The 129930-nt window shown below is 47.5% G+C and overlaps 1 protein-coding gene and 1 pseudogene across 3 annotated transcripts; one reads left to right on the plus strand and one right to left on the minus strand.

Annotated features, from left to right (window-relative positions):
* Positions 1-18501: 18501 nt before the first annotated feature.
* ADAM33 (ADAM metallopeptidase domain 33) lies at positions 18502-119524 on the minus strand. 2 transcript variants are annotated; one of them, XM_081020733.1, is made up of 24 exons: positions 119156-119524; positions 106164-106246; positions 90893-90969; positions 74120-74195; positions 71070-71146; positions 64958-65147; positions 63869-63934; positions 62035-62106; positions 59287-59453; positions 58302-58386; positions 54247-54389; positions 51869-52046; positions 49880-49969; positions 49047-49242; positions 42578-42686; positions 40293-40497; positions 39658-39735; positions 38995-39103; positions 33156-33303; positions 32081-32198; positions 30501-30752; positions 26655-26818; positions 25647-25664; positions 18502-22302 (listed from the first exon to the last, which is right to left on the minus strand). In XM_081020733.1, the coding sequence occupies exons 1-24, from the start codon at positions 119286-119288 to the stop codon at positions 22251-22253; spliced, it is 2886 nt and encodes a 961-aa protein (XP_080876859.1). In that variant the 5' UTR covers positions 119289-119524; the 3' UTR covers positions 18502-22250. The 2 variants fall into 2 exon arrangements, with proteins under 2 accessions (XP_080876859.1, XP_080876858.1); XM_081020732.1 differs by having other exon boundaries at positions 74120-74198; positions 119156-119523.
* On the plus strand, positions 94912-102322 carry LOC308485984 (small nuclear ribonucleoprotein E pseudogene; annotated as a pseudogene). The gene is made up of 3 exons: positions 94912-95008; positions 96511-96569; positions 102065-102322. The product of its transcript is annotated as a small nuclear ribonucleoprotein E pseudogene (transcript).
* Positions 119525-129930: the final 10406 nt, after the last annotated feature.

Here is a 129930-nt window from a genome sequence, read left to right on the forward strand (position 1 = left end):
ATGGCCATCCAACCTCTTCTTAAAAACCTCCAAGGAAGAAGAGTCCATCACCTCCCAAGGGAGACCGTTCCACTGTCGGACAGCTCTTACTGTCAGAAAGTTCTTCCTGAAGTTTAGTTGGAATCTCCCTTCTTGTCACTTCAAGCCATTGGTTTGAGTCCAACCCTCTGGAGCAGGAGAAAACAAGCTTGCTCCCTCTTCCATGGGACAGCTCTTCAGATATTTGAAGACAGCTATCATATCTCTTTATGGTGCTGGAGGAGACTCTTGAGAGTCCCATGGACTGCAAGAAGATCAAACCTATCAATTCTTAAGGAAATCAGTCCTGGGTGCTCACTGGAAGGACAGGTTCTGAAGCTGAGGCTCCAATACTTTGGCCACCTCATGAGAAGAGAAGACTCCCTGGAAAAGACCCTGATGTTGGGAAAGATGGAGGGCACAAGGAGAAGGGGACGACAGAGGACGAGATGGTTGGACAGTGTTCTGGAAGCTACCAGCATGAGTTTGACCAAACTGTGGGAGGCCATGGAAGACAGGAGTGCCTGGTGTGCTCTGGTCCATGGAGTCACAAAGAGTCGGACACGACTAAACAACAACAACAACAACAACAACATATCTCTTCTCAGTCTTCTCTCATCCAGGCTAAACATCCCTGACTCCCTCAACCATTCCTCATAAGTCTCAGTTTCCAGACCCTTGATCATATCGGTTGCCTTCCTCAGCACACCTTCCAAGCTGTCAACATCCTTCTTCATTTGTGGTGTCCAGAATCAAGCACTGTTTGCCCACGTGAAAGCGCAACTTGCCCGCCACGAGGGGTAGGAGTTTGTTTCCAAACAGAAGTTCTCAGGCCATGAAATCCTTCAGCAAAAGTTGTCTTTCAGACTGCAGCATGCATTCTCCCGGCCCAGCTCAAAAGCAGCTGATGATCCAGCGAGGTCCAGCGCATCCCAGATGCCAAAGCGAGCGTCCGATTTCCTTTCCGAGAATACCAATTGTGATTATTATACGCTCTGCCAACATGACTTCAAGATAATGGGGGCAGCTGATGGTTCTTTGGGTATCGCCTGTCACTTAACATTCTGCTACGTTTCCCTCCTGTCATTTCTGCCGCGCTAATGGCTCTCCTGCGATTGGCTGCATCGCGTGACCCCAAGGATGTGCTGCGGCGCTTAATGGAAGGCTTTGTTTTAATAGAATCTAAATGACACCTCTCTGGTTAAGACGAGGAAGGAATTAGACAGGAGGAGAGTGGAACCTGTGCATGCCTCAGACATGTTTTTCTGAGTCCTCCCGAAAAGAAAGGTGACCTCTTTTGTCCTTCTGCAGAGATGCATTGCCGCTGGAGATGAGGTGCCATCAAAGCTGAGGCGTTCTAGGATGGGGGACGAGCCTCAGAATGTTCCCATGTGTGTCATTTCCTCTAAATTCTTTCTGTGGGTTTGCATTTCTGCACCAAGAAGCTGTGGGGTGTGAAACACAAGAGCAGTCAAGTACAACATTCCTAGAGTGAACATGTTTACACATGGGGAGGAATGTTTGTCCAGCCAGCAGGTAAACTTCCTGTTTCCTTCTGGGCTGGGACAGACTTCCTCTGCATTTGACTAGAGGTGGGTGTGGCCTCACCTGTGCAGGTAATGACAAAAGCACAGGGCAGGGCAGCCATCTCTCTCTTTGACTACATGCATCGAAGAAGCAACATCTGCTTAGCCAAAGATGCTCTCTTGGCCTCTAGCCAAGACAGGACAGAGGGACTGTCTCCTTATGAGATAGTTCCCATGTGTATGTTACTTTTCTAAGCTAAATCTGCCTTCTGGGATCCAATTGTGAACAAAATGTGAGTAAACTCTTTTTATACTTTTATAGAAGACTGTGTCATGTCTTATATTTTATGAGGGAATAAGGGGGAAATACCAGAACAGTTATTATAGAGGCTTTAGTGAGCTTGAACACATGCATCAGCTGCAAGTTTAAAAGGGGAATGTTACTCTGCTAAATTGTGAAACTTGTTTACCCAAGTTGGAAAGGCTATAATCAAATATCCTCTCCTGCATCCCTGAACATTCCCACAGAAGCCAGGCATTTTGGTTTGCGGTATAATCACAAAATGTGCCTTCTCTGCAGATGAAAAGTGGGAACAATCGAATACTTGGGAGTCCTGAGTAGGAGCAAAATTCTCCTTGGTTGACAGAAGGGAGAGAAGACGGAATCGATTTCCATTCCAGGCCTCTTCGCTGTTTCTGTTACTCCGTAGTTTGGCTTCGCTATTCGTCTCATTGGAGGAATTGATATAATTCATAGACTCATAGACTCACAGAATCGTAGAGTTGGAAGGGATTTCAAGGGTCTTTTCTTTCTTAAGAATTTTTATTGATTATTTTCACATAACAAATTATTTCAACAATTTCAACAATTATATTTTCTCCCCATTTCCCCCCTCCCATCCCCACAACCCCCCTCCCCTCCCCTACGACTTCCCTCAGATCCTCTCTCTGATTTATCAACACATATTGTTCTCTGCATATTGTCAAAATGTAAAGATCTTTAAAATATCCATCTATTATGTTAACAAATAAATTTATGTATGTTTATTCAAAGCCTGCCAAGGTGTCCAATTCGTTTTGTTGTTTCTTTAAATACTTTGTAAAGGGTTCCCATTCTTCTTTAAAGTCACAGTTGTCCTTGTCCCATAGTTTATGCGTCAATTTTGCCAGTTCTGCATAGTCCATCAATTTTTCTTGCCACTATTTTTTCATTGGGGTTTCTTCATTGGGGTTTCTTCATTCTTCCATCCTTGTGCTATTAAGACTCTTGCCGCCGTTGTCACATACATAAATATATTCTTCATTTTCCTTGGCAGGTCTTTTCCTACAATCCCTAATAGAAATGCTTCAGGCTTTTTTTACAAATGTTAATTGGAACATTTTCTTCAACTCACTGTATATCATTTCCCAGAATTTTTTAATTTCTCTACAATCCCACCACATATGATAAAAAGTCCCTTCTTTTTCCTTACATTTCCAACATATATGTGAGCCAGTTTTATACATTCTTGCTATCTGTACTGGTGTTATATACCATCTAGACATCATTTTCGTGTAATTTTCTTTCTGCAAGGAAGGGGATTTCAAGGGTCTTAAAGGTCAAACAAATGACGCATCCATGACAGATGGCCATCCAACCTCTGCTTAAAAGCCTGCGATGAAGCACCTCCTGAGAGAGTCTATTTCACTGTCAAACAGCTCTTACCATCAGAACGTTCTTCCTGGTGTTTAGTTGAAATCTCCTTCCTTGAAACTTGAAGCTATCGGTTTGAGTCCTACCCTCTAGAGCAGGAGAAGAGAAGCATGATCTCTCCTCCTTGTGACAGCCCTTAACATATTTGAAGATGCCTCTCAAATCTGCTCTCAGCCTCCTCCTTCCCAGGCTAAACATACCCAACTCCCTCAACCATTCCTCATATGGCTTCATCTCCAGACCCTTGATCATCTTGGTTGCCCTCCTCTGCACACGTTCCAGCTTGTCAATATCTTTTTTTAAATTGTGGTGACCAGAACTGGGACCCAGTATTCCAAGTGTGGGCTGACTTGCTCCCTTTAAAAAGTGCAGCCCAAAATTGTGTGAGATCCCGGCGGCCATTTTGGCCGCTGTCCTCTCACAAGAAAAAATGGGATGTCCTTTTTTCTGGGGCAGTTGATGGGCATGGCATAGGCATTCTGGCTGGTAGCCGTTGATAGTCTTGTCTTCCACGAATTTGTCTAAGCCAGGGGTCAGCAAACTTTTTCAGCAGGGGGCCGGTCCACTGTCCCTCAGACCTTGTGGGGGGCCAGACTATATTTTGAAGGGGGGGAAATGAACGAATTCCTATGCCCCACAAATAACCCAGAGATGCATTTTAAATAAAAGGACATATTCTACTCATGTAAAAACACCAGGCAGGCCCCACAAATAACCCAGAGATGCATTTTAAATAAAAGCCCACATTCTACTCATGTAAAAACATGCTGATTCCCGGACCATCCGTGGCCAGATTTAGAAGGCGATTGGGCCGGATCCGGGCCCTGGGCCTTAGTTTGCCTACCCATGGGCAAGCCCAAGCGACTCAGTGGTTTAGACCACAGCGCCACCTGCATCGACAGACAATAAAACCACACTCAGATCCAACTGAATTTACAAGGATACATAAAGTAGAGGGGAGTTGCATATGGGGAGTTGCAGCTCAAAGTCCTAACCTTGGATGACTTTAAGGGAGGATTGGGCAAATCTATGGCTACATACCCTCCAACATTTCTCCAATGGAAACAGGGATGTCCATTCCATTATTATTATTATTATTATTACACTGCCCATCTGACTGGGTTGCCCCAGACCACTTGGGTGGCTTCCAACACCGGACCATCCACAGGCCGAATTTAGAAGGTGATTGGGCCGGATCTGGCCCCTGGGCCTTAGTTTGCCTACCCACGATCTAAGCCTTTTTTAAAGCCATCCAAGCTGGTGGCGGCTCATCGAAAGGATGGCAAACTGTCTCCGGTAATGAAGAGCACATTTTGAAAATTAATGAAGCAACAGCTTCCCAATTGATTGTTTGCGACTCCGGGCAGCGGGGCCGACAGCATGTCTGAACCAATAAGTGCTTTTCCAGATGGCTGAGCGGTTCTTTGCGGCGGCCGTGATTTTGCGGTGCGACGTCAAGGCCCGCAGAAGTGATGGCGGGTGAGGTGAAGGTCGAGGAGGAAGGGAACCGAAAGGGCTTGCAAACTGTGCCGTTCATCAGCGCCTCTTCTGATTAAAGACCGCTGGGCGGCCTTTTCCTTCCTCTTGTTTAACTTGATTTCTTTCCGCTTCATTCCAAGGGAGGCAGAAGAAAAATACAACTCTTTCTAAGCCAGCACCAAAGATGGCCGAGACTTTCCCCCTTTTTTTCCTCCCCCCACAGTCATTAAAATGAAAAAGTAGCTGTGCGTGTGAGTGCGAGAGGGAAATAGAGTGCCAATAAAACACCAGGCTAAATGGCTCTGTAGAGACTAGGCTGAGGTTTACCTGTATATCTGTAATAGTAGAGTTCCCAGCTGAGAAATCATACAAGGAGGTAAAGACCCGTTTGCAGGCCAATCCTTAGAGCTTGTGGGGCGAGGGGAGGAAATTGCTCCAGCACTAGCTGAATCCCGAACAATAACTCAACTCTCATCTTCCGGCGTTGGCTTTCCTTTATTTTCTTCCGGGGGGGAACCAAAAATAGAAGCTGCTATTGCAACGTTCAGGCCCAGTGGAAAATGAGCCCATTTACCAAATTATTGTTCATTTTATATCCATTAAGCCCAACCTCGTGTAGAAAAGCCCTACATGCACTCACCTTGGTGGGAGCCAAATTAAGATCTCTGTTTTCTTGCCAAGAGCTGCAGCCACGTTCTACCCACGGAGGGAGCCGACTCGCCTCTGGGACAACGTGCTGCTTCAGGGCCAGCAGTGACACACAGGACCAGACTTTCTTCCAAATAAACAAAAAGCCATCTGCACAGAAAGTTAGCATGCCATAAGAAGACAGGAAGAGCCTGCAGGGTCAAAGCCCAGGACATGTCTAAACCAGCATTCGGTTCTCACATGGGTAATAATAATAATAATAATAATAATAATAATAATAATATATTTACACCCTACCCATCTGGCTGGGTTTCCTCAGCCACTCTGGGCAGCTTCTAACAAAAGATTAAAAATACATTAAAACATCAGTCATTAAAAACTTCCCTAAACAGGGCTGCCTTCAGATGTCTTCTAAAAGTCAGGTAGTTGTTTATTTCCTTGACATCTGGTGGGAGGGTGTTCCAGAGGGCAGGAACCACCACCAAGAAGGCCCTCTGCCTGATTCCCTGTAAACTCACTTCTCACAGGGAGGGAACTGTCAGAAGGCCCTCAGAGCTGGACCTCAGTGTCTGGGCTGAACGATGGAGGTGGAGACGCTCCTTCAGGTATCCTGGACCGAAGCCATTGAGGGCTTTAAAGGTCAGCACCAACACTTTGAATTGTGCTCGGAAATGTATTGGGAGCGAATGTAGGTCTTTCAAGACAGGTGTTATGTGGTCTCGGCGGCAGCTCCCAGTCACTAATCTAGCTGCCGCATTCTGGATTAATTGTAGTTTCCGGGTCACCTTCAAAAGTAGCCCCATGTAGAGCGCGTTGCAGTAGTCCAAGCGGGAGATAACCAGAGCATGCACCACTCTGGCAAGACAGTCTGCGGGCAGGGAGGGTCTCATCCTGCTTACCAGATGGGGCTGGTAGACGGTTGCCCTGGACACAGAATTAACCTGCACCTCCATGGACAGCTGTGAGTCCAAAATGACTCCCAGGCTGTACACCTGGTCCTTCAGGGGCACAGTTACCCCATTCAGGATCAGGGAGTCCTCCACACCTGCGCTCCCCCTGTCCCCCAAGAACAGTACTTCTGTCTTGTCAGGATTCAAGCTTCAGTTGAGATTCCTGAATTGCAGGGGGTAGGACTAGATGTCCCTAGGGGGCCCTTCCGACTCTACACTTCTATGATTCTACGAACCAGATGGACCACATAAAACCCAGGACTTTAGCACAAAGTAATTCTTCTCCTATGTTTCTTGTTATTTCTAGTCTTGCATTGTAAGCTGCTTTGAGGCACTTTCATGTAAAAAACAGCAATGATCATAATCGTAATAAAGCTGAGATGATCCAGGGAATTATACTGGCTGAGGACTTCTTTGATTAGGGTCTCCCAGGCTACATGACTTTCCTAACTCAAGCGATGCTGACACAGCAGGTGACTGCAAACCCAATTTTACCATGCAATGTAGTCAAGAGCTACTTTTCCAAGACCAGGTGGCCATGTTTGGCTAGCTGACTGCAGATGCGGACCTCAAAATACAGCAACAGCTGGCTTTGCGACTTTGGGGGTGCAGGAATATCTTTGCAAAAAGCTTTGAGATCTCGATCAGCACGGATGGGTCTATCTCGGTAGTTTTGCCTGACAGACTAATGGGCAGCCGGGGACTTGACAAAGGAATATTAATGGTCCTTAATGATGAGGAATGCTTTCCTTAATGGCCTGGAAATCTCTCTCCCTTGTCTCCTGAATGTGGCATGTTCAGCGCTGCTGGGAGGGCCAAGAGAGAGAGTTTGCAGCAAGTTGGAGCACAGGGAAAAGTTTCTCAAACTTTTTTTAAACAACTCTTGGGGAAGTGGGTGTTAGCAAAGTCATTTAATGATGCAGATGGGGTCCAGAGAGAAAAGTAAGTCCTGATCATACAGTCGTACCTTGGTTGTCGAATGCCCTGGAACTCGGACATTTTGCTTCCCAAACACTGCAAACCCAGAAGTTACTGTTCCACTTTGCAAACCCGAACATCCAAAGGGGTTTCTGCAGCTTGTGATTGGCTGCAGGAGTTTCCTGCAGTCAATCAGAAGCCGCAATTTGGTTTTTGAATGTTTTGGAAGTCGAACAGACTTCCAGAATGGATTCCATTCAACTTTGAAGTACGACTGTATGTTACTGAACAAAAACAACAAATTTGAGGAGTAAGGAACAAAGAGGGTTTTGTCTCTTAGGGCAAGTCTTGTTGAGAACAGGGTTGCATATACAGCTACGGGCTTGTCCACACTTCAGCTGGGCCCATGTCTAGAAAGCAGGGGGCCAAGTGATTTCCCTCTTGCCCCTCTCCTTTCCAAGGGAAAACGCTCTCTTTAGTGATAGAACAAATGGCAATCTGGGGGGAACCCAAATTGCTCCAACTGAGTGCTAAAGAGCTGTTTTCCATGGGAGAAAGCAGAGGGACAAGGGGAAGTGTTGATAAGCCCTAAGACCTGAAGAGGAACACTCAGAACTACACAATCCATCAGAACATAAGTAGCGTCCCAGAAGATCATGGCACTCTTTTTTTTCTTTTTCTTCTTGCAGAGGGAAATGCAAACATGAGTTGATACTGTGCAAGTTAGCTAAGATCAGCCTCAAATAAGTGTTGGAAGCCGAGCCAGATGGGCGGGGTATAAATAATATATTATTATTATTATTATTATTATTATTATTATTATTATTATTATGCAGGTGGAAGGTGCCTATTTCCATACCTGGTGGACTTGCAAAAAACAAAACAAAACAAGGCATTGGGAGATGATATGCAAAGAACTAAAAAAGATGTTCAAAACAGATATGCCGCCAAATCCAGCAACATTTCTTTCGGGAGTATGTGGAGCGGAGGTCCCACAGAAGTTGGTGAAATTGTTTTTGTGTGCCAGCATGGCAGCCAGAGTACTCTACTCACAAAAATGGGGAACACCAGAAATCCCAACAAAGGAGGAATAGGTACTCAAGCTACTGGAGTACTCAGAAATGGTGGAACTCACAGCCAAAATAAGGAATCAGAAAGAGGAAACATACGTGGAAGAACGGAAACCCTTTTCAGTCTATGTAAGAATGCAATGCTAACCTGCCTCCCTTCCCTTTTAACACGGAGAGACGTTCAAATAGCCTTGTGCTTACAGGCTGCTGCTACAGGTGTGGACTGGGGTAGTGGTCCCACACTGATGTCAGAAGGGGATTAAAGCAAGAGGATTAAAGCTGGAGTTGGTGATATTTCTAATTCAAAACATCAGGAGGACATCACATTGGCAAAGTCTTCTGTAGCTTCTCTTACTATGAATAGCAATTCCCCTTGATAGAAAATCCAGAATCACAAATGGGCCACAATTCACTGGGATGTTCAGCTGCTCAAGATCTCTTTTAAATGCAAAGGTTTCTTTTAACAAAGTGGGCACAAGAAAATACCAAAACTTGGCTCCCAATAGCTCAGATCTGTCTCACCCAATCCAGCCCCTGATTGGACTTCCAACTTACCCTGAAGGTAACCCCTTGTCAGATGTTTGTGCCCAATTTCCTGTTGGGTGACTGCACACAGTCAGAAGTTCACAAAGCGATGAAACTTCCCACAATAGACAAAGTGTAGCAGAGGTTGTTTTACTTAGTAAATACAAAACACCGTATGCACACACTATACATAGTTGCTTTTTTTAAAAAAAGCTCCTTTCTCTGAGCCCAGAGAGGGTTTTCAGCTTTCAGAGACGCGACTTAAAGTTCTCGGTAAGTTCAAAGTTGTCAAAGTCCTGCAACTTCTGTTTCTTCTGCACAGGGCTTCCTAGTTCTGACTCCAACAAACATTTTTCAACCATTCCTCCAACCTGGGGAATTGTGGCTGTCCTATCAGCAGTTCCATGTAGATGTTAAACAGCATAGGGGATCAAATTGAACCCCGAGGAACCACACATTGAAGGCTTCATGGGGTTGAAGAGCACACCCCAAGCAACACTCTCTGAAAACGTCCACCCAAGTAGGAATGGAACCACCGCAAAGCGGTGTCACCCACCCCCAACTCAGACTGCTGCTCCAGAAGACTATCTTGGACGGTGGTATCAAAAGTCCCACTTGTGAAATACTCTCTCCAGAGAGGCTTGCCTGGAACCTTCATTGCATATCTTTAGGGACCAGGCAAAACCAGGCCATTTGCTGTTAAACAATCAATGGTCTTTTAAATGTATTTGTGGGAGGGAAGTTATGTCAGCATGCAGAGGGCTGGGAGGCCAGCTGGCTAGCCCCGCCTGGGTTGTTCCCTTCCAACTGTCCCGCTGCGAGAACCATCGTGTCTGCTCCAACGTAAATCAGCGACCCAGGTTTACTCAGCCAGGGCACTCTATCAGTAGATCGAACTGCACACACAGAATAGGCGTGAGGCTTGTGGAAGCGTACTACAACTACAGATTTATTAATCATAAATCAGGACAAAGAAACATGTCAACTCTCTCTCATGTTGTCTCAGAGAGAACAGCTAAAAGCAAAAGCTATACACACAACGGAAGTTCCCAGCACACTATGCTGGAATGTAAACAGACATGTGACATGTAACAATCCCATGTCTGTTCCTTAAGGTGGAATGGAAATGCCAACAGGTTATTGGTTTGGTTTGGTTTGGTTTGGTTTGGTTTGGTTTGGTTTGGTTGGTTTTTGTTGGTTAGTAAAGGTATAGGGATCCCTGACTGTTAGGTCCAGTCACGAACGACTCTGGCGTTGTGGCGCTCATCTCGCTTTAGTGGCCGAAGGAGCCGGCGTACAGCTTCCGGGTCATGTGACCAGCATGACTAAGCCGCTTCTGGCGAACCAGAGCAGCGCACGGAAACGCCGTTTACCTTCCCGCTGGAGTGGTACCTATTTATCTACTTGCACTTTGACGTGCTTTTGAACTGCTAGGTTGGCAGGAGCAGGGACCGAGCAACGGGAGCTCACCCCATCGCGGGGATTCGAACCGCCAACCTTCTGATCAGCAAGCCCTAGGCTCTGTGGTTTTGCCCACAGCGCCACCCGCGTCCCACAGCGCCATATAATTGCTGGTTACATGTTCTCATTTTGCATTTCAGTGTCGTGAACCACCCTGTGACCTTTGGACGAAGGGCTTGATACAAATTTAACAAATAAAAATAGAGCGACGAATAAATAAATGCATTTATCTCCACCATTCTCCACAACAAAATGCTGTCATTGGAGATTCTGATACAAGCCAGCGCTACTCTGCATGGCAGCTGAGATAAGAGACTCGGAAGCTGCATCCTGGGAAAAGAACCTTCCGTACCAACTTACAGAGAATGAACTCATTCCTTAACACCCGGCACGCTTGTTATCCTTGAGCAGCCTAACACCTACAACTTGAGCAACGGGGGAGGAAAGGGGGGGAAAGGCATTTCCTGCGCAAATGCACTCAAAAGGAAGCTACTGTGTGCGCTATTTCCCAAAACAAGATTTGGGGCCTTGTTCAGCCTGAGGTCTGCATTTCTGTCTGAGCAACGGACTCCCTTGAAAGATGGCAGATTCTCCTTACTCAGAGAGGCTGGATGGCCATCTGCCATGGATGCTTTAGTTGTGATTCCTGCATTTCAGGGGGGTCAGACTAGAGAACCCTTGGGGTAGGGTTACCAGACGTCTAAATAATTAAATTAAATTAAATCAGGGTTACCAGATGTCCCCGGTTCCCGGGGACAGTCCCCGGATTTGCAAATCTGTCCCCGGACAAATTCCGTCCCCGCAATGTCCCTGGATTTGCAAATTTGTCCCCAGGAAACATGGAAGCGGCAGCCTCAGCAGCCCGCAGCCAGCCTGGTAGCGCAGTTGGCTCTGGCTGGCTTCAGGAGCTGCTCACCGCCACTGCCGAAGGTGAACCGGGGATGTCCGGAAGTACAGATTTCCTGCCCCCTTCCCCCTTTGTTTTGACAGATCAGGGGAGGCTCAGGAGTTGCGGCCGTCCAGCCGTTGCCCAGGAGGTGCGCAAGGCACACGGTTTCTCCGCCAGGCAAGGTGCAAAGCCCTTCTTTTGCACCCTGTGAAACATAAACGGCCTCAGTCCTGTATACCTGAAGGAGCGTCTCCACCCCCATCATTCAGCCCGGACACTGAGATCCAGTGCCGAGGGCCTTCTGGCGGTTCCCTCCCTGCGAGAAGCAAAGTTACAGGGAACCAGGCAGAAGGCCTTCTCGGTAGTGGCGCCCGCCGTGTGGAACGCCCTCCCTTCAGATGTGAAGGAAATAAGCAGCTATCTTATCTTTAAAAGACATCTGGAGGCAACCCTGTTTAGGGAAGTTTTAAATATTTAATGCTGTATTGTTTTTAACACTCGATTGGGAGCCGCCCAGAGTGGCTGGGGAAACTCAGCCAGATGGGCGGGGTATAAATAATACATTATTATTATTATTATTATTATTATTATTATTATTATTGCACAGTTTTTTTAAAAAAAAAACTGGGCAATGGCCGGCCGCAACTCCCAAGCCTCTCCCGATCTGTCAAAACAAAGGGAGAAGTGGGCAGGAGATCAGAGAAGGCTTGGAAGTCACGACGTGTCCCTGGATTCATTGAAAAAATTCTTGTAACCATACCTTGGGGTCCCCTCCAAGTCTGCGATTTTACAATCCCGAAGAAAAGGAGGAGGTAAAACTGTTTCACCCGGCAACCCTGCCATGCGCTCCAAACTTAATCGAGCCAAGGGGTTTCCATTTCCCACATCTCCCGCAAATGCACGCACAGATACCTCATTCTGGCACCTCACAGTGCTGCGAGTGGAAAGCCATTTATATCTTTGCAATTCTCCCCTCCTGCCTCCTGCTCCCCCCAAGTTAAGGAGACAAGGAAGAAGCTTGAGGCGACACGGGGAGCGACAGCGGTGCTCCGGAGCCATATGTTTGGAGGGACGTCGTATATTTATGTACACACATATATATTATGTGTCCCTGTTTCCCGTATATTACTTTGAAGGCATGAATTAACTCAAGCTGCGCTTTCAATTCCACCCCCCTCCTCTTCTTCAGTTAATGGCAAGCACTGGGGGTGCAGGAGCAGGGATTTTGCTGCCGCCGAAGCCTTTGAAAGAAGCCTGGAAAGCAATTGTACTGTGTGGGAATTTTGGGGTGGGTGTTTTTTTTTTAAAAAAAAAAGAAAGATAAAAAGTGATGAATGGATGAGACGCAGTTTCCTGCAGCAAATCTTTTCTCCATTACCACTTCCAAGCTCTCTGGACTCTTTTATAAGTGACTCTTTTTTTCTTCCCTTCCCTTGGTGGCAAAAAAAAAACAAAAAACAATCGGGGTCTGCAACCGAATTTTGCAGCATGCAGGGCCGTTGGAAGATTCAGGACAGATATTCCTGCATTGCAAGGGGTTGGACTAGATGGCTCTGCCATAACATATAATTTCCAACAGTCATATAACGTATATTCTTATCTTATACAACATTTTTGACTTCCGTCAACACCTCTGATGATTTTCCGTTCTTTATCACTTATTCTGCATTTCTTAATTTCCCATTACACTTAATTATCATTAACTAACCCACAAACCTGAGGTTAAGAATACCATGCTCTCCAGACTGAGCTATCCCATGGGGATAATAGTCTTATTATCTTAATTGAACCAGATACAGTGGGCGCTTGGGTTGTGAACGTGATCCGTGCGGGATGCACGTTTGCAACCGGCAGCACTATCAACCCGCAGCGGTGCATTTGTGCACACGCGGGTTGCGATACAGCGCTTCTGCGCATGCACAAAGTGTGATTTAGCGCTTCTGTGCATGCATGACCACCGAAACCCGGAAGTAACCTGTTCCAGTGCTTCCAGGTTTCGGCACATCCATAACCTGAAAACACGCAACCTGAAGTGTCTCTAACCCGAAGTATGACTGTAGCCTTCAGGTAAATGGAGATGTGTTATTTACACATATCTACAACCTTAGCAGGATGTGGGTGGCGCTGTGGGTTAAACCACAGAGCCTAGGCCTTGCCGATCAGAAGGTCGGCGGTTCGAATACCCACGATGGGGTGAGCTCCCGTTGCTCAGTCCCTGCTCCTGCCAACCTAGCAGTTCGAAAGCACGTCAAAGTGCAAGTAGATAAATAGGTACCGCTCCGGCGGGAAGGTAAACGGCGTTTCTGTGCGCTGCTCTGGTTCGCCAGAAGCGGCTTAGTCATGCTGGCCACATGACCCAGAAGCTGTACGCCGGCTCCCTCGGCCAGTAAAGCGAGATGAGCACCGCAACCTCTGAAAGTGGACTCCTGTCAGCAGATTTCTTGTGCCATTTAAGATGCCTCAAGACTCTTGACTGGTTTGGCAGCTGTAGACCAGCAGAGCTACCTTTCTGGAAATTGGAGCAAAGCAAAGTTCTCTTCTGGGGTCAGATGCAGTTGCGCTACTAGATAAGGAATGTGCAGATAGCTTTGACACTGGTAATCTTTGCTCCATCATGTTGTGCAGATGCCTGATTATTGTCTTCCAAAGCAACTACTCTATTCCGAACTTAAAAGTGGAAAGCGTAATGCTGGTGGTCAACAAAAGAGGTTTAAAGACTGTCTCAAGACAAAACTTTAAAAATGTAGTATAAACACCAACAACTGGGAAACACTGGCCTGCGAGTGCTCCAGTTGGAGAACAGCCTTTACCAAAAGTGTCATGGACTTTGAAGACACTCAGGATGCAAGGGAGAAATGTGCTAACAGGAAAAGGGTTTGGCAAACCCTCACCATGATCAGCTCCCGCTCACAAACCCACTGTGGAAGGACGTGTGGATCCAGAATTGGCCTCCACAGTCACTTAAAGGTAAAGGTAAAAGGACCCCTGACCATTAGGTCCAGTCATGGCCGACTCTGGGGTTTAACCCACGGTGCCACCCGCATCCCACCACAGTCACTTACGGACTCACTATTAAAACCGTGTTCATGGAAGACAATCTTACTCGGCTACGAGTGATGGCCAAAGAAGAAAGAAGAAGTATCTGCACCATCTTCTTTTCAGCACTTGGGGCCTGATCCAGCCCTGTCGATGGCTTCAGGGAAGAGGGCCAGGCGTTTGCAGCACAAGACACAAACGCAACTGCCCCTATATTGCTGTGACATCCGCCTGCCAGCTGCTTGGGGTTTTGTGCTGCTGCAGCTACAGCCGACCGCTGGGTGGAGGCCAGAAAGCGAACAATTGAAGGGTTTGGGGGGGGGGGGGTTGGCAACAGCGCTGGTGGTAATTACTTAATTGCTTAAGCACTGATTAATAAGCAAAACTTGTCTTTCCAGCAACATGCAAATCGCCTCTAATGGGAAATCTAGGAAAAGACTCAGCAGGAGGGCTCCCCTTTCTTTCTTTTTTTTAAAAAAGGGGGAATGGTTTATCAAGGAGCCAGACAGGACAGACAGAGGAGGAGGAAGCAAAAGAGCGAAAGGCATAGAATTGTAGAGTGGGAAGGGATATCCAAGAGTCATTTAGTCCAACCCACTGCAGGACATTGGGAGACAAGTCACAGGAGACAAGAGGAATGGGGCTACACTGTCTCATCCTGACCCATTCCAGTCTACTCTACACATGAGTTGTTGTTGTTGTTGTTGTTGTTGTTGTTGTTGTTGTTGTTGTTGTTAATTCTGTTGGGAGCTGCCCAGAGTGGTGGGGGAAACCTAGCCAAATGGAAGGGGTTTAAATAAATTATTATTATTATTAGGGGTAGATTGAGGTTGAATCCTGACAAGACAGAAGTACTGTTTTTGGGGGACGGGGTAGGCGAGTGTGGGCGACTCCCTGGTCCTGAATGGGGTAACTGTGCCCCTGAAGGACCAGGTGCGCAGCCTGGGAGTCATTCTGGACTCACAGCTGTCCATGGAGGCGCAGGTTAATTCTGTGTCCAGGGCAGCTGTTTACCAGACCCATCTGGTACGCAGGCTGAGACCCTCCCTGCCTGCAGACTGTCTCGCCAGAGTGGTTTGTGCTCTGGTTATCTCCCACTTGGACTACTCCAATGCATTCTATGTGGGGCTACCTTTGACGGTGACTCGGAAACTGCAATTAATCCAGAATGCGGCAGCTAGACTGGTGACTGGAAGTGGCCACCGAGACCCATATAACACCGGTCCTGAGAGATCTGTATTGGCTCCCAGTACGTTTCCGAGCACAATTCAAAGTGTTGGTGCTGACCTTTAAAACCCTAAACGGCCTCTGCCCAGTATACCTGAAGGAGCATCTCCACTCCCATCATTCAGCCCGGACACTGAGGTCCAGTGCCGAGGGCCTCCTGGCGGTTCCCTCATTGCGAGAAGTGAGGTTACAGGGAACCAGGCAGAGGGTCTTCTTGGTGGTGGCGCCCGCCCTGTGGAACGCCCTCCCACCAGATGTCAGAGAGAAGAACAACTACCAGACTTTTAGAAGACATCTGAAGGCAGCCTTGTTTAGGGAAGCTTTTAATGTTTAACAGACCACTGTATTTTAATACTCTGTTCGAAGCCACCCAGAGTTTATTAAATAATAAATTCTATTCTATTCTATTCACAAGGGAGGGTATTCAAAAAAAGGGGGAGGGGGAGGGGCTGCCAGCTCCGCAGGCAAGGAGTGACCTAACCGGGCTCCTGAGCCCCACAGGGGTGCCGCAGAAAGAATGTAGTTGGGCAAGGGAGCTGTGGACCCAAAAAGGTTGTAAACCTCTGATCTGGGGCATTGTGCTGTCCCCTAGTGATAGACAGTTCAAGATCAGCACCTACATTTCATGCATTGGCATCAGGGCCCTTTGCCCCCTGTATAGGTTGACTCTGGTTGGGATCTGGTCTCCTGCTTTGGGGCAGACAGGGAAGTGGACGACCCACAGGGAGTCTTTCAGCTGCAGCTCCAACCACAGCCTTTTTGTCTCCCTGCAGGCTTTGAAGAAAATTGACTCCGGAGACGACGACGGTCTCCAGAACTCACCAGAGATGTTCGATTTGTTTCACGACAAAGACCGTCTAAATAGGATTTGGAGATGAGACGGGTGGAAATCTGCACACAAAGGAAACCGAGTCCCCGAGGAAGGCTGGCAAATGCTTTGAGACCCAGCCACAGGTTTAAGCGCTCGGCTGGGAAAATGGCACTCTGCTGCCATCTGGTGCCAGCTGCACATTAAGATAAGCAAGTGGACAGTGAACTGGACAGTGAACTGGCCGGCCAGGATAGAATCATAGAATTGTAGACTTGTAGATCAGGAGTATGGGAAGTGGGTGTCGCTGTGGGTTAAACCACAGAGCCTAGGGCTTGCCAATCAGAAGGTTGGCGGTTCGAATCCCCGCGACGGGGTGAGCTCCAGTTGCTCATTTCCTGCTCCTGCTAACCTAGCAGTTCGAAAGCACATCAAAGTGCAAATAGATAAATAGGTACCGCTCCGGTGGGAAGGTAAACGGCGTTTCCGTGTGCTGCTCTGGTTCGCCAGAAGCGGCCTAGGACTTGCCAATCAGAAGGTTGGCAGTTTGAATCCCCATGACAGGGTGAGCTCCTGTTGCTTGGTCCCAGATCCAGCAGTTCGAAAGCACATCAAAGTGCAAGCAGATAAATAGGTACCGCTCCGGCGGGAAGGTAAACGGCGTTTCCGTGCACTGCTCTCGTTCGCCAGAAGCGGCTTAGTGATGCTGGCCACATGACCCAGAAGCTGTACGCCGGCTCCCTTGGCCAATAAAGCGAGATGAGCGCCACAACCCCAGAGTCGTCCGCGATTGGACCTAATGGTCAGGGGTCCCTTTACCTTTTAATCAGGGGTCAGCAAACTTTTTGGGGAGGGGGCCGGTTTATCATCCCCCAGATTTTGTGATGGGTTGGACCGCGCGTGTGCGTGCATGCACACACACCCAGTGGAGACGGTTTCATTCTGTCCCCCTCTTTTCCCCAGCCCCTCGCCTCCCCCTGCCTTCCTATAGTGCTTCCGGCACAAGGGCTGGCTGGCTCCGGAGAGGTGGTGTTCTCCCAAACGTGGCTCCTGTGCTTGCCCTTGCGAGTGGCAGAGACTAGTGGTGGCGGCAGTGGAGGGACGAGCAGCCCAAAAGGGCTGGCTGGCTCCAGAGAGGCGCTGCTCAAAATGGCACTCAGCCAGCTCAGCCCAGCCCCCTTCCTTCTCTACGCAGGGCAGGGAGAAGCTAGGAGGAGGGAGGGAGGAAACACTGTGGCATGTAAGAGGGAGGGGGGAAATGGTGCCCCCCCAAAAATGGTGGTGCAAAGAAAAAATTAACAAAAAAAATTAATGAAGGAATCCACACGATCCACGGACTGTCCGCTGGCCAGATCCTGAGGGCAATTGGGCTGGATCTGGCCCACGGTCCGTAGTTTGCCGACCCCTGTTGTAGAGGATGACCTCCAAACCATCCTAAATGTGATGGCCTGGGACTCGGCCTTGGAACCAGAGGAGTCTCAGTCTGCACCGGATCCTTTGCCTCAGGCGGCATTGGAACCAGGTCTGGGGCCTGATTCTGAAGAGGTCTTCACAGGTTCCCCTGCAACAAGCACCAGCTGGGCCAAATCAGGGGCCTGAGCCTGCCCTGGCTCCAGATGCAGGGATGACCTCGTTGCCTCCAGCTGGGCCATCACTTACAGCTGCTCCACTACCGGTTGGGTCAGGGGAGACTGAGGCAGCCTCTGGGTCTAGTAACCCACCGACGTCTCCCGAGCTGCAGAGAAGGAGAGACCCGAGTACTCGCAGGAGGAGTGCTCGCCTTCGGGTGAGACAGGGAGGTGAGTCGCCAGGAGATCAGGACCAACCGTTACTCTGTCAGAGATAAAAGGCTGTCAGACCCCGCCCCAGGTTGCGGGAGCAACATTGCTGTTTACTAGATCCTGTAGCTGTCTTTGTTTCCTGCCTCGTGTCCTTGGCCCTGTCAGACTCTCTCCCAGTGGAACCTTTGGATTCTGGACCGGTCCTGGACCACGTCTCATGGGTTACCCCTGGGCCCAGCACCCTAAATATCTTCGCAGAAGATTAAAGAAAGCTTGGCTTATTGCTCCATATCCAAAAAAACCAAGCACCAGAAAATGCATTTTGCTTTAAATTAATCTTTCTAATATATAGCGGAAGGATTTAATGTATTGGAACCTGTCGTTATGACTTATGGCACTTAACATTTGATGGTGGTGTAATAACTGTGATTTTAAAACTTTAAATAAAAAAAGAGGCACACACGAACCCATCTAGATTTAAATAAGAAAAAGCCCTTTATTTCCTTGTTGCCCTTCAGAAGGGAAACGGGGGTTCCAAAGTCCTCATGTTGAAGGCACAAACATTTTGCAGAAAGGTGCATAGCAGAAACACTGCGGCTTCAGACCTACAGGAGCGCCGAACACAGAGAGGAGAAGGACCACTCGCCATCTTTGAACCACACGTCAAAGGCAAGATCCTGCTTGCTCATCTGAAACGCCAACTGTGGCTAGAGACCACCAGAAGTTGCAACAGAAGGCTGGTGTGCATTGGGGGTGAACGGGGCCCTGCCCCACCCAGCTCAGTCCACACTCGGCCAGCCCCCACCTACCTTCCTGCCTTTGTGCTAACCAACACTTGTTCTGCCTGCCATTTGCTCTGACACCTCGAATCCAGGAGTAGACTCTCACCCAACCTTCTCCAACCACAATGCTTGTGAGCCTTCCAATCTTTCAAGTCTCAGAACTGTCCCAATGTCTTCATTCTTTGGCTCGCTCACTGAACATCAAAAGGAGTTTTGGTGGCATTTGTGTCCAGCTTCTCTTATCCTTCCAGAGCTGTTGGTTCCTTGCTCTCTGCCCTCCCGCTCCCAATGTGCACCAACTGGGTGCAAAATTGGCAGGGCCTCCTGCAGACCCCTCAGTGCCCACGGAGGAGAACCTCTTTTGGCGAAGGCACCGCAACAGGAACAGGAGGGAAACCCACACCCTGGGAGGACTGCATTGATGCCGACGATGCACACCTGCAAAGCCGTAATTAAAGAAGAAGAAAACCTTTGGAGATTTCCAGCAATATGCAAGGCCAATATGAAAGGCAGTGGGAGGGACGAGGGAAGGAGTGTAAGGTCAGGGAGAGGAATCAGGAACTGTGCGAGGCACTGAAATCTCACCCCCGCAACCATTTGCAACACCCTCCCTGACATAGCTGTCAACGTTTCCCTTTTTTTAAGGGAAATTCCCTTATTCCGAATAGGATTCCTCGCAAGAAAAGGGAAAAGTTGACAGTTCTGCTCCCTGACCCTATTCTCTGTCTTCTGAACTCGACTTACCACCCCAAGAAAGTTCACTGCACAATCTGAGATGCTTGCCTTGGGTTTTCCTAAAAATACTGCAGAAGAGGCTGGGGTGCAGCCTTTGGACTGGGATGTGCAGACTGCAGAGCTTCACCGTATAGTTCAAGCTATGGTTTTCCCAGTAGTGATGTATGGAAGTGAGAGCTGGACCATAAAGAAGGCTGATCGCCAAAGAATTGATGCTTTTGAGTTATGGTGCTGGAGGAGACTCTTGAGAGTCCCATGGACTGCAAGAAGATCCAACCGATCCATTCTGAAGGAAATCAGCCCTGAGTGCTCACTGGAAGGACAGATCCTGAAGCTGAGGCTCCAAGACTTTGGCCACCTCATGAGAAGAGAAGACTCCCTGGAAAAGACCCTGATGTTGGGAAAGATGGAGGGCACAAGGAGAAGGTGATGACAGAGGACGAGATGGTGGGACAGTGTTCTCGAAGCTACCAGCATGAGTTTGACCAAACTGCGGGAGGCAGTGGAAGACAGGAGTGCCTGGCATGCTCTGGTCCAGGGGGTCACAAAGAGTCGGACACGACTAAACGACTAAACAACAACAACAAAATAATAATAATACATGAGTCATGAGTGGAATCGGTTTTGAATTGCAATCTCCTCCTACGGCATCCTGAGATCCAGAAACTTTCAATTTTTTTAATTAAAAAACCCCGAAGCTCTTACAGGGTTAAGTTTTCTGAGTTCCGCCCTCGTGCACTGAAAGCAGAAATGCAGGCCTTGGCTTAGCAAAGAAGAGGGCAATGTCAAGTTCGACCAGATGAGTGGCCCAGCCGCAAACTCCAAGAGGGAATAACCTCTTCACAATGTGGTGGAGTCATTCCCCAAAAGACAAGAAAAACCACCCGCCCACTATGGTTTCACAGGAAAAAAATGTCAGTCCCTGGAGAAGGCATTGCAGCTCCCACCAAGAACTCATTGATGCTTCTGAATACAGAGATGGGTTTCATATTTGTCCAAAAGTCACATTCTCAGGCCCCAACCCTAGGATGTTGGACATTGACTGCGGTTGTTGGTTGGAAGGGGAAAGGCACTCGTCACGGTCTCAGTGAGTCGTCTTTCCTATTTTTGTTACAAGAGGAGTCCTAGGGCTGGAGACAGGCTCAGTGAAGCCCTGAGACTCAGGGATCAGTTCATCCCTTCCAGGGACGGAGGAAACCCCAGAGAGGCAAAGGATGCTTCGTGGAGGAAGATGACCTGGGATCAACTACTTGAGCACCAAAAAAAAATAACCCATCTTGCGTTTCTCTTTTCTTTTCCATCTTTTCCTTTTTTTCTTTCTTGTTAACTGAAAGGCACCTAAACAGAGGTTGTCTCCAGCTCAGGAAACCAATGTGAGAAACGACCAGGGGTGGGGGAAATGAAATTCTCCTTTCTGGGGAGCACGCTGAGCCCCCCAACACTTCCTGAGAAGGCAAGAGGGCAGAGGGTCATCTCTCTGAGCATGGTGCGCACACAACTCCCTCCAAACTGGGGGTCACCCTTGACAGCGTGGGCAGGCTTTGGAGGTACAGGACAGCCAGATGGAGGACAGCCCAGCCTTCTCCTGAGCTTGGAGATGGGGTGTAAGCCAAGAGCATCCTTAAATGCCACTACCCCAGGTGACGCTTGTCAGCCCTTTAGCAACTATTTCAGGATGGGCAAGCATGCGGCAAACACGTGGTCTGCTCTGGGTCTTAGCATTTGCACTTAGTGGGTTGTGAGATTGCATGGGTTGTCTCTTCTGCGACGGGAGACACACAACTCACCGTTGTCATAAGCGTCACAAGTCTCACCACTGCCTGGAACATTGAGAATTGCTCTGTACCAGGTCAGATTATAAATCTGTCTGGTTCATAATTACCAGTTCTGACTGGCAGCAGCAATTCTCCAGGGGCTCAGATAGAGGAGAGTCACATTTTGCCCTGTTCCCTTTTAAAACCCGGAGATGTCCAGGACTGAATTTGGGTCTTTCTGCTTGGAAACCGGACACCCTGGCAGCCAGCTGTGGAACAAAATGGCAGGCGTTGGCACCATGCGCCAGCCGAAACTGAAACCCAGCGAGAGCATTTCACCAGCTTTTCCCAACCTGGTGCCCCCACCCAGATGTTTCGGACTACACCTCCCATCAGCCCCAGCTGCTTTGCCCCAAGGGCACCATCCGTTTTTTAGAAAACAGTCCCACCAAAGTTTTGTAATGCCAGCTATAAAGGGGATGATGTCCAGCACTCAGATTCCAGCGGTGAGAGAGAGAGAGAGGTTGTGCATCCCGTGAAGTTGTGCAAAACACAGAGGTAGCTAACAGCAGTCCACAGCTGGCGGGCAGTTGGTGTGGATCAGAACTAGGCTCAGTGCAAAAACCTGCTTCCGGAGGTAGGCAGACGTTAAGTCCTTGATGGGCAGCGGTCTGCGAGCACGTCAAAATGAAACTTCTCCCCCAGTCACTTATTTTGTCCCAAATCCCCAAAGCCAGCCATCACACAAAAGTACCATTTTTCCCCCTGGGCCCAGTCTCCACCCCCTCCCTTCTTCGTTATCGATGAGAACAGTTCCTATTTTCTCTCTTTAAAAAAACACAAAAACAAACAGTCTTTGGTAGCAAAAATTCCCCGCGTTGGCCGGAGTAGTGCAAATGAGGAAGGAGGAACCTGACGAGGGTCAGCCGGGACTCTCGTTTCCACAGTTGTCATTTCTTAAAAGGGAAGGACGCTGTCTGGACTTTCAGGCCTGGAACGGGTCTAAAGAAGCAGAAGAAGATGATCAGCACAAGTCAGGAGGACATCAGGAGAACCAAGATGAACTGCAGAGTCCCAAGTAAGCCATGTTAGCTGATAGGTTACAGGGGGAGGGAAAGCAGCCCAGCACCTAGGCTAATAGAGAACAACAAACCCCTGTGTTGCAAACTTAACACAACAAACAATACAAGCAACACGAAGACCAGCATACTAGATAGCACTGCAATTCTTATGGCATAATATACACGATTTAGTGCAACAAAAACAAAATGTGTACACTTGTAAATTCTCTAATATATTTGAAATCAAATGAACACACGTCTGTCAATCTTTGAAAGTCCGTAGAAGTATAATAAGTCTATAGTTGAAACAAAGTAATAGATGCTATCCTGTGGGCTAAGCGGTAAAACATTTTAGGCGTTCATGGTGCCGAAGTAGTAAGTGAATAACATACTACATATTACATATCCTTATGACCATTCCTCCTTGTGCATTTTTCTAATCTATGGGTTGTGCTGAAGAAGATTCCAGCGAAACAATCAGATTATCCGGGATCACTGTCCTACATTGTTATTCACCTACTACCAAACGGCCTCGGTCCTGTATACCTGAAGGAGCGTCTCCACCCCCATCATTCAGACCGGACACTGAGGTCCAGCGCCAAGGGCCTTCTGGCAGTTCCCTCACTGCGAGAAATGAGGTTACAGGGAACCAGGCAGAGGGCCTTCTTTGTGGTGGCACCCGCCCTGTGGAACGCCCTCCCAGCAGATGCCTAGGAAATAAGAAGCTATCCTATTTTTAAAAGACATCTGAAGGCAGCCTGTCTAGGGAAGTTTTTAATATTTAATACTGTGTTGTTTTTAACACTCGATTGGGAGTCGCCCAGAGTGGCTGGGGAGACTCAGCCGGATGGGCGGGGGTATTTTTATTTTTTATTTATTTATTTATTTATTATTATTATTATTATTATTATTACTATTATTACATCCTGCCAGAGGCCCGGCACCTCCTTCCCAAAGCCCAATAAGTTTCTGCCCCGCTTAGGACTCTCATGTGCATGTCATTCAACCCCCTCGGAAGGTGATGCCTCTGGCCCTAGCTGTTCCCCTACGAAAAATTTCACTGCACACCACAGAGGGTACTTCTGGGTCCACTGCTGTCGCTCAAGGCTCAGGTGGCCTTGGTGGCCTGGAGTGCCTTCCATCAGCTTTGGCTGGTGACCCAGCTGCACCCTTATCTGGACACGGTTAGCCTAACTTCTGTCATCTAGATCAAGGGAAGTACAGTGGTGCCCCGCAAGACGAATGCCTCGCAAGACGAAAAACGTGCAAGACGAAAGAGTTTTCCGTTTTTTGAGTCGTTCCACAAGACGAATTTCCCTATGGGTTTGCTTCGCAAGACGAAACGTCTTGCGAGTTCTTGCGAGTTTGTTTCCTTTTTCTTAAAGCCGCTAAGCCGTTAATAGCCGCTAAGCCGCTAATAGCCGTGCTTCACAAGACGAAAAAACCGCAAGACGAAGAGACTCGCAGAACGGATTAATTTCGTCTTGCAAGGCACCACTGTAATATAGCATCTAGATCAAGGAAAGTAATAGTGCCACTGTATTCTGCTCTGGTCAGACCTCACCTGGAGTACTGTGTCCAGTTCTGGGCACCACAGTTCAAGAAGGACACTGACAAACTGGAACGTGTCCAGAGGAGGGCAACCAAAATGGTCAAAGGCCTGGAAACGATGCCTTAGGAGGAACGGCTAAGGGAGCTGGGCATGTTTAGCCTGGAGAAGAGGAGGTTAAGGGGTGATATGATAGCCATGTTCAAATATATAAAAGGATGTCACATAGAGGAGGGAGAAAGGTTGTTTTCTGCTGCTCCAGAGAAGCGGACACGGAGCAATGGATCCAAACTACAAGAAAGAAGATTCCACCTAAACATTAGGAAGAACTTCCTGACAGTAAGAGCTGTTCGACAGTGGAATTTGCTGCCAAGGAGTGTGGAGGAGTCTCCTTCTTTGGAGGTCTTTAAGCAGAGGCTTGACAACCATATGTCAGGAGTGCTCTGATGGTGTTTCCTGCTTGGCAGGGGGTTGGACTCGATGGCCCTTGTAGTCTCTTCCAACTCTATGATTCTATGATCTATGCCCTGGTAATCTCTAGGTTCGATTACTGCAATGGGGCTGCCTCTGAAGGTGGTTCAGAAACTTCAGCCCATACAGAATTCAGCAGCCAGGTTCCTCACCAGGGTTTGAGTATACCACACCTGACGTAAGTGGCTGCCAGTTAATTTCTGGGCCCCAAGTGCTGGTTTTGACCTATAAATCCTTAAATGGCTCAGGACCACAATGCCTCAAGGACCGCCTCTCCCCATATGAACTGTCCTGGACCCTGCAATCCTCATTGAAATGAGGCTGTATTTTAATGTTTTAATGTTGTATTTTAATCTTGTATTTAAGTTGTATTTCGATCAATTTGTTTTTATACCAGGTGTTAGCCGTCCTGAGCCCGGTCTTGGCTGGGGAGGGCGGGGTATAAATAATAATAATAATAATAATAATAATAATAATAATAATAATAATTTGAGGCCCTTTTTTGTGTGCCTCCTCCATGAGAGGTCCAGAGGGTGGCAACACAAGAGCAAAGGCTTATCTGCAGTCGCTGTATGTGGGAGGCTTCCCTGGTGTCTTTAATATATATATTAAGATGTCAGGTGAAAACATTCTTCTTCCCCCAGGCCTTTGGCTAACTGAATAAGCTAGAGCATGGGTAGGCAAACTAAGGCACGGGGGCTGGATCCGGTCTGTGGACGGTCCAGGAATCAGCATATTTTTATATGAGTAGAATGTGTCCTTTTCTTTAAAATGCATCTCTGGGTTATTTGTGGGGCATAAGAATTCGTTCACCCCCCCCCCCCCAAAAAAATATAGTCCGGCCCCCCACAAGGTCTGAGGGACAGTGAACCAGCCCCCTGCTCAAAAAGTTTGCTGACCCCTGAGCTAGAGGTTTTTAAACTGTTGGGGAAGTATTGTTTTGTCTGTTATTATGTTAATAAAGGTATTATTATTATATTATTATTATTATTGTGTCTTTTTGTGTTTTTATCCTGTAAACTGCCTTAGGGTCCTCAAAGGAAGGGTGGTATTGAAACTTAATAAATAAATGAATAGAATAAATTATCAGGGTTGTAGTCCAATGGCGCTGAAGGCCTCATCCGCTGGAAGGCTTCACATGAGGGAATTCGACCCTCGTACAGAAAAGAGTTCCGTAATGCACAATAAAAGCAGAAGAAGCAAACATCAGGAGAGCAGGAAATGGGGTTTCCCCCCAACAGCAGCAGGGGCAAGGTCCTACTCACCTCTGAGGTGGCACCGGCCTGTGTGGAGGGGAAAAAACAAAGAGTCTTCGTTAATGGTTTGGAAACAGATTCTGTTGCTCCTATACCCATATCAGGGGTAGGCACTACACCAACTTTCCTGGTCATGAGTTGGAAAATTGCCAGACTTCATAACTCAAGAACACTCTCTCAGTTATAGGACTTTGCAAGCAAGTGAACCAAGGACTTGGAAGCAAAAGACCCTCTCTGGGCTCAGAGAGAGGAGATGACTTGTAACACCGGCAAATAGTGTGTGCATGGAAAGTGGTCTATGTTGGTATTTGCCTAGTAAAGGCAACTCTGCTAAACAGCTGTTTTCTGTGCAGAGCTTAACCCCAACAGAGTCTCCAACAGACCACATAAACACAAACTGCCAAGGCGAAAAGCCCACAAGGTGCTTTCTTTCAGAACTCCTAAAAATGATACAAGAACTCTTAAGCCTAGACATGGTTCCAGGGGAAACAGTTGGCCAGAACCCCCAGATGATTGCTTGATACTGCAGTCTCTGCCCATCTATATTCTTCCAACGGGACGCAGGTGGCGCTGTGGGTTAAACCACAGAGCCTAGGACTTGCCGATCAGAAGGTCGGCGGTTCAAATCCACGCGACGGGGTGAGTTCCCGTTGCTCGGTCCCAGCTCCTGCCCACCTAGCAGTTCGAAAGCACAAAAAGTGCAAGTAGATAAATAGGTACCGCTCCGACGGGAAGGTAAACGGCGTTTCCGTGCGCTGCTCTGGTTCACCAGACCCCTCGGCCAGTAAAGCGAGATGAGCGCCGCAACCCCAGAGTCAGCCACGACTGGACCTAATGGTCAGGTGTCCCTTTACCTTTACCTTGTATTCTTCCAACAGCAGCTCCCTCCTTGCTCCCACCACACCACTTCTGTGGTAACTCCAATCCTTGCTGTCTGGCTTCCTTGGTAACTTAGAGGTGCTAATGATCAAGTGGTAGATAAATGTGTTGAGCAAATTAATAGATAAACAAACTTACTTCAGCGGTCTGGAGAGGGGGCTCGTGGCATTGAGACCTGCGGGCTTGGCATTGGCTGGAGGCACCATGACCAGCAAGGCCTGACCCTGAGCTGGCGGCAGTTCTTTCGCCAGGAGGGGGTTCCCCGGGAGCGGCCGGCGTGGCGGCCTCTGCTTTGGATCGACCTAGCAGGGAAGGAAACATGGTCAGAGACTGCCAAATGAAGAGGACAGGATCAGGCCAATGCCCCAACTAGTTCAGAATCCTGTTCTCACAGTGGCCAACCAGAGGCCTTTGGGAAACCAGCAAGCAGGGTTCGACCACAAGAGCAATTCTCCCTTCCTGTGGTTCCCAGCAACGAGTATTCAAAAGCGTTGTTGCTTCTGATTAGGAAGTCAAGGAATAGCCAGCCTGGCCAATAGCTATTAGTAGCCCTCTCCTCATCCATGAATATATCTAACCCTCTTTTAAAGCCATCCAAGTTGGTGACCATCACTGCCTCCTGCAGTGACCTTGCACTGCTGGAATAGCTTAGTCGGTAGAGCATGAGACTCTTAACCTCAGGTTCGTGGGTTCTAATCCCACGTTGGACAAAAAGATTTCTGCATTTCAAGGGTTGGACTAGATGAGCCTTGTGGTCCCTTCCTACGCGGCCCTTCTATTACTATGACGCTGTGCGTTTTATCTGTCCTGAGTCTTCCAACTGTCAGCTTCATTACCTGTCTCGTGTAGTGTAATACGGAGAATCTCTATCCGCCTTCTCCGGGCAGTGCAAATTTAATAAACTTCCATCGTGACGTGAAAAGTAATCCAAGAAAAAAGCACACCAAGAACTCAGGCCAATGTAAGTTTCAATAGTGGGAGTGGTCCCTACTCACAAATCAATAGTAACAAAATATAATCCATTCAAAAGTATGTGTTCTGACAAGGATTACAAACTCAAATAGAGATTACAGACTCCAACAGAGATCACAAACTCAAACTCATAAAAATATGTATAACACAATAATTCATTACAGAATTAGCGATAAGAGTTTATGAGTAGAGATACAGTGGTACCCCGCAAGACGAACGCCTCGCAAGACGGAAAACCCGCTAGACGAAAGAGTTTTCCGTTTTGGAGGCGCTTCGCAAAACGAATTTCCCTATGGGCTTGCTTCGCAAGACGACAGCCCATAGGGAAATCTCAGGGACAGCGGGGAAGCGCAGCGGGTCTTCCCCACTGTCCTCGGACCTCCTCCGAAGCCTGGCGGCGGGGCGGGGACACCTCCTCCCGCCACCGCCGGGCTTCGGAAGGCTCCTCCGAAGCCGGGCGGTGGGGCGGGAACACCTCCCGCCGCCGCCGGGCTTCGGAAGGCTCCTCCAAAGCCAGGCGGCGGGGCGGGAACACCTCCCGCCGCCGCCCGGCTTCGGAACGGTGCTCCGAAGCCGGGCGGGGGGGAGGGAACACCTCCCGCCGCCGCCCGGCTTCGGAACGGTGCTCCGAAGCCGGGCGGCGGGGCGGGAACACCTTCTGAAGGCGGGCGGGGGGCGAAAGTCTTTGCTCCCCCCTGCCTGCCTGTCCCGGAGGGCTTTTAAATCGCCCCGGACAGCGGAGAAGTCCTCCGCTGTCCCGGGGCGATTTTAAAATGCCGCCCGCCAGCATTTTAAGATCGCCCGGACAGCGGAGAAGTCCTCCGCTGTCCCGGGGTTTTTTAAAATGCTGGGGGTGGGAAGAAAAGCCCTTGTCCCCCCCCCCCCAGACTTCAGAAGAGGTCCGGGGACAGACTGTCCCCGGACCTGGCCTGAAGGCGGTTTCCCTAGGAACGCATTAATTGATTTTCAATGCATTCCTATGGGAAACCGTGCATCGCAAGACGAAAAACTCGCAAGACGAAGAGACTTGCGGAACGAATTAATTTCGTCTTGCGAGGCACCACTGTAAGTTCATGTTAGTCCAGATTCGTCGTGGAAGTCTTAGTTTCAATCATTGAGCAGAAGTCAGAAGTCAGTTATGGATTATAAACCAGGACAGGGCCCTGTTTTGATGTATTCACCTTCATCATCTGGAAGTATCAAATATTACATGAAAATACATTTAAATTCTAAATTATCATAAATTATAATTTATAAAACAGTATTATATAACATTTGAAACTATTGAAGCTTACATTGGCCTGAGTTCTTGGTGTGCTTTTTTCTTGGTATATTTAATAACAAGAACTCCAACTTATTTAACATGAAAAGTAATCCAAGCAGTGAACCAAACATCCCATCAGCTGACTTTGAGGACCAATCCCTGCCCACCAGGTCCTATAAAAGCACTGAACTGAGAGGTTGCTCTGAGCAGGAAACTGCCCCAGCTCCTGGTGAGAAGAAACCACTTTTCCTTTAGGTCACGGTTTCCCAAAATTGGGTCCCCAGCTGTTACAACGCCCATCATCCCTAGTGTGGGGTGTAACATCACTGTAGCAGTCAAGTACGACACTTCCTGTTTGCCCAGAGTGGACACACAGGGGGATGTTATTCCAGCCAGGAGGACTACCTATCACACCTGTCTGGAGCATCTTCCCCCTGCATGTGACAGGTGGATGGGCGTGACCCCGGGAGACCCCATAAAAGGGCCGGTCATGCAGCCATCTTCCTCTTGTTGCTCTTCTTCTTCACCATTTCTTTCTTGTATTTTGCTGTCTGCTGGCTCTCGGCCAGCAGCACATGGGCTCATCCCCATATGGGATGAACTCAAACTCTCTTCTGTTGTTGCTGTTTGTTGTTTAGTCGTTTAGTCATGTCCGACTCTTCGTGACCCCCTGGACCAGAGCACGCCAGGCACTCCTGTCTTCCACTGCCTCCCGCAGTTTGGTCAAACTCATGTTCGTAGCTTCAAGAACACTGTCCCACCATCTCGTCCTCTGTCATCCCCTTCTCCTTGTGCCCTCCATCTTTCCCAACATCAGGGTCTTTTCCAGGGAGTCGAGTCTTCTCATGAGTTGGCCAAAGTCTTGGAGCCTCAGCTTCAGCATCTGTCCTTCCAGTGAGCACTCAGGGCTGATTTCCTTCAGAATGGATCGGTTTGATCTTCTTGCAGTCCGTGGGACTCTCAAGAGTCTCCTCCAGCACCATAATTCAAAAGCATCAATTCTTTGGCGATCAGCCTTCTTTATGGTCCAGCTTTCACTTCCATACATCACTACTGGGAAAACCAGAGCTTTTCTCTTCTGTAGCTACAAGCTAAAGCCTGCCTTCAGGGAACCTACTGTGAACTGAATGTAAGTAAACATCTTATTACAGTGGACGCTCAGGTTGCGAACATGATCCGAGCGGGAGGCACGTTCGCAACCCGCAGCATTCACAACCCGCAGCGCCACATCTGTGCAAGTGCGGGTCGCGATTCGGCGCTTCTGCGCATGCAGAAAGCACAATTTAGTGTTTTGCGCATTCGCAAGTGCCGAAACCTGGAAGTAACCCGTTCTGGTACTTCCGGGTTCATTGTGGTGCGCAACCCAAAAACGCGCAACCGGAAGCGTCTGTAACCCGAGGTATGCCTGTATTTTTAAGAAAAGACTCTTGTGTCTTTATTCTTTTTAAGAGGGGACAAAGGGGATTTACCAGGAACAAATCCAATCTGGACAAGCCAGACTTGATTGCTTAAGAGATTCAAACGAATTTACCTACTCGCTTCCTGCTTTATACAGGTGAATGTACTCTGCTACTGATTCACTAGCGTGAGTGAGGAAGGATAATATTTAATCAATATATTCTCTCCTAGTATCCACAACATTCCCACCCTAGCTAGCAGGACCAGTGGTCAGGGACGAAGGAAACTGTAGTTCAAATACAGCTGGATCTTGAAAGAGTGGACTCCCCTGAGGCCTGTTCTGGACTCACCAACGCGGTCCTGATGGGGCTGGTGGGAAGAGGCTTCTTCGGCGGAGAGAGTTTGTTTTGCACACCGAATTTTGCACCAGCGGCCGCGGCGGGGGATTTGTTGAAAGGCAGCGGTGGCGGCCTGGAAGGCTTGAGGTCTTTCGGGAGAGCAGCAACTGGGGCAGGGGCAGGGCGGAGAGGGCGGACCACGTTGACCGGGTGGGAAGCGCCTTGGAGAGGATTTGGTTTGGGTGGGAAAACACCCCTTGTTGCCTGTAGAGAGAAGAGAGAGAAGGCAAAGGTGAATTTCCCCCTCATTTAAGGCGGAGGCAGTTTCCGCAGTTCCACAGAGCGAAGGTGCAAATGAGTGGACACGATCCTGTTCCCTCCTCTTATGAGCATTTATTTTAAAATCTGCACATTTCTAGCGGTTTCTAAATTAGGGTTGGGCATTGTGGAGGAAGACCGCCTGAGTCGAGAGTCTGATAACCAATCCCCAATTTGCGGCACGGTTTCAAGGTTGCTTGCATCAAGATTTGAGGAGCATACAAACGTTTGTTGAGAAAACAACCCAGAAGCTTTTCTTTTGGGAATTACAGAGGACGCTCGGGTTGTGAACGTGATCCGTGCGGGAGGCACGTTCGAACCCGCAGCGTCCGCAACTCACAGCGCTGCGGGTTGCGATTCGGCACTTCTGCGCAAAGCGTGATTTAATACCTGTGCGCATGCGCAAGTGCCGAAACCCAGAAGTAACCCGTTCTGGTACTTCTGGGTTTTGGTGCATCCATAACCTGAAAACATGCAACCTGAAGCATCTGTAACCTGAGGTATGACTGTATAGGGACGGAACTACCTAAACTGTATAGAATTCTATTTACGTATGCTACTACAGCGGCAAGAATGTTACTCGCCCCAAAATGGAAAGAAGAAGAAGTCCCAGTAAAGGAAGAATGGAATACAAAAACTTATGGAATATGGGGAAATGGCAAAACTCACCGGAAGAATAATAAATCAAGGTAACAAAATAAAAGAATGGAAATGGTTTATTGAATATATGCAGATAAATTGTAAACAGATAAGAACATTGGCAGGATTATTATAATAACCTTCAGTCTCACAAGAGTATGTGGATGAATAAACAAGCAAATCAAGTTGATTTGGATATGCAGAAGATATTAAAAATAAATTTAAGGAACCGAGGAAAGAGGGGGAAGGAAGTCAAGTTTCGAAATGTTAAGGTGATTGTAAATTTGATGAAATGTATTAATCTGAAAAGTACACACACACACACACACACACACACACACACACAGTGGTACCTCTGGTTGCAAACAGGATCCATTCCGGAGGCCCGTTCGCAACATGAAAAGAATGCAACCCACAGCGATGCGTCTGCGCACACGCGGGTTGCGATTCGCCGCTTCTGCGCATGCGCGTGACGTCATTTTGCGCTTCTGCACATGCGTGAGTGGTGAAACCCAGAAGTAACCCTTTCCGGTACTTCCAGGTCGCCAAAGGATGCAACCTGAAAACATTCAACCTGAAGCAAACGTAACAAGAGGTATGACTGTATATATAAAACATTTCAGGAGCATACTCACTTGGCTGGAACTGCTGGCCGCAGTTTTATTGGAGAAGGAAGAAGAGGAGGAAATGTCTTGCAAAGTGAAGGCTGAGTTGGAGTGTCCCTGATTCGCCTTCCGATTGACAGCTCCATTCCTGCCGGGAAATACCAAAGGGAATGGAAGTTAACTTCTGGCAAATGGGGGGGCTCCCTCCAGATCTGTACGGAGGAGGAAGGGAGAAAAAGAGAGAGGTGGGAGAAGGACAATGGAACTTTCTAACAAGGCCCACCTGAAACTGGGACAAATGCAAACTCTGAGCTCTAGAGTGCCCACCCATTCACACTGGAGGAATTTGCACCCGGGAGCTGTGCAGGACCTCCCCAGAGGCACCAGTGAAAGCTTTCGTGGGCACTGGGTTGACGAACCCCGGTCTATACACTGACTCCCAGCAGCCCTGCGTGTTTTCAAGCAGGGGACATGCCCAGCCCTGCCTGGAGATGCAGAAATCGAACCCAAGACCTTCTGAAGGTAAAGCAGAGTACAGTGGACGCTCGTGTTGCGAGCGTGGTCCATGCAGGAGGCACGTTCGCAACCCGCAGCGTTTGCAACCTGCAGCGCCGCTTCTGCGCACGCGCGGGTTGTGATTCGGGACTTCTGCGCATGCGCAAAGTGCGATTTAGCGCTTCTGCACATGTGCGACAGCCGAAACCCGGAAGTAACCCATTCCAGTACTTCCGGGTTTCGGCACATCCGTAACCCGAGAAAACACAACCTGAAGCGTCTGTAACCCAAGGTATGACTGTATGGACCTTTCCCAGATGTCTTGGTCTCTGTGCAACGAGAGGCTTATTTCTATTACAGAATAGTTTTCCTTCAAAGGAAGGGGCAGCCGAGAGGACGAAAGTGGACGTCCACTCTAGAACAGGGTTTCCCAAACTGTTTTGGGGCTACCGTTCCCATCATCCCTGACCACTGCTCCTGCTAGCTAGTGGCGATGGGAGTTGTAGTTCAGAAAAACAGCTGGAGACCTAAGTTTGGGAAACTCTGATCTAGCGCAAGGCCTAGGAAATCCTGAGCAAGAGGGGAGGCAGCCTCCTGGGTCTCTGCTCACCTGTAGGTCTCGTGGCTCTTTCTTAAGCCTTTGAACCACTTGTTGAGCAATGAGCTTTCCCTCCGGTAGTACCAATAGAGTCCGAGGGACAAAGCCGGCAGGAACAGGAAGAAAAAGAGCAGCAGGATGATCAGGACGGCTTCGTGATCTGTAGGAAGAGGCACAGGGGTAGGAAACGGTCATGAAACCAAGGCGCATAAAGGGATGGGCTTGGTTTATGACACAGGTTGTCAATCTAAGCCATGCATCGCAGGGGGCTGGGCTAATGATGCTCGGGTCCCTTCCAAGGCTACACTTATAGGATTCTATGTCGCGCTGTGGTCTAAACCACTGAGCCTCTTGGGCTTGCCGATCAGAAGGTCGGCGGTTCGAATCCCCGCGACGGGGTGAGCTCCCATTGCTCGGTCCCTGCTCCTGCCAACCTAGCAGTTCAAAAGCACATCAAAGTGCAAGTAGATAATTAGGTACCGCTCCGGCGGGAAGGTAAACGGTGTTTCCGTGCGCTGCTCTGGTTCGCCAGAAGCGGCTTAGTCCTGCTGGCCACATGACCCGGAAGCTGTACGCCGGCCCCCTCAGCCAGTAAAGCGAGATGAACGCCACAACCCCAGAGTCAGCCATGACTGGACCTAACGGTCAGGGGTATCATAGAATCACAGAGTTGGAAGAGACCACAAGGGCCATCGAGTCCAACCCCCTGCCAAGCAGGAAACACCATCAGAGCACTCCTGACATATGGTTGTCAAGCCTCTGCTTAAAGACCTCCAAAGCAGGAGACTCCACCACACTCCTTGGCAGCAAATTCCACTGTCGAACAGCTCTTACTGTCAGGAAGTTCTTCCTAATGTTTAGGTGGAATCTTCTTTCTTGTAGTTTGGATCCATTGCTCCGTGTCCCCTTCTCTGGAGCAGCAGAAAACAACCTTTCTCCCTCCTCTATGTGACATCCTTTTATATATTTGAACATGGCTATCATATCACCCCTTAACTTCCTCTTCTCCAGGCTAAACATGCCCAGCTCCCTTAGCCGTTCCTCATAAGGCATCGTTTCCAGGCCTTTGACCATTTTGGTTGCCCTCCTCTGGATACGTTCCAGTCTGTCAGTGTCCTTCTTGAACTGTGGTGCCCAGAACTGGACACAGTACTCCAGGTGAGGTCTGACCAGAGCAGAATACAGTGGCACTATTACTTCCCTTGATCTAGATGCTATACTCCTATTGATGAGGCCCAGAATTGCATTGGCTTTTTTAGCTGCCGCGTCACACTGTTGGCTCATGTCAAGTTTGTGGTCAACCAAGACTCCTAGATCCTTTTCACATGTACTGCTCTCAAGCCAGGTGTCACCCATCTTGTATTTGTGCCTCTCATTTTTTTTTGCCCAAGTGCAATACTTTACATTTCTCCCTGTTAAAATTCATCTTGTTTGTTTTTGCCCAGATCTCTAATCTGTCAAGGTCGTTTTGAAGTGTGATCCTGTCCTCTGGGGTGTTAGCCACACCTCCCAGTTTGGTGTCATCTGCAAATTTGATCAGGATGCCCTTCAGTCCATCATCCAAGTCGTTGAATAAGACCGGGCCCAAGACAGAACCCTGTGGCACCCCACTAGTCACTCTTCTCCAGGATGAAGAGGAACCATTGATGAGCACCCTTTGGGTTCGGTCAGTCAGCCAATTACAAATCCACTGAGTGGTAGCATAGTCAAGACCGCATTTTACCAGCTTCTTTACAAGAATATCATGGGGCACCTTGTCAAATGCCTTGCTGAAATCAAGGTAGGCTACATCCACTGCTTTCCCTTCATCTACCAGGCTTGTAATTCTGTCAAAAAACGAGATCAGGTTAGTCTGACATGACTTATTTTTCAGAAATCCATGCTGACTATTGATGATCACAGCATTCCTTTCTAGGTGCTCACAGACTGTTTGCTTAATGATCTGCTCCAGAATCTTCCCTGGTATTGATGTCAGACTGACTGGGCGGTAATTATTTGGGTCCTCTCTTTTCCCCTTTTTGAAAATAGGGACAACATTTGCCCTCCTCCAGTCTGCCGGGACTTTGCCTGTTCTCCAGGAATTCTCAAAGATGACTGCCAGTGGTTCTGAGATCACATCTGCCAGTTCTTTTAATACTCTTGGATGCAGTTCATCTGGCCCTGGAGACTTGAATACATCTAAACTAGCCAAGTATTCTTGTACTATCTCCTTAGTTATTCTGGGCTGTGTTTCCTTTGCTGAATCATTTGCTTCAAAATTCTTCAGGTCGGGCATTGTTTTCTTTATCGGAGAAGACTGAGGCAAAGAAGGCATTGAGGAGTTCAGCCCTTTCTGTGTCCCCTGTTTGCATTTCACCATCCTCTCCTCTGAGTGACCCCACTGTTTCTTTGTTCTTCCTTTTGCTATGAACATACCCATAAAAGCCTTTTTTGTTGCTTTTAACCTCTCTAGCAAGCCTGAGTTCATTCTGTGCTTTAGCTTTTCTGACTTTGTGTCTACACGTGCTGGCTATTTGTTTGAATTCCTCTTTGGTGGTTTCCCCCCTTTGCCATTTTTTGTACACATCCTTTTTTAATCTTAACTCAGTTAAAAGTTCTTTAGATAGCCACCCTGGCTTCTTTAGGCACCTTCCATGTTTCCGTCTCATTGGTATTGCCTGAAGTTGTGCTTTTACTATCTCCCTCTTAACAAACTCCCAGCCATCATGAACTCTCTTTCCTTTTAGTATTACTGTCCATGGGATCTCACCCAGCACTTCCCTAAGTTTTATGAAGTCAGCTTTCTTAAAGTCAAGAAATTGAGTCCTAGTATGCTTGGCTGCTCCTTTCCGCTGTATAGTAAACTTCAGAAGAGCATGATCACTTGCGCCAAATGATCCTTCCACTTCTACCCCACTAACCAGGTCATCAACATTGGTTAGGACCAGATCTAAAATGGCTGTTCCTCTTGTTGCTTCTCCCACTTTCTGGACAATGAAGTTGTCTGCAAGGCCAGTGAGGAATCTGTTTGACCTTATGCTCTTGGCTGAGTTTGACATCCAACAAATATCTGGGTAATTGAAGTCCCCCATTACTACTTTCTCCCTTCCTTTTGCATGCTTGGCCATCTGTTCCAGGAAGGCATCATCTATGTCCTCCGTTTGGCTTGGGGATCTATAGTAAACTCCCACAATGAGGTCACTGTTATTCTTCTCTCCCTTAATTTTGACCCAAATGCTCTCACTTTGGCTTTGAGGTTCTAAATCTTGGATCTCTTCACAGGTATACACATCCCTGACATATAACGCCACTCCTCCTCCTTTCTTGTCCGGTCTGTTTCTCTGAAATAGATTGTATCCCTCCATTATTACATTCCAATCGTGGGACTTATCCCACCAGGTTTCAGTGATGCCTATTATGTCATATTTAGTTTGCTGTACCAAGAGCTCAAGCTCATCTTGTTTATTTCCCATGCTTTGCGCATTAGTGTACTTTACCTTTATGTAAAACAACTGCAGGCTCAGGAGCAGGGGAATCTTGTTGCGGCTGCCCACACAGTATATCACTGGGTACTCAGTAAACCACTGCTCCTATTTATGGAGGCTCTATTCTGCTATCGTCAGAGGAACTTCACTTATTGGGTTGTTTTTGTTTTTGTTAAGTATTTCATGGTTTTATATCTTGATTTTATTCTGTGAACCGCCCTGAGACGTCCAGGTATAGGGCGGTATATAAATTCAAATTCTAATTCTACTACTCCTACTACTACTACTCCTACTACTAATAATATTTCACCCTTTGCCAACTTGGTGCCCTCCAGGTGTTTTGGACTGAGCTGGTGGATGTTGTAGTTCAAAACATCTGGAGAGCCCCCCCAGTTGGTAAAGGCTGGTTTAGCAGCATAACACGACATCTAAAACTAGTGGCGCCCACCAGCTCAAAATTAAATTTGTTGGTTTCACTTGTCAACTGATTCACAAACTGATATAGCTCATTTGGACCAAATTTTAATAATCTGGCATTTTTTTTCCAAAACATTGATCCAGGGGTGTGGGGGTGTGTTTCATTACTGGAAAGAATGCAAAATAACCATTTAATAAACTCTCGTGGTTAGAAGGGTTTTCCTTTTCCCATAAAAACATCAGAACCAGCACAGCCTAATAAAATTAAACAAGGACACCCTGGATTCTCAGGTTCACGCTTAAAGGAGAGGCATGTGGAGGAAAACCTCCACCTTGGGGCTTTTTGCCCTTACAGAAAACAAGGGGGTTGGAAGTACAGAAGCCCATCGTTTTGCAACGGCATGGGATATATTGAAGAGGCTGATGTTCATTTTTATAAATAGGCCATAAAACACAGCAGAAGTATTTAAAAAAAATCTGTGCTCCATCACTCTAGCAGGCAAATTACAATTTATAGCCACATTGCACTGGCCAAAATTAATTTACCAATTCCTTCCCTCTCTATAACCAGGCATCACAAGCTATTGTTGTACTATATGTCAATATTTCACTATTTCTTTGTCAAGCAAGAGCTCCATGAAACAGGAACACGGGGCGATTCTTCCCTATGATTGTGGTATGGCATGAAGAGGAGGGGTCTTTTGCAGCCAGAGGGTCAGATTGCCTTCTGGGGAGCCTTCCAGGGGCCAGAAGCAAAAGTAGGTGGAGCAACTCATTTACATTTGGGCTTTGCCAAGTAGGCTGGTTTTCACTCTCACTAACAGAACCCTGTCTATTCTCCTTTCAGGTAAGCAAATCATAGAACTGCAGAGTTGGAACGAACTCTGAGAGTCATCATGCAAGAATCTCAACTAAAGCATCCGAGACAGATGGCCATCCAACCTCTGCTTAAAAAGCTTCAAGGAAGGAGAGTCCACAACCTCCGGCACTGCCAAGCAGCAGAAAGTTTTTCCTGATGTTTAATCGGAATTAAATGGGCCTTCTCTGCAGTGGCTCCCTGCCTGTGGAATGCTCTCCCCAAGGAAGTTCGCCTGGCGCCTTCATTACACACCTTTAGGCGCCAGGCAAAAACATCCCTTTATAACCAGGCCTTTGGTTGACCTGATTGACATCCCAGGTAAAGGTAAAGGGACCCCTGACCATTAAGTCCAGTCGTGGCCAACTCTGGGGTTGCGGCGCTCATCTCGCTTTATTGGCCGAGGGAGCCGGCGTACAGCTTCCGGGTCATGTGGCCAGCAGGACTAAGCCGCTTCTGGTGAACCAGAGCAGCGCACGGAAACGCCATTTATTTTCCCGCCGGAGCAGTATCTGGGAAACACTGGCCTGCGAGCGCTCCATTTGGAAAACAGCCTTTACCAAAGGTGTCATGGGCTTTGAAGACACTCGAACTCAGGACGCAAGGGAGGACGTGCTAAGAGGAAGGCACGCTTGGCAAAGCCTCACCATAATCAACTCCCGCCCGGGAACCAATGTCCCCACTGTGGAAGGACGTGTGGCTCCAGAATTGGCCTCCACAGTCACTTATGGACCCATTGTTAAAACCGTGCTTATGGAAGACAATCTTACTCGGCTACAAGGGATCGCCAAAGAAGAGAGACTGTCAGAAAGTTTTCCCTGATGTTTAGTCGGATTCTCCTTCCTTGCCATTTGAATCCACTCGTTCTCATCTTCGGAGAGGCATTGACATCTGCCTCTCAAGGACACATCCCAGCCAGGAAAACACACTCCAGAAGGTTGTGTGGTCTGAGGGCCACGTAAAGAGGACTGGAGGGCCACATGCAGTCCCTGATGCCTGTGGTTCTCCACTCCTGGGGCTCTCAATTTCTCCGGCTTCCAGAGCATTGCACCCTTTGGATTTGCAATAGCGGGGACGGGGACGACACACACACAGAGCGCATCCCAGGACTCACTATCGTGTTGCACAGGGCCACTGTCAACGCTGCCTCCCAGACCCGCCTTCTCGCAGAACGGAGGAGCCCACCCTGCGTCACAGTGGCAGTTCCGGTTGCTGTTGCAGACCTGGAAAAGATTTGCGGAGTGAGGCTCAGGCTTGCCAAAGCACTGTTTGCAGGCACCACCCCCCCCAAAAAAAACCACACCAATATGCGCTCAACTTAAAATGAAGAGATTGTATCAGTCAGGACAAGTCTATGCTGGGTCAAACTTGGCCTTCCAGCTGTTTTGGGACTACAATTCCCATCATCCCTGACCACTGGTCCTGTTAGCTAGGGATGATGGGAGTTGTAGTCCCAAAACAGCTGGAGGGACAAGTTTGGCCATCAGTGGACTAGCATCATGTCCTCACAGCAGTCAAGAAGATTCCTCTGGGAAATTGCCCCTCCGCGCCCGTGCGGTTTCCATAAACTCGTACAGTATTCGAATTCTGCTCAAGGTGCAATTGCGAGCCCTTAATGTTCAGGCAGAATGATCTCCTGACCCAGCCAAAAATGAATAAATGATGCCTTGGAGGGGATGCCTAGTTCCCACTGGTGTATTGATGCTGTTTTTCTTCAACACCCCTTAGCTAGAGCCCTTTCCCAGAACAGAAGCTAAGACGGCAGCCGGTGACTCACCCCGTGGCCGTGGCATTTCGAGGTGCACTTGTCCAGGTCATAAAAAGAGGCGTTGAGGCAGCGCTGGTCCTTGCACACCTGCAATCAGAACGGCCTCCGAGTCAGACAGGCTTGCAATGCCCCAATATTTCAACACCGCCATTTCATTTCATTTCATTTCATTTTCCAAATTAATATTTACATTCACATAATAACATAATATGTAAAAACAAGATTCGAAAGAATCCCTTGGACTTCCTCCCTCCCCGTTGTGGGTCCTTTTGTTAATCTTTTCCTTTTATATGAATCCAAATTTTTGTATCTCCATTATGTCCGCAGTTCTTCATTACATTACAAGTGTTATTCCAATCCCACTAACAATTTTCACTGTTTACCATGGTTTTTAAGATAAATTATATTTTAAAAATTCCCTATTCCTTATTAAAGTCTTGGTCTTCCTGACCAATTTCATTTAATTTAATTATTTAGACCCCGCCCATCTGGCTGGGTTGCCCCGGCCACTCTGGGCGGCTTCTAACACATTTAAAAAACCATAATAAAACATCAGACTTTACGCAGCGGCCTTTTGGTATTGCGTTATAAAGCGCACCCTCTAGGTCTGGGTGCCTCTGTCGTTTCTCCCGGGAAACCCTCACCATTCCATCTCCGCACTTGGTCCCCGTCATCACCAGCCCCGGGTCGGACATGTCTCCCTCGTCGTCCTTGGTGGCGTAAACCAGCGCCCCCCGACACTTGATCTCCTGCCCGTTAAAGCGGATGGTGGTGTCCATGGAAACAGTGTTGGTCCCTTTGGGCTTTGCAGCCGAGCTTTGGCACTGGATCTTCCCACACTTGGCATCTCTAGAAGGAACGAAAACATCGGAGCTGGGAGAGGACCTGAAGGCTAGCAACTCCAAATAATAGTAGTAATAATAATAATAATAATAATAATAATAAATTTATTTATACTCTGCCCATCTGGCTGGGTTTCCCCAGCCACTCTGGGGGGCTTCCAACAAAACATTAGAATACAATAATTCATCAGATATTAAAAGCTTCCCTAAATAGGGCTGCCTTCAGATGTCGTCTAAAAGTCTGGTAGTTGTTGTACTCTTTGACATCTGATGGGAGGGCGTTCCACAGGGCGGGCGCCACGACCGAGAAGGCCCTCTGCCTGGTTCCCTGTAACCTCACTTCTCGCAGTGAGGGAACTGCCAGAAGGCCCTCAGAGCGGGACCTCAGTGTCCGGGCAGAATGATGGGGGTGGAGACCTCCTGCAGGTATTCTGGGCCAGGGCGGTTTAGGGCTTTCAAAATCAGCACTGGCTAGTCGCCACCCACAGCCCTCCCCTCCATGAAGTTGCTTAATTGGTGGCCATCCCTGTCTCCTGTGGCAGGGAGTTTCATAGTTTAACTATTGCGCTGCATTCTTTTATCTGTTCTGAATTATCCACCATTCAGCTTCATTGAATGCTTATGACTTCTGGTGTTATGAGAGAGAGAGAGAGAGAGAGAGAGAGAGAGAGAGAGAGAGAGAGAGAGATTTCCCTGCCCACTGTACAATTTCATGAACTTTGTCGGCTCTTCACCTTTTCTCTAAACTCAGAAGTCCCAAATGCTATAACCTTTCTTCATGGGGGAAATCACTCCCATGGGCCCAGCCTGGGGTGGAGGACAGCTGCTCCCCCCCCCAAAAAAATAAAGCAAATAAATAAAAATACTTAACTAAAAGTAAAAATAATCAGAATATTGGAAACAGAAATGCTTGCTGAAGTCACTTGGATGATGCTGGGGCACATTGTCTTTGCAAATGACAAACTGGCTGAGCAATAGACAGTGCCAGACAGATGAGGAGGGCAGGTTGGGGTCCTGTAGCCCCCTTAACATAAATCCTGGCTACATCCATGGTCACACCATCCCCTTGATTGTATAAACTGCCTGGTAACTTAATCTGAAGTGTGGGGTACAGCTATTTTGGCTTAGATTACCGTATTTTTCGCTCTATAGGACGCACCGGACCATAGGACGCACCGAACCATAGGAGGGGGAGAACAGGAAAAAAAATTCTCCCCCTCTCTGCCCAGCGCCCCTTCAGCTAAGCGGCAGGAGAAACGGAGCCCCTTCCATTTCTCCTCCCGCTTCACTGAAGGGGCGCTGCGCAGAGAGGGAAAACTGTGCAGCTCCTCTCCAGCGAAGTGAAGCCTGGAGAGCAAGAGGGATCGGTGTGCACCGACCCCTCTCACTCTCCAGGCTTCAGGCAGCTATCCACAAGCCTTCGGAGTACAGAGGGAACTCCTGCTATGCTCCGAAGGCTTGCGGATAGCTGCCTGAAGCCCCCAAAGCACAGCGGGAGTTGGCGCTGCGCTGTGCTCCGTGGGCTTCAGGCGGCTTCAGCAAAAGCAACGCGAAGCCTTCGGAGCACGGGGGGAGCTCTCCCTCCGCGCTTCGGAGGCCTCGCGTTGCTATCGCTGAAGCCAAGGAGCCTGCATTCACTCCATAAGACGCACACATTTCCCCTTAATTTTTGAAGGGGGAAAAGTGTGTCTTATAGAGCGAAAAATACGGTAGATCAGGGATAGCCAAGTTAGCTCCTTCCTGATGATCTTGGACTCCGGTTCCCATCAGCTCCATCCAAAACGGCCAGTGCTCAGGGACGATGATAGAAGTTGCTGTTCAACAACATCCGGCTTCTTCTGGGATTAGACGGACAGGCATGGGATGCTGAGAACTGCCCTTTCCATGGGGATTTAGGGTAGCATCTCAACACCTGGGGTGGCCAATCTTGACGTTGCCAGACCACAATCCCATCATCCCTGATTGCTGGCCATGTTGGGTAGTTTTAAGGGAGACCAACAAGAACTGGAGGTCGCCAGAGTTCAGCTTTGGTCAACTGGACAAGCCCAGAGTCTGCATATTGTGGTGCATTCCAGACCAGCACTCACCTCCACGCACACTTGACGTAGTTGCCGTGGCGGTCCTTGCCGCAGTTGCCATACATGTCGCCCGCCCGGTTGACGTCCCGGAAGCAAGCGTCGGGAGCTGGCCAGGCACCTGTAGGTGGAAGCAGAGTTGAAGTGAGCTCAAGGAGATGGGGCCACCAAAAGGCACATCTCTCCATTCGCAAGCAACTCCCACAGCCAGTTGCCCAGGAACGTACAAAGACAAGGAAAATTTCTGACCATCCGGTATTTAGAGAGAAACTTTGGAACCCAGCCTCTTGGATAATGGCGTTGTCCCAAGTGACTCTCAACTCTCCAGTCTCTACCATTTCCCCATTCATCATCAACATCATCTCATCTACGAGTGCCACTACATGCCCTCTGTCTTTGAGCTCTTTGCTCTCCTACTTTCAAGGCCCGCCGGGTTCTGGGAGAAGGGGTGTGTGTGTGGAATGCTTTCTAATTTATTTATTTATTATACTTTTCAAATATATGCATTTCACCGATTCTGCAATCATTTTGACATTTCAAAACTTGACTTCCTTCCCCCTTTCTGCAGTTCTTTAAATTTATTTTGAATATCTTCTGCATATCCAGATTCGCTTAACTTACTTGTTTTGTTTTTTTAAAAAATATTTTTTATTGCTCAATTTCCACATAACAAATTATCAAACCCTGTAATCACATGCATTATTTTTTCTCACAAAGCCAGCATGACAACACCCAAACTGCAACCCCCAAACTCTCCAGAAGATGGTGCTTGTTCCTTAGCTAAAATAAAATATGTGGAAATGCACAATCTGGTGCCCATAACTACTGTGCTGTGTTCAAGGTGTTGTTGAAGTGCTGAACTACTCGGAAGCAGTTTAGCTGAAAGACTAACTGCCCCAATATAGATCTGCAAAATCACTTATATTACTATCAGGGGAGATTCTGCTCCTTGTACCTCAAGCTGTGGAATAGGTGTCTATCTGTATAACGTGCATATGTTATACAGTGGTACCTCTGGTTGCAAATGGGATCCGTTCCAGAGGTCCGTTCACAACATGAAAAGCATGCAACCTGAAGTGCCATATCTGGGCAGGTGCGCAGCATGATTTGGCCTTTGTGCGCATGCGCGAAGCGCGATTTAGCGCTTCTGCACATGCGCGAGCAGCGAAACCCGGAAGTAACTCTTTCCAGTACTTCCGGGTCGCAACCTGAAAAAACATAACATGAAGCAAACATAACATGAGGTATGACTGTACACGTAATAACATCCGTTGTTGGCACCCGTGTGTTTCAAGAAGCAATGGAGTGCGCCTCTGAGGCTGTGTTAGCAGTGCCAAAGTGATCTCTCTGGGGTACAAGCCTGGGTAATAAAAAGGTAAAGGTAAAGGACCCCTGGACAATTAAGTCCAGTCAAAGGCGACTATGGGGTTGCGGTGCTCATCTCGCTTTCAGGCCAAGGGAGCCAGCGTTTGTCCACAAAAAGCTTTCTGGGTCATGTGGCCAGCAAGACTAAACAACTTCTGGTGCAAAGGGACATCATGACGGAAACCAGAGAGCACGGAAACACTGTTTACCTTCCTGCCACAGCAGTGCCTATTTATCTACTTGCACTGGCATGCTTTCGAACTGCTAGGTTGGCAGGAGCTGGGACAGAGCAACGGGAGTTCACCCCATTGCAGGGATTCGAACTGTCAATCTTCTGATCGGCCAGCCCAAGAGGCTCAGTGGTTTAGACCACAGCGCCACCCGCATCTTTTTCAGTAGGTTTTACTAAAACTTAAAAGAAGGTATGCAAAGATTAATATTTGTCCGCAGATAGCTTCTGGGTCATGTGGCCAGCATGACTAAGCCGTTTCTGGCAAACCAGAGCAGCGCATGGATGGAAATGCCGTTTACCTTAACGCTGCAATGGTACCTATTTATCTACTTCCGCTGGCGTGCTTTCAAACTGCTAGGTTGGCAGGAGCTGGGACAGAGCAACAGGAGCTCACCCCATGGCGGGGATTCGAACTGCTGACCTCCTGATCAGCAAGCCCAAGAGGCTCAGTGGTTTAGACCACAGCACCACCTGTGTCCCAAGAGCAAGCCTGCGAAGTATGGCCCAAAGGAAAACAGAGAAGGCAATTGGGTCAGGAGTTTCCGGAAAGAGATATACAAGGCGCTATCCAACTGTCTTAGGGACAGAGTGGATTTGTTTAGAGTTTGCTCCTTACATTTTCCTTCTTCTGAAGATATCCCGCAAATTTAGGACCAGAGCTTTCCTTCTCCTAGATAGGCTTCCTTCCCAGGTGGACAAGCCCCACCTGGGAATCACTTCCCCCTACATCACGTGCAGACACCGCCTTCTTGACCATTGGCCCCACTCTTGGTCTCATCCGCTCAACGCACCAGAGCCTGTCTTCGCATGCAGAGTCCCTAACTCAAGAAGGGTTTGCAACCCACTGGCTCCCCTCACCTGGTTTAGCCGGCCAGTCAAAGCCATTCCCAGAGTGTGGCCCATATTGCATGCTGACAGCTTCTAAGAGCCACAGGTGAGAGCTGAGTGCAGGATGGGGACCAAAGGTGAATAAAAGACCCCAGAGGTAGCGTGACATGCCCCCTACCAGAGGTACTACCCCTCCCTTAACATCCCTGAAGGAGCGTCTCTACCCCCATCGTTCAGCCAGGATCCTGAGGTCCAGCTCCGAGAGCCTTCTGGTGGTTCCCTCCCTGCGAGAAGTGAGGTTGCAGGGAACCAGGCAGAGGGCCTTCTTGGTAGTGGCACCCGCACTGTGGAACGCCCTCCCACCAGATGTCAAGGAAATAAACAGCTATCTGACTTTTGGAAGACATCTGAAGGCAGCCCTGTTTAGGGAAGTTTAGGGAAGTGAACATGATTTGAGTTTCTACTGAACTGAGGCTGCATTTCAATGTTGTATTTTAATCTTGTTTTTAAGTTGTATTTTAATCAATTGTTTTTATACCTGGTGTTAGCTGCCCTGAGCCCAGTCTTGGCTGGAGGAGCAGGGTATAAATAAAATTTAATAATAATAATAGTGATGATGATGATGATGATGATGATGCTTGATGTTTTATAGTGTTTTTTATATTTTGTTGGGAGCCTCCCAGAGTGGCTGGGGAAACCCAGCCAGATGGGCAGGGTATAAATTATTATTATTATTACTATTATTATTATTATTATTATTATTATTATTACTATTATTGCCCATACATATAAAAAAGAGATCATTGTATTTGTAGCAGAACTGGGGTTTATTTTTTTAAAAAAATGATATTTATTAAAATTTCAGAAAAAAAGAATTACATAAAAACAAGAAAAGCAAAAACAAAAGACAGAAGTAAAAATACAAGAAAAATACAAAATACAAAATAAAAGAATAAAAAACACTTTTAAAAAATAGATCAATCTTTCCATGCCTTACATTCATATCCTTGTTTCCCTGACCTCCTCATACCTCCCTTTTTTGTATTCCAATTCAATTAGTTAATTCAGCAATTTCTTTCCCTCTTTATTTTCTCTTAATCCTTTAACTTAATATACTATAACTTTAAATTTTCACCTGTTATCAATCCATTTTTACATACACCTTTATAGCATTACTGCTTAAACCACCTAACTTCATTCTAACATCATTCTAACATTCATTAACTTTGCAATATTTCTGTAGATAGTCTTTAAATTTCTTCCAATCTTTTTCCACCAACTCTTCTCCCTGGTCTCGGATTCTGCCAGTCATTTCCGCCAATTCCATGTAGTCCATCACCTTCATCTGCCATTCTTCCAGAGTGGGTAAGTCTTGTGTCTTCCAATACTTTGCAATAAGTATTCTTGCTGCTGTTGTGGCATACATAAAGAAAGTTCTGTCCTTCTTTAACACCAATTGGCCCACTATGCCCAGGAGAAAGGCCTCTGGTTTCTTCAAGAAGGTATATTTAAATACCTTTTTCAATTCATTATAGATCATCTCCCAGAAAGCCTTAATCCTTGGGCACGTCCACCAAAGGTGAAAGAATGTACCTTCAGTTTCTTTACATTTCCAACATTTATTGTCGGGCAAATGATAGATTTTTGCAAGCTTGACTGGGGTCATGTACCACCTGTATATCATTTTCATAATATTCTCTCTTAAGGCATTGCATGCCGTAAACTTCATACCTGTGGTCCATAACTGTTCCCAGTCAGCCATCATTATGTTATGTCCAACATCTTGAGCCCATTTAATCATAGCAGATTTCACCGTTTCATCCTGAGTATTCCATTTCAACAGCAAGTTATACATCTTTGACAAAATCTTAGTTTTGGGTTCTAACAGTTCTGTTTCTAATTTTGATTTTTCCACCTGGAAGCCTATTTTCTTATCCAACACCTTCTCCAGGCGGTCTTTTAGTTCAGGAGGTAATCTTGGTATGTCTAAAGTTTCACTTACTAGTGCTCTTAACTCTTCTGCAGCTTCCTTCTGCAGGTCTTCTCCGTGGTCTCTCCAAAATCTATCTTTGTCGTCCTCTGATCTTATTTTTATCTTCTTCCCTTTGTAACTAAAGGATAGGCCTTGGGGCAATTCCCACCTAAAAATGATTCCGTTGCTTCTCAACAGGGCGACCAAATCTCTATAGTTGGACCTAAGGTCCGAAAGATATTTCGGAATGTCCTTAAATATCTCTACTTTTGACTGATGAATTTCCAAAGTCTTCTGGAAATGCAGACTCAATATTTTGTCTCTCTCCTCTTTTGTTTGGAGGGTGATCAAACAGTCTCTCACCCTGTTCTTCCGAGCCTAAAAGCACTCACTATCTTGAAACCTTCCTTCTCCAAATCTAGGTCCCAAAAGTCTGCAAATTCCTGCATAAGAAAGTCAGCCAGATTGTCTTTCTCAAGTTCAGGTACAGCCCTGATCCTCAAATTGGTTTGCTTCTCCTTCAACTCAATCATAGACAATATTGACCTGTGGTCTTCAAGTTGTTTGTGTATCGGTGGTATCTTCTCTTCTACAGCAGTTGCTATATCCTTTGCCTCTTCAGCTGTCTTTCGTGTCGAGGTAGATTCCTGTAGTGATTTCTGAATAGTTTCTGTGTTGGTATTTACCTTCTGTCCCAAATTATTAATACTTGTGGTATTTTGGTCAATTTTGCCCGATGCTTTGGCTACTTGTTTACTTATTTTTTCCAAAGATTCGTTAATTTTACCAAGTGCCTGAGCCAAAGCATCTTCAGCCATTCCTTTGGGTTTAGGTTGTGCCGATGAGGCTCCTGTTGGTAATCCAGAAGGGCCAGATGCCGAAGCTCTTCGCTGCAGCCCACCGTCTGTACGAAATAATCTGCCAGACCTCGTTGCTTTTTCCTGTAGCAAATCTATTTTCTCCTTACCATCTGCCATAACACTCTAGATAAGGTCCAAGGTCAGTCTCACGATCAGAATTTGTTTTGAAGTGGAAAATTCCCCTGGCCCAGCTGCTATTGTAACAATTTCAAACTTCCTCTAGGGGGACACAGTAGCAGTCAAAAATGTCTTAGAGTAATTAACTTTTTTTCCTTTAGCCCCTCAATTCACAGAAAGGACGACAGTTTCAATCTCAATTGTTTTCTGTTACTTTAAAACCAGGAGAAGCCAGTCAGAAATATTGTATCTTTCTTGTATCTCAGATGCAGAGTTAACTGTCAAAAGTACTTTCAGCAGCAGCGCATTTCACAATACAGCATTCTTACTGTTCACTGGCAACCTGTTCCCAGGTTTCTGAGCGGTGGATTTTAGCTTCTTTTTCTCTCTTTTTGCGGGGAAATACAGTTCAGACCTTTCCCCCCTCCTCCCCTGCAATCAAGGGGGGAAAGTCACTTATTTGATGTTCGAATTATAATCCTTTTCCAACGTCTTTCAAGGTTTCCGCTTACAAGTTCATTGCTTTACACCATTTACAAAGAACAGAAGACAGACTTTCTGTTTATGCCTCTCCGCTTCGGTGCCAAATTATTTCTTAGTTCCTTTGTTTCCGAAATTAGCCTACTCACGGATCGTTGTTTTGCAGCCAAATTGTCCCAGGAAAAAGGCAGCGCTCTCTGGTAACGGCTGTGCAGCTTCGCTCCACGGAAGAAGCAGTTGACTCACAGCACCGCGCCACTTCCCCGCTCCGCTCCGGAACCCGTAATCAGGCTCCTTTGCAAGTTGGGGGGCGCAAAAGGTGCCCGCCGAGTCCCACGGTCACAGGCTTCACCCGCCTGTGATTTTTGAAGGGTCCCCGCTTCGCCGTAGCGGTGCAGACCCGATTTCCGCAGAGCCGGTTCCCTCCGAGTCAGAGGGAATCCGCCATTACCGATGGCGCCACCCCGGAAGTCCCAGAACTGGGGTTTATTTTATAAATAATAATAAACTTGCTTCTCAAGATCAAGGAGGGCGTTAGAAAAGGAATCTGTGCAGGTGAGCCTGGCATCACGTTTCTCAGAAAATTCCACCCCTGTGTAGAAAAGGTGGGGCAGGGGAGGCACTCACCTGGACCCCACAGCTGGATACATTGCTGTTCGTGGGTCAAGCACATGCCGTTGTTGCAGTAAGCCTCCCCGTAGGAGCACATTGAGCCATCCAGGAGGTAGACGTTGCTGGGGCAATAGGGGGAAGCCCCTGTGCAGTATTCGGGCAGGTCGCAGGATCCGGCCGGCTCTCGGCACATGGTCCCAGCTGTCTTGAGCTACAGAACAGATGAAGACAAGAAAGAGAGTTATTGGGCGGTTAAGCTGGATGGCTTTTAAGTTGACGTATTTAGCATCCAAATCTGGTGCTAATTTATTTTTATTTTTTAAGGACCCCTGGACGGTTAAGTCCAGTCAAAGGCAACTATGGGGTTGCAACGCTCATCTCACTTTTAGGCCAAGGGAGCTGGCATTTGCCCACAGACAGCTTCTGGGTTCTGTGGCCAGTATGACTAAACCGCTTGTGGTGCAACGGGACACCGTGATAGAAACCAGAGCGCATGAAAATGCCATTTACCTTCCCGCTGCAGCGGTACCTATTTATCTACTTGCACTGGTGTGCTTTTGAACTGCTACATTGGCAGGAGCTGGGACAGAGCAACGGGAGCTCACCCCGTCACGGGGGCTTGAACCGCCAACCTTCCGATCAGCAAGCCCAAGAGGCTCAGTGGTTTAGACCACAGTGCCACCCAGTTGAAAAGCAATGGGTTGTGTTGTGGTTTTTCTACAGGTGTGTTTCTTTCTTTCTTCTCTCTCACCCCGTTAGCCTGATAAAAAATCACAGAATTGTGGAGTTGGAAGGGACCCCATCTGGACCTAGAAATGTGGGAATCACAGCGAGATGGTTTGGAATACCTTGCAGCCTTCGCAGCAGTCACCGTGGGCACACTCGCTCCCGGCTTTCAGGGTGCAGTTTTGCGGGTTGCAGCAAGGGTTTGTGCATTCCTGGAAAGAGAGAGGGAGAAGAATGATCACCGCGATGATCGCCTGGAATAGCCCTCTTAAAGCCGAGGCTCTCCGAGGGTGTGACTTGCCACACAGTTGTGGCAGCAGAGGGTTGCAAGCTTGAAGGGAAGATTCAAGGACAATCAAAGGAACATTTAACGCCCTAAATGGCCTCAAAGGCCCAGTATACCTGAAGGAGCGTCTCCACCCCCATCGTTCTGCCCGGACACTGAGGTCCAGCGCCGAGGGCCTTCTGGCAGTTCCCTCATTGCAAGAAGTGAGGTTACAGGGAACCAGGCAGAGGGCCTTCTCGGTAGTGGCGCCCGCCCTGTGGAATGCCCTCCCATCAGATGTCAAGGAAATAAGCAGCTATCTTATCTTTAAAAGACATCTGAAGGCAGCCCTGTTTAAGGAAGTTTTTAATATTTAATGCTGTATTGTTTTTAACACTCGATTGGGAGCCGCCCAGAGTGGCTGGGGAAACTCAGCCGGATGGGCAGAGTATAAATAACAAATTATTATTATTACAGGTATATTAAACATTTCAGTGTAGTATAGTACAGTACAGTATCAAAATATTTTTTTATTTGCAGAATATGGTTAGGTATCTTTTCAAAATGAGAGCAAAGCTATTCTTCTACAGCTCTCCACAACATAAATGGTACCTCGGGTTACATACGCTTCAGGTTACAGATGCTTCAGGTTACAGACCTGTTAACCCAGAAATAGTACCTCGGGTTAAGAACTTTGCTTCAGGATGAGAACAGAAATCGTGCTCTGGTGGTCCGGCAGCAGCAGGAGGCCCCATTAGCTAAAGTGGTGCTTCAGGTTAACAACAGTTTCAGGTTAAGAACAGACCTCCAGAACAAATTAAGTTCTTAACCTGAGGTACCACTGTATTGTTGTGAACATGGGTATTCAATGAAAGATCAGGAAAAGCTTCTTTGTGTTGATGAGGAGGTGAGAGTTCGTCTGTCTCAAAAATATATATATAATTTTTTGTTTTCACATTTTACAAATATTTTAACTGAATATCCTAAGAAAGTCTATGTTTCTTTAGGCTCCCCTCCTTTCTGAGGTTCAGGGGTGTGAACTAGAGGGGGTCTGGGTGCTCAGGATGAACCCTGACTCAACTTCCAAGGGGACCCAGAGACAACTCTAGCCTTAGACTTGCAGGAAGCCTTCTGTGTACAGGGCAGTGGTCTACCAGCTCCACCTGGTACGCAGGCTGAGACCCTCCCTGCCCACAGACTGTCTCACCAGAGTGGTGCATGCTCTGGTTATCTCCCGCTTGGACTACTGCAATGCGCTCTACGTGGGGCTACCTTTGAAGGTGACCCGGAAACTACAACTAATTCAGAATGCGGCAGCTAGACTGGTGACTGGGAGCAGCTGCTGAAATCACATAACACCGGTCTTGAAAGACCTACATTGGCTCCCAGTGTTTCCGAGCACAATTCAAAGTCCTGGTGCTGACCTTGAAAGCCCTAAACGGCCTCGGTCCAGTATACCTGAAGGAGCGTCTCCACCTCCATCATTCTGCCCAGACACTGAGGTCCAGCTCCGAGGGCCTTCTGGCGGTTCCCTCCCTGTGAGAAGTGAAGTTACAGGGAACCAGGCAGAGGGCCTTCTCGGTAGTGGCACCTGCCCTGTGGAACGCCCTCCCACCAGATGTCAAAGAGAACAACAACTACCAGACTTTTAGAAGACATCTGAAGGCAGCCCTGTTTAGGGAAGCTTTTAATGTTTAACAGATTACTGTATTTTTAATATTCTGCTGGGAGCTGCCCAGAGTGGCTGGGGAAACCCAGCCAAATGGGCGGGGTATAAATATTATTATTATTATTATTAGGCCCCAGCACCTCTCAGTTCAGAAATTCTGATGCCGCAAAGACGTACCTCCACCTCCCCGCAGTCACATTCCTCGCCATCCTCCAGGAATCCATTGCCACATTTCTTGCCCACCACCAGGTCCTTGGTGTCGGGCATGTTGAAAAGACACATGCCACCCCCTCGGTGGAAGTAGCTCTCCAGTTGCTTCCGACTGCAGGAGCTGAAGACTTTCGGAAAGGGGTGGCTGCAGAGACACAGGCAAAGAGGGGCGACTGTCAATATTGATTAACTGAACTTGCATACCACCTTTCTTTTATAGATCTCAGGAAGGTTCACAACTTAAAAACACAAGATGAGAACTAATAATAAGAAGAAGAAGCAGAAGAAGCAGAGGGGCGCTTGAGGCGTAATGGACTTTCAGACTGCAAAAAGCTGGCATCATTGGATCAAGTTCATGCATTTTGTTGAATTAGTTAAACTGTGACGTTTTAACTGTGCCATAAATTGTTATTGTTTTATTGTGTTATTAATTTCCATGGCAGAACATGCAAACTATATATATAGTTTATTTTATTTTAAATTGGTTAAAGATTGGAAATTCCTCGTAGATTTTTTTGCATTAGAGAGAAAAAGAAATAATGATATCTGGATTTGAGGACTGAAGATAAGGTTTGTTTACAGAAAGTGGCTTTATTGGGGGTTAGATTGGATTGAACAAAGTGAATAGTTTTTTTAAAGCAGACAGGTGAAGAATCGGAAGTTCTTCATTTTCTGAATCTTATTTTGCGATCTTTCTCTTTTAACCTCTTTCTACTCTATTTATCTCCCTCATCCCTTTTTTGTGTTTTTATTGTAGCTAAATAAAAGTCTTGGTTTGGTTTTCTTAAAAACAGAGTGGCGATGTTAAGTTTTTGTCTCCACAAACCTTAATAAAATTTGTTTTAAAAAATGAATAATGCTTTTAATAAGGTAGGGTGGGCACAGGGGATGAGTTTGTGGAACCGGAAAGTTTGGGACCCACTGCTCTAACCACTACACCCCACTGCCTTGCGCTCAGTCTCCTGGGATGACGCTCTACCTTGCAGCCAGGGCCTCTGCCCAAATGTGTGGCTTGTGCATGAAGAAGCCTTGTCCCACTGCAACCATCCAGCCCAGAACCCTCTCTCCAAAACCGACTTCCTCCGTGTGATTTATTTCGGTGCCCTGAACCGCCTTGAAATCCGAGCCCCGTGGTCTCCTTGACATTTCTCCTTCCCCCTCGACAACAGCTCTTTTGTGCGACAGCCGATCCCGCCGCCAATGTCGGCGGCACGGACACAAGCACTGGGGCCCCCAAACCCTCCGTGTCTTTAAGTCTATAAACAGCCTCGTGCCGGGCACTTTCCGGAGAGGAGAAAGGCTTCACTGTTTCGTGCTGGCCCCTCTCAACACGTCCAACAGACACGGAACAAGACCTTGTTTCCCAACATGTGGCTTGCTTCCGAAAGACAACTGCACTCGATTCGCCCCCCCCCTTCTCTCGCCATTGCACATCTGTCTCCATTTTCGCATCCTTGCTGGCTGCAAGAAATCCAGCTTTGATTTCTGGGGCTGGTGGGACTGTGCCCCTGGCTCCTGGGAAAAGCAGGCGTTTGGGATGGCAGCGGGGAAAATAAAGGAAGGGAAATACAGTTTGCAGGGTGGTTTAACAATCAATCCCTCTCCATAGGGAACTCTGGGAATTGTAGCTCTGAGAGGGGAATAGGGGGTTTCCAAACAACTCTCAGCAATCTTAACAAATTACAGCTTCCAGTGGGGTGGAAGCAATGGCTGTTTAAAGTGGGTATCTAATTAAAATACGCCTGCTTCTTGGGAGAAAAGCAATGACAAACCTAGACAGCATCTTAAAAAGCAGAGACATCACCTTGCCAACAAAGGTCCGTATAGTTAAAGCTCTGGTTTCCCCAGTAGTGATGTATGGAAGTGAGAGCTGGACCATAAAGAAGGCTGATCGCCGAAGAATTGATGCTTTTGAATTATGGTGCTGGAGGAGACTCTTGAGAGTCCCATGGACTGCAAGAAGATCAAACCTCTCCATTCTGAAGGAAATCAGCCCTGAGTGCTCACTGGAAGGACAGATCCTGAAGCTGAGGCTCCAAGACTTTGGCCACCTCAGGAGAAGAGAAGACTCCCTGGAAAAGACCCTGATGTTGGGAAAGATGGAGGGCCCAAGGAGAAGGGGACAACAGAGGACGAGATGGTTGGACAGTGTTCTCGAAGCTACCAGCATGAGTTTGACCAAACTGTGGCAGGCCGTGGAAGACAGGAGTGCCTGGCGTGCTCTGGTCCATGGAGTCACGAAGAGTCGGACATGACTAAATTAGTAAACAACAACAGCATTGCCCAGTGTGTCATTGAGGCTTTGACAAGCTCGTCTTTGGTTTCCCTGCCCCAAACCTTCTTACCCTGTAGCAGCAGCCATGACGCAACCGCCCTGAGATGCCGTGGCCTCAACGCAGCATCCCTCAGGGTCGTGGCTCATGCCGAAGTTGTGGCCGATTTCGTGGGCCATGGTGGCGGCCGCTCCAATGGGCAGTTCCGAATGGTCCTGGGACAGAGGATTGTGGTCATCATTTTCATTATCATCATCGCCTAAATTCATACCCTGCCCTCCGCCAGGAGGTCCCAGGGCTGTGACAATTCAATCAAAACTAAAACAGGTTACAATCCCAGGAATTTTTTTGGTGGGTTCCCTGAAAACACACAGCGAGGGGAAAAACGTACCGTATTTTTCTCTCTATAACACGCAGATTTTTTTCTCCTAAAAAGGAAGGGTAAATGTCTGTGTGTGTTATTGAGCGAATGTGTGGTCCCTGGAGCCGACTGGTGCGAGTGGAGGCAAAAATCAGATCGCGCGTCTCGGAGAAGGGAAACCTGAAAAGAGGAAGCGGCTGCTTTCCTGCATTCTGCCTCAGGGTCTTACTGCCCACCCTCCTCTGTTTCGTTGCTGTGTTTGCTCAAACGGAACAAAGAGCAGGGAAAGCCCCTCCCCTCCAGGCAAGAAGAGGGGAAAGCAGAGAGTCCTTCCTTCTAATTCCTCTCCGTGCTCCAGCCGGAAAACATGCAGGTGGAAGAGAGAGAGAGAGAGAGAGAGAGAGAGAGAGAGAGAGAAAGCGCGAGCTGGCAGGCTTGGGTGCGTGGGTGGGGGGAAACTTTTGCCTTCCTTTCCTCCCTCCCGTTAAATCCCTCTCCTGCATTCTTAGCCAGCTGCTTCTCTGCACACCCCTCTCGTGCTCCTTGTCCCTTCTGTGTTTTTCCTTCCCTCCCCACTTAAAATGTGGTTACAAAGCATGGATCCACATGGATCCTCAGGATCTTTGCATTGGGTCACCCCAAATTCACCATCAGATCACATAGCATGTCCATGGCTACAACCTGCCCCCCAAAAAGCACGCACCCACTGTTGCCTGGGGCTGCAATGGTGCAAAAACGTGGTTAAAAAGCATGGATCCACATGGATCCTCAGGATCTTTGCATTGGGTCACCCCAAATTCACCATCAGATCACATAGCATGTCCATGGCTACAGCCTGCCCCCCAAAACTCACGCACCCACTGTTGCCTGGGGCTGCAATGGTGCAAAAACGTGGTTAAAAAGCATGGATCCACATGGATCTTCAGGATCTTTGCATTGGGTCACCCCAAATTCACCATCAGAGCACATAGCATGTCCATGGCTACAGCCTGCCCCCCAAAAAGCACGCACCCACTGTTGCCTGGGGCTGCAATGGTGCAAAAACGTGGTTAAAAAGCATGGATCCACATGGATCCTCAGGATCTTTGCATTGGGTCACCCCAAATTCACCATCAGATCACATAGCATGTCCATGGCTACAGCCTGCCCCCCAAAACTCACGCACCCACTGTTGCCTGGGGCTGCAATGGTGCAAAAATGTGGTTAAAAAGCATGGATCCACAGGATCTTTGCATTGGGTCACCCCAAATTCACCATCAGATCACATAGCATGTCCATGGCTACAGCCTGCCCCCCCAAAAAATCACGCAACCACTGTTGCCTGGGGCTGCAATGGTGCAAAAACGTGGTTAAAAAGCATGGATCCACATGGATCTTCAGGATCTTTGCATTGGGTCACCCCAAATTCACCATCAGATCACATAGCATGTCCATGGCTACAGCCTGCCCCCCAAAAAGCACGCACCCACTGTTGCCTGGGGCTGCAATGGTGCAAAAACGTGGTTAAAAAGCATGGATCCACAGGATCTTTGCATTGGGTCACCCCAAATTCACCATCAGATCACATAGCATGTCCATGGCTACAGCCTGCCCCCCCAAAATCACGCACCCACTGTTGCCTGGGGCTGCAATAGTGCAAAAACGTGGTTAAAAAGCATGGATCCACAGGGATTCTCAGGATTTTTGCATTGGGTCACCCCAAATTCACCACCAGATCACATGTCTGTGGCCACAGCATGAAGCACAAAAATGATACATCCACTGTTTCATTCAGAATGTTTTTCCCCTTGTTTTCCTCCTCTAAAAACGATGTGCGTGTTATGGTCAGGTGCGTGTTATACAGCGAAAAATACGGTAGGTCTTCAGCAGGGCCAGATTTAGGTTTGATGAGGCCCTAAGTTACTGAAGGTAATGGGGCCCTTTATACGTCCAGCTGTCCTTTGCCTTGCAACCAGTCCATGCAGAATGTAGGCACCCTATATACAGAAATGAGCAAATTAGTGATATCTTAGGGAGCAGGCTAGCAGGTGGGGGTCTGGTTACAGACGCTTCAGGTTGCGTTTTTTCGGATTACGGATGTGCCGAAACCCGGAAGTACCGGAATGGGTTATTTCCGGGTTTCAGCAGCCGCACATGCGCAGAAGCGCTAAATCACACTTTGCGCATGCACAGAAGTGCTGAATCGCAACCCGCGTGTGCGCAGACGCGGCGCTGCGGGTTGCGAACACTGCTGGTTGCGAACGTGCCTCCAGCACGGATCACGTTCGCAACCTGAGCGTCCACTGTTCTTGCATAATAGGAGCCTACACAACACAAAACACTGTTGCTGTATGTGGGTTTCAGTTTATTTGTTTTTTATCTTATATTTTGGAAATGGACATCCAGGTTTAATATCCTTTAAAAAACTTTGGGGGGCCAAGAGAGTGGGGCCCTAAGCTATAGCTTGTTTAACTTATACGTAAATCTGGCACTGGTCTTCAGCATTTGCCGGAAGCTGTACAGCGAAGGAGCAGGGGGGACGGGACACACATGCAGGGGAAACCTCTTCAGGCTAAAGGAGAGGAGAACGTCATAGAATCATAGATTGGGGCCCCCAAAGGTCATCCAGTCCAACCCCCTGAAATGCAAGCAAAATAAGGGCCACATTTCAGGGGCTGAGGTTTGGCTGCAGAACCCCTTTTAGACAAACTAAACCAAATCTACCCTGTTCCTGCCCCTAAAACCCAACGATGCTTGTCGTTACTTTCAGCGGACTCTCCTCCATTGGCGATTTTTAAGCAGACACTGGAGGGGTTCTTTAGCTTTGATTCTCGCATCGAAGGGGGTTGGACTAGATGACCTTTGCGGTTCCCTTCCAACCCTACAGTTCAAAGATTCTCCAATATCTGGGGCCTTTTCCCTGCAGATTTGGGATGGGAACCCCCAAGACATCGAGACCGGCGGCTAACTGAGGTTGCACCTGGCAGAACCCGACTCTTCCTTCCACCCCCCAGGCGAAGCGCCTCTTGCTCCCAAGGAGAAAGAGGATAATTTTGCACAGTCGAAGGAGAAGCTATTGAGCAGCTTTCACCAACCAACCCCATTGCCATCCTGTCGCTTGAAGCTACAACTCCTGAAATACACTCGGAGTCGAGAGTGGATTTCATGCTCTTTATTCAGCTCATAGTGGTGAGGAGGCATGGAAGTTCCCCCAGGATGTCTGCTTTATATACATTATTTGCACAATGGGCCCCATGTGATTGGCTAATTCCAGGATTCTCCTGTAGGCCAATCAGGTTGCGGATTCACTTCCACCTGGAGCTGGATTGGGTGGCTCCTGTGGACCAATCAGACTGCTGCATTCTGGATCCTATTGTTCTAGGGCCAATCAGACTGCTGCATTCTGAATCCTATTGTTCTAGGGCCAATCAGACTGCTGCATTCTGAATCCTATTGTTCTAGGACCAATCAGACTGCTGCATTCTGAATCCTATTGTTCTAGGACCAATCAGACTGCTGCATTCTGAATCCTATTGTTCTAGGACCAATCAGACTGCTGCATTCTGAATCCTCTTGTTCTAGGACCAATCAGACTGCTGCATTCTGAATCCTATTGTTCTCGGACCAATCAGACTGCTGCATTTTGGATCCTATTCAACTCAATACATAACAACTCCCATCAGCCCCAGCCAGCTGATGGGAGTTGTAGTCCAAAACAGCAACCAGGTTGCGGAAGACAGCTCTAGATAGCAAGCGGCGGATGGCGGAGACACGATCTTGTCCTTACCATGTTCACCCCGCCAGAGTTTTCCGCACTGCACATTCCCTCCAGCGGCGCCATCCCAATGGTCGTCCCGACAAAGGTCATCCCGCTGTGGGGACAGGAAAGGGAAGGGGGAAAACAGATGGAAGAGACCTGAGGTCGGTTTTTTAGGTTTCTTGCAACATGCAGTCAGTAGCAGTGGTTACATAACTTTCTGACCACTGCTCCATAGCTATTGTTGTTATACAATTCCATTCACCATATAGATGGAGTATGTACTTTTGATTTTATATTGAATTGGCATTACAGTTCATGCGTAGAAAGGTAAAGGTAAAGGGACCCCTGACCATTAGGTCCAGTCACTGCTGACTCCCACCACTGTGTTGGAAGGTAAACGGCGTTTCCATGCACTCTGGCTTCCGTCATGGTGTCCCGTTGTGACGGAAGTGGTATAGTCCTGCTGGCCACATGACCCGGAAAGCTTTTTGTGGACAAACGCCAGCTCCCTCGGCCTGAAAGCAAGATGAGCACTGCAACCCCATAGTCGCCTTTGACTGGACTTAACCATCCAGGGGTCCTTTACCTTTACCTTTACCTAACCTTACCTCTTCCACTTTAAATGTCAGTATTCCCTGGGAAGGGATGGTTTGAATCTGTGGTGTGGGTGTGCCTCTCATTTGCCACCTCAGTGAATACTGGGAACTGTAGTTTGCTAAGGGTGCTAGGGATTTGTAGATCCACGAGGGTTAAGCTACAGTTCCCAGGATAAATGGGAAAACGCAATCAATAACAACACACACTGCGGCTGGAAAACTGCATTGCAAAATCCAGAGAAGCGCAAATTCTGGAGGATAGCTGCGTTTTGGTTCACGTACCGGTTTGGAAAAAATAATAATAATGGGTGGATAATTTCATTAAAATGTAGGGGAAATGCCCCCCACACATACACACAACCTGCCCCCTAGCATGAGCCAGCTTATCGATGGCTGCTTCTGAAACGACGACTCACGTCAGAAGCTGGGCGTTGTCGTGCTTCTTCCGAGCCTTCAGAGACTTTTTCCACTGCAGGAAGGACATGAGTGAGGCGTGAGCATCGCTGCTCAAGCTGCACTGGTCCCTCTCGGTCCAGACCTCAAGGCCAATCAGGGCCACTTTGATATTCAGGGACCTGTAAAACTGGGGAAGAGGAGCAGGAAGAGAGGAGGAGGGTTATTAATAACAAAAACAACAACAAAAACAACAACAACAGCAACAATAATACAGTCATACCTCAGGTTGAATGCGCTTCGGGTTGAGCGCGTTCGAGTTGCGCTCCGCGGCAACCCTTGCACATGTGCAGACGCTCAAAATGACGTCATACACGTGCGCAGAAGTGGCGAAAAGCGACGCGTGCGTGCACAGACGTGCCATCACTAGTTACGTTTGCTTCTAGATGTGAATGGGGCTCCGGAACGGATCCCGTTCGTATCTAGAGGTACCACTGTAATGGACCCATCGTTCACCTGCAAGATCACCTTGCCCACTTGACTACAGTCATACCTCGGGTTACAGACGCTTCAGGTTGCGTCTTTTTGGGTTACAGACCCACCAAAACCCGGAAGTACCGGAACGGGTTACTTCCGGGTTTCAGCGGTCGCGCATGCGCAGAAGAGCTAAATCGTGCTTTGTGAATGCGCAGAAGCGCCGCATCGCAACCCACGTGTGTGCAGATGCGCAGATGTCGGTTGCGAACGCTGCAGGCTGCGAACGTGCATCGCGCACGGATCACGTTTGCAACCCAAGCGTCCACTGTACTTCAATCTGTAGAGCTGGCCCTGTTACAGGTGCCAGATAATACCCTGCTCTGAATTTGTAAGAAATCAATCTTTCAGTGTGGCAGCACCTCTGGAACTCACCGCCTATTGAGGCAATTTCACTGTACACTTTCTGGCACCTGCTAAAGGCCTCTTTGTTTCTCAGGCAAGCCTCCCTGGACATTATTAGCATTGCTTTGTATTAAATTTGTATACCACCCTTCGTTCGAAGATCGCAGGGCGGTTCACCACGTAAAAATGCAATATGTATTTTAAAACCAATAACCTCCCCCCCCCCAAAAAAAACACATTTAGAATGTTGGCGTATGTTTTAATCTGCTCTTAGTTTATTGCGGATTTTGTCTTTTGCAAGTTTTAAAGAGTTCATAAGAGTTTGAAGGGACCACTGGGGTCATCTAGTCCAACCCCCTGCAAGGCAGGAGTCTTTTGTCCAGTGTGGAACTCGAACCCATAACCTTGAGGTTAAGAGCCTCATGCTCTAACTGACAGATATCCTGGCTTCCAGTTGTTTTTACTGATAGTTTTATTGGCTTGTTCTCTTTGTAAGCTGCTTGGAGGGTTTTGCCGTGTATAACTTTACTATACGAAATAAATAAGCGTGCTGTTAGCCCCCCAACACTGTTAAGTCAGGCATAATAATAATAATTAATAATAATAAATTTTTATTTATACCCCACCCCTCCCGGTTCAGAAAACTGGGCTCAGGGTGGCTAACAACAAATTTAAACACTTAATTATAGAAGCAGCAGAAAATACAGTATAAAAACGTGAATAACAATAAAATTCAAAGTTCAGAAATCAATTTGGGGGAAATCCATCTAATAAGCATTAGATAGTCACCAGGGCTAGCTGGCTGAACTGGTCCTACTTGGACCAGCGAGGAGGCCAGGGGAGAATTAGCTGTGAGGTCTCAGAGTGGGTGATCTTCATAAAAGGGGAGGGGGAAGAAAGAGAAGGGAAATAAAAGAGAAGGCTGAAATCAAATTAAAGGCCAGGCAGAATAGCTCTGTCTTACAGGCCCAATGGAAGGAGGTTAAATCCTGCAGGGCCCTAGTCTCATGGGACAGAGCATCCCACCAGGTCAGAGCCACCACTGAGAAGGCCCTGGCCCTGGTGGAGGATAGTCTGACTTCCTTAGGGCCCGGGACCTCTAAACTATGGTTATTCATGGACCTGAAGGTCCTCTGCGGGGCAGACCAGTAGAGGCGGTCCCGTAAATATGAGGGCCCTAAGCCTATGGTCCTCCACAACCCCCTGGGACTGGCGGCTGGTCCATTAGGGCAAGTGGGGCCCTGCCCCACTAATCTCAGTGCGCTAGCCCCACCTGCTTAACTTGTCCTTTACATCCATCCCAGACGGCCAGCTTCCCCTTCCATAGTCTCTGCACTGGCCTTGTAGAACTCAGCCCGGAGGAAGAGGACTAAACCAGAATTTCTTGGCTTGGGCTCTCATTGCCTCTGGCGCCACCTAGTGTCGGACTCCCTGCCTCCTGCCCTACCAGGTCTGATTTGCACCAGCCACCACTGCTGTGGGCTACCACTCCCAGCAGACCTGACCACCGCTCCCTGATCATTGGTGGGGCTGATGGGAGTCATAGTGCAAAACACCCGGAGGGCACCAGGTTGGGGGCAGCTTGGTCTGCGCTGACTTATAGCACCTCTTCAGGTTTCAGAATGGAGCGGTCCTCAATTAGCTCGGCTGGTAAGAGCGCAGTGCTGATAACACCAAGGTTATGGCCTGATCCTGATCAAATCATAGGATGCTGCAATGCTGGAATATGCAGCTGTCCCTTCCGGGATCGAACCTGCAACCTTGGCGTTGTCAGCATCATGCTTTAACCCACAGAGCTATCCAGCTCCAGGGCTCTTTTCATGGGCTTATGTCCTTGATGTTCAGAATAGGTAGCTGTGGATAACCCAAGTTTTGCTGATTGTCTCTATTACCTTGTCTACGTAATTCGCGATCTCCAAGATCCGTTGCTTGGTGTGCCCCAGATTTTGCTTTTGAGATGCAAACTGGGAAGGAGGCGGTGGAAGAGAAAGGGGAAAGGGAGAAAAAGAGAGGCAAAGGAACAAATTTAGGGACATTTCTTAAGCCGAAACTAACACACGCTGCTGGATGCTCTTTGAAGAATTACTTCCCCCACGATGCATGGAATATGTGAGAATGACTGCGCTTAAATTCAGAAGGATCTGTCTTCATCCAAACCAGCAGGTCCCAAACTTTATCAAGCCTTTGGTTCCTTAAACTCACCCCCAGTTCCCCCTACCCTAGAAGAAGCATTATTCAGAATAGAAGTTTGCATGACCTGGTAAGAATTATTATTATATTTGTATACCACCTTTCATCTGTAGACCTCAAGATGGTTCACAACATAAAAATACAAGGTAAAAACACAAAATACATGATGAAAACAAGAACAATACAATACAATACAATAACCCCACTTCCTTGGATGAAGGGAAGTATATAGATAGTAAAAGTAACAACAACAACAACAACACATTCAAAGCATTCCCCCAAGAATCCTGGGTACAAAAAAATTCAAAATACACTTTTGAAATTCAAAACACACTTTTAAAATTCAAAGCAGTCACAGCTGATTCACACTTATTCAGAATCTAATTGACACCAATCACTTTAACTCATTCAACAAATTCGATCCAATCCCACTGCCCCATTGGGGGGGAAATACCTCCCACTTTTGGGACGACCATTCCAGACCATCCTTCACCTGCCTGGTGCTTTCCTGGTGTAGTTCTGGACTACAACTCCCATCATCCCCAGCCATCGCTGATGGGAGCTGGCAGCCCAAAACATCTGGGAGGGACCAGGTTGGAACAGGTGGACGTCAACAACAGCAGAAGACTTGTCCTGCTTGTGGTCTTGCCAGGGGCATCTGGTCGGGGACCTGACCTGAGCTTTGGACATTCAGGAAGCTTCATGAAGCCCCTGGCTCTCCAATGATCTCCAAGATTCAGTGCAGCGCTGAGGACCACTTCTCCTCATTCTCTCCTACCTAGGACCACCAGAAGTCCTGATGTTTCTCCAAGCACAGAAGGAGAGCTGGGCTCCTGCTCAATCCTGGGCCATCTCTTGGGGGAAAGACACACTCCCCAGCAGAAAGCTGGAAAATGCATTTGTGGACCCTCATATCTTGCCACTTCTCATGAAGCATTGTGCACAACAAAGCCAGGCTAAGGGCGCACAGGTTGGCAAGATCTGGGCAGCTGGGAAGGTGGACTTTGGAGTCTCTGCATGGTTGTACCACTCAGTTCACAGAGGAATTGTACAAAACCCTCTTTCTACCCATGCTACCTGACAGCAATGTGATGTATGGAAGTGAGAGCTGGACCATAAAGAAGGCTGATCGCCAAAGAATTGATGCTTTTGAATTCTGGTGCTGGAGGAGACTCTGGAGAGTCCCATGGACTGCAAGAAGATCAAACCGATCCATTCTGAAGGAAATCAGCCCTGAGTGCTCACTGGAAGGACAGATCCTGAAGCTGAGGCTCCAAGACTTTGGCCACCTCATGAGAAGAGAAGACTCCCTGGAAAAGACCCTGATGTTGGGAAAGATGGAGGGCACAAGGAGAAGGGGACGACAGAGGACGAGATGGTTGGAAGGTGTTCTCGAAGCTACAAACATGAGTCTGACCAAACTGCGGGAGGCAGTGGAAGACAGGAGTGCCTGGCGTGCTCTGGTCCATGGGGTCACGAAGAGTCGGACACAACTAAACGACTAAACAACAACAAGCTGACAGCAAAAATTCTCACCAGGGTGTAGTCTGCAACAATGAAGAGCTCCATGTATTTCAGGGTTCTCCAGGCATCTCTCCTTTTCTGAAAGACAAATTTGCTCAGTGTCACCAGGAAGGAAGGTATTAAGGAAGGAAAAGCAACTATTGTTGTGATCCACGCCTGGGCCAGATTAAGACCTTTAGAGGCGCTAAGCACTGAAAAGATTTTGGTGTCCTCAGATATGTCTCATTCAAAATATTAACAAGAAACCGTAAAATAAAATTTTATTTTTCAAAACCTACAGTACAATGGAAAATAATGTTCATTTTGGTATAGGTGGATTTCGGTGGTGCTAACCTAAATTTCTGGTATATGGTTGAATCATTTCCATGAATTACTGGCACAGCCTGGATGCGACTCGCGACCCGGGAGCCGGACCAGGGTTCAAATCCTCGCTCAGCCACGAAGCTTGGTGGCCAACCTTGGCCAGCCGCTGCCTCTCAGTCTGACCTACCTCAAAGGGTTGTTGTGGGGTGGGAGAGAGCTAGGGGTGGCCACCTTGAGCTCTGGAAAGGTTTCGTTTTTTAAAAAAATTATTTAATCATTTTTTCAATACAAACAACAACCGCAAAAGACACATACAACAAAAACCGTAACAAGACTAATAACACAATTTGACAAGTCGGATTTGAATACACTGATATACCTATGACTACACCTTTTTAACGATATTTCCCCACCTCTCCTCCCCCTACTTCCCACCACTATCCGCCTCTTATCACTTAAATATTCCTTCCAGATTTCTTCATATTTATCCGTTCTTAATTTGCGTCGACATGCAATTCATTCGTATGTAGCTAATCTGTCCATATTATCAGTCCATGTGCTCAATGGAATCTTTTTGCGGCTCTTCCAATTCATCAAAACAAGTTTTTTTGCTTCTAATATAGCACGGTACATCCATTTATTTATTTTTGACCACTTGTAATCTCCCACGTTTCCGGAATATAATTTAGAATTCAATTCAATTCCCTTATCCTTGCCGGAAAGGTGAGATGAACAAAAACCTGTTAGCTTCCAAATCTGGGATGCTGCCCTGTCCACTTATCGCGCGCAAAGGCTTACCCGCTGATGTGCAGGCGGTTTGAAGGACCGGGCGATATCGGCTACGCTGCTTTGCATCTGGTCACCGTGCCCACAGGTCCCGCCTTTGATTGGCAGGTGTTCTGCCCTATAGACGACGTGAGGCTCAGAGTCCGGGCTGGCTGGGGGTTTCAGGTAGTAGCTATCGTTGTGGTTGAGCGTGATCAGGCCACTGGCGGAAGAACAAAAGAGTGCGATTGGAACAACAGCCGCCATCTTTAACAAAGTGTCTGGGGAATTTATAATTCATCTTGGAGACCACTGTAAGCAGATGAAAACATTAGCAGGGTTGCAATAGCACTTGTAACTTAGCAAATACTATGGAGATGATGGAGTAATATAAAAGATGGACTACTGGATAATATGCAGTTGAAAAGGTTGATAGTAGGACCCACGGAGGGGAAAGTGGGAAGTCCAGAGATTGGGAGGGATCTGTAAAGATGGATGACTACGGTTGTATTATTATAATTTTATACTTGTAAAACCAAATAAAAATTATTTCAATTCAAAATCATCATCATCATCTTACAATGACATGAAACCTCCTGCAGCTGCTATTATTATTATTATTATTATTACTAAAGTTTTTAATGTTTGATGTTTTATCGTGTTTTTAATATTCTGTTGGGAGCCGCCCAGAGTGGCTGGGGAAACCCAGCCAGATGGGTGGGGTATAAATTCTTCTTCTTCTTTTTCTTCTTCTTCTTCTTCTTCTTCTTCTTCTTCTTCTTCTTCTTCTTCTCTGGGCAGGTTACAACATTAAAACACAATATTAAAAACCGTTTAAAGAAAAGAACAACAGCCGTGATCACGACAGAAATGTCACAAGGTGACTTATGCAGGTGTTATGCAGCTCCTATAAACAGTGCTGGCTGTGCATATCTAGGTGCATATGGAGCAAGGCGATCTCATAGATAAACAGGTCCAAAGTTGCTAAGGACTTTATACTGTGGTACTTTGGGTTACAGACACTTCAGGTTACAGACTCCGCTAACCCAGAAATAGTACCTCGGGTCAAGAACTTTGCTTCAGGATGAGAACAGAAATTGTGCTCCGGCGGCGCGGCAGCAGCTGGAGGCCCCATTAGCTAAAGTGGTGCTTCAGGTTAAGAACAGTTTCAGGTTAGGAATAGACCTCCAGAACGAATTAAGTTCTTAACCCAAGGTACCACTGTATATAAGGGACGCGGGTGGCGCTGTGGGTTAAACCACAGAGCCTAGGACTTGCTTATCAGAAGGTCGGCGGTTCGAATCCCCGCGAACCTGGTCCTTCAGGGGCACAATTACCCCATTCAGGACCAGGGAGTCCCCCACACCCACCTACCCTGTCCCCCAAAAACAGTACTTCCGTCTTGTCAGGATTCAACCTCAATCTGTTAGCCGCCTTCCATCCTCCAACCGCCTCCAGACACTCCACAAGCAATCGTTTCTCCACCGCCTGCAAGCTCACCTGCATTTTTAAACCACAGATGCCCATGAACCTGGAGCTTTCACCACTGCAAAGCAAACCCTGCGCGGCTCGGAATTTTGGTGGGCGAGATGGCAGGAGACAAGACTAAAGAACGGGACTCAAACACGGGGAGACTCAGGACCAAAAGCTCAACTCAGCCATGAAGCTGAATGCAAAAGATGCTGCCCAGTCCCCACATCTCAGCCAAGTCCACCTTGCAGGGCTGTTGTGAGCCACACAGAGCCAGGGCTGGTGTTTCTGCGAGGCAGGCGGCAGGGAGAGAGGTCAAGACAAAGCAAACGATGAATACATTCACCCAGCCTGCACATTCCAGTCCTAAAACTTTGTTTTTCCCCGAACTATGTTGGTCTGGCTTTCCACAATTACTCCAGGGGAAAGGAATGCCTGTACTTCTGTTGTGGCTGGCCTGAGTTTACCACTCTGTAAGCCGGACGGGGATGGGCATGGGGTGCAAGAGTGCCGAAGATGCCTCAGAGATTTGGTCCTCCCCACAGCTCCCTCTTCCCACGCAAACAGCCCAGAATAGGAGGTTGGTCCAGGAGGGCAGTGCCGCATCGACCTTGACTTAAACCTCTCAGTGGATGGCTCTACCTGTCGTTGGCTCTGGCGCCCCCTACTGCTGGTCTCCACGCCTCTTGCCCAACCGGTCTCAATGAGCCCCAGGCCCCCCCTATGCAGCAGGATCGCATTGCCCCAGTTCAACTCTAGATGACGATGTTTAAGCTGCTGGGAAGGTGGGCTTTGAAGAGGCCCACAAGCTAACTCTCTCCCTTCCATCCCACGGACCCGATCTAAATTGCCACAAACACCCTTCTGGTTTTTGAGAAAGAAAAATAGATTTGGAGCGCCACACCCAAAGCTCTCCTCCCACCAACACGGCACATCTGATGCCTGCAAATTGAGACCAGGCACTCTTTGAAAACCCCAATTCTACAATACGGTAGATAGACAGACAGACAGACAGACAGACAGACAGACCCCTGTTGGGGTGGGGAAACAGACAAAAATAACCCAGCTTGTGTTTTTGCAAGGGGATAAATCTAAAGCAGTGTCGGCCAAACTTGGGTCTCCTGCTGTTTTGGGACTACGATTCCCATCATCCCTGACCACTGGTCCTGTTAGCTAGGGACGATGGGAGTTGTAGTCCCAAAACAGCTGGAGGGCCAAGTTTGGCCAACACTGATCTAAAGAATTTCAGGCGTTTTCTAAACATTTAGAAATAAGAAGGGGCTTGTGGAAATCAGGGAGCTTTGCAACAATTTGCAATGCAGCTGGAGAAGAAGCGCAGGAACTGGCTGCAGGTTCAATCCCGGAGTGGGACAGCGGAATATTCCGGCATTGCAGGAGGTGGGACTAGATGATTCTCAGTATCTCTTTCCAGGTCTACAATTCTATGATTGAAGAAAGGACAGACAGACAGACAGACAGACAGACAGACAGACAGAGAGGACACAAGACGGTGCCTTATAGTGAGTCAGACCATTGGGTCCATTTGGCTCAGTATCATCTACACTGACTTGTGGCTGCTCTCCCAGCCCTGTTTGGAGATGCTAGCAGCAGGAATCGAACCCAAGACCTTCTGCAGGAAAAGCAGGGTCTCTGCTGCTGAGCTGCAGCCCTTCCCCAGGGGGAACAGAGGGACCCTTGCAGGATGCAAGAAATGTGATCTGCAAGAGATTAGACCACCCTCCCAGTTCAGCCGCAGCCTCCAGCAAGAAGGACACAGGGCAACTCTCCAGCTAGCGCGAGTCATCTGAGTGTCCGCTGACATCCTGACTCCAGAATGAGTTTTGTGTATGTGTGAGAGAGTGTGTGCGCATAGTTGAGAGATGACCTCACCCGCCGGCATTCCTCAAGATGCTGCTCAGGCCCAGGAGTTATTTTGAGTCACAGAATCCTGGAGTTGTGGAGTTGCGAGGGGACCCCAGGCATCATCCAGCCCAACCCCCCTGAAATGCAGGGATCTTGGCTCGAGCACCCATGACGGGTGGCCAACCAAACTGTGCTTCGAAACCTCTAAGGAAGGAGAGCCCACAGTCTCCCGAGAAGGACCGTTCCCCTGTCAAACAGCTCTCGCCGTTCTTCCTGATATTCAGTCGGAATCTCCTTTCTTGTGAAAGGAACTGTGGGGTTGGGAGTGATAATAATAATAATAATAATAATAATAATAATAATAATAATAATTCAGGGGTCCTGCCCACAGCCGTCCCTGGGTGGACTCGAACCACCAACCTTCTGGTTAACAGCCAGACACCCTGACCCACTGCGCCACAGAGACCTCGGACTACGTTTTCCTGGATGGAGGACGGAGAGTTCTTTGTGGTTTCGTGGCTTTGTGTTTTAGTGCGCATTTTGTATTCCCCTTTTTGTAATTTTCTGCTGCAAACTGCCCCGGCATCTTCAGAGGAAGGGCGGTTTACAAATTCAACAAGTAAATAAATAAATAAATAAATAAATAAATAAAGGCGGGGGGTCAGACTAGATATCCCAGGGGGATCCCTTCCAGTTCTGCAATTCTATGTGGCCTGGAATCACAGCCTGCCGGACGGAGGGAGGAGACGCACCGATTGCTCCGCCCACTTTTGTGTCTGGCCACGCCCACCACCGGATTTCCACCACCCTGGAATGGGAATGCGTCCCACGGGGGGGGGGGGGTAAAAAGTTGCTTGTTTATTTATATGTTGGAAGGAATTCAAAATGACTTGCAGTCCTAAAAACAAGGTGAGCCAGGGCAAAGGGGTGAGTCTTCAGCATCCTCCAGAAGCTGTGCAATGAAGGTGTCAGGTATTTCCTCCTTTCTCCTGTTGAAAGGAGTTCCACAGGTCAGGGGCCACCACAGAGAAGGCCCTCTCCCACGGGGCTCCCTTTGAGCTTCCGCTTCCGAGGGTGGAGGAAATAGCAAGAGGACAAAAAAACAACCCATCTCCATTTCTGGGACAGAATGACTCCGTGGGACTGTTCAACTGGCTTTCATGAGATAAGGTTGAAATGCCTGATGGCCTTGGGCCTAATCCTATTCTTCTCCAGATAACATTCCAAATACCCTTATCAAAAGCCACTTGAGGTCATTTCATTCCTCCATCCCAAGGTTTGGGGTTCAGGCAAGGGGGAAAGTCACAGCGGGATTTCCCCCAAACCAGCCAGGATCCAAACACATACCCCCACCCTGTGGGGCCAGTTTGGAAGGGAAATGGTTTACGCCCTTATTTCACAAATCACTTCCCATAAAACACCCCAAAGCGATTTAACGATACAATGAAAACATACAGAAACACGGTTTTGTCCAGTGCAGATACAGAGCAGATTCAAAGTGTCTGCTTGCTGGGAAAAGAAGGAAGGTCTGAAATAATCATTAGAAAGATAAGAGATGGCGTCTGCCTGATATGTCGCAGAAGGGAATTCCAAAGGTAAACGAATGACCAAACAAAAGATCCGATTCTTACACCCTTTGTAATTTGGTGCTGGGACTTAGCTCTTGAAAAAGTTTGTGTGAGGGGTGAATTTTTTACATAGTAGTAAGTAATAGTAATTCATTATTTGTACCCCACCCATCTGGCTGGGTTTCCCCAGCTACTCTGGGTGGCTTCCAACAAAGATTAAAAATACATTAAAATGTCACACATTAAAAACTTCCCTGAACTGGGCTGCCTTCAGATGTCTTCTAAATGTCAGATAGTTGTTTATTTCTTTGACATCTGGTGGGAGGGTGTTCCACAGGGCGAGTGCCACCACCGAGAAGGCTCTCTGCCTGGTTCCCTGTAACTTCGCTTCTCGCAGGGAGGGAACCGCCAGAAGGCCCTCGGAGCTGGACCTCAGTGTCCGGGCAAAACGATGGGGGTGGAGACGCTCCTTCAGGTATACATAGCAGCGAGGTGGGGAATGGGCAGTGTGGTGTAGTAGTTAGAGTCCACTGCAGGGGTTGGACTAGATGACCCTTGGTGTCTCTTCCAACTCTTATAGTTCTAGAATTCTATGTGTCAGATGAAGACCTGGAAGAGACCAGGGTTTGAATCCCTACAGAGCCACGAAGCTCACTGGGTGTGACCTCAAGGGCTGGTCACTGCCTCTCAGCCTAACCTACCTCACAGGGTTGTTGTGTGGAGATTAAAGCGAGGAGAGGGAGAACCATGCATGCCACCTTGGGCTCCTCAGAGGAAAAAGTGAGCTATAAATGTAATTAATAAATACATGGCAATATTGTTGATTAGAGTGGCCAGGTTGCAGGTTCGATTCCCGCATTGAACTGCTGCATATTCCTCCTGCAGGGGGTTGGACTGGATGACCCTCGGGGTCCCAGCTCCACAATTCTATGATATTTTAAGGCAAAACCACCATGGCTAAGCAGTCTTTAAATCCCCCTGCCTCAAAAAAAAAAAAGAATACAATCTTCAGGGCCCATTTTCACGCCAACAGACAAACAAAATTCAACCAGGTCAAAGATTCCGGGTAAACGCTAGACACAATCGCTGGTCAATTCCAAGACTGATATGGTGGGAGAGCAAGGAAGCTCTGTCCAAGTCGCCCAGAAGGATTTAGGTATATCAGAAGGAGCAAAAGGACGGCCGTCCTCGCAGGGAGGGCCAGTGGCTATTAGAACCCCGTCTCCTCGCATCACTTTTCTTACCTGATTCCAGAGCAGGTACTGAGGACCACCCAGGAGCCCTCGTACCCTCGGACGTGGCCATGGTAGTAGCAGTGTTCCTGGAATCAGAGGGAACAGATGGGAACTGTGGGTTAGGCTGGTTGTTTTCTGCAGGGAAAATTGTGCAGATTTTATACGCAAATCTGAGAGGCGGTCAGATGAACTGAAACCGGCCAAGGTGTCGAGATTTCGGATTTTGAAAAGCAGCAAAATTCCATCATGGATTTTTTTTAAAAAAAATCAATTTATTACCAGTCTAAATTTTAACCCAATCCCCCTTTACTCTAGTGCAAACCTAACTCTAGAATATACATTTGAGTACCCACTGCAAAATTGAGAGAACGTTGAAGGGTGGCTGTGGTTTGCTTTGTGCATCGTTTAGGAAAGTGCAAATTGTGATTGTTAAAAGAAATTTATTGTTGTTATTGTTTCCACTTTCTCACTTTTAATTGCAGGCTGAATATCAGCAGCCCCATTCCGCATGTGCTATGTGGATTTTGCTGTATAGAGCTACCAGGTTCAGGAAAAGTATACCTTTGAATACTAGTTCGCTGCGCAACGGCGGTAAATGCCTGCAAGCTGTCTATGCAGGCCATCTTGTGCTTCTTTGCAACAAAAGGTAACCAACACATCCCTCCTGCCCTCAAGGTAAAGTTAGAGCTAAAGTTAGAGCTCAACTGCACTATGGAATTTCAATCAAGAAAGTGCAGGCAGCCTTTCTATTTAAGATTTTTGCTGTCCCACGCTGCGTATCTTACGCAGCCCTGTGTTTAGAGGGAGGCCAACATAATCTAGAGACAGTTGCCTGGACGAGTTTTCTTTTATGTTGGCTAAACATTTGTTTTTCAGCTGACAAAGATACTTTACTTAGCAAAGTTCTGTCCGACTCCTTCCCTTCCCCAGGGCTACAACTGTTTTGCACAAAGATACGGCAACTCGGGCTTTCAGGGGATCTCCTGGGTGCTGTGGCTTTTCCAATCGCCAAGCCATGCTAAAATAGGCTGTGGGACTTAGACAGCCAGGAACTAATCTCAGCTGCAGAAAAAACATGTTCCCCTCTTTATTTTCAACTCTCTTGGGCACAGGGATTTAACACAAATTATCTACAATTTTTGTTTAACCCGCAAGAAAGAAGGGCCTTTTCACTGGCTAGGTTCAATTCTAACCTCCTTTGGGGTAGGTTTGCGGGTATGGCAGAAGGAGACAGGATGTGCCAATGCGATGCACACCTGGTGGAAACTCTAGCTCACATGGCCCTTAATTGTAAAAGATATGATGATCTCCACCAACAATTCTTAGACCACTTATGTATCCCAACATGGAAACCAGTGACAGAGGTTATACGCTTCCTATTACAGGGGAGAGCTCAGGAGCTCACCAAGACAGTAGCTAAGTTCCTCTATTTGATTTTTCACCGCCAAAATACGCTACAGGATCCTGCCCTTGCTGGAGACCCACAGAGGTGAAATAGAGTGCTCACCTCCTTTTCTTCCCTTTGGCAAATCACCGTATCGTTGAAATGGCGATGAGATTGCACTGGCCTATTTATTCTGAATGTTTGTAAGTGATGCCAATAAAGGTTTGATGAAGATGATGAATACTAGTTTCTGCAGGGCAGCCTTTGCCAACCTGGTGCCCACCGGATGTTTTGGACTACAACTCCCATCAGCCCCAACCAGTCCCCAGATGTGGTTGGACTACAACTCCCATCATCTCTGAGCACTGGTCCTACTAGACAGGAACAATGGGAGCTGGAATCCAACAACATCTGAGGACCCAAGGTTGAAAATGTCTGCTCTAGACTGTGAACTTGTCATCTAGAGAGCATGCAAAACAGGACACACACTCTTTCCCATCCATATTTCCCACCACTTACCAACAGCTGTCTTTATCAGGCTCTATTGGCCCTTGTCCAGCCTGTTACCAACCCCACTTCCCGAAATCATGCCATTAGGCCGTGCTTCAGGACATTGTGTATTCTTACAGAGCTTTAAAAATCAATAAATGATCGCAATGAGCCAATTAAGGGACAACTAAGCCATGTTAAGTGGTGGTGAAAAAATTATGATTGGTTTGCAGGATTAGTCATTCCAAAGCAATCTCTTAATTTGTTCCAGCCTGGGGGTTCTGTATCTTCATAAATAAACCCTTTTCACCCAGCACTGAGATGGAGGGACCATCTTAATTTCTGAGCTTCCCCCAGCTGCCAGCATGTTTGTGAATTTTTCTCTGCAACCAAAAGGACTAGAAACTTGAGACGAACAACAGCTTGAAAATAGGACTGCGAGGTATCTGGTTTCTAATACGGTCATATACCAGCAGCTAAACTGAAATAAGGATGGAACGATGTACAGGCAATGGCTGGCTTCTCGGTTCTCGCCACATCGTGATTTTTGCCGGCGCCTGCTCTTGGGATTCAGTGCCCACTGCATGAGATTGTTTTGCCTCTCTGTTTTATGCTGGAATTTGTTTACTTATCACTCTGTTGTTGTTGTTGTTGTTAAATTTACATACCGCCCTATACCCGGAGGCCTCAGGGCGGTTCACGGAATAAAATCAAAACACAAAGCCACAAAATACACAATCAAAATAAAAACAACCACCCAATAACCAACACACATACCCCCCAAAAACCCACATTTTAAATTGGTCCTTGCTGTCTAGCTCTATCTGGTTGCCATTAATTTGATTCTGAATTGATTTAGAATGTATTTCAATTAATTGACTGTGACTTTATGTAAACTGTGCTATTTTTACTGTTTTAGCCGCTCTGAGGCCAGGGCGGGATATAAACAAATTATTATTATTATTATTATTATTATTATTATTATTATCATCTTCTCTATCAGTTTGGCGGTTTCCTCCTCCTTGAAGCTCATGTTACTGTGTTTCATGTGCTATTCTTCGTAAGCCATCCAGAGAAGGATGCCATTGGGTGGCACATCAATGCACTTGAAAAAGGAATTAAGCGCTGCCCTGGCGCTGCACATCTCAACATCGCCAATTTCCCCAGCCTGACGCATCTTACTTACCGTGAGGTTGGGTGAGACCGTCATGGGCTGCCCTCCCTTTGCATAATGGGTCTCCGTATAATCTGGTGACAGCAGCCTGCTGGGAAAGAAAGGGAGAGTGAGTTCTCGGATGAAATATGTGCGATGAAGTTCCTATCCATAACCTTCTATTATTACTCATGTTTCAAATTTGTAGAGTTGGGACCCCAAGAGACATCTAGCCCAACCCTGTGCCCCCCGCAGGAATAAGGAAGCATCTCAAAGCATTTTCAACAGAAGGCAACAGAAACCATGTACAAAATATAAAAAGAAATATAAAATATAAAAAGAAAACCGTGGCAAATGCAAAAACAATGACATATTGCTATGTACTGAGTTAAATAGGATCCAAAATGCAGCAGTCTGATTAGTCCAATAATAGGATTCAGAATGAAGCAGTCTGATTGGCCCTAGAACAATAGGATCCAGAATGCAGCAGTCTGATTGGCCCTAGAAGAATAGGATCCAGAATGCAGCAGTCTGATTGGTCCTAGAACAATAGGATTCAGAATGCAGCAGTCTGATTGGCCCTAGAACAATAGGATCCAGAATGTAACAGTCTGATTGGTCCACCAGAGCCACCCAATCCAGCTCCAGGTGGAAGTGAATCCGCAACCTGATTGGCCTACAGGTGAATCCCGGAATTAGCCAATCACGTGTGGCCCATTGTGTAAATAATGTATATAAAGCAGACATTCTGGGGGAACTTCCATTCCTCCTCACCACTGTGAGCTGAATAAAGAGCATGAAATCCACTCTCCACTCCGAGTATATGTCACACATATAAAACAAATGCAGACAAATTCAGGTGCCGCTCAGCAAACAGGCTGTCCACACAGGAACCCTCGGTTGCATTGAAACGGCATTTATTCCCACCCAAAATCCCACTTGGCTCTGCCTTAAGTAAAGGATTTTTGCAGGTTTCTGAACCGAGGCCGCCACTAACAGAGAAGGCGCTCCATTTTCCTTGGATTCGAGAGACCAGGAATTCTTCCCACCACCCCCCAAAACTCAGAACACAAAACACAGCCAAAGGGGTCAGTTGAAGAACTGCCTTAAATGGAGCGATGTGGCAGTTTTTTCGCTAAGCCAGGCACCCGGGGAGTCGGAGAGGATCTCTCGCTGATGAATCACACTTCCCCCCCCACCCAAAAAAATACCACTGAGATTAACTCCTCGTGCCCTTCCCCCTGGGTTCCTGACTCAGGGCCATCCATCTGGAGACACAAGAATGGAGAGGGAGGATGATTTCATGAAGCAAAACCTTCCCATCCAGTCACTGATGTAGATCCTAGGTACTAATTTTGTTTTAAATAACTAAAGCATGATTCCTTTACCCAGAAAAGCTGACTTAAGTGGTTTTCATAGATTAAGGAGATGTGAGTAACGTCGGCTGATGTGGCGCAATTCCGGACATCACAGCCCCAGAACTTGGAGACAGGGAGTTGCTCAGAGTGGGCAGGATGGGACCATTTGCCTGATTCACTGCGAGAGCTGGTCTGCAGAGGATCGGGTGCAGGAAGTGGGGTTTAGTGGTTAGAGCGTCAGAATATGCTGCAAATCACCCCGAGATCTAAACAGTGGCTTACAAATGTAATAAATAAATAGGTTTAGAAAACTTATTGTGTGAGATTGTATAGGGAAAAACACGGAATAACAGATACAATCTTGCTTAAAATGTATATAGGAAGTGCAGTGTAAGCGATGGAAGTCAATCAGTGAAATTTTATTATTGAGATATTTCTAGAATAAACTTGGGAGAAATTCTTCCAACTTTTCTTCTTCTTTTTTTCTCTTTGTTTTTCTTCTTTTTTCTTTCTCTTTTGTTCCTTTTTCATGTATATGTGCTTATTTGAAATATATATGTATGTATTTGCAATATTTTGCAACAATTATGTTAAATAAACAATAAAAATGTCATAAATAAATAAATAGAAAAGAAAAAAATAAACAGGACCTGGGAGAGACCAGGGTTCGAATTGCCGTGAAACTCGCTGGGTGAACTTGGGGGTTCCTCCCTGACTCTTGGCCTCTTGGCCTGTGGCAGGGAGTTCCACAGGTTAATTACACGCTGCGTGAAGGACTTTCTTTATTCTGTTCTCAATCTCTCAACATTCACTGAATGTCCATGAGTTCTAGCATGATGAGAGAGGCATAAAAAAACCTTTCTCCGGCCACTTTGACAATTCCCAGCGGCTCGGCACCTCCCTTTATCAGATCAAGTAGCAAAGTTGATCCCAGGAGCGCCTCTCCAAAGGGCCTGTTTTCTCCCACCATTGATGATCTGAAGGGAAAGTGGGGAGCCAGGCAAGGGAGGGAGAGACTCAGCATTCATCCCGGCCTCTGCTTTTGATTAATGCTCTTGTCTCCATTCCTGGCTTTTTATCATCCTCTCCAACATCGGGAAGTGATTTGTCAGCGGCAAAGCTGGGCTGAATGTCATTCCCCGAGCCTTCCAGCACGGCTGTTGAGAGACGGCGGACAGCTGTGGGAAAAAAGCAGTGATGGGATTCACTGCAAGCTTTTCCTTTGGGGTGGGGGGCTGCCATGGGGCGGGCGGTGGATGGGGGAGACCCAGCAGATAACAGCAAGGCCTGCTCTTTTTTCCCAGGCTCTTACGAGACGCAAAAGTCAAGATGGCTTTGCTCTCCGACGAGGGCTCCCTAGACAACCAGGGTGGGACTGGCGCTGCCTTTTCCACAAGGAAAGGATAAAGCGTTCGGGGCTTTTCAGCTTAGCCGGAGGAAAGACTTCCAAGGGAAAAGACATGAAGGAGACTTACAAATCTGAGCAGAGAAAATTTACTTTTCTTCCTCTTTCCAGGGCTGATAACGGCAAGGCAAACCAAACGAAGTCTTTCTTCATACAGTACCTTATAGGGCTGGCAAATTTCAAGAAATAAAAAAACCCAGACACCCCAAAACTTGCTGAGCTCTTTTTTAGGAAGACCCCCCAAAACGCCAAAAAAAGTGATTTTTCAATTGACCTCCCTAAGATCCAGGACAAATCGCCTGGATTCCCCCAGACACGTATTATTATTACAGTCATACCTCGGGTTACAGATGCTTCAGGTTGCATTTTTTCAGGTTACGGACGCGCCGAAACCCGGAAGTACCAGAACGGGTTACTTCCGGGTTTTGGTGGTCAAGCATGCACAGAAGTGCAAAGTTGCACTTTGCTCATGCACAGAAGTGCCAAATCGCAACCTGAGCATGTGCAGACGTGCCACTGTGGGTTGCGGATGCTGCGGGTTGCGAACGTGAATCCCGCACAGATCACGTTCGCAACCCGAGCGTCCACTGTATTATTATTATTCATTAATTCAACTTATTTTGTTGTTTAGCCGTTTAGTCATGTCCGACTCTTCGTGACCCCATGGACCAGAGCACGCCAGGCCCTCCTGTCTTCCATTGCCTCCCGCAGTTTGGTCAAACTCATGCTGGTAGCTTCGAGAACACTGTCCAACCATCTCATCCTCTGTCGTCCCCTTCTCCTTGTGCCCTTCATCTTTCCCAACATCAGGGTCTTTTCCAGGGAGTCTTCTCTTCTCATGAGGTGGCCAAAGTCTTGGAGCCTCAGCTTCAGGATCTGTCCTTCCAGTGAGCACTCAGGGCTGATTTCCTTCAGAATGGATCGGTTGGATCTTCTTGCAGTCCATGGGACTCTCAAGAGTCTCCTCCAGCACCATAACTCAAAAGCATCAATTCTTCGGTGATCAGCCTTCTTTATGGTCCAGCTCTCACTTCCATACCTCACTACTGGGAAAACCAGAGCTTTAACTATACAGACCTTTTAACTTATACACCGACTTATACCCGGAGGTCTCAGGGCAGTTCACAAGAAGACCACAACATATAAAATCAAACCAAAAGCAATAACCCCCACCCCAAAAAAGCCACATTCTAAAAGGGTGTTGGGTGTCAATAAGATCAACCAAAGGGCTGGTTAAAAAGGAACCTTTTTGCCTGGCGCCTAGAGGTATATAATGAAAGCACCAGGTGAACTTCCCTAGGGAAAGCATTCCACAGACAGGGGGCCACTGCAGAAAAGGCCCTGTTCTCGTGTTGCCACCCTCCGGACCTCTTGAGGAGGAGGCACACGAAGGAGGGCCTCAGAAGACGATCTCAGGGTCCAGGTAGGTTCATATGGAAAGATGCAGTCCTTGAGGTATTGCAGTCCTGAGCCATTTAAGGCTCTATAGGTAAAAACCAGCACTTTGAATTGGGCCTAGAAACTAATTGCTAGGCAGTGCAGTCGGACCACGATCGCTGTAAGATGCTCAAACCGTCTTGCTCCAGTGAGCAACCTGAATTCTGCACTAGCTGAAGTTTCCGAACCGTCTTCAGAGGCAGCTCTACATATAACGCATTGCAATAACCTTGAGGTTACTAGAGCATAGACAACAGTAGTTAGGCTATCCCTGTCCAGATAGGGGCGTAGCTGGGCCACCAGCCAAAGCTGATCAATTCTGCCTTTGAAATCCCGGTAATGTAGGAAGCTGCCTTACCCTGAGGGTTTCAGGTACGCGTCATTCCTGGCCCTGTGTGGAGATAAAGGTAAAGGTAAAGGGACCCCTGACCATTAGGTCCAGTCGTGACCAACTCTGGGGTTGCGGCGCTCATCTCGCTTTACTGGCCGAGGGAGCCAGCGTACAGCTTCCGGGTCATGTGGCCAGCATGGCGAACCAGAGCAGCGCACAGAAACGCCGTTTACCTTCCCGCCAGAGCAGTACCTATTTATCTACTTGCACTCTGACATGCTTTCGAACTGCTAGGTTGGCAGGATTTTCAAGGGTGCCTGGTCTCAATTTGCAGGCATCAGGTGTGCCATGTTGGTGGGAGGAGAGCTTCGGGTGTGGCGCTCCCAATCCTATTTTTCTTTCTCAAAACCAGAAGGGTGTTTGTGGCAATTTAGATCGGGTCCGTGGGATGGAAGGGAGAGAGTTAGCTTGTTGCCTCTGTGATACAGCTTGACTGCGGAATGGACAACCTCGCAGGGTTGTGGGCTCTCCAAAGCCCACCTTCCCAGCACTTAAACATCGCCATCTAGAGTTGAACTGGGGCAATGCGATCCTGGCGCATAGGCAGGGCCTGGGGCTCATTGAGACCGGTTGGGCAAGAGGCGTGGAGACCAGCAGTAGGGGGCGCCAGAGCCAATGACAAATAGAACCACCCACTGAGAGGTTTAAGTCAAGGTCGATGCGGCACTGCCCTCATGGACCAACCTCCTATTCTGGGCTGTTTGCGTGGGAAGAGGGAGCTGTGGGGCGGACCAAATCTCTGAGGCATCTTCGGCAAGTTTGCACCCCATGCCCATCCCCGTCCGGCTTGCAGAGTGGTAAGCTCAGAAACAGAGGTCATCTAGGGGTCCTGCGATTCTATGGTTCTGGGATCTCCTTCCTCTCTTGTCTTCTCCTGGCTACTTCGGAGAGAGCGAGAGATAGAGCCGCAACAAACTCTCCAACCTTGGCAGCGTTTTCCTAGCTCAAGTCTATCTCCCAAACACTTCCTGCCTCGGCTGCTCTCCAAGCTAAGCGAGGTTTTTCAGCAGGGGTGCTGGCAGCCGCCGTGAGCATTAGCAGAGTCTCGACTCTGTTTGTTTTTCTCTGCTTTCCTCCTCGCCTCTCCCTCCGTGACAAACCGCCCCCCCCCCCACCCAGCCCGTCGACAAATCCATTTATGTATAAAAGAAATGAAATAACATTCCAGAATGTGCAGCGAGTGGAGGTTGTCGGGAACCAAAGGACACTGCGGTCCAGGAGAGAGCAGATTTCTTGGCTGCAGGGCAAGACCCAAAACACCTCCAGAAATTGTTTCAGAGGGACAGAAGTGATCACAAGCGTGAAAACTGCGCAAAGACCTCACTCGGATCAGAAGGTGCTAGGTTTGGAAACGGAAGTTCAGGTTTAGAATTTTGTTGCTATTAATTTCACCTCCCTGGTAATGTTTTTCCTAAACATTCTTATTGATGGTTACCGGAAACTGGCCTAGAAAGCTCAGCTAGAAATTTTGATGATTATTAGTTCCCACAAAAGTGATCAAAAACATACACCACTGAAACACCACAAGCAATTGCAACAAACCCATCCAATAAAAACCGCTGGAAAAAACCCCACACCCATACAAACAAAAGACAGATCTCTAAAAGAGGCCACAAATGCCTGAAACCCTTCAAGTGAAAAGCCAAAATCCTGCGTAAAAAGGAGAGCTCTTCCCTTGCACCAAAAAGAGAGAGAAAGATATCCTCCATGGGGAATGCATTCCATAAGCAGGGAGCTACCACTGAAAAGGCCCTGTTTTCGTGTTGCCAGCCTCTGGGCACAAAGAGGAGGGCTTTGGGGGACAAGTGCAGGGTCCGGGTCAATTCCTGGGGGGGAAGGCAGTCCTGGAGATATTGGGGTCCTGGTCTGCCAAAGGCTTCAGAGGTCAAAGCCAGGACTTTGAATGGAGCTCAGAAACCAAGGGTTTCATCCACATTCCTACTTGCCCTGTGCCTAGAAAAGCATGGGGTCAAAGCAGTTTCGCCTTTGCTCTGCCGCTTTCCCCTAGAAAACCTGCTCTTTAGCACTAAATCGGAACAAACAGCAATCCAAGGAAAACCCCTGCCATTTGTTCCGATTCAGCACTCCACCGCGGGTTCCCCCGGGGGAAAGGGGCAGGGAAAACATCAGTGTCGATAAGCTCGAAAACTAAAACACAGCGAGATGAACCACTCTGTGAGTTTGGCAGCTCCTTCTCAGATAGCGGAGAGCTAAGGTCTTGCAAAGGGCACGAAGCAGAGCAGAGTCATCCAACGAGGAGAAAAGAAAGGAAGGAGATGCACAATTGTTCTATTGGGAAGCTGAACAGTATTCCCGGGCCGTTAGCACTTTGCACAAGATAGATCAAAGCTATGCAAAATAGCCCAGTATAGAAGTGAGAGCTGGACCATAAAGAAGGCTGATCGCCGAAGAATTGATGCTTTTGAATTATGGTGCTGGAGGAGACTCTTGAGAGTCCCATGGACTGCAAGAAGATCAAACCTCTCCATTCTGAAGGAAATCAGCCCTGAGTGCTCACTGGAAGGACAGATCCTGAAGCTGAGGCTCCAATACTTTGGCCACCTCATGAGAAGAGAAGACTCCCTGGAAAAGACCCTGATGTTGGGAAAGATGACAGAGGACGAGATGGTGGGACAGTGTTCTTGAAGCTACCAGCATGAGTTTGACCAAACTGTGCGAGGCAGTGGAAGACAGGAGTGCCTGGCCTGCTCTGGTCCAGGGGGTCACGAAGCGTCAGACATGACTAAACGACTAAACAACAACAAATACCTGAAGGAACGTCTCCACCCCCATCGTTCAGCCCGGACACTGAGGTCCAGCTCTGAGGGCCTTCTGGCAATTCCCTCCCTGCGAGAAGCCAAGTTACAGGGAACCAGGCAGAGGGCCTTCTCGGTAGTGGCGCCCACCCTGTGGAACACCCTCCCATCAGATGTCAAGGAAATAAACGACTAACTGACTTTTAGAAGGCATCTGAAGGCAGCCCTGTTTAGGGAAGTTTTTAATGTTTGATATTTTGTTGTATTTTTAATCTTTTGTTGGAAGCCGATGGGCAGGATATTATTATTATTATTATTATTATTGCACATTTAAGTTGGCAAAAGGATGGCGAATCTGTTTTTGCTCATCTGGTCTTTGTTGCAATGGTGCTGTAATTACAGGGTTGTGTCATTCGAGCTGCAGATTTTAAGACCTGCCGTTTGCTGTGTCGCTAAAGCTGTTTGCTGTGGTTGTCCTGTTTGCAAAGAAAAGCTCGGACAAGCGGACCACAATGTTTGCGAGCGAGAACTGCGTTGCTGGTGTTTACAGCTCAACTGCTGGTGTTTAGTCTGATTATGACTCCAGCTCAAGAAAATGTGTTTACTTTAACTCTTGGCACATTTCGCCCCATCTAAGCCCCGTAGGACCCAAACAGCAGAGGTTGCACAAGCCGCCCTTAAATTTGAGCATAGAATTCCCGGCAGCCCCTCTGTAACGAAAGCAGGAACCCAAATGTTTGGGTGCACGGAGGGAAGCCATTCGAGGGAACACTAGGAGCGAACTGGCGCCAACGGTCAGCAGCAGCCATTTTGAAAAAAGGTCTCATAAGAGACGCTCCATGCCAAGTGTAATAAACAAAAATCTGCCCTTATTCCCTTTTGGGGGACACAAGAGCCCTTATAGAGTCCTTTGAAGGTTCTCTATCGGTCGGAGAAAATAACAGAGGCCAACCAGAGAATATTGAGGAGCAAAGCAGCTAGTAAGCCTGATCTTTATTGAACTGTTGCAACAGGGTGCTCCCCTCACACGCAGGAAAGGAGGAGGACCCCGAACCAAGGTGTGCCCGCCCTTATATAGACATTTTTAATTGCCTGCCCTGGAGTCCAAGACTACCCCCAGACACATCATACATCATACATACAACAGAGAAAGGGAGAAATCTGAGTGCTCCTGTCTGGCAGGTTACCTGTTAATGCTTACTTGATTGGATACCCTGGGGAGCTTGGCCAGTCTTTTGTAATGACAAATACTTAGTTCCTGAGCCAGGTCACAGGCTCACCCTATTCATACACAGACATACCCTTAAGACAGGATTTGTGAAGCAAAAAAAAACCTTGCAGAGAAAACTTTTGGTCAGTTGGGGAGCCAAAATGGTTTCAGGGCGGTCCTCCAGACATGTGGTCCACACATTTATGTATGCGCTTGGTTGGTACATTTATAAACATTATATATATATATATATATATATATATATATATATATATGACCTTAACTTTTTTTATTTCACAAGCAAAGTTTGGACACCTTTAAAAGAGGACGAGACAAATTCATGGAAGGGAGAGCTATCGATGGCTACTAGCCAGGATAACTGTTCTCTGCTTCCACGGAGGCCTAAGAAGAAACTTCGGATCAGGCCCATGGCCCATCTGGTCCAAGATCCTCTTCTTGCAGTGGCCAATCGGATGCCCCAATGAGAAACCCGCAATCAGGATTCGAACACAAGACCCCTCCTGTGGTTTCCAGAGGCTGCTCTTCAGAAGCATCACTGCCTCTGATTTGTTGGAGGCACAACATAGCTGCTGGAAACCACAAGAGGGGGAATAGGGCTCTTGTAGTCGAATCCTGCTTGCTGGTTTCCCATTGGAGCATCTGATTGGCTCCCATGAGAACTGGATCCTGGACTACATTGGCTGTTGGCTTGATCCAGCAAGGCTTTTCTTAGGTTTCTCGTTTCGTTCCACCCTTCAAGTCTCCTGGGTTTTCATTTATGCAGCAACCGTTATATTGCAGTTCTTGGAACACAAAAGCAATTTTATGGTGAATTTCAAAGCCAAAAAACTGATCACGTAGTCAGAGAGAAGCCATGCATTTAATGGGGGGTTGGGGGGGGTCAGGCTGGGACATCAGCAACAGCCTTGGGCTGAAATCCTAGACACATCTGGGGCTGTGAGTAGGTCCATTGAACTCAGTAATGCTTACTTCCTAGAAGACACGAATTGGAGTGCTCTGTTGCTGTTGTTTTCTGAATAGAAGGGAGGGGTATTTTTTTTGGGGGGGGAGACCTAGATCTTACGATTTTATCGTTTTTACAACCTTGTCAGATGACCCCTTTTGTGAGTTTGAATTTCTGTGTCGTTAAAAGTCTTCTGCTTGATTTTATTTGTTACGCTATTTTTGGTTTTAATCGGGATTCCGTACACCGTACAGATATATATTTGAGTTTGCAGCATAGAAATTAATCAATACCAATAGGAATAGCTACGACTGCAGCTATATAGGGCTGGCCCAAGCCAAACAGCTGGATTTAGATTTGGGGATGGGTGTAATTTCATCCCTGTAGGCAGAAAAGTCTGGGGAGGGCCAAGGAATGGAAACAAAACCTCATTGTAATGTAATTAGTCACTTCTCTCTGGCTCTCTATGCTTTAAAAAAAACCTCTTTTATAACTTGGTTCCTCCCTTTCCATCTATTTAACTCTTGTCACCCGGAGCCCTGTGTCTTAATTATCCCTATTTCATAGAAGGGCTACTCCATGGGTAGGCGAAGTAAGGGCGGGGGGGCCGGATCCGGCCCAATTGCCTTCTCAATCTGGCCCGCAGACGGTCCGGGAATCAGCGTGTTTTTACATGAGTAGAATGTGTCCTTTTATTTAAAATGCATCTCTGGGTTATTTGTGGGGCATAGGAATTCGTTCATTCCCCCCCCAAAAAAATATATAGTCCGGACCCCCCCACACACACAAGGTCTGAGGAACAGTGAACCGGCCCCCTGCTGAAAAAGTTTGCTGACCTCTGGCTACTCTGGCCTGGAAACGATGCCTTATGAGGAACGGCTAAGGGAGCTGGGCATGTTTAGCCTGGAGAAGAGGAGGTTAAGGGGTGATATGATAGCCATGTTCAAATATATAAAAGGATGTCACATAAAGGAGGGAGAAAGGTTGTTTTCTGCTGCTCCAGAGAAGCGGACACGGAGCAATGGATCCAAACTACAAGAAAGAAGATTCCACTTAAACATTAGGAAGAACTTCCTGACAGTAAGAGCTGTTCGACAGTGGAATTTGCTGCCAAGGAGTGTGGTGGAGTCTCCTTCTTTGGAGGTCTTTAAGCAGAGGCTTGACAACCATATGTCAGGAGTGCTCTGATGGTGTTTCCTGCTTGGCAGGGGGTTGGACTCGATGGCCCTTGTGGTCTCTTCCAGCTCCATGATTCTATGATACTCAAACAGACCCGGAGGAAAACATGCTATCAACTGTGAAGATCAATTATGCACATTTCCAAAGATCGCTGACGTTTGCATATCTTAAAATCATAGAATTGTGGGGTTGGAAGGGACCCTGAGAATCATCTAGTCCAACCCTCTGCAATGCTGGAAAATGCAGCTGTTGCCTACAAGCAGGGCTGAATTTAGGTTTGATCGGGCCCTAAGCTACTACTACTAAAGGTAATGGGTGTTAGATACCTGCCTGGGTCAATGGGGCCCTTTATATGTCCAGCTGTCCTTTGTCAACAACAAATTGTCGCTGTTTTCTGTGTTGAATATATGCTATATGGTAATTTATGGACCTAATAAAGCCATTTGCACATGCTGCCATGCAACCAGTCCATGCAGAATGTAGGCACCCTATGTATAGAAAGGAGCAAACCAGTGATATTTTAGGGAGCAGGCGAGTAGGCGGGGCCCATGACTTATATCATAGGAGCCTATACAGTGGACGCTCAGGTTGCGAACATGATCAGTGAGGGATGCACGTTCGCAACCCGCAGCGTTCGCAACCCGTTTGGCGCTTCTGCACATGCGCAACCGCCGAAACCCGGAAGTAACCCGTTCCAGTAGTTCTGGGTTTCAGGGGTCCGCAACCCAAAAAAAACAAACGCAACATTAAGCGTCTGTAACCCAAGGTATGACTGTACAACACAAAACACTGTTGCTGTATGTAGGTTTTATTTTATTTGTTTTTTATCTTACATTTTGGAAATGTACATCCAGGTTTTTTCCCTTTTAATTTTTGGGGCCCCCCAAGAGAGTGGGGCCCTAAGCTATAGCTTGTTTAGCTTATACCTAAATCCAGCACTGCCTATGGGGTTCAAACCTGCAACCTTGGCATAATCAGCCTCACGCTTGAACCGAATGATGTATCCAACTGAGCTTGATCATACAGTGGTTATGATTTCCATAGCAAGCCCCACTGTTCTTCATCTTAGGAGCCGACATCTGAAAATGTGTTGAAAGGGAGCATTCTTAAAAAAACCTCTAGCCCTAACCTGGGGTCCCCTTGATTTGAAGGGCCTCAGAAATAGAAATTCCAGCATGCAGTTATCATGCTACTATTGCAAAACGAGCAAGGCCACAGTAAGCAGGCAAACAAAGCAACTGTTACAAGACAGTGAGGCTATAGTAGAGAGACAAAGAAACCTTCAAAAGGAGAAACATGGAACGTTAGAGCCTGATTGGATAAGAATGTAGTGTTTCACTCTCTGGTCATTTGTATAGTCTATAAAAAGTGGGCGCACCCTGATGGGGGGGGTGGTGCAGATTGCAATGTATTGCTCTGCACCATTTGATTTGCATATGCGAACCAAATAAACTCTGCTTTAAACCTGAATTGGCGTTTGCCTCCCTGTGTCCACTCCGTGCTCCAGCAGTATCTGAGTCACATGCAATCCAACATTTCTGCAATACAGCTCCTGTCAGCTCCCGCCAGCAGGTATATCGTCGAAGCACAGATGCAGACTGACCACAGCAAAGCAACAAGTTGATTCATTGCTCCTTCCTTTCCTCAGAAGAGAAAACCACATTCTTTTCCAAAGGCACATACTGCCACTTCTTCAAGTTCCACCTGGTCCTGCTTGTCTCCCTGCCGTGGCACACCAAGAAAAACCCCTTTTCCCCGGCTGCAAATTCCCCCCAGATTGCAGGACCTGGCCGTGCCCTGACGGCAGAAACGCAAGAGAGCCTGTCAGGCTCTCTCTCTCCTTGTGAGCTCCACTTCCCCCAAATCAAAACCAGCTCCGTTCTTGTATGTTTTCACAACCGTGCATTTCGACGGGGCTGCGTTGGCGGCCAAAAGGGAAGGTGATCCGGGGCGGCGGCGGCAAGGAGGGTTCCGGGCAGATTCCAGTTCAGACGGTTAATCTTGCAAATCAAGGCTTTGCCAACCCGGCGCCCTCCAGATCTGCAGGGCAGCAGGTTGGGCGAGGCAACTGCAATGTCTCTCTTCATTTCACACCCTAGTGATTAATCTGTTGCGTCTTTTGGGCACCGAGCGATGCTCTGATGTCCATGGCAAGACACTCCCAAGAGTTATAAGAGGAGGACGTTCTCTTTTTGAAAACACCGATATGCATCGGGCCAATGCCCATCTTGTCCAGGGTCCTGCTCTGCGGCCAAACAGATGCCCACTATAGGAAACCAGCAAGCAGGATGCAAGCACAAAAGCAACTCTCTGCTCCTGCGGTTTCCAGCAGGTAAGGTAAAAGGTCAAGGACCCCTGGACAGTTAAGTCCAGTCAAAGGCTCGTCTCATTTTTCATACCGAGGGATCAGCTTTCTGGGTCATATGGCCAGCATGGCAAAACCACTTCTGGTGCAAAGGGACACCGTGATGGAAACCAGAGCATCCACCGGAGTGGTACCTATTTATCTACTTGCACTGGTGTGCTTTCGAACTGCTAGGTTTGATTTGATTTGAGTTTCTACTGAAATGAGGCTGTATTTTAATGTTGTATTTCAATATTGTTTTTTAAGTTGTATTTCATTCAATTGTTTTTATACCTGGTGGTAGCTGCCCTGAGCCCAGTCTTGGCTGGGGAGGGCGAGGTATAAATTATTATTATTCTTGTTGTTGTTATTTATTATTAGGTTGGCAGGAGCTAGGACAGAGCAACAGAAGCTCACCCTGTCGCAGGGATTCGAACTGCCGACCTTCCGATCGGCAAGCCCAAGAGGCTCAGTGGTTTAGACCACAGCGCCATCTGTATGTCTCAGCATTGCTGCTGAGAGGCAGAGCTTCAAGGACAGTAGTCTTTTAGGTGCTGAGCGATGCTCTGATGTCCTTGGCAAGACAAGTTATAAGAGGAGGACATTTTCTTTTTGAAAACACTGATAGGCATCAGGCCCAAATGGACCATCTAGTCCAGGGTCCTGTTCTCACTGTGGCCAATCAGAAGCCCATTATGGGAAAGCAGCAAGCATGGTCCAAGCCCCAAAGCAACTCTCCGCTCCTGTGATTTCCAGTCCCTGGCATTCAGAAACACTGCTGCCTCGGAATCTAAAGCCATCCAACCTCTGCTTCCTTTGAGAGGAGATCCCACAGTTTAACACTGCATTATGGGAAGACAATAATGCCCACTTACACCACAAAGAACTCATAACCCACCTACTTTCCGCAGCCAGAAGCATCATAGCCAGACACTGGAGAGACCTGTCAGGAGGAAGCATGGACCAATGGTACCAAATAGTACAGGAAACAGCCCTACTAGAAAAATTAACCAATAAACTGAAACTGACAAACAGAAGAAGACGCCTTCACCCCAGTATGGCTCCCCTTCATCACACACACAGCCCAACAAGACAATGACAATAATCCACCAACAGTATACAAATCAATATGGCTAATCTGATCCAAAACACCCACCCATCCCACTCACACATGAAAACAAAGACCACCACAGCCAACCACAAATGAATAACCACATCCTAGGACAACCCCAATCTCTCTCACCACCAAAGCAACACAAGTGAACAGCAGAGAACCTGCACAAGCAACACTGACACCAAACCCCACATATAGTAAGTAAAATAGAAACATCGCCACCCGACCCCACCCCCACCCATCTTCCCCCCCCACCTCTTTCCCCCTTTTCTTCCTAATGTCTCAACAAATGAAACTGATTTGTAAAAATGTTACATTGCAAACACTTTTGTAAATCAAGAAAATCTTTAATAAAAAATAATTAAACAAAAAAACAACACCACTGCATTATGGGGGCAAAGTTTGTGTCGTCTGCCGCGGAAGCTCCAAAATTCAAGCGTGTTATGACAGAAGGGAGAAAAACTTCTCCTTATCCATCATTTTGCAAGCTTCTATCATGCTTTAGTTGAGATCACCCTCAGGGTCTCTTCCACCACGATGATTCTAGGATTCTCCTCTTAACTTGCCGTTTCTCTAAGCCAGGGGTCGGCAAAGTTTTTGTGGCTTGGGCCGGTTCACGGTCCCGCAGGCAAACGCTATTTCCGGCACGGAGGAGGCGTGCGCAACTTCGAGTTTCCTGCAGCCAATGGGAAGCCGGCCAGCGTCCCGGAAGGCGGTGCACGGGAGCCGACCAAGCAGGTGGAGGAGGTCCGTGGGCCGGTTAAACGATCCCCATGGGCCGCTTGTGGCCCACGGGCCTTAGGTTGCCAACCCCTGCTCTAAACTTAAAAGGGCCCCAACGCGTCAGTGCTTCCCTCAAAGGGGATTCGCTCCATCCGCTGCAGCAACGCAACCCGTGGCTCCGCCCTCGTTCCCCTCTAGCCCCGCCCAAAACCAACATGGCGGAGCAAAGGACAATATGGCAATACGAGTGGACTCTCTGTGCCCTTATCAAAGCAAAAAGACTGATACTGATGAACTGGAAAAATCAAAATGCAGCTCTCTTCTGCAGACTTGCCATGGACAAATTCAATGATATGTGGAATCCATTCTTACAAATACTGTAATGGGTTAAGATCTGGTGAAATACAATAACAATCTTGTAAAATATACAGTTTTGGGGGTTTTCCCCCTTCCCCCTTTATTTTCCCATCTACACGGGTTCTGTTTCTGCTATTTCTTTTTCTCTTTTTGTTTACCTCACAAAATGTTTAATGCACATATAGTTATGTACTTTTTGAACTTTCAATAAAGATGTTTTTTTTAAATTTTAAAACCATGGCGGAAGCCCCTGAGAAGTTAGTCCATGTGGAAATGGATCCGTCAGGGTGAAAAGGACTCCCATCCTCAGTTTGGAAAATGGGCATTAACTACATTATTACATGAGCACTGTTCCACAGCATTTGATATTTTCATTTACATGCATTCGAAATAAGATGGGCTTATGAAGCAATTCTATATTCTCCCACCACGCTGACGAAGAATTCTACGAAACAGTAGTCAATATGCGGAATCACCGTTCAGTGCTGGACATCATCTTTGCTGAATACACAAAGCTTCACAGCTTGTCTTTCATCGTACAAAGTCTGGTACCTCGCTTCATTTAAAGATTTTCAGAGACTTTGAGACTAAAGATTTCATTTTGTACTTGTTATGGTCTGAAGGAATTCTATAAAGATTGTCTGTTGTGTATGTACATAGTCATCGTGTTGCCTAGACATTGCTGATGAAAAATGGGCAAGCCTACCACCTGTGAATTTGTCAGGGGTTAAACTGTGGAACTGCCTGCCTCAGGATGCAGTGATGGGCACCAGACTGGAGGGCTGGAAAAAGCATTTGACAGATTTATGGAAGAGAGGAGGCAGCGATGCTTCGGAATAACAGCTGCTGGAAGCCACAGGAGGAGAAAGGGGTCTTGTGTTCGAATCCTGCTTGTTGGTTTCCCTTTGGCCACTGTGGGAACAGGATTCAGGACCAGGTGGGCCCTTGGTCTGATCTTATCCTTTCAGGAAGCCAGCGAAACTGACCTGGCAAAGCCCACCAATGTCCCAGCCCAGACTCAGCAGGAATTCATCTCTGCTCCAGCCGAGGGCTCAACTTTCTGCAAGGAACATGCGCGCTCCTGCTGAGAGCTCTGAGCCGTGGCTCAAATCAAAAGGAGCCGGTGTTTTTGCAACAGGGTGTTACAGCAAGGTATGTTGGGCGAGCCAGCCATTTCTGGAAGCTCTGGTGTCACGTCCTGGGCCGGAACACTTAAAAAAAAATAGACCAATTTTTAAAGAATATTTGCATTCCCCGAAACACACCCTCGACAGCACATTTTTAAGACTGCAAGAAGGGTCTTTGCTGGATCAGGCCAATAGCCCACCTAGTCCAGCATCCTGTTCTCACAGTGGCCATCCTGATGTCTGCAAGCAGGATTCGAACACAGGACCACTCGGCCCTCGGCCCCTGTCATCCCCAGCAAGGAGCAGAACAAACTCCGCAAGGGACACAACTCCTCTCCCGTTGGCACAATGTATTCAGAGCTCTGGCATTTCTGGGTGCAGGATCTTGACCCTCTGGGAGTTCCTAGTAAGTGGGCTCTTCAACAGGCACGTGATACTTACTGGTTTCTTTCCAGCGCCAAAAGAAGATCCTTGCCTTCCACGGTCACCGCTATCTCTCCACGGGCAGGAAATGGAGTCTGCAGAAGAGAGAGAGAAGGAGATATCAGCTCACACTGGACACCTTTTCTGATGCCAGCTTCCAGCAAGTTCCCCAATTCTGGGCAAAGGATGGGAAACCTCTGACAGGCAGGTAGCCCCCTGATGCCAGCACACCTGACACAGAAAGAAAGGAGGAAGAGATCTGGGTGTCACCTGCCCGGCACAGACAGCGCACCCCAAATCTCTAGATGACCTCCCCTAGCAATGACACAAGAGGCAAAATGTCACAGGAGGTTAAGGCAGAATTTCATTGTACCCAAAGGGATAATTCCGGCAGCAAAGAATATCAGTCCACTGTCACCCAGGTGCAATGAATCAAAGAAATGTAGAGTTAGGAGGGACCCCAAGAGTTATCTAGTCGAACCCCCTGCAATGAAGGAATCTCAGCATAACAAATGCAGACAACTGCTAGAGATGTGGAAGTAGTACATAGTACATATGATGATTAACTGCCCGGTGATAAGATCATTTTGGTGCGAGGTAAGGATATATATAGCAAGAGTAATAAAAAGAAAGAGTTATTTAGGGGATTTGAATCTAATTCTAAATTATATACCAGAAACGTGGGAGATTACAAGGGGTCAAAAAAAAATTGGGTACACGGTGCCATATTAGAAGCAAAAAAACTTGTTTTGATGAATTGGAAGAGCCGCAAAAAGATGCCATTGAGCACATGGATTGACAATATGGACAGACTAGTTACATACGAACGAACTGCATATCGACGCAAATTAAGAATGGATAAATATGAAGAAATCTGGAAGGAATACTTAAGCGATAAGGCAGAAAATGGTGGGAAGTAGGGGGAGGAGAGGTGGGGAAATATTGTTAAAAAGGTGTAGTTATAGGTATATCAGTACTCAAATGTGAATTGTTAAATTGTCTTATTAGTGTTATTGTGGTTTTCGTTGTATGTGTTTTTTGTGGTTGTATGTGTGTTTTTTTGTGGTTGATGTCTGTATTGAAAAAACGATTAAATAAATTAAAACAAATAAATGAAGGAATCTCAGCTAAAGCATCCATGCAGGGCTGTCTTAAGCATATGTGGTGCCAGGGTGCAAAGATCTGCCCAGCACACACGCACCCGGGTTGCCCAGTCCCAGGGGTGCAGGAGGGTGGAGCCGGCTGGCCACCTCAGCATCTCGCTGGCTCAGTCGCCCCCGAACTGGTGGCGCAGGGCCGCCCACAGCAGAAGAGCCCATTGTGGCGCTCCGAGCGATGGGTGGGCTCTTCCCCAGACTCAACTCTCAGGCCCCGGACTCTCGGCCTGGCGCCCCTGAGAGCCCAGCGTCTGGGTGCCCCACACCCCTAGCGCCTATGGGTAAGACGGCCCTGCATCCATGACAGAGGACCATCCAAGCTCTCCTGAAAAACCCCCAAGGAAGGAGAGTCCACCATCTTCCGAGGGAGACCGTTCCACTGCTGAACAGCTCTGACTGTCAAATGGTTTTTCCAAATGCTTAGTCAGAATCTCCTTGCTTGTATTTTGAAGCCGTTGGTCTGGGTCCTACCCTCCAGAGCAGGAGAAAACAAGCTTGCTCCATCTTCCATGTGACAGCCCTTGAGATATTTGAAGATGGCTCTCATACCTCCTCTCAGTCTTTTCTTTTTCAGACTAAACATACCCAGCTCCTTCAACCGTTCCTCCTAAGGCTTGGTTTCCAGACCCTTGATCATTCTGGTTGCCCTCCTCTGCACACCTTCCAGCCTGTCAACATCCTTCTTAAATTGTGGTGCCCAGAACTGGACACAGTATTCCGGGTATGGTCTGACCATGGCAGAAAAGAGTGGTACTATTACCGTATTTTTCGCACCATAGGGCGCACCGGACCATAGGGCGCACCCAGTTTTTAGGGGGGGAAATCAAGGAAAAAAATTTTTCCCCCCCAGCCCCAAAGAGCAGCGTACAGGCTGCGCACAACCTCTCCCTGCCAGAGGGGTTGCGCGCAGCTATGGAAGAAGGCAAGGCAGCGAGCGGGATGGATCCCGCTCGCTGTTTTGGCTTCCCCTTTAGCCCCGCGCAGCCTCTCCTTGCTGGAGGGGTTGCGCGCAGCTATGGAAGAAGGCAAGGCAGCGAGTGGGATGGATCCCGCTCGCTGTTTTGGCTTCCCCTTTAGCCCCGCGCAGCCTCTCCTTGCTGGGAGAGGCTGCGTGGGGCTAAAGAAGCCATAGCCCCGTGCAGCCTCTCCTTGCGGAGGGGTTGCGCGCAGCTATGGAAGAAGGCAAGGCAGCGAGTGGGATGGATCCCGCTCGCTGTTTTGGCTTCCCCTTTAGCCCCGCGCAGCCTCTCCTTGCCGGGAGAGGCTGCGTGGGGCTAAAGAAGCCATAGCCCCGTGCAGCCTCTCCTTGCGGAGGGGTTGCGCACAGCTATCGAAGAAGGCAAGGCAGCGAGTGGGATGGATCCCGCTCGCTGTTTTGGCTTCCCCTTTAGCCCCGCGCAGCCTCTCCTTGCCGGGAGAGGCTGCGTGGGGCTAAAGAAGCCATAGCCCCGTGCAGCCTCTCCCTGCCGGAGGGGTTGCGCGCGGCTATGGCACAAGCCTGCATTCGCTCTATAGGACGCACACACATTTCCCTTCAATTTTTGGAGAGGAAAAACTGCGTCCAATAGAGCGAAAAATACGGTACTTCCCTCAATCTGGAAGTATACTTCTGTTGATGCGGCCTAGAATAATGTGAGCTGTTTTTGCTGCTTCAACACAAACTGTTGACTCATGTTAAGCTTGTGCTCCACCAAGGCCCCAGAGCAGGCAAGGAGGCGAATATTCATACAGTGGTACCTCGGGTTACATACGCTTCAGGTTACATACGCCTCAGGTTACAGACTCCGCTAACCCAGTACCTTGGGTTAAGAACTTTGCTTCAGGATGAGAACAGAAATTGCGTGGCGGCAGCGGGAGGCCCCATTAGCTAAAGTGGTGCTTCAGGTTAAGAACAGTTTCAATTTAAGAATGGACCTCCAGAACGAATTAAGTTCTTAACCCGAGGTACCACTGTACCTGCCAAAGTTAGACAGTTATGCTTTGCGAGAAAAGAGAGGGCACAGATTTGCATAGGAATCAGACGATGTATAAACACCAGTTGCAAGAAGTCCCCGACAAAGTGACAGCACTCGGGCTTTTTTTCAGTTTAGAGCAGGGGTCAGCAACGTGTGGCCCATGAGCCAGATGCGGCCCACGAAGACTGTTTTACCAGCCCACGAGCCGCCCCTGAACCGAGCCACCTGTTCAGGGAGTCCCCTGCACGCTGCACTAAACCAGTGCAGCAGAGCACGGGGACTCGCTGAGTGGTGCCAGAAATCGCATCTGCACATGTCCAGACGCCGAAAATCACTTCTGCGCAGGCACAATCTTTGGTGTCTGGGCATGCGCAGAAGCTATTTTATATGCGCAGACACAATTTACGACATCACGCTGCACCAGTCCAGCCCACGGATGATCTCTGTGGGAGTGATCCGGCCCATGGCCTATAAACCTTGCCGACCCCTGGTTTAGAGGGAAGGCAAGGAACAGGTGGGAGAAGTACAGAAAATGATGCACCGTGTAGATAGAGTGCCTTTTTCTCCCTTTCTCAATACAGTGGTACCTCTGGTAGCCAATGGGATCCGTTCCGGAGGCCCGTTTGCAAACTGAAAAGAACGCAACCCGTGCCTGCGCACGCGCGGGTCACGATTCGCAGCTTCTGCACATGCGTGTCACATCATTTTGCGCGTCTGCGTATGCGGGAGCGGCAAAACCCGGAAGTAACCCTTTCCGGTACTTCCGGGTCACCGCGGGACGCAACCTGAAAATGCGCAACCTGAAGCAAACATAACATGAGCTATGACTGTATACGACAACTCAGTGGCATGCATGTTTATTGCATGTTGCTTTAACAGACCCTGATTTGGGACAGAGGGGCTGCCGTGCACCTAACAGGTCGCCATGCAAATCCAGAATGCTGCAATTTGGGGAGAGAAGATGGCATTCCCATGTTTTTCGCTGAAGATCAACAGGAGCTACTCGTTGAAGGTCGCGCAAGGTGAGTGTGTTGGAAAGAAAGAAGTGAGTCTCTCTCTCTCTCTCTCTCTCTCACTCTCTTGTGCACCCACACACTTCTCTAATGAAAGGGGTGCCCAACCCTTCGCGGCTTCCTGCGCTACTTTCCGGGTGACTGCAAAATGCTTCACCCCAGCCGAGACTGAAAACAGGCCCTTCGGCTTCCAGGCACCAGATGACAAACAGGTGTTTAAAAATAAAAAATAACTGCGAGAGGAGAAAGGACTGAGTCAGCCTCGCAAGGCGTGCCAAGCGTCTGGCAGCCCAGGCTGGCCTGCGGAAGAGTTTTCACAGGAAAGAGAGAGAAGGGGAGAGGGAGAAGGCCCAGGAGCAAGGTTTCTGCAGTGCGGAGAAAGAGCCAATATGGCTTTATCACGGCCTAGGAACCTCGTAGCTCCGGGACCGCCTCTCCCGGTCTGCCCCATGAAGGACCTTAAGGTCCACAAATAGCAACACCCTAGAGGTCCCAGGCCCTAAGGAAGCAGATTTGCCTCAACCAGAGGCAGGGCCTTTTCAACACTGGCCCCGGCCTGGTGGAACGCTGTGTCTCATGAGATCAGGGCCCTGCAGGATCTGATTTCTTTCCGCAGGGCCTGTAAGACAGAGTTGTTCCGCCTGGCCTTTGGCTTGGAATCAACTTGATCCCCTTCCCCTCTTTTCCTTTTTCCTTCTGTGATGGAACTCCTATTTGGGGACTTCCCTGGCTTTTTTCTGGCCCATGTAGGACCAGTCTGAATAGTTGGCCTTGCTGAAGATTTGACGTTTTCATCCCCCCATAAGTTTTTGATTTGAGTTTCTACTGAAATGAGGCTGCATTTTAATGTTGTGTTTTAATCTTGTTTTAGCTGCCCTGAGCCCGGTCTTGGCTGGGGAGGGCGGGGTATAGATAAAATTATTTTTTATTGATTATTATTATTATTATACTGTGCATCCCTTGCGAAGAAAGCCCTTCTTCATGCAGTATGGTTAAACTACGGAACTCACTTCCTCAGGAGGCAATGATGGCCACTAAGTTAGATGGTTTTACAAGGGGATTCGATCAATAAATGGTTATTGATGGCTATCAGTCATGACGGCTCGGCTCTGCCTCCCTAGCCGAAGACAGCAATATTCCGATTACCAATTGCTGGAAATCTTAGCAGGAGGAGTAGGGGCTAAGTGGCAATGACTGAGCTCAAGGTCAACCCCATGGCTGAGTGAGGTTCCAGACCAGGGGTCAGCAAACTTTTTCAGCAGGGGGCCGGTCCACTGTCCCTCAAACCTTGTGGGGGGCCAGACTATATTTTGAAAATAAAAATAAAAGTGAATTCCTATGCCCCACAAATAACCCAGAGATGCATTTTAAATAAAAGGACACATTCTACTCATGTAAAAACACACTGATTCCCAGACTGTCCGCGGGCCGGATTTAGAAGGCGATTGGGCCGGATCTGGCCCCCGGGCCTTAGTTTGCCTACCCATGTTCCAGACCCTGGTCGCTCCCAGGTCCAAGTCGGAAACTCCAACCACTGCACGGCGCTGCCTCTCAAAATGCCAGCCACTCGGTAAGGATGGGCTTGCCAAGGTTTCAAAATGCGCGCACACAAATACACATTGCACAAACACACACAGAGAGACAGGGAGAAAGCCACTGAGCCCTGCCCATCCGAATCAGATGTGCCACAGAAAACGACACTGAATTCGCTCTTGCCACCCCATTCCTGGCATAACACAGCCCTCCATGTCACCCTTGGCATTTAGCCCTGCTGGAGACGTTCCACTCCTGTCCCTTACGGCAGTGCGAGTCCTGCAACCGCCCTAGATCTCCACCACCAACGCTGGGGATTTTTCACACCTCCAAGAGTTAAATCCGTCCCTGGCAGAACGCGGCCCCTTTGCCGCAGAGTCAAGCCAAAGAAAAGCAAAAAAGGAAGCAATTATTGGTCACTTATCTAAGCCCTGAGCTCAAGGCCAAGCCAAGCTGACCTTGAGACTGCAAGGGAGAGCGAAGCATTTGCACACACACACTCGCACAGTCTCACTCCTGCGCGCACACTGATTTCCCAGAATCCTCTGGGCTCCCGCGCTCTGAGACGTGAATTGCAGAGAGCCTAGGGAAACAGCGTTCAGGACTTTTTAGTTTAGAGGGAAAGGCGAGGAAGAGATGACAAGGTCAACGTTTATAAAGTTTTCCACGGCATGGAAAAAGCAGAGAGAGAAAGGTTTTCCTCCTCCTCTCTTAACGTTACAACTTGTGGACCCTCGGGACTCAGCTACATTAGTCAAAAAAGTGTTTTAAATGCGTTGTAAACATGCAAGGGACGCGGGTGGCGCTGTGGGTAAAACCTCAGCGCCTAGGACTTGCCGATCGTATGGTCAGCAGTTCGAATCCCCGCGGCGGGGTGAGCTCCCGTTGTTCGGTCCCAGCTCCTGCCCACTTAGCAGTTCGAAAGCACCCCCGGGTGCAAGTAGATAAATAGGGACCGCTTTATAGCGGGAAGGTAAACGGCGTTTCCGTGTGCTGCGCTGGCTCGCCAGAGCAGCTTCGTCACGCTGGCCATGTGACCCGAAAGTGTCTTTGGACAGCGCTGGCCCCCGGCCTCTTAAGCGAGATGGGCGCGCAACCCCAGAGTCGGTCACGACTGGCCCGTATGGGCAGGGGTACCTTTACCTTTACCTTAAACATGCGACAGCAGATGGCGCTGGAGAGCAAAAAAAAAATTGTGCAATTTTTCCATATCGTTTTTTTTCTTCTTTTGTTATAACGGTTTAATTTCTGACTTATTTACAGCGTGTGTGTTTTTCCTGCATGTAGATCCACCCTTGGTAAAGCTGATTGCTGAAATATTCAGGAAAGAAGACTTAAACTATGAGTTAAACCAGGCCTAGGCAACCTTCGGCCCTCCAGATGTTTTGGCCTACAACTCCCATGATCCCTAGCTAGCAGGACCAGTGGTCAGGGATGATGGGAATTGTAGTCTAAAACATCTGGAGGGCCGAAGGTTGCTTAGGCTTGAATTAAACTATGGAACTTCCTCCCACTGGAGGCAGTGACGAACATCAACTTGGACGGCTTTAAAAGGAAATTCATGGAGGACAGAGGTATTGGTGACGACTAGACATGATGGCTCTGTTCTGCCTCCACAGGCAGTGATGTTTCTGAATACTAGTTGCGGGAGGGGAGAGGGCTCCTGTGTTCGAATTCTGCTCACGGGTTTCCCACTGGGGCATCTGGTTGGCCACTGTGAGAACAGGATGCTGGATTCCTGCATTGCAGGGGGTTGGACTAGATGACCCTCGGGGTCCCTTGCCACTCCACAATTCTATGGTTCTAGGGAAATATGCTGGTGCTGGAGGAGACTCTTGAGAGTCCCATGGACTGCAAGAAGATCAAACCGATCCATTCTTAAGGAAATCAGCCCTGAATGCTCACTGGAAGGACAGATCCTGAAGCTGAGGCTCTAAGACTTTGGCCACCTCATGAGAAGAGAAGACTCCCTGGAAAAGACCCTGATGTTGGGAAAGATGGAGGGCACAAGGAGAAGGGGACAACAGAGGACGAGATGGTGGGACAGTGTTCTCAAAGCTACCAGCATGAGTTTGACCAAACTGCAGGAGGCAGCGGAACACAGGAGTGCCTGGCGTGCTCTGGTCCAGGGGGTCATGAAGAGTCGGACACGACTAAACGACTAAACAACAACAACAACATGAAAATATGCACCAAACGTCCTATTTATCACATGATAAATATGTATTTCATCTCAGCGTATGTATCTCTAAGTGTACTTTATCCTAAAATACTCATTTCAAAGACAACTAATTTATTTTAATGCATCTAGAGATAGTGGGGTGCAGTGCTGAGAATCTCTAACTAGGGCCTGAGACACCAGGGTTCAAATCTTCCCATTGAGTGACCTGGGGCTGGCCACAGTGTCTGAGCCAGCCTACCTCACAGGACTGTTGTGAGGATGATGTGCATAGCTGTCAACGTTTCCCTTTTTTTAAGGGAAATTCCCTCATTCCGAATAGGATTCCTCGCAAGTAAAGGGAAAAGTTGACAGCTATGATGATGTGTGGAGGAGTGTTTGTACAGCATCTCAAGCTCCTTTGAGGAGAGATGCAAATGGCATAATTTAATGCCTTGACACGTCTTTTCAGACTGAAAACTGTAGTGCAAAATGTGAACAAGTGTGAATTGCAGGCTCTTCTGTTGAAAAGGCTAAAAATGACAAGGAAATGCTAATGGGGGCTTTAAAAGACTCACCCGCCCAGCAGATCCTGCCCATGGACTGACTCAGTTTCCCTTCCTGTCACACCTGTGTGGTGGTTGAGCCGCCTCTGCAGCTGCTGTAAAAAATGAGGTGGCAGCTTCCGCCACAATCTCACCACTTCCTCATCTGGTTTCATGAACAGAGAGAAGAAGAAGAAGAAGAAGAAGAAGAAGAAGAAGAAGAAGAAGAAGAAGAAGAAGAAGAAGAAGAAGAAGGGAAGAAGGGGGCAAGGGGAGGGACAGAGAGAGAAAAGAAGAAGATGATGATGGAGGAGGAGGAGGAGGAGGGAAGGAGGAAGGGAGGGAGAAAGAGAAGAGAGAGAGAGAGAGAGAAGAAGAGGAGGAGGAGAGGGAGAGAGAGAGAGAGAGAGAGAAAGAAAGAAAGAAAGAAAGAAAGAGGAGGGGGAGAGAGAGAGAGAAAAAGAGAAAGAAAGAAAGAAAGAAAGAAAGAAAGAAAGAAAGAAAGAAAGAAAGAAAGAAAGAAAGACTCTCTATTCTCGGAAACCCCAAGGCCTTGCTAAACTGTACAGCAAACATATCACCACCTTCAGGGCAATGCATTCTCTGGGCCTGGCCAGGATGCTCTGTCCTGCCATGGAAATGCACGTCTGCGCTTAGAGATGCAGGGAGAAATGTGTTCAGTTCACATTTTCAAGCGAAGCTCATTTGCCCTCCATGATTCACACACTTGGGGTGGAACTCAGCCAACCCTCAAAATGTGCCCTTCTCTGAATTTTGTGATGCAGTCTTCCAGGCAAAAATAAAAATGTATACAAAACAAGTCACATGGCTCCCCCAATCTCTATTCTGATGGGAGCAGCTTTTGCATCTCATTTGGAAACCAAGGACCCAGAGTCTGGAGGAAGAATGGGGAGGCACGCAATGCCAGATGCTTGAAGTCCAGTGTGAAGTTTCCACAGTCTGTGTTGATTTGGGGAGCCATGCCATCAGCTGGTGTTGGTCCACTGTGCTTCATTAAGTCCAGGGTCAACGCAGCCGTCTACCAGGAGATTTTGGAGCACTTCATGGTTCCTTCCACAGACGAGCCTTAAGGGGATGCTGACTTCATTTTCCAGCAGGACTTGGGCACCTGCCCACGCTGCCAAAAGTACCAAAACCTGGTTCAATGCCCATGGGATTACTGTGCTTGATTGGCCAGCAAACTCGCCAGATCTGAACCCCATAGAGAATCTATGGGGCATTGCCAAGAGAAAGATGAGACACATGAGGCCGAGCAATGCAGAAGAGCTGAAGGCTGCTATTGAAGCATCCTGGTCTTCCATAACACCTCAGCAGTGCCACAGGCTGATAGCATCCATGCCACGCCGCATTGAGGCAGTAATTGATGCAAAAGGGGCCCAAACCAAGTACTGAGTACATATGCATGCTTCTACTTCTCAGAGGTCCAATATTGCTCTATTTGCAATCCTTGTTTTGCTGATTTCATTTAATATTCTAATTTTCTCAGATTGTTAATTTGGGGTTTTCATCAGCTGTACACCATGATCATCACAATGATAACAAATAAAGGCTTGACATATCTCCCTTTGCATGTCATGAGTCTATCTCATATATTAGTTTCACCTTTTAAGTTGAATTACTGAAATAAATGAACTTTTCCACGAGATTCTAATTTTCCGAGTTTCACTTGTACATCCATCTGCAACGGTTAACTGAGGCCTGTTTTTAACTTTCTTGTGGTATTTATTGTCTTATATTTTATGCCGTAAGCCACTTTGGTACATTTTTTGAATGATGCAGAGGCGTGCAATTATTTTTGCAAATGAATAAACAATGCAGCACCAACAAATATCTGCAGAAATCAAATTCTTTCTAAAATCTGGAAGAAAAAATCAGGTCTAGGGCTGGCCGCAGCCCTCCTTCTCCCTTCTTTGGAGTGGTTTCTGAAACCACCCCTAAATGTTCAGCGCATGCAATTTCACCTACAGGGATTTAGCAGCTGCAAGAATACTAGGGTTACAAAATAGCTTAGGACAGCCTTTGCCAACCCGGCAGCTCCAGAGGCTTTGGACGACGGGAATTGTAGTCCAGTGGTTGGGAGTTCAAAGCCTCTGGAGGGCACCAGGTTGACGAAGGCTGCCCTGCGCAGCTGGAGGCCGATCAGATTCCTAGAAAGGAACCAGGGGCCTGACCCTCCTTCGTTGTAATTCCTCTGAACGGCCGAGGGATTTGCAACCGGCCTTTGGGCGCTGCGAGTAAGAACAACACGGCAGCCAGAATATTCGTCCCAAAATTATACCCTCGCTGTGGCCTTCCCAAAGAACGCCAAGTCCCAGGGGAGGAGAAGAGGGTGAAAATAAAATTTAAAAAAAACCTGGAGATGCTTGGCCTACATTCCCCTCTGGCAACCGCACTTGGGACTATATATAGCTGCGGAAACCGACAGCCTCTCTCCGTGTCATGACTGAAACGGACAGAGGACAGAGCAGGGCAATAAAAGACACACCAACGGGTTGTTTTGAGGTTTTTCTGCTCTCTCTGTGTGTGTCTCAGTCACATCAGACATGTTAGAAGTTTGTAGGACTGCGGAACTCCCTGCCACAGTGAGGCAGCGAGGGCCACCAGCTTGGCCAGCTTCAAAAGACGACCAGGCGAAAGATGAAAGAGTCCCTACCAGAGAGGAAGGGCAAACTAAGCTGATGGACTACGCCAAAACGCCAAAGCTGACTGGAAAGCTCAGGAACCAAGAAGACAAAAACTTTTTAAAAGAATGGGGGAAAGGGCTGCCCCGTCCCGCCTAAGTCGGCTTGGCCTGTCGGGGGTCGTTAGCAGCCGGCCACGGCGTACCGCAGGCAAGGCCAGAAGATGCAGAAAGTGATGGTGCAACCCATCAACGTCATCTTCAGGTACCTACAAAATAGGTCCAGAATTCAGGTGTGGCTGTATAAACAGGGATTTGATGAATATATGAACTTGGTTCTGGACAATGCTGAGGAGATTCACTCCAAGACAAAATCAAGGAAACAGCTGGGTCGAATCATGTTCCAAGGAGACAATATTACTCTTCTACAGAGTGTTTCTAACTAGTGCTTAGAGGCAGTCTTTCAAATCAGAACCAGTGAAGGCGGTGAAGGTCCTGTGTGAGTGTCTGGAGGCGGTTGGAGGATGGATGGCGACTACCAGACTGCGGTTGAATCCTGACAAGACAGAAGTACTGTTTTGGGGGGACAGGAGGTGGGCAGGTGTGGGAGACTCCCTGGTCCTGAATGGGGTTACTGTGCCCCTGAAGGACCAGTGGCAAGGGAAATTGATGGACTATGCGGAACAGGCAAAATTGACACACAAACTGCGTGATAAGGACAAGTGTGACTTTAAAGAAGAATAGGAACCTTTTACAAAGTACTTAAAGAAACAACAAGATGAATTGGACTCCTTGGCAGGTTTTGAATAAACATACACAAATTTATTTGTTAATATAATAGATGGATAACTTAGAGATTTTTACATTTTTATAACATGCAGAGAATAATATGTGTCAATAAATCAGAAAGAGGAACTGAGGGAAGTCGTAGGGGGGAAGGAGGGGTATGTGGGGAAGATGGGAGGGGGAAATGGGGGGAACACAATTGTTGGAATAATTTGTTATGTAAAAATAGTCAATAAAAAAACTTTTAAAAAGAAATATTCATCCATCACCGACGATTACCCCTAAGTAGAGCTTCCATGTTCAGGGGAATTCTACCTCAGAATTCCAGGCGCTAGATGGCAAACTACCGATTCAGATACAGATAGGTAGCCGTGTTGGTCTGCCATAATCAAAATAAAAAAAATCCTTCCAGTAGCACCTTTAAGACCAACTAAGTTAGTTCTTGGTATGAGCTTTCGTGTGCAAGCACACTTCTTCAGTGTATCTTCAGTGTATCTGAACAAGTGTGCTTGCACACGAAAGCTCATACCAAGAACTAACTTAGTTGGTCTTAAAGGTGCTACTGGAAGGATTTTTTTTATTTTACCGATTCAGAGTCAGACCCTGACAGCAAACAGGACATGAATCAAGGCAATAATGAAAGCAATACGCCTAAGTGCAGAAACGGCTTTAATCATTTCCTGAACCCATGGCAGGGTGAATGACACAGCAAGCGATGCACGGTGTTGCTGGTGTTGCTATGGTAACCCCCTGCACCTGGCATCCTTATCTCTCAGCATCCAGGCACGGGGATGTGGTCTTCAAGACCTGAGCCCAAGCGCTGTGCAATTTAACCCATTGTTCACATTGCACCAACAAGATACCAAAAGCATGTCATCGTGCAACAAGGAAATACATTTCTCCATATCAGTTTTCGCATTCGCCTGCTTCTCTGTGTCTTTTCTCAAGCCCTCCGATTTCCCACCCACCGCCCCTCTTTCTTGCACAGCTCTCTTAGACTTATTAATGGAACTCTTCAACAGCCAATACTCATCCCTGCTTTCCTTGCTCTTAAAAAAAAGAAAAGGGAAAAAGCTCGTTTATGCCTAATTGCTTCTGGCCTTTGCCAAACACACACAGAAATCAGTTCCATTTATTCTTGTTCCTCTTCTAAATAAGATTGCGAGCCCCACTGGGCAGCGTTTGCCTTGTTATGAGTTTTACGCAAGTGCCTGATGTTTTCCGGCGCCAGACGAATCATCATAGTTGTCATAAATATAATTTTAGAGAAAATCACTGCTGTCCGGCAGGAACAATGCAGCTGGTTTCAGAGGCCCTTGGACTATATATCTATCTGCATTTGTAAATGCGCATCGATTCTTGTTTTGAGCAAGAGATAGCTAGAGAGAGGTTTATAAAATTAAACTTTGCATACAGAGAGTGGAGAGAGAGGCTTATCATTTGCCCGAAAATAAATGTTGGAAATGTAACGAAACTGAAGGCACATTTTTTCACCTTTGGTGGACATGCCCAAGGATTAAGACATTCTGGGAGATTATTTATAATGAAATGAAAAAGGTATTTAAATATACCTTTTTGATGAAACCAGAGGCTTTTCTCCTGGGCATGGTCGGCCAATTGGTATCAAAGAAGGACAGAACTTTCTTTATGTATGCAACAGCAGCAGCAAGGATACTCATCACAAAATATTGGAAGACACAAGATTTACCCACCCGGGAAGAATGGCAGATGAAGTTGATGGACTATATGGAACTGGCGGAAATGACTGGCAGAATCCGAGACCAGGGAGAAGAGTCGGTGGAAGAAGATTGGAAAAAATTTAAAGACTATTTACAGAAATACTGTAAAATTAATGAATGTTAGAAAAATGTTGGAATGAAGTTATATGGCTTTAGTAGAAATGTTATAAGGAATTAAGTACAGATAGATTAATAGAGCATTAAAGGAAAAAATAAGCTTAGAATGAGTTAAGATAACTATAGGATAAAAAACAGAGGAAGATGGAAAGGAATTGCTGAAATAATTAACAGTGGAATACAAAAAGGGAGGTGTGAGGAGGTCATGGAAATAAGTGAATGAAAGATGGGATAAAGAAATTGTTTGATTTCTTTGATTGTTTTTGTTTTGTTTTGTTAATTTAATGTATTGTATTGTATTGTCTTTTTAGTGTTTAAGTTTTTGGAAAAATAATAAATATTATTTTTTTAAAAAAACAGAGAGTGGAGAGAGAGAAATGCTTCTCAATACCAGTGGCTGGAGCTCCATGAATTTGTCACGTCCTCTTTTAGAGCCCTCCAGGTTGCTGGCCATTGCTGCCTCCTGTAGCAGGGAGTTCCATAGTCTGACTCTTACATCGTTTTAACAGTCATGCAGAATCCTAGAAACCGTGGTTTGCTAAGGTCATGCGCCCTGAACAAACTACAGTTCCCATGATTCTTTGAGGTAAGGCACCACTCTTAAAGCGATACAAGGGTGCTTTAATTTAATAAATAAACAGAACGCCTTTTAAATGTGTTTGTGGGAGGGGGATATTGGTTTGTGCTCCCCCCCCACTTGCCTTTATTATGAATTTTGTGTTTTCATCTTGTACAGTCATACCTCATGTTACGTTTGCTTCATGTTATGTTCTTTCAAGTTTCGTCCCAGGGTGACCCAGAAGTACCGGAAAGGGTTACTTCCGGGTTTCACCGCTCGTGTATGCGCAGAAGCACAAAATGATATCACGCACATGCGCAGAAGCGGCGAATCACAACCAGCGTGTGCGCAGATGCGCTGCTTCGGGTTGCGCTCTTTTCATGTTGCGAACGGGCCTCCAGAACGGATCCCGTTCGCAACCAGAGGTACCACTGTATTTTGATGTTGCGAACTGCCCTGAGTTCTACGGATGAAGCGCAGTACAGTGGTACACCAGGTTAAGTACTTAATTTGTTCCGGAGGTCCGTTCTTAACCTGAAACTGTTCTTAACCTGAAGCACCACTTTAGCTAATGGGGCCTCCTGCTGCTGCCACGCTGGCGGAGCACGATTTCTGTTCTTATCCTGAAGAAAAGTTCTTAACCTGAAGCACTATTTTTGGGTTAGCGGAGTCTGTAACCTGAAGCGTATGTAACCCGGGGTACCACTGTATACAAATTTAAGACAGAAAGAAAGAAATTGTGATGTACGCTGCAGAAGTGACCCTAGCAACTTTATCAAGACCTTCTTGTCATATCCCGAGAGAACTTATGTCTTCTTCATTGGAACAGGATGTCCTTGCTCCCCCTCCGAAGTCCGAGATGCTATTTATTATTATCTATTAAAAATGCTAAAATTCCCTTCATCCGGACGGATCTGAGGGCAGTGCACAATAAACTCAACAGTCACAAAGTGCAATAAAACATAATAAACCCCCCATAACACCAAAAGCAGAAACAATTATAAAACAATGAAACACCCATCAAGACAACGAAGAAAAGAAATAGGGAATCGGCAGGAATCAAAACAGAGGAAGGCAAGATCCGACCTTTTCCGCCTCGCCAACATCCCGCCGGTTGCGTCCTCCTGAGATCCATCGCGGCCGGACAAACTCTCCCTGCGGTGACAGTCCTGAGGGTAGAAAACAGAAACTCAAAGGTCCAGTTAAGTGAAACAAATTCTTCAACCCAGATCCCTTGCCAGAATCATTTAAACCTCTGCACCTGCCCAGAGAGAGAATGGACCATTTTAGGGATGGCAAAACTGAGCTACAGGAAAACCAGCAGGAAGGGCCCCCCCAAAAAATTGGTTTGGGGAGCAGAGCAGGAACCGAGATTTATCTGGCAACCAAAGGCAAACTCAAAACTCAGCTCTCTTCCCCTTTGGGGTTATTTTTTCTGCGAAATACCTGCAGGGGGGAAAAACCCACAAGAAAAACAGGGGAAGGGGACCGAAAGCAGGAAAGAAAACTGTTCTTGCGGCAGAGCGATAGCATCTAGATCTGTCGTCCAGATAGCAGAAGCTGAAACAGTTACAGGGAACTCGGAAATCTGCCATGAAGCACCGACTTGAGAAGTCTCCAAAACAACCAGAAAACAACTTGGATTACTCAATGGCAGAGGGGGGGAGAGCAGGGTGCTTTGAGACATGATGAAAACTCTTAAATAGTTTTACCTTTGATCCCAAACACCTTGCAAGTCGAAGAGAAGTTGATGGACTATGCAGAATTGGCAAAACTGACATACAAATTGCGAGACAAGGACAAGTGTGACTTTAAAGAAGAATGGGAACTTTTTACAAATTACTTTAAAAACCCCCCAAAATGAATTGGACTCCTTGGCAGGTTTTGAATAAACATACACAAATTTATTGATTGTTAACATAATAGACAGATAATTTAAGGATCTTTACAATTCTACAATATGCAGAGAATAACAGGTGTTGAAAAATCAGAGAGAGGAGCTGAGGGAAGTTTTTTGGGGGGAGGGAGGGTTTTTCTTGGGGGGGGAGGGGGAAAATGGAGGGGATGAAGATGATATGTTTTGATAATTTGTTATGTTGAAATTCTTAATAAAAATTATTTTTTAAAAAAAACATCCAAAGGACTGAGCACCCTCCCGAAGAAGGGGGCTTCATAATATACTGTTCCCTTATCAGTTAAGACGATACATATGCATGGAGTACCTTCAAATCATTTGGGATAACGCCCTACTATGATTCCATATAAGGACTCTGGTTAATTGCATATTAATTAAGCAAGCAAACAAAGGACTCTCTGAGCACCTTCATGCATCACGCACAAGGTCCTCTTCTGTATTATGCACATACTTTGGTATGTGATAAGAAGATAAGAGAGACATCACCTTGCCAACAAAGGTCCGTATAGTTAAAGCTCCGGTTTTCCCAGTAGTGATGTATGGAAGTGAGAGCTGGACCATAAAGAAGGCTGATCGCTGAAGAATGGATGCTTTTGAATTCTGGTCTGGAGGAGACTCTTGAGAGTCCCATGGACTGCAAGATGATCAAACCTCTCCATTCTGAAGGAAATCAGCCCTGAGTGCTCACTGGAAGGACAAATCCTGAAGCTGAGGCTCCAAGACTTTGGCCACCTCATGAGAAGAGAAGACTCCCTGGAAAAGACCCTGATGTTGGGAAAGATGGAGGGCACAAGGAGAAGGGGACGACAGAGGACGAGATGGTTGGACAGTGTTTTTGAAGCTACCAGCATGAGTTTGACCAAACTGCGGGAGGCAGGGGAAGACAGGAGTGCCTGGCGTGCTCTGGTCCATGGGGTCACAAAGAGTCGGACACGACTAAACGACTACACAACAACAACAACAAAGATAAGGAGTAAGGCCTTTAGGACAGAATGTCTCCTGATACAATTGGGCAACTCTTTGGTGCAAGATTAGCTGCCGGTCTCTAATGGCCACAGCACCTCCTTTCTACAGAACTGCAAGTTGCAAGCCACCTTGAGCATCAAGCTGGTGGAAAGGCAGAAGGTATGCACAAGGTATGGGATGCAGGTAGCGCTGTGGGTTAAACCACAGAGCCTAGGACTTGCCAATCAGAAGGTCGGCAGTTCGAATCCCTACGATGGGGTGAGCTCCTGTTGCTCGGTCCCTGCTCCTGCCAACCTAGCAGTTTGAAAGCACCTCAAAGTGCAAGTAGATACCAACTGCACTGGGTCCCGGTGGAGTACAGGGTCAGGTTTAAGGTGCTGGTTTTGACCTTTAAAGCTCTATGCAGCCTAGGACCCTCGTACCTATGGGATCGCCTCTCCTTGTATGCCCCACAGAGGACCTTAAGGTCCACAAATAACAACACTTTGGAGGTCCCGAGCCTCAAGGAGGTTAGATTGGTCTCAGCTAGGGCCAGGGCCTTTTCAGTACTGGCCCCGACGTGGTGGAACGCTCTGTCACGGGAGACCAGGGCCCTGCGGGACTTGACATCTTTCTGCAGGGTCTGCAAGACAGAGCTGTTCCGCCTGGCCTTTGGTTTGGACTCAGTCTGACCCTTATGTTTCCCTCCCCTTATGGTTTTGATCTATGGGCGACTTTTAAAATGAGGCTGCATTTTAAATTGTATTTTAACCTGTATTTTAAATTGGGGTTTTTTCCCCCTCCCTCTCTTTTCCCCTTATTATGTTTTACTGTGATTTTATATTATTGGTGTTAGCCACCCTGAGCCCGGCTCTGGCTGGGGAGGGCGGGATATAAATAAATTTTATTATTATTATTATTATTATTATTATTATTATTAGTGTGGTGTTGATAGTGCCAAGGCTGCAGGTTCGCTCCCCGCAAGGGAGAGCTGCAAATTCCTGCATTGCAGGGGGCTGGACTAGATGTTCCTCAGGAGCCCTTCCAACTCTGCCATCCCATGTTTCCAAAGAAACCCAGCTCTGCCCTGAACAGAAAGGCAGACAAAATCTTGAGACCCCATTAACCTTGACTGGCCCAGCATCCTAGAGGAAGCCAAGCACCAAGGAAATTAGTCTGGGATTGGTCCCCCGAAATAGAACAGCCTGCCCATCAACCTCACATCTGTGGTCAGGAGGACAGAAAGTGAATACACAGCCACTCTGTGAAATTCAATGGGATAACTTGCTAAAGGGCTTTTTAAAAATAGGCTTAAGAAATGGATCTCCCTTGCCACTGCCACCGCCTCCCCAATTTCCTGCCACCGCTCAATTAAACATTCTCTCGGTGACTTGAAAAGCCTATTAAGGATAAGTAGATCTCAAAGGATCGTAAGCACCAAAGCACATGAGCCCAGACGTCGGTTCAAACGGCTACGCTGTACCTCGTTCACGATCCCACGGGAGACATTTTCCTTTGCAAGCTCTACTTAAATGAGTAAGATTTGCAAGAGGTCATGCACTGGTTAATTTAACCAGAGAAAGGAAGTTTGCGGGGGGGGGGGGGAGATGCCTGGGACTCACCCCACAGTGTATCATCTTATAATTTTAATCCGTTCTAGTATTTTAACATTTGAATGCTGCAAGGTAGACTTGTAATTATTTCTTGATTTTACTCTCTATCCTTCGTAAGCTGCTTTGGGGGTTTGTTTGTTTTTACAGTCATAGACTTGTAGAGTTGGACGGGACCTCCAAGGTCACCTTCAACCCCCTGCAATGCAGGGATCTTTTGCCCACTGTGGGATTCGAACCCACAACCCTGAGATTAAGAGACTCCTGCTCTACCAACTGAGCTTCCCCTGAGATTCAAGCCTTGTGTAAATTTTATGAATAACAGCTCAGGTAGTTTGAGCGTGGCGTCGATCACGCCAAGGTTGCAGGTTCAATCCCAGCATATGGGACAGCTGCAGATTGTATTGGCAAAACCTATTTGGTGTTTTGCTGCTTTCCAACTAGTTGCAGGACCTTAGCCAGACCTAGCAGAGTAAACGCAGAATCCACGGAAGCAATTGGCGACTTGGCTGCAGACAGGATAGACGAAGCAGGAACCAGGAACTTGTAGTTAGGTGTTTATTATATACAGTGGACTATTTACAGGAACAGAACACGGATCTTTAGCTTGCTCTCTCTGACACGACTCACAACTCCTACACTGACACACAGAACTACTGAACTCCTGCACTATGAACTAACACATTCCAGTTAGTAGGCCATTAATTATCACTCCTTTGAGAAAGCTTGACCAATCATGGAGCTGTCTCCATGTCTCTGTTATCACCAGGCAGACTTACTCCTTCACATGACCTTTTGGCTGTCTGCCAAACCTTAATTGATTCTGTGTGAGTAGCTGCACGTACACAGTTTCCCAACTGATTGCAGGGGGTTGGACTAGATGACCCTCAGGGTCCCTTCTACCTCTACAATTCAATGGTTCTGTGAAATAACAAATATAACAAAAGCTCTTGCAGTGGTTAGACTAGATCTGTATCTATATCAGTATATTAATGGAGGAGAAAAAGCTGTTGATGACTGTGGGAATGTTCAGGAATGCAGGAGAGGACATATTGTCTGATAACAGCCTTTCCAACTTGTGCTAACAAGTTCACAATTTAGCAGAGTAACATTCCCCTTTTTAAACTTGCAGCGGATGCGTTTGCTGAGGCTCGCTAAATCCTCTATAATAACTGTTCTGGTATTTTCCCCATATTCCCTCATAAAAGATAAGACACGATGCAGTCTTCTATAAAAGCATAAAAAGGTTTACTCACACACCATTCTGTTCACAATAGGATCCCAGAAGGCAGACTTAGCTTAGAAAAGTAACATATACCTGGAAACTATCTCATAAGGAGACAGTCCCTTTGTCCCCTCTTAGCTGGAGGCCAAGAGAGCATCTTTGGCTAAGCAGACTTCTTTGATGCATGTAGTCAAAAAGAGAGAGATGGTTGTCCTGCCCTGTGCTTTTGTTGTTACCTGCACAGGTGAGGCCACGCCCACCTCTAGTCACACGCAGAGGAAGTCTGTCCCAGTCCAGAAGGAAACAGGAAGTTGACCTGCTGGCTGGACAAACATTCTTCCCCATGTGTAAACATGTTCACTCTAGGAATGTTGTACTTGACTGCTCTTGTGTTTCACATCCCACAGTGACTGCTGTCCATGAAGCTCTGCCTGCATGAGCAGAGCCAGCAATGCTTCTGAATGCCAGGGACTGGAAATCACAGGAACGGAGAGTTGCTTTTGGGCTTGGACCACTGAAAGCCAGTGTGGTGTAGTGCTTAAGAGCAGTGGACTCGTAATCTGGGGAACCGGGTTCGATTCCCTGCTCCTCCACATGCAGCTGCTGGGTGACCTTGGGCTAGTCACACTTCTCTGAAGTCTCTCAGCCCCACTCACCTCACAGAGTGTTTGTTGTGGGGGAGGAAGGGAAAGGAGAGCATTAGCCGCTTTGAGACTCCTTCAGGTAGTGATAAAGCGGGATATCAAATCCAAACTCTTTTTCTTCTTCCCATAATGGGCATCTGGTTGGCCGCAGAACAGGACCCTGGACTAGATGGGCCATTGGCCTGATGTCTATCAGTGTTTTTAAAAAGAAAAAGTCTTCCTCTAATAACTCTCAGGAGTGTCTTGCCCAGGACATCAGGGCATCGCTTGGCACCTAAAAGACTACTGTCCATGAAGCTCTGCCTCTATAGTCAGAAGCAGCAATGCTGAGGGATGCAGGTGGTGCTGTGGTCTAAACCACTGAGCCTCTTGGGATTGCCAATCAAAAGGTCGGCAGTTCAATTCCCCTCGATGGAGGATGCAGCCTCATTTCAGTAGAAACTCAAATCAAATCAAACCTACCAGTTCGAAAGCACGCCAGTGCAAGTAGATACATAGATACCGTTGGCGGGAAGGTAAATAGTGTTTCCGTGCGCTCTGGTTTCCATCACAGTGTCCCGTTGCGCCAGAAGCAGTTTAGCTATGCTGGCCACATGTCCCGGAAAGCTGTCTGTGGACAAACACCAGATCCCTCAGCCTGAAAAATGAGATGAGCGCCACACCCCATAGTCGCCTTTGACTGGACTTAACCGTCCAGGGGTCCTTGACCTTTTACCTTACCTTCTGGAAACCACAGGAGGGGAGAAGGCTCTTGGGCTCAGATCCTGCTTGTGGGTTTCACACAGGTAACTGGTTGGCCACTGTGAGAACAGGATGCTGGACTAGAGGGGCCACTGGCCTGATCCAGTTACATGGCTTTTCTTAGGTTCCGGTGACTATACAATCATACCTCGGGTTACAGACGCTTCAGGTTGTGTTTTTTCAGGTTATGGACCATTGAAACCCAGAAGTACGGGTTACTTCTGGGTTTTGACGGTCGCGCATGCGCAGGGGCCCGGTCTTATTCAACATCTTTATCAACGACTTGGATGATGGACTCAAGGGCATCCTGATCAAATTTGCAGATGACACCAAACTGGGAGGGGTGGCTAACACCCCAGAGGACAGGATCACACTTCAAAACGACCTTGACAGATTAGAGAACTGGGCCAAAACAAACAAGATGAATTTTAACAGGGAGAAATGTAAAGTATTGCACTTGGGCAAAAAAAATGAGAGGCACAAATACAAGATGGGGGACATCTGGCTTGAGAGCAGTACATGTGAAAAGGATCTAGGAGTCTTGGTTGACCACAAACTTGACATGAGCCAACAGTGTGATGCGGCAGCTAAAAAAGCCAATGCAATTCTGGGCTGCATCAATAGGAGTATAGCATCTAGATCAAGGGAAGTAATAGTGCCACTGTATTCTGCCCTGGTCAGACCTCACCTGGAGTACTGTGTCCAGTTCTGGGCACCACAGTTCAAGAAGGACACTGACAAACTGGAACGTGTCCAGAGGAGGGCAACCAAAATGGTCAAAGGCCTGGAAACGATGTCTTATGAGGAACGGCTAAGGGAGCTGGGCATGTTTAGCCTGGAGAAGAGGAGGTTAAGGGGTGATATGATAGCCATGTTCAAATATATAAAAGGATGTCACATAGAGGAGGGAGAAAGGTTGTTTTCTGCTGCTCCAGAGAAGCGGACACGGAGCAATGGATCCAAACTACAAGAAAGAAGATCCCACCTAAACATTAGGAAGAACTTCCTGACAGTAAGAGCTGTTCGACAGTGGAATTTGCTGCCAAGGAGTGTGGGGGAGTCTCCTTCTTTGGAGGTCTTTAAGCAGAGGCTTGACAACCATATGTCAGGAGTGCTCTGATGCTGTTTCCTGCTTGGCAGGGGGTTGGACTCGATGGCCCTTGTGGTCTCTTCCAACTCTATGATTCTATGATTCTAAGCGCTAAATCGCGCTTTGTGCATGCGCAGAAGCACCAAATCGCAACCCGTGTATGCGCAGAACACGCCGCTGCGGGTTGCAAACATGCATCCCGCACAGATCACGTTTGCAACCTGAGCATCCACTGTATCTAGTATTGATTAAGAATTTAGAATCATAGAATCATAGCATTGTAGAGTTGGAAGGGACCCTGAGAATCATCTGGGGAGACCCAGCCAGATGGGCGGGGTACAAATAATAAATAATAATAAATTATTATTATCTGGTTCAACCCCCTGCAACGCAGTGGTCCCGGATGGGGATCGAACCTGCAACCTTGCCGTGATCAGCACCATGCTCTCAACAATGAAGCTAACCAGGCTCATTTAGTCTGATTCATTTGCAGGTAAAGAAATGCAATTGCAACACACTTCGTAATCAGCACCACGCTCACCCTGCAGTTACCCACAAATTGCTGATTGGAAGAGGAAAGGGGAAGCAGTGAAGAGGAGGAGAGAAGAGAGATCAGTCCAGCCTCTGCCAGTCTGGTCTCATCCAGAAGTTTCGGACTACAACTCCCATCAGCCTCAGAGAGCACATACTGAAGGCTCGGGTAACACAACAAACAGATCCCGTTCAAAAGGAAGGGAAGAGGGAGAGGAGGCTTTTCCAAAACACCTGTTCATTCAGCACCCATCCTGCTTTGCTGGCACAAAGCTGATACAGTTGTTCCATTATATCCAGCCCTTACTGAGCATCTGTTCCAATTTCTGTGCAAGAAAGGCTTATTTGACAATGAGCGTTTGTTTGGCTGTCATCTTGATTTCCTTGCATTGTGCTGACACCGCTTCATAATAAGATTATAAGAACATAAGGAGAGTCTGTTGGACTCACAGGGACCAACCAGACGCCTTTAGAAAACCCGCAAGCAGGATTCGAACACAAGAGCCCTCCGCCTTAGTGGTCTCCAGCAACAGGGGCTGAAACATCAGAGAAGGATTTCAGTTCAAAGCGTTGTAAATTTAAACAGGGAAAACAGTTAGAGGAAAAACGGGACTCCATGTTGCCATCTGGTGGCACAATGTTATATCGCACATACAATGCATAGACAGTAAATCACTTTTTCTTCACCAGTCTAGCTGAGTCCTGGGATTCAGACACATTGCTGCCTCTCATTGTGGCAATCAATAGCCCTCTCCACGAATTTGTCTCATCCTCTTTTGAAAACCATCCATGTTGGTGGCCATCACTGCCTCTTGTGGCAGGGAGTTCCACCGTTTAACTGGGCACTGCAAGAATAAATCGGCCCAGTGTACCTGAAGGGGCGTCTCCACCCCCATCGTTCAGCCCAGACTGAGGTCCAGCTCCGAGGGCCTTCTGGCAGTTCCCTCCCTGCGAGAAGTGAGGTTACAGGGAACCAGGCAGAGGGCCTTCTCGGTGGTGGTGCCTGCCCTGTGGAACGCCCTCCCACCAGATGTCAAGGAAATAAACAACTATCTGACTTTTAGAAGACATCTGAAGGCAGCCCTGTTTAGGGAAGTTTTTAATTTGTGATGTTTTATTCTGTTTTTAATCTGTTGGGAGCCGCCCAGAGTGCCAGGGAAAACCTAGCCGGATGAGTGGGGTGAAAACAATAAATTATTATTATTATTATTATTATTATTATTATTATTATTTCTTTTACATGCCCTGAATCTTCCAATATTTAGCTTCATTGAGTGTCCAGGAGTTCTGGCGTCGTGCGAGAGGTAGGAAAGTTGTTTTATTTTTTAATTTTATTTAACATTATTACAAAATATTGCAAATACATACGTACATATACCGGTATATTTCAGATATGCACACATATATATAAAAGAACAAAAAAGAAAAAAGAAAAGAAAAAAGAAAAAGAAAGAGAAGAAGAAGAAGAAAAGTTGGAAGAGTTTCTTCCAAATTTATTCTACAAATCTCTCAATAATAAAACTCTAGCAAAGTTCCCTGCCCTGTTTTGCCTGTCCACGGATCTAAGCGACTTCCCTGTCCAACATCACAAAGACAGAGAGGGAGACTCTGGGCTGGACAGACACTTCTGAATCTGTCCCAGACTAGACCATATAGAGTCATAATGGAGCGTAACTAAACTCTGGCAATCCCAAGCCAGAAGAAAGGAATTTCCCCCAGAAACACATTTACAGAAGCTGAAACATCAGCAGCTGCACAGCATCACAGCCAACAAGGCACACCAGCGCATGGGCGCCTGTCGTCGTCCCCCAAGAACACCCATTGCTCTTCGCGTAAGAACTGGCCCAAACCACATTTGCACCATGCGCTTAAAGCGGCATGGTACCACTTTAAACCGTTCTGGTTCCCACTTCTGCATACTGGGAGCTGTGGTTTCCTAAGGGTGCTAAGAGTTGATAAGAGACCCCCAGAGAACTAGAGTTCCCAGAACTCCCTGGGGAAGGGGGCTGATTGTTAAAACACTCTGGGAACCGGCACCCTTAACAAACTACAGCTCCCAAAGGGACATAAGAGAAGCCGCTGGATCAGGCCAGTCTGCCCATCTAGTCCAGAATCCTGTTCTCATAGCGGCCAGGCAGATGAGCCCCATTACCTTTCTACCTTACCTGCCTGCAGGAAACCCACAAGCAGGATTCGGCCACAAGAGCACTCTGCAAATCTGTGATTTCCAGGAACTGGTGTTCAGAAGCATCGCTGCCTCATGGCTAATAGCTATCTTCCAGATTCTGCTTAAAGTGATAATGTTGTACTTTAGATGAACTGTGTGAATGTGCCAAGTGTGAGAAACTCAGATATGTCAGCTAGGCACTGAGTGGCTCTTTAAACCAGGATTACAGATGCGAAAACTGAATGTCTGGTTGCCAGTTTGGGGGCAGGCGGCTCAAAAGTCGTATTTTTCAGTACAGTCATATCTCATGTTACGTTTGCTTCATGTTGCGTTTTTTCAGGTTGTGTCCCATGGCGGCCCAGAAGTACCAGAAAGGGTTACTTCCGGGTTTCGCCGCTCACACATGCGCAGAAGCGCTAAATCTTGCTGCGCACCTGCGCAGGTTGCGAGCTTTTCATGTTGGAACGGGCCTCCGGAACGGATCCCATTCACAACCAGAGGTACCACTATACAGTGGTACCTCGGGTTACATACGCTTCAGGTTACATACGCTTCAGGTTACAGACTCCACTAACCCAGAAATATCCCGGGTTAAGAACTTTGCTTCAGGATGAGAACAGAAATCTTGCCCTGGCGGCGTGGCAGCAGCAGGAGGCCCCATTAGCTAAAGTGGTGCTTCAGGTTAAGAACAGTTTCAGGTTAAGAACGGACCTCCGGAACGAATTAAGTTCTTAACCCGAGGTACCACTGTACAACTTTTTGCTTCCTGAGAATTAATTGTGATTGTGCAGATAAAATATAATGGAAAGAATTCTGCAGGATGTGTTGCTAGTGTGTGAAAACAGACAAGATCCACGGATCCCCAGGCATGCGCCTCCAGATGGTGGAGACGTCAGGTGCCATCCTGACGCCTGGGCATCTTCACTTGGTCACAAGAGGTTTATAGCCAGGTGCAAAATGCAACCAGCACCTGGTGAATTTCTAACGCTGAATGTGACCCTGGAGTTTTCCGTCTTTGGGCAAATCCTTCCTGCAAGCTGTTCCACTGACAAATCCTTATACAAAATGGAACTCTGGAGAACCGCTATCCAAAATCCCAAGGAAGGGGAGAATGCTATTGGACTCAGGTTCTGTTTGTGGGCTTCCCATTGCGGTACCCCCTTGATCACTGTAACAACACTGTGTCCAAGGCAGCTGTCTGCCAGCTCCATCTGGTACGCAGGATGAGATCCTACCTGCCCGCAGACTGTCTCGCCAAAGTGGTGCACGCTCTGGTTATCTCCTGCTTGGACTACTGCAATGCGCTCTATGTGGGGCTACCTTTGAAGGTGACCCGGAAACTACAACTAATCCAGAATGCAGCAGCTGGACTGGTGACTGGGAGCGGCCACTGAGACCACATAACACCGGTCTTGAAAGACCTACATTGGCTCCCAGTACGTTTCCGAGCACAATTCAAAGTGTTGGTGCTGATCTTTAAAGCCCTAAATGGCCTCGGCCCAGTATACCTGAAGGAGTATCTCCACCCTCATCGTTCTGCCCGGACACTGAGGTCCACCCTCCAAGGGCCTTCTGGTGGTTCCCTCCCTGTGAGAAGTGAGGTTACAGGGAACCAGGCAGAGGGTCTTCTCGGTGGTGGCGCCCGCCTGTGGAACACCCTCCCATCAGATGTCAAGGAAATAAACAACTACCTGACTTTTAGAAGACATCTGAAGGCAGCCGTGTACAGGGAAGTTTTTAATGTTTTATCATGTTTTTAATATTCTGTTGGGAGCCGCCCAGAGTGGCTGGGGAGGCCCAGCCATATGGACGGGGTATAAGTAATAAATTGTTGTTGTTGTTGTTGTTGTTGTTGTTGTTGTTGTTGTTGTTCCAGCAGCCAAGCTTTTCTCTGGTTCTTATGCACCACCTTCTGCCATCATTCAAGCCACCCAATCTGCCAATGGGCACAGAGAGGCAACCAATTCTCCAATGCACCTCCAAGTAGAGGGGCTCCCCAGACAAACTGAAATTGCACCCCCCCCCCTACCAGATCAAACCATGGAGCTACTCCTAATTCATGAGCACATAGGAGTGTGGGTACATTTCAAGGCTCCCAGCAAGAATTGCCAAAGTTTTGTCTAAACTCTTAAAACACGGCACCCAAACTCGAAGCCAGGTGGTGAATGGGACTGATTCTGCACACTGGTGATTTGGGGTGTCATTCCTTCCTGCTAGCTGTTCGTAGTGCCCAGATACAGAGGTGAGGGCCTCCAGTAAGTGTAGTTTTCTCTCCAAACCCAGAAATAGCCCCTCACCAGATCCATCTGGATAGTTAGCCTTGGTGAAGACTTGACGTTTCCATCCCCAAAAAAGTTTTTGAGTTTCTGCTGAAATGAGGCTGCATTTTAACGTTGTATTTTAATCTTGTTTTTAAAGTTGTATTTCAATCAATTGTTTTATATCTGCTGTTAGCCGCCCTGAGCCCGGTCTTGGCTGGGGAGGGTGGGGTATAAATAAAATTTATTATTATTATTTATTATTATCTGCACCCAGCATCTCCTAAGAGCCACACCTTGAGCTCTCTCTCCTCTCGCCCACCAGGTATCAACGTGAGTGGCCCCCACCCCAATAGCCAGGAACACTCTTCCTAGAGAAGCCAGGGGTCTCTCTGGCCCCTCTCTCCAAAAACAACCAGACCTGTTAAGCCTTCCTCCTGTGCTCACATTCACCCCAAAGAGCTCCTATCCGTCCAAACTCAGATGTCGGGGTGAGGGGTGCCTATTCATCCCAAATCCCTCAATCTCACACCCCACCCCCGCCACAAAACGAAACAAAACAAGAGCGAAGACCTGTTTCCATGCCCAGCCAGGAAGACTCACCCTGCACAGCCAACACCCCGGAAAAAAACCACATGCCCAAAATATCCCTTAATATGACGGATCCATAATCCCAACGCGCAACGGCAGCGTGGAAGCTCGTTCTTTCGCCCCCTCCCAGATGCCAGGGTGAGGGGCACCCGCTCCCCCACAACCAGAAATCTCTCTGCTCTCTTGTTTCTCATCCAACCTCGGGCTAAGCGCTGCCCTTTTAAGCCACCAGCGCCTGCTAACCTTCTCCTACCGTGGAGACAACCGGCTGAAATCCCCCCTTTCTTTAACCGGGGTGGGGAAGGAAGAGGGGGAAACCCCATACTAACCCCCCAACCCAGCCACCAGCTGTTCTTTTTACCTTGCACTTTGGAGATGTCAACGTTGCTGGAGAGAAGCAGCAGCAGAGGGAGGGTGGAGAGCAAGCGCTGCCCGCTGAAAAGACCCCGGAGCGCCCCGCGCGCCCAGCTCCCTCTCTGCGCTCCCGTCTCCATGCCAGACGGCTCCCCTGTCCGTCTCCTTCGAGCCTCTCCTGCCCTCTCAACTCTCTTCCTCTCCTTCCCTCCGCTCAGTCATCACATCCCTCTCTCTGCTGCCCTCTCGCTCCCCTCTTCCCCTCCTGCAGAAGCCTCTCTCTCTTGCGCGCGCGCGCTCTGGTTTGGTCTCTCCAGCTCGGAGTTCCTTGGCTGCCGACTCTAATGAGAACCACATGGGCTGGGAAGAGCCCACCTCGCTTAGAGGAGCCCTCCTCCTCCTCCTCCTCCTCCTCCTCCTCCTCCTCCTCTCCTGCCCCAACAACCCCACCCTGCAAGGAGATCTCAGCTCCGGGATCCTTTCTCTCCCTTGCAGAGGCAGGCGTGCGCTTTCCAAGAACGCGCGCATGTCCAGGCGCACGCAGGCAACACCCTGGTCCCCGCGAAGCCCGACGCGCCCCGGCGATCTTGGCAGGACAAAAGTTCAAAGCGAAGGTGGCCAAAGCTCTTGGATAGAGACAGGCAGCTGTTGCAAAGCGCAGAGAGCTCTGGCTCGGCCCCAGAAGCAGCTGCGAAACGCCGGGTCTCAGGGCGCGAACCCACACATGCCCCAAGTCCCGACATATTTAACAAATCAATAGGCTGTTTGTTTCTCCTGTTCCGTTTTGTTTTTGAAATCCTTCATGCAGCGTGGCGTAAGGGGCCCGCGTGAGGGTGGCCGTTTATGCAGCCCTGCCACTACAAAGCCCATGATCCAGCGCCAGCACAACCGAAACATAATAAAAACCCACCCTCTGAGCTCGCACAGAGTTCTTTTCTCTCGTCTGGTCCCTAGCTAGCAGAAGGACAAGGCTTCAGGAATAAACTAAGCCAGCATTTGTCATCCTCCCCCTGCAAAAAAAAAACCACATTCCTAAGTTTACATTTTGGACACAGTTCAATATAAAGCAAAACTCCATTCAATGTCTCTGGGACTGAATGGGCTTAAGCATGCCTGATTCTGCTTTTTGTATTTTAAATTTGCACTTGAGATAACTTGGTACAATTGAATGAGCTTGTTTTCTTGCCACCCTAAGCAACAAAGAAGGGAAGTTAAATCAAGCTTAACTCTATTTGTTGCATGTATATCCCACCTTTTCCCCAAGAATCTCAAGGGGTCTTGCGTGGTTTTCTCTCCCCCACCCTCACTTAAAGTGTGTTCCCTCAAAGCATCATGGGAACTGTAGTTTGTTATGGTGCAGCCGTGTGAGGGGCCTCCGAAGGACACTCTGCCTCCTTAGCAAACTACAATTCCCATGATGCTTTGAGGGAAGCCGTGACTCTTAAAAAAGCCGTGACTTTAAATGCTTGGTGTGAGTGTGGCCCTGATGGGTTACTGGTAAAACAACAGGATTTTTAAATTAAAAAACACAGCCTAATAAAATCATTAAACTTTCCAGAAACAGTTGAAGATGTTTTTGTTCTCTCAGACATTCCCAGCTGGGTAAATGGGTCTTCAGGACAAATATCCACTTCTTAGCGTTTCAGTTTTGCTTCTGGTGTATTGCTTGTTTGTTTGTTTATGTGTGTGTACTTAACAGTTTTTAATGATCTCATGTGCAAATCACCTTGAAACGGTGATTTAGAAGGCAAATATTATTACTTATATTATTACAGACAATGCTTTATTATTATTATTATTACCACTAAATAAATATTATTGTGAAGTAAAAATATGATTACTAAGGATGCCTTATTATTACTAAGACAATCATGTTGTTATTAAGTGTAATACTCCTAATAACAACATTGCAATGCCTCACTTTTTGCTCTTTCTCTGTTGTGGAGAAAGGTTGGACTGCGTGAGCTTTGAACTCAGCACTGGCCTTCCCCCCGGAAAAGATTTAGAGCAGAATTTAAACCGAAATTCGGTGTTCCCTCACTTCCTCATTCTCCTTCCACTGGGTTTTCTGACGATGTGCTTCAGCTCCGAAGCTTTCGCGAACGAGCATCGTGGATCCTTGCAATATCCTTATTCTTGCAATGCCGTTTGGACCTTCCCATGCCGATTCGCCTCCTTTTCCCACGATCATTTAACCTTCGGGAGGCAAGACCTTTTTGCTTCTCATGCTGTCTTAACCCTCGCTCTGCTGCAGCCCTGAACGGAAAGCGTAAGACATCAAGTGTTCAGGCCGACGAAGAACCAGTAATAGGGACTGGTCCATGGGGGCGAGGGGGGCACAGCCTTACCAACCCCCATCTGCCCACAGCCAGTCCCACCTGCCCGCCTTCCTCCCTAAAATCAGCCAGGGTAGGGCTTTGCCCATCACTGGCTCCTGCTCTACTTATTGCTGGCCTCCATGCCTTGCTGCCCTAGTACTCTCAATGGGTACCAGCCAGTCGTTAAGACTACAAATCCCATGGTGCTGTGTGGCTGCACTACAAACATGCCTGCACACAGACACATTAAATAAGTTGGCGTTCTTGTTATTAAATATACCAAGAAAAAAGCACACCAAGAACTCAGGCCAGTGTAAGTTTCAATAGTGGGAGTGGTCCCTACTCGCAAATCAAGTCAGTTGTAACAAAAACCAATCCATTCAAAAGTATGTATTCTGACAAGAATTACAAACTCAAATAGAAATTACAAACTCTTAACAGAGATTACAAACTCAAACTCATAAGAATATGTATAACACAATAATTTGTTACAGAATTAGAAATAAGAGTTAGAAATCACTAACATGATCTTTACCCATAAACTCTTATTTCTAATTCTGTAACGAATTAGCTCAGTTTCACCAGCAACAGGGACTCATCTGCTCTTCCCTGCCCTTAAGTAGCAACAGGCTGGGAGGTTGGGGGGGGGAGTTATGATCATGTATTCTTCCATTTCCCCCTCCAAAGCAGGCCAGGGCATAGATGCACAAAATTACATTTCCCCTTAGAAAGGGTCTGCATATGCCAATACCATGTTTAAAAAGGTAAAGGGACCCCTAACCATTAGGTCCAGTCGTGGCCGACTCTGGGGTTGCAGCGCTCATCTCGCTTTATTGGCCGAGGGAGCCGGCGTACAGCTTCCGGGTCATGTGGGCAGCAAGACTATGCCACTTCTGGTGAACCAGAGCAGCGCACGGAAACACTGTTTACCTTCCCGCCGGAGTGGTACCTATTTATCTACTTGCACTTTGAGGTGCTTTCAAACTGCTAGGTGGGCAGGAGCTGGGACCGAGTAACGGGAGCTCACCCCGTCGCGGGGATTCAAACCGCTGACCTCCTGATCGGCAAGCCCTAGGCTCTTTGATTTAGACCACAGCGCCACCCGCATCCCCATCATGGCTTTATGAAGGGGCAAAAACATAAATTCCAGGAGTTCTGCTTTCTGAGGGGAACATGATACTTCTGGTTCCTCAGTAGGTTTCAGCGCCCTCAGAAAAAGCAATTCCTGGGGTGCATTGGGGGTAAATGAGGAAAGCAACAATGTATTATAGTTTGTTCTAAAGGCTGGTATCAAAGCCTGTAATTTTAATTAAGTCCACAATGCCGGGTAGCAGACTTTTCTTAAGGATTGCAGTCTGAACCTTCTACTTCTTCCTAATAGCTGAAGTACTTTATGGACAAATGGTTATGTTCATAGGTGCCAGCAACAGCAGTTTGACTGGCTAAATCAGCTGTGGGGAACATTTGACCCTCCAGATGTTGCTGACCTCCAACTCCCTTCATCCCTGGCCATGTTCAGCAACATCTGGAGGGTCAAAGATTCCCCACACTTGGATTAACCCCCACTCCCAAGTGTTAGTAGCTATCAAAAACCCTCTCCTCCATCAATATCTCCAATCCTCTTTTAAAGAAAGAACATAATTTATTCCCACAAATAATGGGGGGGGGGGAGGAAATACCCTTTACTATCCCATTCTTTTCAAGCCACCTCTATTTCTTGCTCCTTCTTGCTGTCTTTCTCCTTTCCTAAAATCTCCTGAATTTCCTTCTTTCACTGCTATTTTTTCATCACTTCCTGCCTGCCGATTCTTTTCTCTTCTTCGTGTTCTTTCAGCTGCAAAAATTTCTGGGGGCGGCCAGAGCTGCTGTACTTCTGCAGAAGGGGAAGAGAAGCTTAAAATACATCCTGGCCACTCCCCCCCATCTCCCCCCCCCCCAATACAGTGGTACCTTGGGTTAAGTACTTAATTTGTTCTGGCGGTCCGTTCTCAACCTGAAACTGTTCTTAACCTGAAGCACCACTTTAGCTAATGGGGCCTCCTGCTGCTGCTGCTGCACCGCCGGAGTACAATTTCTGTTCTCATCCTGAAGCAAAGTTCTTAACCCGAGGTACTATTTCTGGGTTAGCGGAGTCTGTAACCTGAAGAGTATGTAACCTGAAGTGTATGTAACCCGAGGTACCACTGTATATAGAAATGAGCAAACCAGTGATATTTTAGGGAGCAGGCTGGCAGGCAAGGCCCATTACTTGCATAACAGGAGCCTACACAACACAAAACACTGTTGTTGTATGTAGGTTTTATTTTATTTGTTTTTTATCTTATATTCTGGAAATGTCTGTAACCTGAAAAGTCTGTAACCTGTAGCGTATGTAACCTGAAGCGTCTGTAACCCGAGGTACCACTGTATGTGATTCCTGCACCCTGGGTCAAAGTCCTCCTCCATGCCTCTCCCAGCTGGTGCCAGGGGGTGTGTACGTCTAGAAGAGGTTTCAGGAAGCATTTAAACCAGTGCCCTATTTTCCTTTCCAAATGTGCCGTCCAAAAAACACACATTGCCTCTGCCAGCTCCTTCCTTGCCACAAGCAAGCTGACCTCTCAGGCGGGCTTGCAATTCTTCCTTCCTCGCAAACCATCATTTTCATCATCTCTTTATTGCAGTCGGTGGACCAGAAATAAACGGAACACGCCGCCACAAAACCTTAAATGCAAAAAAAGAGGAAAAAGTGCTAATGTAGAAACAAGCAGCTGGATTTATTATCTACCGTTTTTTGCTGAGAGATGGAGAATGGAAAGGCAGTTCGTACCACGCAGCCCCACCCATTTCCTGAGCTGATACACTGATGGTCAGAACAGTGATTCAGCGGCTGTTACAATGATCTCATCTCACTGTACAAAAAAAAAAGTGTATGGAGCACTCAGCAGGATCAGACCCAAACAGTTGGTCTGCCCGGCCCGCCCAGTATCCTGTTTCCAACCCAGTGGGTCAGATGCCTCTGGGAAGCTCATCACGCGTGCGGCTTTCTCGGCACCAGATCTGGGATCAGCACAAAGAAACAGACCTTTGCACAAACAAAAAAAAGCCACAAGGAACAAGAACACCACACTGCTCTAGTTAACTGGCCGAGAAGAGGCCGCAACCATTGGCTCAGAGCTCTTAAGGAGCACCCACCCATTGTGAAAGGGCAGGAAAATTGCCCCAGCATGCATGGGTAAATCCAGTGCTATTTTTCTTTTTAAAATGTTTGCGGGTACTCTCATTTTGACTCAAGAAAAATCACCATTTTATAGTTCATATTGGGAAAAATAAATACAGTAAAGGGACAACAGTATGCTGTCTAGGTTTGTCATTGCTTTTCTTGGGAGAAAAGCAATGACAAACCTAGACAGCATTTTAAAAAGCAGAGACATCACCTTGCCGACAAAGGTCCGTATAGTTAAAGCTCTGGTTTTCCCAGTAGTGATGTAGGGAAGTGAGAGCTGGACCATAAAGAAGGTTGATCGCCGAAGAATTGATGCTTTTGAATTATGGTGCTGGAAGAGACTCTTGAGAGTCCCATGGACTGCAAGAAGATCAAACCTATCCATTCTGAAGGAAATCAGCCCTGACTGCTCACTGGAAGGACAGATCCTGAAGCTGAGGCTCCAAGACTTTGGCTACCTCATGAGAAGAGAAGGCTCCCTGGAAAAGACCCTGATGTTGGGAAAGATGGAGGGCACAAGGAGAAGGGGACGACAGAGGACGAGATGGTTGGACAGTGTTCTCGAAGCTACCAGCATGAGTTTGACCAAACTGCGGGAGGCAGTGGAAGACAGGAGTGCCTGGCGTGCTCTGGTCCATGGAGTCACAAAGAGTCGGACACAACTAAACGACTAAACAACAGCAACAAAGATTCACAAAATGTTTAGGGGTATGCGTACCCCCAGAAAAAAAGCACTGGGTAAATCATGTACAGTTGTACCTTGGCTCCTGAACACCTTGGGAATCGAATGTTCCAGCTCCTGAACAATCGAAAACCGGAAGTGAGTGTTCCAGTTTTCGAACGTTCTTTTTGAAGCCAAATGTCCGACGGGGCTTCCGATTGGCTGCAGGAGCTTCCTGCAGCCAATCAGAAACCGCGCTTTGGTTTCCAAATGTTTCAGAAGTCGAACGGACTTCCAGAATGGATTCCATTTGACTTCCGAGGTACAACTGTACTAATTTTTGTTTCCCATTAACCGAACTGATGGGCCGAACGATGGAGAGACTTGTGATTCCTGGTGGGGGAATCAAGCCATGTTTGCCTTGCCAAGGAGAGAAAGGAGATTATCAGGCAGCAAGTTCAGCAGCTTTGCCAAGAGCGAGAAATGTCAAGATGTACGGAATTGCAGTGTGCCTTCCCAGATCTATTTATTTGCTGGGCTTGCGCATTCGCACGCTCCCAGTTTTCCGCTCAATTCATTTTTCTCAGGTGCAGTTCCAGCCAATATTCACAAAGGCCCGAAAGCTGCCAAAACCTCACATTCTTCTGTTTGGCGTTTCCGCTGTGATATTTCACACCGCCGGGGGAAGGTTCTCCTTCAAAGCCCAAGTGGTTTCCTAGGCACGTTTACCTGGGAACGAGCCCCATATGCAAGCCTCACATCTGCACCGATCTGCACATTTCTTGGTGTCGCTCCCTTGTTTTGATTTTCACAGAGGGCCTTCTGGCGGTTCCTTCCCTGCGAGAAGTGAAGCTATAGGGAACCAGACAGAGGGCCTTCTCGGTAGTGGCGCCTGCCCTGTGGAACGCCCTTCTGTCAGATGTCAAGGAAATAACTATCTGACTTTCAAAAGACATCTGAAGGCAGCCCTGTTCAGGGAAGTTTTTGATGTCTCACTGTGTTTTAATTTGCTGGGGCAACCCCGTCAGATGGGTGGCATAATAATAATAATAATAATAATAATAATAATAATGGCATTTATATCTCACCCTCTTTCTCCAAGATGGCATACATTGTTTCCCCCCTCCTCCTTCCATTCCCACAACAACTTTGTGAGGTACGATAGGTTGAGAGTGAACAACTGGCCCAAAGTCCCTCCGTGGGCTTCAGTTTAAAGAATTAAGATGCTTAATCTTTGTTCAATTAAAAAGCACACAGCATCTAATGTCGTGCATTACGATTGCCACCCGAGACAGAAATATCATTAAGCGATCCACCCGATTTTTCTGACGGAAAAGAAGTTAATAATAAAGATAATAATAAAGATAATAATAAAGATAATAATAATAATAATAATAATAATAATAATAATAATAATTTATTTATAACCCACCCATCTGGCTGGGTTTCCCCAGCCACTTTGGGCGGCTTCCAACCAAATATTAAAAACATGATACAGCATTAAACATTAAAAGCTTCCCTAAACAGGGCTGCCTTCAGATGTCTTCTAAAAGTCAGATAGTTGTTTATTTCCTTGACATCTGATGGGAGGGCGTTCCACAGGGCGGGCGCCACTACCGAGAAGGCCCTCTGTCTGGTTCCCTGTAACCTCATTTATCGCAAGGAGGGAACCGCCAGAAGGCCCTCGGCGCTGGACCTCGGGGTCCAGGTTGAAGGATGGGGTGGAGACGCTCCTTCAGGTATACTGGACTGAGGCCATTTAGGGCTTTAAAGGTCGACACCAGCACTTTGAATTGTGCTCGGAAACGTACTGGGAGCCAATGTAGGTCTTTCAAGACCGGTGTTATGTGGTCTCGGCGGCTGCTCCCAGTCACCAGGCTAGCTGCCGCATTCTGGATTAGTTGCAGTTTCCAAGTGACCTTCAAAGATAGCCCCACGTAGAGCGCGTTGCAGTAGTCCAAGCGGGAGATAACTTAAGAGAACCACTGCTCAAGATGCAGTCTTAGATATCTCCTGGCCCCTGCCCATAAGAGCTAGAAATCAGATATTTTAAAAAATAGAATAAAAGGAATATTTAAAAGATTTTGCAAGGCGCTAAATTTTGCTGAAGCCAAACCCCATGCATGTGTTTTGTAGCACATAAGCCATTTGGGGAGATTTGGGAGGTGGGAAGAGCAGCAGAGATGGATGTGTGCAGTCTCCTATATCACCACTTTAAGGGCCACAGAAAGGTCTGATGGAAAATTCAATTATTTTTTGTTGCTTCTCAGGGCAGAAGTTACCCTTTCACGCTTTCTCTCAACCCCACCCTCGGAAGTGGACATCCTGCAAGTATGATGAAAAACAGCAGCAGCTAGAGAACGGAAAGAGGGATGATGCAGATGAAAAGAAGAAACACTGACATATTTTCAGAAAACTGGTGAGTCAGTGGCTCATCACCACCGGAAGGGAAGTGGTTATCTCCAGAAAAGAGGTTAATTTCATCTGCAGGCCGAGTTTTGAAATAGCTGCATAAGCTTTTGAAGATACAGGTGGGATTCCTCCGTGCTGCTGGGCAGGCCCAGCAATGCTATAATAAATTAAGGACCGCAAACTATAGACTCATTTAGGATGCAGGCATTTCACAGAAGGACCCCAGGTAGCGGATACCTGCAAGCAGAGCTAATGCAAGGAGAAGTCTGGTTTGGACGCTGCCGCTGGTGCAGAATTCAGCAGTTAGCTGAGAATCTGTGCCCACTTGCTCCTGAGACAGGTTCAAGGCCCTTGTACATTTCCGAGCACAATTCAAAGTGTTGGTGCTGACCTTTAAAGCCCTTAAACGGCCTCGGTCCAGTATACCTGAAGGAGCGTCTCCACCCCCATCGTTCTGCCCAGACACTGAGATCTAGCGCTGAGGGCCTTCTGGCGGTTCCCCCCCTGTGAGAAGCCAAGTTGCAGGGAACCAGGCTGAGGGCCTTCTCGGTAGTGGCACCTGCCCTGTGGAATGCCCTCCCACCAGATATCAAAGAGAACAACAACTACAGTGGTACCTCGGGTTACATACGCTTTAGGTTACAGACTCCGCTAACCCAGAAATAGTACCTTGGGTTAAGAACTTTGCTTCAGGATGAGAACAGAAATTGTGCTCCGGCGGTGCGGCGGCAGCAGGAGGCCCCATTAGCTAAAGTGGTGCTTCAGGTTAAGAACAGTTTCAGGTTAAGAACGGACCTCCGGAACGAATTAAGTTCTTAACCCGAGGTATCACTGTAGCGGACTTTTAGAAGACATCTGAAGGCAGCCCTGTTTAGGGAAGCTTTTAATGTTTCATGTATTACGGTATTTTGATATTTTGTTGGAAGCTGCCCAGAGTGGCTGGGGAAGCCCAGCTGGATGGGCGGGGTATAAATAATAAAATTATTGTTGTTGTTGTTGTTGTTGTTGTTATTTATTTACAAAGCCTTGAACACCCGAGCCCAGCTCAGTCACCGACATCATCTGCAGGAGCACCGTTGAACATGCCCCGAGTTGGTGAGGCTCGCTTCACAACCATGAGAAACCAAGCCATTGTAGTGTCATGGGCCCACGTGTTTTGTTAGCCCCCAAATGGAAAACGACAGAGGTTCCAATTTAAAGAAGAATGGGAACTTAAGTCTGCAGGCTGCACATATTCCATCAGCTTAACATATAGAATAAGAGAACAAGAAGAACGTACATTTAGAGAAGACTGGAATTTTTTTAATTGAATATATGTTGGGGGGGGGGGGAACTGTGTACACTTGAAAACGTGGGCAGCATTAAGATAAATTCCAACAGTGTAAATGAGTCTTGATGGATGTAATAATGGAATATTGAATGGTTTAGTTTATGTAAAATATGCAGGGATTTATGATATGCAAAATGAACCACGGAAAGAGAAGAAGGGAAGTCACTGATATTTTAAGGATGTTTAAACGAGTATTCTAAATTGTAAAACAGAAAATTCAATAACAATTATATGTGTGTGTGTGTATATGTGTACATAGTATTCTGGCATTCTGAATGTGCACAAGTATTCTGGCAAAAGTTAACTTCTGCCACCGGGGTCTGCCCTGTTTCTTCTGCTGTGGAGGCAGATGCAACTAATTCATTCAGTTTCTCTGCAATCACCATATCTGCTTTGATTCCCTCATCATCCAAGGGTCCAAACACTTCCCTAGCCAGTCTCCTGCTACTAATGCATATAAACAACTGGTTGGTGCTTATGTTTTTAGCAACATGCTCCTCAATATTTTTTTTTCGCATCCCTTTTTGTCTGCTTGCATTTCTTTGGCCAATGTTTATGTTCCTCATTTGGACAAGACTTCCATATTTTCCCCAGGAAGCCTTCTTGCATCTAATAGCTCCTTTGATTCCGCTTCTGAACCATGTCAGCCTTGTCTTGGCCCTGGTGGTACCTGCCATGATCTGTGGTACAAACCCCCAACTGAGCTCCTCATATTGCATCTTCCAACAATATTCAAGCATTTTTTGAGTGAGTGACTCTCTTGGTTTTGCTTTTGCAACTTCCGTTTTCTGCCAGTCCCCATTTTGAGGAAGCTTCCTGTTTTGAAATCAAACGTGACCGTGCTAGATTTTCTCGGCAG

The sequence above is a fragment of the Podarcis pityusensis genome (assembly GCF_964106645.2).
Source record: "Podarcis pityusensis genome assembly, chromosome: 9".
NCBI lineage: Eukaryota > Metazoa > Chordata > Lepidosauria > Squamata > Lacertidae > Podarcis > Podarcis pityusensis.

Coding starts and splice junctions, on each gene's coding strand:
- ADAM33 (XM_081020732.1), bottom strand. CDS start 119,288: ATGGAGACGGGAGCGCAGAGAGGGAGCTGGGCGCGCGGGGCGCTCCGG. Junction 63,935..64,957: donor AACCGCCTGCACATCAGCGG/GTAAGCCTTTGC, acceptor TTTGTCTTTCAG/AAAAGGAGAGATGCCTGGAG. Junction 39,104..39,657: donor CGAAATGCCACGGCCACGGG/GTGAGTCACCGG, acceptor AATCTTTTCCAG/GTCTGCAACAGCAACCGGAA.